At 40.9% G+C, this 142,898-nt stretch overlaps 7 protein-coding genes across 7 annotated transcripts in view; 4 read left to right on the forward strand and 3 right to left on the reverse strand.

Annotated features, from left to right (window-relative positions):
• The window catches only part of LOC125372535, a 48,947-nt gene extending 41,251 nt beyond the window's left edge, over positions 1–7,696 (reverse strand). Inside the window, exons 1-2 of the mRNA XM_048382870.1 lie at positions 7,506–7,696; positions 2,695–2,986 (exon numbers count right to left, since the gene is read on the reverse strand). Of these exons, the coding sequence (XP_048238827.1) occupies positions 2,695–2,986; positions 7,506–7,696 (483 nt within the window). The remainder of the gene's footprint in view (positions 1–2,694; positions 2,987–7,505) is intronic.
• An 18,061-nt stretch (positions 7,697–25,757) lies between these two features.
• On the forward strand, positions 25,758–81,993 carry LOC124120003 (ADP-ribosylation factor 3-like). The gene is made up of 5 exons (XM_048382905.1): positions 25,758–26,018; positions 71,572–71,649; positions 76,267–76,340; positions 77,197–77,434; positions 77,940–81,993. Exons 1-5 carry the CDS (start codon positions 25,961–25,963, stop codon positions 78,185–78,187), a joined length of 696 nt encoding a protein of 231 aa, XP_048238862.1. The 5' UTR covers positions 25,758–25,960; the 3' UTR covers positions 78,188–81,993.
• A 5,357-nt stretch (positions 81,994–87,350) lies between these two features.
• Positions 87,351–100,157, reverse strand: LOC124119998 (zinc finger MYND domain-containing protein 12-like). Its single transcript, XM_048382948.1, has 8 exons — positions 99,955–100,157; positions 98,408–98,549; positions 97,207–97,378; positions 95,650–95,819; positions 92,718–92,840; positions 91,667–91,790; positions 90,428–90,573; positions 87,351–87,932 (listed from the first exon to the last, which is right to left on the reverse strand). Exons 1-8 carry the CDS (start codon positions 100,059–100,061, stop codon positions 87,825–87,827), a joined length of 1,092 nt encoding a protein of 363 aa, XP_048238905.1. The 5' UTR covers positions 100,062–100,157; the 3' UTR covers positions 87,351–87,824.
• Positions 100,158–106,597: 6,440 nt separating this feature from the next.
• On the forward strand, positions 106,598–109,157 carry LOC124119996. The gene is made up of 4 exons (XM_046482718.2): positions 106,598–107,142; positions 107,453–107,618; positions 108,269–108,475; positions 108,730–109,157. The coding sequence occupies exons 1-4, from the start codon at positions 106,957–106,959 to the stop codon at positions 109,011–109,013; spliced, it is 843 nt and encodes a 280-aa protein (XP_046338674.2). The 5' UTR covers positions 106,598–106,956; the 3' UTR covers positions 109,014–109,157.
• Positions 109,158–116,060: 6,903 nt separating this feature from the next.
• Positions 116,061–119,124, forward strand: LOC124119999. The gene is made up of 4 exons (XM_046482722.2): positions 116,061–116,577; positions 116,949–117,114; positions 117,845–118,051; positions 118,684–119,124. Exons 1-4 carry the CDS (start codon positions 116,392–116,394, stop codon positions 118,965–118,967), a joined length of 843 nt encoding a protein of 280 aa, XP_046338678.2. The 5' UTR covers positions 116,061–116,391; the 3' UTR covers positions 118,968–119,124.
• Positions 119,125–123,777: 4,653 nt separating this feature from the next.
• LOC124119997 lies at positions 123,778–127,277 on the reverse strand. The gene is made up of 4 exons (XM_046482720.2): positions 126,803–127,277; positions 125,825–125,990; positions 124,942–125,148; positions 123,778–124,217 (listed from the first exon to the last, which is right to left on the reverse strand). The coding sequence occupies exons 1-4, from the start codon at positions 126,986–126,988 to the stop codon at positions 123,934–123,936; spliced, it is 843 nt and encodes a 280-aa protein (XP_046338676.2). The 5' UTR covers positions 126,989–127,277; the 3' UTR covers positions 123,778–123,933.
• Positions 127,175–140,321, forward strand: LOC125372536 (soluble scavenger receptor cysteine-rich domain-containing protein SSC5D-like). Its single transcript, XM_048382871.1, has 2 exons — positions 127,175–127,208; positions 139,066–140,321. The coding sequence occupies exons 1-2, from the start codon at positions 127,175–127,177 to the stop codon at positions 140,319–140,321; spliced, it is 1,290 nt and encodes a 429-aa protein (XP_048238828.1).
• Positions 140,322–142,898: the final 2,577 nt, after the last annotated feature.

Here is a 142,898-nt window from a genome sequence, read left to right on the forward strand (position 1 = left end):
TGCTGGTCTTCAGTGACTTGAACTCCGGTGGCCTAGTGCTGGTCTTCAGTGACTTGAACTCCGGTGGCCTAGTGCAGTTCTTCAGTGACTTGAATTCCTGTGGCCTAGTGCTGGTCTTCAGTGACTTGAACTCCGCTGGCCTAGTGCTGGTCTTCAGTGACTTTGACTCCGGTGGCCTAGTCCTAGTTTTCAGCGATTTGACCTCCAGTGGCTTAGTGCTGGTCCTCAGTGACTTTAACTCCGGTGGCCTAGTGCAGGTCTTCAGTGTCTTGAACTCCGGTGGCCTAGTGCTGGTCTTCAGTGATTTGACCTCCAGTGGCTTAGTGCTGGTCTTCAGTGACTTGAACTCCGGTGGCCTAGTGCAGGTCTACAGTGACTTGAACTCCGGTGGCCTAGTGCTGGACTTCAGTGATTTGACCTCAAGTGGCCTAGTGCTGGTCTTCAGTGATTTGACATCCAGTGGCCTACTGCTGGTCTTCAGTGACTTGGACTCCGGTGGCCTAGTGCTGGTCTTTAGTGACTTGAACTCTAGTGGCCTAGTGCCGGTCTTCAGTGACTTGGACTCCGGTGGCCTAGTGCTGGTCTCTAGTGACTGGTCTTCAGTGATTTGACCTCCAGTGGCCTAGTGCTGGTCTTCAGTGACTTGAACTCCGCTGGCCTAGTGCTGGTCTTCAGTGACTTGAACTCCGCTGGCCTAGTGCTGGTCTTCAGTGACTTGAACTCCGCTGGCCTAGTGCTGGTCTTCAGTGATTTGACCTCCAGTGGCCTAGTGCTTGTCTTCAGAGAATTGAACTCCGGTGGCCTAGTGCTGGTCTTCAGTGACTTGAACTCCGCCGGCCTAGTGCTGGTCTTCAGTGACTTGAACTCCGGTGGCCTAGTGCTGGTCTTCAGTGACTTGAACTCCGGTGGCCTAGTGCTGGTCTTCAGTGATTTGACCTCCAGTGGCCTAGTGCTTGTCTTCAGTGACTTGAACTCCGGTGGCCTAGTGCTGGTCTTCAGTGACTTGAACTCCGGTGGCCTAGTGCTGGTCTTCAGTGACTTGAACTCCGCTGGCTTAGTGCTGGTCTTCAGTGACTTGAACTCCGGTGGCCTGGTGCAGGTCTTCAGTGACTTGAACTCCGGTGGCCTAGTGCTGGTCTTCAGTGATTTGACCTCCAGTGGCCTAGTGCTGGTCTTCAGTAATGTGACCTCCAGTGGCCTAGTGCTGGTCTTCAGTGACTTGGACTCCGGTAGCCTAGTGCTGGTCTTCAGTGATTTGACCTCCAGTGGCCTAGTGCAGGTCTTCAGTGATTTGACCTCCAGTGGCTTAGTGCTGGTCTTCAGTGACTTGAACTCCGGTGGCCTAGTGCTGGTCTTCAGTGACTTGAACTCCGGTGGCCTAGTGCAGTTCTTCAGTGACTTGAATTCCGGTGGCCTAGTGCTGGTCTTCAGTGACTTGAACTCCGCTGGTCTAGTGCTGGTCTTCATTGACTCTGGTGGCCTACTGCTGGTCTTCAGTGACTTTGACTCCGGTGGCCTAGTGCTGGTCTTCAGTGATTTGACCTCCAGTGGCCTAGTGCAGGTCTTCAGCGCCTTGACCTCCAGTGGCCTAGTGCTGGTCTTCAGTGACTTAAACTCCGGTGGCCTAGTGCTGGTCTTCAGTGACTTGAACTCCAGTGGCCTAGTGCTGGTCTTCAGTGATTTGACCTCCAGTGGCCTAGTGCAGGTCTTCAGCGCCTTGACCTCCAGTGGCCTAGTGCTGGTCTTCAGTGACTTGAACTCCGGTGGCCTAGTGCTGGTCTTCAGTGATTTGACTGCCAGTGGCCTAGTGCAGGTCTTCAGCGCCTTGACCTCCAGTGGCCTAGTGCTGGTCTTCAGTGACTTGAACTCCGGTGGCCTAATGCTGGTCTTCGGTGACTTGAACTCCGGTGGCCTAATGCTGGTCTTCAGTGACTTGAACTCCGGTGGCTTAGTGCTGGTCTTCAGTGACTTGAACTCCGGTGGCCTAGTGCAGGTCTTCAGTGACTTGAACTCCGGTGGCCTAGTGCTGGTCTTCAGTGATTTGACCTCAAGTGGCCTAGTGCTGGTCTTCAGTGATTTGACATCCAGTGGCCTACTGCTGGTCTTCAGTGACTTGGACTCCGGTGGCCTAGTGCTGGTCTTCAGTGACTTGAACTCCGGTGGCCTAGTGCTGGTCTTCAGTGATTTGACCTCTAGTGGCCTAGTGCTGGTCTTCAGTGACTTGGACTCCGGTGACCTAGTGCTGGTCTTCAGTGACTTGAACTCCGGTGGCCTAGTGCTGGTCTTCAGTGATTTGACCTCCAGTGGCCTAGTGCGGGTCTTCAGCGCCTTGACCTCAAGTGGCCTAGTGATGGTCTTCAGTGACTTGAACTCCGCTGGCCTAGTGCTGGTCTTCAGTGACTTGAACTTCGGTGGCCTAGTGCTGGTCTCCAGTGATTTGACCTCCAGTGGCCTAGTGCTTGTCATCAGTGACTTGAACTCCGGTGGCCTAGTGCTGGTCTTCAGTGACTTGAACTCCGCCGGCCTAGTGCTGGTCTTCAGTGACTTGAACTCCGCTGGCCTGTTGCTGGTCTTCAGTGACTTGAACTCCGGTGGCCTAGTGCAGGTCTTCAGTGACTTGAACTCCACTGGCCTGGTGCTGGTCTTCAGTGACTTGAACTCCGGTGGCCTAGTGCTGGTCTTCAGCGACTTGACCTCCGGTGGCCTGGTGCAGGCCTTCAGTGACTCTGGTGGCCTAGTGCTGGTTTTCAGTGACTTGAACTCCGGTGGCCTAGTACAGGTCTTCAGCGCCTTGACGTCCGGTTGCCTAGTGCTGGTCTTCAGCGGCTTGACCTCCGGTGGCCTGGTGCAGGTCTTCAGTGACTTGAACTCCGGTGGCCTAGTGCTGGTCTTCCGTGACTTGAACTCCGGTGGCCTAGTACTGGTCTTAGGTGACTTGAATTCCGGTGGCCTAGTGCTGGTCTTCAGTGACTTGAACTCCGCTGGCCTAGACTAAGTGCTGGTCTTCAGTGACTTGAACTCCGCTGGCCTAGTGCTGGTCTTCAGTGACTTGAACTCCGCTGGCCTAGTGCTGGTCTTCAGTGACTCCGGTGGCCTAGTGCAGGTCTTCAGTGACTTGACCTCCGGTGGCCTGGTGCAGGTCTGCAGTGACTCCGGTGGCCTAGTGCTGGTCTTCAGTGACTTGACCTCCAGTGGCCTGGTGCAGATCTTCAGTGACTTGAATTCCGGTGGACTAGTACAGATCTTCAGTGACTCTGGTGGCCTAGTGCTGGTCTTCAGTGACTCTGGTGGCCTAGTGCTGGTCTTCAGTGATTCTGGTGGCCTAGTGCTGGTCTTCAGTGACTTTGGTGGCCTAGTGCTGGTTTTCAGCGTCTTGAACTCCGCTGTCCTAGTGCAGGACTTTAGTGACTTGAACTCGGTGGCCTGGTGCAGGTCTTCAGTGTCTCTGGTGGCCTAGTGCTGGTCTTCAGTGACTCTGGTGGCCCAGTGCTGGTCTTCAGCGCCTTGACCTCCGGTGGCCTAGTGCTGGTCTTCAGTGACTGGTGGCCTAGTGCTGGTCTTCAGCGCCTTGACCTCCGGTACCCTAGTGCAGGTCTTCAGTGACTTAAACTCCGGTGGCCTAGTGCTAGTCTTCAGTGACTTGAACTTCGGTGGCCTGGTGCTGGTCTTCAGTGGCTTGAACTCCGGTGGCCTTGGGCAGGTCTTCAGCGTCTTGACCTCCGGTGGCCTAGTGCTGGTCTTCAGTGACTTGAATTCCGGTGGCCTAGTGCTGGTCTTCAGCGTCTTGACCTCCAGCGGCCTAGTGCTGGTCTTCAGTGACTTGAATTCCGGTGACCTAGTGCTGGTCTTCAGGGACTTGAACTTCGGTGGCCTGGTGCTGGTCTTCAGTGGCTTGAACTCCGATGGACTAGTACCTGTCTTCAGTGACTTGAACTCCGGTGGCCTAGTGCAGATCTTCAGTGACTTGAATTCCGGTGGATTAGTACAGGTCTTCAGTGACTATGGTGGCCTAGTGCAGGTCTTCAGTGACTCTGGTGGCCTAGTGCTGGTCTTCAGTGACTCTGGTGGCCTAGTGCAGGTCTTCAGTGACTCTGGTGGCCTAGTGCTGGTCTTCAGTGACTCTGGTGGCCTAGTGCTGGTCTTCAGTGACTTGAACTCCGCTGTCCTAGTGCAGGTCTTCAGTGACTTGAACTCCGGTGGCCTGGTGCAGGTCTTCAGTGACTTGAACTCCGGTGGCCTGGTGCAGGACTTTAGTGACTTGAACTCCGGTGGCCTAGTGCAGGTCTTCAGTGACTTGTATTCCGGTGGCCTAATACTGGTCTCCCGGGACTTAAATTCTGATGGACTAGTACCTGTCTTCAGTGACTTGAACTCCGGTGTCCTAGTGTTTGTTTTCAGCGTCTTGAACTCCGGTGGCCTAGTGCTGGTCTTCAGTAACTTGAACTCCTGTGTCCTGGTGCCTGTCTTCAGTGACTTGACCTCCGGTGGCCTGGTGCACGTCTTCAGTGATTCTGGTGGCCTAGTGCTAGTCTTCAGTAACTTGAATTCCTGTGTCCTGGTGCGGGTCTTCAGCGCCTTGACCTCCGGTGGCCTAGTGCTGGTCTTCAGTGACTTGAACTCCGGTGGCCTAGTGCTGGTCTTCAGTGACTTGAACTCCGGTGGCCTAGTGCAGGTCTTCAGTGACTTGAACTCCGGTGGCCTAGTGCAGGTCTTCAGTGACTTGAATTCCGGTGGCCTAGTGCTGGTCTTCAGTGACTTGAACTCCGGAGGTCTAGTGCTGGTCTTCAGTGACTCTGGTGGCCTAGTGCTGGTCTTCAGTGACTTGGACTCCGGTGGCCTACTGCTGGTCTTAAGTAATTTGACCTCCAGTGGCCTAGTGCTGGTTTTCAGTGAGTTGACCTCCAGTGGCTTAATGCTGGTCTTCAGTGACTTGAACTCCGGTGGCCTAGTGCTGGTCTTCAGTGATTTGACCTCCAGTGGCCTAGTGCTAGTCTTCAGTGACTTGTATTCCGGTGGCCTAGTGCTGGTCTCCAGTGACTTGAATTCCGATGGACTAGTACCTGTCTTCAGTGACTTGAACTCCGCTGGCCTAGTGCTGGTCTTCAGTGACTCCGGTGGCCTAGTGCAGGTCTTCAGTGACTTGACCTCCGGTGGCCTGGTGCAGGTCTGCAGTGACTCCGGTGGCCTAGTGCTGGTCTTCAGTGACTTGACCTCCAGTGGCCTGGTGCAGATCTTCAGTGACTTGAATTCCGGTGGACTAGTACAGATCTTCAGTGACTCTGGTGGCCTAGTGCTGGTCTTCAGTGACTCTGGTGGCCTAGTGCTGGTCTTCAGTGATTCTGGTGGCCTAGTGCTGGTCTTCAGTGACTTTGGTGGCCTAGTGCTGGTTTTCAGCGTCTTGAACTCCGCTGTCCTAGTGCAGGACTTTAGTGACTTGAACTCGGTGGCCTGGTGCAGGTCTTCAGTGTCTCTGGTGGCCTAGTGCTGGTCTTCAGTGACTCTGGTGGCCCAGTGCTGGTCTTCAGCGCCTTGACCTCCGGTGGCCTAGTGCTGGTCTTCAGTGACTGGTGGCCTAGTGCTGGTCTTCAGCGCCTTGACCTCCGGTACCCTAGTGCAGGTCTTCAGTGACTTAAACTCCGGTGGCCTAGTGCTAGTCTTCAGTGACTTGAACTTCGGTGGCCTGGTGCTGGTCTTCAGTGGCTTGAACTCCGGTGGCCTTGGGCAGGTCTTCAGCGTCTTGACCTCCGGTGGCCTAGTGCTGGTCTTCAGTGACTTGAATTCCGGTGGCCTAGTGCTGGTCTTCAGCGTCTTGACCTCCAGCGGCCTAGTGCTGGTCTTCAGTGACTTGAATTCCGGTGACCTAGTGCTGGTCTTCAGGGACTTGAACTTCGGTGGCCTGGTGCTGGTCTTCAGTGGCTTGAACTCCGATGGACTAGTACCTGTCTTCAGTGACTTGAACTCCGGTGGCCTAGTGCAGATCTTCAGTGACTTGAATTCCGGTGGATTAGTACAGGTCTTCAGTGACTATGGTGGCCTAGTGCAGGTCTTCAGTGACTCTGGTGGCCTAGTGCTGGTCTTCAGTGACTCTGGTGGCCTAGTGCAGGTCTTCAGTGACTCTGGTGGCCTAGTGCTGGTCTTCAGTGACTCTGGTGGCCTAGTGCTGGTCTTCAGTGACTTGAACTCCGCTGTCCTAGTGCAGGTCTTCAGTGACTTGAACTCCGGTGGCCTGGTGCAGGTCTTCAGTGACTTGAACTCCGGTGGCCTGGTGCAGGACTTTAGTGACTTGAACTCCGGTGGCCTAGTGCAGGTCTTCAGTGACTTGTATTCCGGTGGCCTAATACTGGTCTCCCGGGACTTAAATTCTGATGGACTAGTACCTGTCTTCAGTGACTTGAACTCCGGTGTCCTAGTGTTTGTTTTCAGCGTCTTGAACTCCGGTGGCCTAGTGCTGGTCTTCAGTAACTTGAACTCCTGTGTCCTGGTGCCTGTCTTCAGTGACTTGACCTCCGGTGGCCTGGTGCACGTCTTCAGTGATTCTGGTGGCCTAGTGCTAGTCTTCAGTAACTTGAATTCCTGTGTCCTGGTGCGGGTCTTCAGCGCCTTGACCTCCGGTGGCCTAGTGCTGGTCTTCAGTGACTTGAACTCCGGTGGCCTAGTGCTGGTCTTCAGTGACTTGAACTCCGGTGGCCTAGTGCAGGTCTTCAGTGACTTGAACTCCGGTGGCCTAGTGCAGGTCTTCAGTGACTTGAATTCCGGTGGCCTAGTGCTGGTCTTCAGTGACTTGAACTCCGGAGGTCTAGTGCTGGTCTTCAGTGACTCTGGTGGCCTAGTGCTGGTCTTCAGTGACTTGGACTCCGGTGGCCTACTGCTGGTCTTAAGTAATTTGACCTCCAGTGGCCTAGTGCTGGTTTTCAGTGAGTTGACCTCCAGTGGCTTAATGCTGGTCTTCAGTGACTTGAACTCCGGTGGCCTAGTGCTGGTCTTCAGTGATTTGACCTCCAGTGGCCTAGTGCTAGTCTTCAGTGACTTGTATTCCGGTGGCCTAGTGCTGGTCTCCAGTGACTTGAATTCCGATGGACTAGTACCTGTCTTCAGTGACTTGAACTCCGGTGGCCTGGTGCAGATCTTCAGTGACTTGAACCCCGGTGGCCTGGTGCAGGTCTTCGGTAACTCTGGTGCTGGTCTTCAGCGCCTTGACCTCCGGTGGCCTAGTGCTGGTCTTCAGTGACTTGACCTCCGGTGGCCTAGTGCTGGTCTTCAGCGCCTTGACCTCCGGTGGCCTAGTGCTGGTCTTCAGTGACTTGACCTCCGGTGGCCTAGTGCTGGTCTTCAGTGACTTGACCTCCGGTGGCCTAGTGCTGGTCTTCAGCGCCTTGACCTCCGGTGGCCTGGTGCAGGTCTTCAGTGACTGTGGTGGCCTAGTGCTGGTCTTCAGTGACTTGAACTCCGCTGGCCTAGTGCTGGTCTTCAGTGACTCCGGTGGCCTAGTGCTGGTCTTCAGTGACTCCGGTGGCCTTGTGCTGGTCTTCAGTGACTTGACCTCCGGTGGCCTGGTGCTGGTCTTCAGTGTATCTGGTGGCCTAGTGCTGGTCTTCAGCGCCTTGACCTCTGGTGGCCTAGTGCTGGTCTTCAGCGCCTTGAACTCCGGTAGCCTGGTGCAGGTCTTCAGCGATTTGATTGGCTGTTTGAGCTCCATTTCATAATGCATGGTTTCAGATAAATCGATGTTGGACTGATCCTAAACGCTCTGTGCTGGGCCAATCAATCATATTCTATGTCTGCACAAACCTGGTCCAATTTCTGCAAATTACAGACAGACACATTGAACATATTGGCTAACCTTCGCTGAATTCTACCAGTTAATAGCATGTAGATTTTTAAGACGTAGACGACGCATTCCCAACCTGATCAGAAATACTGCATTCAAGCAAGAGGGGAGAGCTTACTGTCACTGTGGATACTGAAAATCAACAATGTGAATGGTGTCACTCCAGCTTTATAACGGTGTAAGAATCTGCATCGAAATGTCGCAAGCATGCAATAAACCAGTTCTTACCCATAAAGTTGTATGTTACTTCTAGAATGGCTGTCAAGCAGTGAATACAAATGGTTCAGGGCGATTTGACGCCCTTTCACTGAAGTGTCAAACTCAAGCAGTACCCGCTACCCACGTGCACGGATGAACTGCATGGTCCATGTGTTTGGGGGCGTGAAGTTTTGATTTCGAAACTATTCTATCTCTGGCAGTCTTTTTTCAAAGCTGATCTTTCTTCTGACGACCGAACATAACATATATATTTCATGATCCCCTACTTTTGGGGGGAGGATATTAACGCAATTCCCCGTTAAGATCGGTGTTTACGAATTGATCTCCAGCAACCCATGCATGTCATTAATGGCGACTAACGGATTGTCAGGATCGCTGTGTAGACCGATGCTCATGATGGCAATCACTGGATTGTCTGGTTCAGACTCAATTATTTACAGGCCGCCTTTATATAGCTGGAATATTGCTGAGTGCGGCGTTAAAAAACAACAAACAATAGCTGCTGCAATCGTCATGGGTGGAGTAGGCCAGGTGCTGAGATCGTATACCGCTAATGACCAGGTTGTTATTCAGCCTTGGGACCAATGATGTTTACAGGTCCTTGTCAAAACCCCTTTGTACAGTACGTTCATCCTGTGCACTCAAAAGAACCCACTCATCCGATGGCAGATGACCAGACGGTGGAAACACGAATACGTACAGACACCCGCAACACAGAACATGTCAGCACGCGTGGTGTCACCCTGGGCATGTGACTTAGTTCAACTATGCCTCTGTTCACCCAGCTGGGAAAGGATACCCCATATGTGAGGTGGATGTAAAAATCCTCAAGCGTCCATAGGCGGCTTGAGTTGTATACTCCCTGGGGATTTGAAAATGATAAATGGAATACATACGGATCCACTGGACGGGAACAAATATACCGCATTCGAGCAGATGCTAATATCTGGATTTGTGTGGTTTATAAATGTTTATTAATTTATTAAATATAATATAATACCAGGCTTTGTGTAGCTGTACAATTCGACACGAATAAACGTGGTTCAAAATCAAATAGCATATATTTTAAGGGAGAAGATTCCACTGTTCAACCAGGGCCTACAAAGCCCATGCAGACATCGTGAAAATGCTGTGTGTCAAGAAATAACAAGTCAGTGTCCGTCACAACAACACAACAACACAACAACGCACACGCCACACCCGTGAAGATCCGGGTTAGAATAGGTCTTCAGCAACCCATGCTTGCCGTAAAAGGTGACTATGCTTATCCTAACGGATGACTAACGGGATCGGGTGGTCAGGCTCGCTGACTTGGTTGACGCATGTCATCGTATACCAATTACGTGGATCGATGCTCATGATATCAATCACTGGATTGTCTGGTCCCGACTCGATTATTTACAGACCGCCGTCATATACAATATTGCTGAGTGCGGCGTGAAACAACAAACAAACAAACACAACCTCGGACCATTCCAGTATTGAACCACCTCTCCAGGCGATATGTGTGGCACGTCACCTGTTTGTCCGTAAAGTGTAGATCGGTGTTCTCCTGGAATGAAGAGTAACTGGTCGAAATGTTCACCCCAGTAGTGTTCGCCTCTACGAAGTGTGGACCCGTGAAGATCCGGAGTAGACTAGGTCTTCAGCAACCCATGCTTGCCATAAAAGGCGACTATGCTTGCTGTAAGAGGCGACTAACTGGATCGGGTGGTCAGGCTCGCTGACTTGGTTGATGCATGTCGTCGTGTCCTAAGTATGTGGATCGATGCTCATGAAGTCAATCACTGGATTGTCTGGTCCAGACTCGATTATTTACAGACCGCCGCCATATAGCTGGAATATTGCTGAGTGCGGCGTTAATCAACAAACAAACAAACAAATCTTCAATAAACATGTGCGAAGGAGGTTGTGTTGTTACCCTGACTTAATCGCGCGTTTGCGTTAAGGTATACAGAGTTACTGCCCTTTCAGGTTGACGTTGATAATTGTACTTGTATTGGAGGCATGTCGTGTAACAGGGACGAGTTTCGTATAATTTGTTAGTTTCCTCCCATACAGTGAGCGCATTTCGCGACGTGCTAAGCAACACATGTTCACAAGTCCTTCTAATCACCATTAGAGATTCATCATACTATTTATTTCCGGATGCTGTATCCGACGTACCGTATTTCCCCTTGAAGAAGCTTCAAATCCCGGCGGGTAATGGAGGCCGGGCGGTAATTAGTGACCTGGCGCTTAATTCTTTCACTACCATATTGTGTAGAGGAGAGGTAATAAAAAAGTTAGTCACTGATAAATTGACATACAATACCATTTTATATGCTTGATACAGAATTTTTTCAAGGTAGAAGGGGAAGGAAGTATTTGAAATTTAACACATACGGCGGTTATTAGAGACCAGGTGCATAGAGATTTTGCGCTTAATAGAGGAAATACGGTATGCATTGCCTAGCCAATCTGGCTCTCTTGTCTCCCTGGGCAGCGTTCTCGCAGAAACGAGAGGGAACCAGTCTACACACTTGTGAGGATGAATGCATACGCTATGACATAATGTGGAAAACTTGGATGAAAACATTCACCCGGTCTGTGACATCCATTAGGTTGCTGGGTCACTGAGTTCATGTCAGCTCCTCACACTGAAGCTCCGTCTCTGTAGGCCCAGAGATTGTCTGATTTGAATTGTGAGAGTGATGAATTTTCTATAAATAAGTACTAAAATGGCCACAGATACACACTTTTTTACTAGTATCAGTTCAATACTGCGTTTTGTCATTTTGATTTTGCGTTCATTGTCCGTTTCGTTCTGTGTGTATGTAAAATGTGGGGAACTTAGTATTTTTTCATTATATTTTAAACTTTATTAAATATTATACTCACATTTTGCAAACACGGGACATTGGGTGGAGCTTGGAATGCATTTTTCCCGTCAGGTTGTTCCACGAGGTTTGGTCACACAAATACCACAATCTTATAATTTGAATTAATTTAATTTAACATTCCGCAAAATTATTTGATTAACGTTTGGTGACAAAAAAGTAGATCTAAGAGCCGTTTAAGGCATTTTTTTTATAGATACTATGGGTATTTGTAAAATAAGGTATTTCAGTACAGGCAACAATAAGTTTTACTTATCATTATCAGATTAAGGTTTTATTAAAGCTAGCACCACATATCCTGTGAATCTATCGAATTTGATTAATAAACAAAGTAATGCAGGTGAAAACAAAATTATCCGTGAAGCAATCTGTTAGTGTTATGAATTATATAAAGTTTGCAGTGGAAAATATTCAAACTTAATCACTCCATATTATATATTAATATACCAGCTTGAAAACTCCCAGTGTTGGTGTATACATATATATATATCTTGACTATAGAAAAGGTCCACCATGTAGCACAATTACTGCATAGGCTTCTTCAGCCCTCAGGATCCACCTAGTTCATGTGAATACCGTTAAGGGGAGACAACTCTTCGTTCCATGTTGGCTCACAATACAGACGAGAACCGTGAGATCTCGCGTCACTGTGTGTGTCGTAACCTGTCACAGTTCCTGAACCATGTTATTTTCCCTTCTGTCAAGCCCTTTCTGTAATGCAAAAGCTCTAAATGAAGCAAGTCTAGACTTTTTTCATAATCTCGCACTACCTTTTGGTTCCTTTTCAATTTAATGGAGTTAAATACAGTAAACTACGGTTATAACGAACACGCTTATAACGAACTGACGGATATAACGAACTTACTTTTTTGGTCCCGACTATTTGCTGTAGTTATGCTGTATATATGCTTATAACGAACTACGGTTATAACGATGTAAAATTAGTAGTCCCTTTGAGTTCGTTATAACCGTAGTTTACTGTACCTCTTTCTGTCAAACTTATATATTTTCAGAGACTACGCGTTAGTCTATATGTGTCGGTTCGTGTAGTTCATTTCGTAAACATCTGATTGACCTGAAGTGAACCCCGTTCTGTCATCGTATTACAATTTCCGTCAGTCTGACCTTTTTACACGTATGACCATTATCATTAATTAAAAACTTTATATCCATCACAAAATTGACAAAATAATAATATCAACACCAGAGTGTTCGTGATCACCGTGCTAAAATACAGTTCATGCTGACAGTACCTTGGTAGTATTATAATCATCTTAAAACCAAATTGATTAAATGTGACGAAAAGGGGAGAGCGACTGACCTCGCCGACAGTCTGACTCCATTCCCTCGTTTGCTTTAAGGCATTAAGAGTTACTTCCCTTTGTGTTGAAAAACATGAGCTGTACTGTGGCGTGTGGGAAGATACAAGTTCGTGTAATTGATTAGTTTCCATCCAGGCGGTTTCCGTATCAGCTCATCCATTCAGCGTTCATTACTGTTTGTTTGTTTGTTTGTTGTTTACCGCCGCACTCCAACTTCCAGATATATGACGGCAGTCTGTAAATAATCGAGTCTGGACCAGACATTCCACTGATTGACATCATGAACATCGATCCACGCCATTGGGTTCGATTACATGCATCAATTAAGTCAGCGAGCCTGACCACCCGATCCCGTTAGTCGCCTCTTACGACAAGCATAGTGGCCTTTTGTTTCTATAGCCTCATGTCCACTATACGCCACTCCCGACAACAAATATGTCTGACGGCTATACCATCACCGACATAATTATAAGACTTTGATTGTTGTCCAACTTTGTTTATATATTCTGTCCAACTTTGTTAATTTATTCTCAATAATACTGAATCCGAATTGCGCAGTATACATCCCTGTTTATTTCAATACCGTTAATTATACTGTTAAAGGGGGGTAACTCTTCACGCCTTGTTGGGCCACTTTTCCAGATGATCGCCGGCGAGATCTAGCACCACACGTCACATTGACATTGCTATTTACAAAAACATTCTTGTCATCTTATTGCCGTTTCCTCTAGGCCTGAGAAAAAATGTTACTAATTAAAAACAATTATGTCAAACACAAAACAGTCATAACTAATTATATCAAGTATTTATAAGATCACACAGAATGATTGTACACGAAAGTATCTCTGGATTTGTCCCTTCCACAGTGTGTACCTGGATGTAACATGGCAGTACTTGCTTTCAAGGCCTGAATCTTGAGACAGTGTTGACATACTGATTTTAATTTCTTTTATTCCACCCACGGACCTTAAATCTGTGATTCAACTACGTTCATTGACACTACGGCCTAACACCTAGTCCATTAAATGAAGATATTTTACAGAAAAAAACAGTTGTTAAATTATTGTTATAAAATATAATTAAAAGGAGCCAAGTGATTTCTTCATTTCTGACATTGCAGTAATCTATACTTACCAAATATTATAGACTTGCATGGACTGTTTGGATATATATGTTTCAGGGTGTGTATGACAGCCGACTACGGCCTCTAAAATGCCACATAAAGACAGCGTGAGCTTCAGTCAGTCTCTGAATGTACTCTCATTCACTGATGGAGTATTAATGGATAGAAGTTCCTTCGCTTTAGCGGAAAGTGTATTATTGCACTATATGGTTACCAGCCAGCCGTTGCTAACCAGAATAAGTAAGAATCTGAATACGGTAAACTACGTTTATAACGTACACGCTTATAACGAAATGACGGATATAACGAACATATTTTTGGTCCCGACCATTTGCTGTTTATACATGTATATATGCTTATAACGAACTACGTGTATATCGAATTAAAATCAGTGGTCCCTTCGAGTTCGTTATAACCGTAGTGTACTGTATAAACTGTTTACTGAAAAAGAAGTAAAGAACACCCGATATCATATGACTATTGTTAATCTGTCCCTTCGAGTTCGTTATAACCGTAGTTTACTGTATAAACTGTTTACTGAAAAAGAAGTAAAGAACACCCGATATCATATGACTATAGTTAATCTGTCATGGCTGATTGGTTTTGCAACACACAGCCTTTCAACTGTTTACGTCCGAAATCACTACGTAAACAAATAGAAATGTTGATTTTGTGCATTGAAGACATAAGTGCTTCTATTTTAGAAATATATTTCTAAGTGATTCCTTGATGAATACATTCTCTACTCCTTAAGATGATAAATATCACAATGTATTCCCACCTCAGTTTTGTATCTGGAACAAATAGGTAATTTGTAAACAGAGTGATAATAGTTCACGTCAAGTTTGTCTGGTGTTTACAAATTCACCTGAAAGCATGCCAATCTAGACTTCCAAGACACCTTATAGAGTTTCCCTGTCCAACAAATGAGCGTTGGGCGTACAGGCGGTTATCCTTACAACGCATCGTCATTCAGTTTATAAGGCATAGCTTCGTTGGCATGGTAACGAGATGTAAACACAATTATCATGTTTTAGTCTCTATGGAATGAATGCATTTAGCCATACACTGGTCGACTGGCATTGCAACACAGATATTCATACACTTCAACGAACACTTCATGCGATACAAAATATGTGGCTTTTTGATCTGCCAGTGAGAGAGTGAGTAGTGTTTTACGCCGCATCAGACAATGTTTAGCCACCAGCTATTTTGTTGAAGATGTTGATTAGGTCATCAGTTATGTGTACAGTGCCTTCCTCAGCAACAACAGTGTGTTGTGTACACAGTGCGGATTGAGGATGTCGGACACCTTAAACTGTAGTGCATGTAGCGGGACGCGATACAGTTAGGGCGGTGGGAAGCCTCGTGGTTAGAGTGTTAGCCTGTCACGCAGAATACCCGGCTTCGATTCCCTAAATGAGAACAATGTGTGAAGCTAATTTGTGGTGACTCCAGCCACGATACGACCTATGTTAAAGATGCGGTAAATCCACTTTCTCTCGCTGACTTAACGCTACAGCAATATTTCAACTGTGCCACCACCAGCTTGCTGACTTGGTTGACGTGTGATCGATGCTCATGATGTCAGTCACTGGATTGTCTGGTCCAGACTCGATTATTTACAGATCGCGACATCTAGCTGGAATACTGAGTGCTCTTAAACAAGGAACTCGCCCATTGTGTTGGCTATCCGACCCAGTCCGTCAACTTAGTGGACAGTAGGCCATTTTGTCGGGTTTGATGCGAACGTTTCAACCAGTAAGCTACCCCACCGTCCTTCCATATCAAGACGCGATATCGGATCTGCGTCATTAGTGCACCAATCAATGCGTCCGCCGCAGAGTAATGACACTAAGTTATCAACCGACAGTCAATCTCCTCTGGTGGTCAAACATACAAGCACTACCATGTAGTCAAGCACCATCTTGAACATGTGATCCGCGCTAACACGAACACGCGACTCAGAGAACTGCTCTTCCCTGGAAGCAGATGTGGGTGTTTCCTAGAGAACGTGTGTTTGTGTATTGTAGAAATGTAGACATACATATATGTATAAACATGAACGGGCGTTGTGTGAGTTGTGTATATGTAACATACACATAATTGTGTATATATCGGGCGTTTTAAGAATATTTATCATTTTAATGCATTTCCCTTGCTCTTTTAATAGTTGTGGGAGCATTAGTATTGTTGTTTGTACTTGTGGTATTGCTGTGGTAGCAGTCCACGGCGATGCGAACGTCACTGTCACCGACGCAGACGTCATGGTAGTGAGTACGTGAGTATGGTTTTACGCCGCTTTGAGCAATATTCCAGCAATATCACGGCGGGGGCACCAGAAATGGGCTTCACACATTGTACCAATGTGGGAATTGAACCCGGGTCTTTGGCGTGACGAGCGAACGCTTTAACCACTAGGCTACCCGACCGCCCCATAAGTGATAGTTCATGTAGAACTAGTCGTGCTACAGAAGTAGGCGTAAGGGGAAACAGAAGTAGTTGTTGGGGAAATAAAAGTAGTTTTGAGGGGAAATAGAAGTAGTTGTTGGGGGAAATAAAAGTAGTTATGAGGGGAAATAGAAGTAGTTGTTGGGGGAAACAGAAGTAGTTATGAAGGGACATAGAAGTAGTTGTTGGGGGAAATAAAAGTAGTTTTGAGGGGAAACAGAAGTAGTTGTTGGGGAAATAAAAGTAGTTTTGAGGGGAAATAGAAGTAGTTGTTGGGGGAAACAGAAGTAGTTATGAAGGGACATAGAAGTAGTTGTTGGGGGAAATAAAAGTAGTTTTGAGGGGAAATAGAAGTAGTTGTTGGGGGAATAAAAGTAGTTTTGAGGGGAAATAGAAGTAGTTGTTGGGGGAAATAAAAGTAGTTATGAGGGGAAATAGAAGTAGTTGTTGGGGGAAACAGAAGTAGTTATGAAGGGACATAGAAGTAGTTGTTGGGGGAAATAAAAGTAGTATTGAGGGGAAACAGAAGTAGTTGTTGGGGAAATAAAAGTAGTTTTGAGGGGAAATAGAAGTAGTTGTTGGGGGAAATAAAAGTAGTTATGAGGGGAAATAGAAGTAGTTGTTGGGGGAAACAGAAGTAGTTATGAAGGGACATAGAAGTAGTTGTTGGGGGAAATAAAAGTAGTTTTGAGGGGAAATAGAAGTAGGCGTAAGGGGAAACAGAAGTAGTTGTTGGGGAAATAAAAGTAGTTTTGAGGGGAAGTAGAAGTAGTTGTTGGGGGAAATAAAAGTAGTTATGAGGGGAAATAGCAGTAGTTGTTGGGGGAAACAGAAGTAGTTATGAAGGGACATAGAAGTAGTTGTTGGGGGAAATAGAAGTAGTTGTTGGGGGAAATAGAAGTAGTTGTTGGGGGAAATAAAAGTAGTTATGAGGGGAAATAGAAGTAGTTGTTGGGGGAAACAGAAGTAGTTATGAAGGGACATAGAAGTAGTTGTTGGGGGAAATAGAAGTAGTTGTTGGGGGAAATAGAAGTAGTTGTTGGGGGAAATAAAAGTAGTTGTTGGGGGAAACAGAAGTAGGCGTAAGGGGAAACAGAAGTAGTTGTTGGGGAAATAAAAGTAGTTTTGAGGGGAAATAGAAGTAGTTGTTGGGGGGAATAAAAGTAGTTATGAGGGGAAATAGAAGTAGTTGTTGGGGGAAACAGAAGTAGTTATGAAGGGACATAGAAGTAGTTGTTGGGGGAAATAGAAGTAGTTGTTGGGGGAAATAGAAGTAGTTGTTGGGGGAAATAAAAGTAGTTTTGAGGGGAAATAGAAGTAGTTGTTGGGGGAAATAAAAGTAGTTATGAGGGGAAATAGAAGTAGTTGTTGGGGGAAATAAAAGTAGTTTTGAGGGGAAATAGAAGTAGTTGTTGGGGAAAATAAAAGTAGTTTTGAGGGGAAATAGAAGTAGTTGTTGGGGGAAATAAAAGTAGTAATGAGGGGAAATAGAAGTAGTTGTTGGGGGAAACAGAAGTAGTTATGAAGGGAAATAGAAGTAGTTGTTGGGGGAAACAGAAGTAGTTGTTGGGGGAAACAGAAGTAGTTATGAAGGGAAATAGAAGTAGTTGTTGGGGGAAACAGAAGTAGTTATGAAGGGAAACAGAAGTAGTTGTTGGGGGAAATAGAAGTAGTTATGAAGGGAAACAGAAGTAGTTGTTGGGGGAAATAAAAGTAGTTTTGAGGGGAAATAGAAGTAGTTGGGGGAAATAGAAGTAGTTATCAGGGGAAATAGAAGTAGTTGTTGGGGGAAACAGAAGTAGTTATGAAGGGAAATAGAAGTAGTTGTTGGGGGAAACAGAAGTAGTTATGAAGGGAAATAGAAGTAGTTGTTGGGGGAAATAGAAGTAGTTATGAAGGGAAACAGAAGTAGTTGTTGGGGGAAATAAAAGTAGTTTTGAGGGGAAATAGAAGTAGTTGGGGGAAATAGAAGTAGTTATGAGGGGAAATAGAAGTAGTTGTTGGGGGAAACAGAAGTAGTTATGAGAGAAATAGAAGTAGTTATGAAGGGATGAAGGGAAATAGAAGTAGTTATGAAGGGAAATAGAAGTAGTTGTTAGGGGAAATAGAAGTAGTTGTTGGGGGAAATAAAAGTAGTTTTGAGGGGAAATAGAAGTAGTTGGGGGAAATAAAAGTAGTTATGAGGGGAAATAGAAGTAGTTGTTGGGGGAAACAGAAGTAGTTATGAAGGGAAATAGAAGTAGTTATGAAGGGAAATAGAAGTAGTTATGAAGGGAAACAGAAGTAGTTATGAAGGGAAATAGAAGTAGTTATGAAGGGAAACAGAAGTAGTTATGAAGGGAAATAGAAGTAGTTATGAAGGGAAATAGAAGTAGTTATGAAGGGAAACAGAAGTAGTTATGAAGGGAAACAGAAGTAGTTATGAAGGGAAATAGAAGTAGTTGTTGGGGGAAACAGAAGTAGTTTTGAAGGGAAATAGAAGTAGTTGTTGGGGGAAATAAAAGTAGTTATGAGGGGAAATAGAAGTAGTTGTTCGGGGAAACAGAAGTAGTTATGAAGGGAAATAGAAGTAGTTGTTGGGGGAAATAAAAGTAGTTATGAGGGGAAACAGAAGTAGTTATGAAGGGAAATAGAAGTAGTTGTTGGGGGAAATAGAAGTAGTTATGAAGGGAAATAGAAGTAGTTGTTGGGGGAAATAGAAGTAGTTGTTGGGGGAAATAAAAGTAGTTTTGAGGGGAAATAGAAGTAGTTGTTGGGGGAAATGAAAGTAGTTATGAGGGGAAATAGAAGTAGTTGTGAAGGGAAACAGAAGTAGTTATGAGAGAAATAGAAGTAGTTATGAAGGGAAACAGAAGTAGTTATGAAGGGAAATAGAAGTAGTTATGAGAGAAATAGAAGTAGTTATGAAGGGAAACAGAAGTAGTTATGAAGGGAAATAGAAGTAGTTGTTGGCGGAAATAGAAGTAGTTGTTGGGGGAAATAAAAGTAGTTTTGAGGGGAAATAGAAGTAGTTGTTGGGGGAAATAAAAGTAGTTATGAGGGGAAATAGAAGTAGTTGTTGGGGGAAACAGAAGTAGTTATGAAGGGAAATAGAAGTAGTTGTTGGGGGAAACAGAAGTAGTTATGAAGGGAAATAGAAGTAGTTATGAAGGGAAACAGAAGTAGTTATGAAGGGAAATAGAAGTAGTTATGAGAGAAATAGAAGTAGTTATGAAGGGAAACAGAAGTAGTTATGAAGGGAAATAGAAGTAGTTGTTTGGGGAAACAGAAGTAGTTATGAAGGTAAATAGAAGTAGTTATGAGAGAAATAGAAGTAGTTATGAAGGGAAACAGAAGTAGTTATGAAGGGAAATAGAAGTAGTTATGAGAGAAATAGAAGTAGTTATGAAGGGAAACAGAAGTAGTTATGAAGGGAAATAGAAGTAGTTGTTGGGGGAAACAGAAGTAGTTATAAAGGTAAATAGAAGTAGTTGTTGGGGGAAATAGAAGTAGTTGTTGGGGGAAATAAAAGTAGTTTTGAGGGGAAATAGAAGTAGTTGGGGGAAATAAAAGTAGTTATGACGGGAAATAGAAGTAGTTGTTGGGGGAAACAGAAGTAGTTGTTGGGGGAAATAAAAGTAGTTTTGAGGGGAAATAGAAGTAGTTATTAAGGGAAACAGAAGTAGTTGTTGGGGGAAACAGAAGTAGTTATGAAGGGAAACAGAAGTAGTTGTTGGGGGAAATAGAAGTAGTTGTTGGGGGAAATAAAAGTAGTTTTGAGGGGAAATAGAAGTAGTTGGGGGAAATAAAAGTAGTTATGAGGGGAAATAGAAGTAGTTGTTGGGGGAAACAGAAGTAGTTATGAAGGGAAATAGAAGTAGTTATGAAGGGAAATAGAAGTAGTTATGAAGGGAAACAGAAGTAGTTATGAAGGGAAATAAAAGTAGTTTTGAAGGGAAATAGAAGTAGTTGTTGGGGGAAATAAAAGTAGTTATGAGGGGAAATAGAAGTAGTTGTTCGGGGAAACAGAAGTAGTTATGAAGGGAAATAGAAGTAGTTGTTGGGGGAAATAAAAGTAGTTATGCGGGGAAATAGAAGTAGTTGTTCGGGGAAACAGAAGTAGTTATGAAGGGAAATAGAAGTAGTTATGAAGGGAAATAGAAGTAGTTATGAAGGGAAACAGAAGTAGTTGTTGGGGGAAACAGAAGTAGTTATGAAGGGAAATAGAAGTAGTTATGAAGGGAAATAGAAGTAGTTATGAAGGGAAACAGAAGTAGTTGTTCGGGGAAATAGAAGTAGTTATGAAGGGAAATAAAAGTAGTTATGAAGGGAAATAGAAGTAGTTGTTGGGGGAAATAAAAGTAGTTATGAGGGGAAATAGAAGTAGTTGTTGGGGAAACAGAAGTAGTTATGAAGGGAAATAGAAGTAGTTATGAGAGAAATAGAAGTAGTTATGAAGGGAAACAGAAGTAGTTATGAAGGGAAATAGAAGTAGTTGTTGGGGGAAACAGAAGTAGTTATGAAGGGAAACAGAAGTAGTCGTTGGGGGAAACAGAAGTAGTTGTTGGGGGAAATAGAAGTAGTTATGAGGGGAAATAGAAGTAGTTGTTGGGGGAAATAAAAGTAGTTATGAGGGGAAATAGAAGTAGTTGTTGGGGGAAACAGAAGTAGTTATGAAGGGACATAGAAGTAGTTGTTGGGGGAAATAGAAGTAGTTATGAAGGGAAATAGAAGTAGTTGTTGGGGGGAAATAGAAGTAGTTGTTGGGGGAAATAAAAGTAGTTTTGAGGGGAAATAGAAGTAGTTGTTGGGGGAAATGAAAGTAGTTATGAGGGGAAATAGAAGTAGTTGTGAAGGGAAACAGAAGTAGTTATGAGAGAAATAGAAGTAGTTATGAAGGGAAACAGAAGTAGTTATGAAGGGAAATAGAAGTAGTTATGAGAGAAATAGAAGTAGTTATGAAGGGAAACAGAAGTAGTTATGAAGGGAAATAGAAGTAGTTGTTGGCGGAAATAGAAGTAGTTGTTGGGGGAAATAAAAGTAGTTTTGAGGGGAAATAGAAGTAGTTGTTGGGGGAAATAAAAGTAGTTATGAGGGGAAATAGAAGTAGTTGTGAAGGGAAACAGAAGTAGTTATGAAGGGAAATAGAAGTAGTTGTTGGGGAAATAAAAGTAGTTATGCGGGGAAATATAAGTAGTTGTTCGGGGAAACAGAAGTAGTTATGAAGGGAAACAGAAGTAGTTATGAAGGGAAACAGAAGTAGTTGTTGGGGGGAACAGAAGTAGTTATGAAGGGAAATAGAAGTAGTTATGAAGGGAAACAGAAGTAGTTATGAAGGGAAACAGAAGAAGTTGTTCGGGGAAATAGAAGTGGTTATGAAGGGAAATAGAAGTAGTTGTTGGGGGAAATAGAAGTAGTTGTTGGGGGAAATAAAAGTAGTTTTGAGGGGAAATAGAAGTAGTTGTTGGGGGAAATAAAAGTAGTTATGAAGGGAAATAGAAGTAGTTGTTGGGGGAAATAGAAGTAGTTGTTGGGGGAAATAGAAGTAGTTGTTGGGGGAAATAAAAGTAGTTTTGAGGGGAAATAGAAGTAGTTGTTGGGGGAAATAAAAGTAGTTATGAGGGGAAATAGAAGTAGTTGTTGGGGGAAACAGAAGTAGTTATGAAGGGAAATAGAAGTAGTTGTTGGGGGAAACAGAAGTAGTTATGAAGGGAAATAGAAGTAGTTATGAAGGGAAACAGAAGTAGTTATGAAGGGAAATATAAGTAGTTGTTGGGGGAAACAGAAGTAGTTATGAAGGGAAACAGAAGTAGTTGTTGGGGGAAATAGAAGTAGTTGTTGGGGGAAATAAAAGTAGTTTTGAGGGGAAATAGAAGTAGTTGTTGGGGGAAATAAAAGTAGTTATGAGGGGAAATAGAAGTAGTTGTTGGGGGAAATAGAAGTAGTTGTTGGGGGAAATAGAAGTAGTTGTTGGGGGAAATAAAAGTAGTTTTGAGGGGAAATAGAAGTAGTTGTTGGGGGAAATAAAAGTAGTTATGAGGGGAAATAGAAGTAGTTGTTGGGGGAAACAGAAGTAGTTATGAAGGGAAATAGAAGTAGTTGTTGGGGGAAATAGAAGTAGTTGTTGGGGAAAACAGAAGTAGCTGTTAGGGGAAATAAAAGTTAAGAAGGAGAAAGTTGGATTTTGAAATAGCATTGGTAGGTAAAAATGATAATTGTAGTGGGGCAAGTAGAAGCAGTGGTCGCGGCAGCCATCGCATGGGATGTGGTGCGTGTTTGGGTTAGCAGCGTCCTTGATGGGTATGCTTATTTGTTTGTTTATTTGTTGTTTAACGCTGCACTCAGCAACATTCGAGCTATATGAAGGCGGTCTGTAAATAATCGAGTCTGGACCAAACAATCCAGTGATTGACATCATGAGCATCGATCCACGCCACTGGGATACAATGACATGCATCAACCTTGTCAGCGAGCCTGACCACCCGATCCCGTTAGTCGCCTCTTACGACAAGCATAGTCGCCTTTTACGGCAAGCATGGGTTGCTGAAGACCTATTCTACCCCGGATCTTCACGGGGAGACAAGCATGGGTTGCTGAAGACCTATTCTATCCCGGATCTTCATGGTGGGGATGTAACAGCAGCAGTGTTACGTTTGTATAGCTACAGCTGGAGAAACACGTTCCATTAAACATGGTTACATAAAATTATTAACACGTAATCAGCCGCCATCCTTCTGGCAGACCGCCTTCTTCGGGAAACAGAACATACACAGAACGTTGGGTTGTTATGTTGTTGGTGGGTTAACGGCGCACTCAGCAATATTCCAGCTTTGTGACGGCGGTCTGTAAATAATCGAATGCAGACAATCCAGTGATTTATATCATAAGCATCGATCTACACAACTGGGATATGATTGCATATATCAACCAAACACTGAATCTGGTTGTAGCAAGTTCCCACAACAAGGGTCATAACAGTGAGTGAGTGTGTGAGTGAGTGAGTATGGTTTTACGAGGCTTTTAGCAATATTCCAGCACTGTCACGGCGGGGGACGCCAGAAATGGGCTTTATACATTGTACCCATGTGGGGAATCGAACCCCGGTCTTCGGCGTGACGAGCGAACGCTTTAATCAATAGGCCACCCGACCGCCCCACAACAGTGAGTAAGTGAGTATGGTTTTATGCCGCTTTTATCAATATTCCAGCAATGTCACGGCGAGGGACACCAGAAAAGGTCTTCACACATTGTACCGATGTGGGGAATCAAACCCCGGTCTTCGACGTGACGAGCGAACGCTTTAACCACTAGGCTGCCCCACCGCCCAGGATCAGCAGTCCGCGGCAATCTCTGCCGGCAGTAAGGGGCGATTCATAGTCTGTCACACAGACCCTGAAACAAGCATATCCAATACAGCCCATGCAAGCATAATATCTTTGGCAAGTCTAGATTACTGCAGTATCTGAAAATGGGCTACTTTTTATTATATTTTTAGTAAGATGATTTAACAACTGTTATGTTTCTGTAAGATATGTTCATTCAGAGACGTTAACGTCGCTTTTGACAGTATTCCAGTTATATCGCGGCGTGTCAGCTTAATGTGGGAGGAAAGTCCGAAGTGATGCAGGTCTCAGACGTTTACCACTTCGGTGAAACCCACGAGCACGGGTGTGGTGCTGACAAACCTAGAAACATAATTGGGGCAAACCGGGATTCGAACCCACAATCATAGGTTTGTGGCGTGCCCAAGGGACGCAACTCTGCACAGCGAATCGCGGCGCCTTAGAAGACCGGGTCACACATGCCGCTCTATTCGTTAGAACAGCTAACTCCCAGAACGAGTTGTTATTGAAATGCTTGTTATTACGTCAACGTGTTCTGGGAAGAGGATGGGTTATACATGTACATAGTGGAGCCCGTCAAACGGCGCGGCAATGCTACCAGTGACATAGAACAGCTTAACCCATTTGGAGATTAAAGTAGCATTGGTATAAACAGTAGTGATCCTTAAACAGATGGACATAATTATCTGTGATTAGACGGGTGAATAGCTCCCCAACTAACGAGGTTTGCAGTCTGGGCCAGACAATCCAGTGATTTACACTATGAGAATCAATGTACGCAATTGAGATACGATGACATGCATCAACCAAGTCAGCGAGCCTGACCACCCGATCCTGTTAGTCGCCTCTCACGACAAGCATGGTTTGCTGAAGACCTATTCTACCCCGGATCTTCACGGGTAAAATACAACTGAATTATTGATCAGTCTCCATTGTACTGCAGAGACGTATATTATCGGAGTTAAAGATTTGATTTTAATGATATTTAACTACTGATGTAGAGACTCACTCACTGACCCACCACCCCAAACACTTACCAACCCACTCGATGAATAACTAGATAAGCAGAATACTTGAATACACGTACTCAATACTGTTGATATCAGTGTCGATATTCACATGTGAAGCCAGCTATACTCCCATTGTAGTGGCTTGGCTGACACTTTAGTAACAAGTGTTAATGAGACAGGCCGGGAACGCGGAAAATACAGCACGTATTTCCCCGAAAAGGATTAGTTCACAAAATGTTCTGTCAGCAGTGGAGATACAATGTACATTCAAGGAAAATTAATGAGTATGTGTGAGGGTGAGTGAGTGAGTGGTCGAGTATGTTTGTGAGTGAGTGGGAGGGTGAGTGAGTGGTCGAGTGTGTTTGTGAGTGTGTGAGTGAGTGTGTGAGTGAGAGGGTGAGTGAGTGAGTGAGTGTCAGTGGTAGGGTGAGTGAGTGTCAGTGGTAGGGTGAGTGAGTGGGAGGGTGAGTGAGTGTCAGTGGTAGGGTGAGTGAGTGTCAGTGGTAGGGTGAGTGAGTGTCAGTGGTAGGGTGAGTGAGTGTCAGTGGTAGGGTGAGTGAGTGAGTGTGTATGTATGTGCGCGTGTGTGTATGTGAGCCAGTGAGTGGGAGGGTATGTGTTTGTGTGAGTGGTCGAGTGTGTGAGTGAGTGTGTGTGTGAGAGTGGTCGAGTGTGTGTGTTCGGGTGATTGTGTGCGCGTGTATGTGTGTGCGCGCGTGTGTGTGTGTGAGTGAGTGAGTGGGAGGGTGAGTGAGTGAGTCGGTTCATGGGTTTATGCATAAGTGACTAAGTATGTTTAGTTTAACGCAACAGTATATAAACATCGGGGGGGGGGGGGAGAACAAGTGGTCCCTATAAGAGACTGGAGTCCTTACTGTCCACATATTTAGACTTGCCTAGGAGGAGGATAGAATTACTACACATGCAAGGATTACTCTTTGAGTACAGCCTTGGAGCAATGCTATTCGAGATTGAATCCCTACGAATATAACACTGGGGGTGGCTTCGGGGTCTTAGGATACATGTTCCAATTACACATTTTTTATTGATGAAATAAATTCTTTCCACAAAATGTTAAACAAACCGATCACCATTGAAAACATTCATCTATATTCCAGTTGGTCTTGCTTCCGCCGAGGCAAAGACACGTTATCGTGACTGAAAATGTCAATTTGGAATCAAATTACTCGAAACAGATTCTAACACAATTCACAAAATAAATAAATAAAACTGAAATGCCACAACATTTGGAGGTTAGCTTGCCGGATAATAGTCATAATCCCTAAAATCCTTCTACCACTATTATCCCATTCAGTACGTTGTGTACCACTCAAATAGCAAACGTGTCAACAAGGCTATGGCGATCCGGCTTCACTGTATACAATGAGATAAATCTGACCTCAAACATGTCATTATCTTCTCGGAAGCGGAAAATAATCCTTTTTGTCTAAAACTTCCTTTTACTAACAGTGATAGCTTGGACGTCCTGTAGATCTATTTGACGCAACAAGCTAACGTGCGATACAAGATGACAGGCAGGCGATATCCATTGCGTGGGTGTCTAAAAATAGCACAGCACCTCCCGGAGAGCCAATCAGAGGCGCGGAAATCGGGTCATCACTGTTTGGATTGCATGCGCTCTTGAAAGCTCCGTACGATAGAGGGGATGTGTAGAGCTGCAATGCCATCTCGGGAATAAGTCGATCTAGTGGTCAGTTTGGAGTACAAGTGACCATTCGGACGTTCAATACCTTTAAAAAGATGTGATGGAATATTGTGTGTGAAAGCTGAGGAGCTTGGATCAGAATGGGTCATCTCTGGACCCGTCTCTTCAGGCATCGGGATGTACGCATTCTCCTGCTAGGTAGGTTTTTCTTCGAGTGATTCCTGGAAGTTGTATGATTGCCCTTGCACTATGCAGCAGAGTCGGTGCACATATGTGCTTACTGCACTCAAGATCGTTGTGCTTGTATGTTTCTCTTTTACAGGCGTATTTGAGACAGAACTTTTGGGCGTTCAACGGTTGAAGCTGTTCAATGGCAGTAATTGATACCGCGCGATATCAGCTGTTGACAGTGAAATTGACATTGTATGTCTGGGGCGAGCGAGGGGGTCTGGGGCGAGCGAGCGGTCGGGCTGACACCGTCTGTGGGGGTGGCCGGGAGGGTCGTCGTGTTGTTGGTTTCACGGGTGAGGTTGGAATATCAGGACGATTTTCACAACTTCATTTTCAGATTATGTCCGGAACTAAAGACGTATATAGATCTATGGTGGAACTATGCTGATATTGTCATCATTATTGTGAAATCAATCATCGTTAACTACTTAGTCACCGTTATCATCGTCATCATCATCATCATCATCATCGTCATCATCATCATCGTCATCAGCATCATCGTCATCAGCATCATCGTCATCAGCATCATGGATCTCATAATTTGGAATAATTGTAAACTAAATATTATAATGATGAAGTGAATGAAAGTAATAAAAAGGACCTATTTTATATAAAAAAACACACCATACTTTACATATATCTTTTGTGTAGATGAATCGGTTTAAAGCTTTAACAATAATAGTATGAATCTCAATTTCTTTAAAATTTAATTGACAAAATAACACAATTTTCAACAAACATGAATGTATATGTATAAGACAATATGACCATTTTCAGAAAAAATAAAAATAATTAATATAATATTGTATATAATGAGACAAAAGCATTAGAATTTAGAAAATATCACAGAAATAAGAAAACAAATACTGTACCGTATTCGATGTAATAAGCGCCCCGCTCTAATAATCACCCACAGCGATATTTGCTAATATATTGGCTAGTGAACAAACCCAATTAGCACCCCTTCCGATTGATCAATGTACACAAGACTTATTTATTCACATATAAAACGCACTTGTAATAAATTCGGGAAAAATATATCTGTCGTATATAAACATTTCAGGCTGTCAGCATAAATCACGAAATTTATCTTTTAACTCTGTTTTTGTCACCAAAATAATATTCTAATAAGAGCCCCCTATTTCTAATTTTGAGAGCGCCCTGGGCGCTTATTACATCGAATACGGTATATATATTTCAGAAAATATAACTTCTTCTTATTTGATGTCTTTACAGTAAATGAACAAGTTGTTATCCATTAATTGTGTCTATTTTGTCATCCGCCAACTTCTAAGTAATGCCTATCAAACAATACTAATTCGATGATTAATTCTCTTTCAATAACATAGATTTCCTTCATGCTGTACGTCCAAATGAATCATGTAATTGACATGACATCCAGAGTACAGATGTACTTCAGCAGTTCAAACCCCAGCATGCAACTTAGCAGCCTGTCCAGGTTCATTTCACCTTAACCTGAAATCAACATGCTTCACTCTCACCAGGAACAGAGAGGCAGAGGGCTTCCTGCATTTAACATGTTGATAATGTAAACATGCCCACAGCCACCAAGCCAGCCACCTAACTCAGGCATAGAGTAGACTTGCACAAGTCTCTAAGGCAATAATTGTTAGATTAAATAATAATTACTAGATTATGAAAATAATAAGAACAAGTTGTTCCTATAAGAGACTGGAGTCCTTAGACTTGCACAAGTCTCTAAGACAATAATTATTAGTTTAAATAATAATTTCTAGATTATGTAAATGATAAGAACAAGTTGTCCCTAAAGAGACTGGCATCTTTAGACTTGCACAAGTCTCAAAGGCAATAATTATTAGTTTAAATCATAATTTCTAGATTCTGTATATAATAAGAACAAGTTGTCCCTAAGAGACTGGAGTCCTTACCGTCCACTTACCTAGACTTGCCTATTAGGAGGATAGGATTACTACACATCCATGGACTTTTCTTTCAGTACAGCCTTGGAGTAAGGCTAGGCATAGAGGTGTAGACTGTGGGGTAATGGATGTTTACAGATGCCCAGGGTGGTGATGGTCATTAAGTGGTCACTGATCTTGTCTAGGGTACTGAATGGACATTGATAGGGTCTGGTTGGCGGTAAATGGCTACTCGGATCTGGGAAATGGAAGACTGGTCTTGTAGGGCAATTGCTAAATGGTCTTTGATTTGTTGTAATGGTTTTAGCCATTCCTGTATTTTCTTCTTGAGAGAGGATGCAGGGGTAGGAAATGTGGGATGCTGTCTGGAGGGGAGGATTTCCTTCTCAGTTTTGACATGTGTTTATTTTCATTTATGAGTATTTTTTCTGATGGGATTTGGAGTGGTTTTCGAAGTGATACAAGACTTCTCATTTTCAGTACCTTGTGTTTTATAAAGAACTGCTGTTATGCTGTTATGGTATGAGCTATACAAAATGTGTAAATTATTCCTATTTTGTATCAAATTTATGTATTAGTTAGAAATATGATATTTCTTCCTTATTTTAAATAACATTTTGATAAACATGATAAATTTCAATTTATTGCAACACACAGAAATGTTAACATAACTCCCAGAAAACACTTCTAAATGACATATTTACAATCTTGGAAACACATTTTGAACATAGAACAAACAGGGAAGAAATTGAAAGTGATTTATTTATTTGAGCAATATTTCATCAAGTGAAGTTCAACATCACCCAACAAGTCACTGCAGCCTGTTTCAGAAGGAGGCACTTCCTAAACAACATCGTTTTTTATTTATTTGTTTTAGACTAAAACAAGATCATATCAACAGCGAAGGCGTCACAAGAAAACCTATCTTCTATCTCCCTCAGCAGGCTCAACATCACATTTATTTATATATTTTGAAAAACAGATTGTATCATGCAGGGAAAAGTCACAACAAGAAAACCTCCACACACAATCTGAAATTAATTACCATGTGATTGACGAGCAGGACGAGTAGAGAGTTAACGAAAAGCCTCGCGGTACATACGCTACTAGTAGTCTACCTACAGGAATGTAGTATCTTGTTTGATGTTCTTGTTCCCTGCTTGAAGCAGAAAGGGGAACATGACTGATGTTCCTGTGAAGATCTGGGGTAGAATAGGCCTTCAGCAACCCATGCTTGTCTCCCCGTGAAGATCCGGGGTAGAATAGGCCTTCAGCAACCAATGCTTGCCGTAAAAAGCGACTATGCTTGTAAGAGGCGACTAATGGGATCAGGTGGTCAGTCTCGTTGACTTGGTCGCTGCATGTCATCGTATCCCAATTACGTGGATCGATGCTCATGATATCAGTCACTGGATTGTCTCGTCCAGATTCGATCATTTGAAGACCGCCGTCATGTAGCTGAAATATTTCTGAGTGCGGCGTTAAACAACAAATTAACAAACAAACAATCAAACAAACATGACTGATGATGAGTTCGTGTATGTGGGGGATGACGTAGTGGTGTGACTGTTTCGGAGGTAGTTCCGTGTGTCGGATTGTACATCATCTTGTTCGTCACAGAAGATGAAGCAAGGAGCAGAGATACATTTATCATCCAAAACTGGCTCCCACAGGAGATATCGCTTGATGAGATCAAGCGATATCTACATTTGCTGCAATGATATCAAATGACATCACTAATGGCTCTGCTACTGAAGCTGTTAGAAGTTCTTTTTACACTGAAGACACTGCTTATTACTGTCTACAAACTGAAAAAGTTGGAAGAATGATGTTGGATAATAAATAAAATCTCACCTGAAGAGTTTTTCCACTTTTATCAACTCGTGTTGATATATTTGATATCAAAAGATACTCGGGTGAGATTCTCCATGTCTGATGTTCCATATGTTGGGTAGGTTTGGAAGTAACGGTTAATGTCCCAGCCTTACATCATCACTGTGATATTTTATTTCTATTTTACCAACTTGTTTTGTTGGTCTTTCTGTCTTCATTTGTATTTTTACTGTATCTGTTTCTTATTCACTATAGTCTTTTTTTTCTTTTTGAGGGGGCGAGGTGGGGTGGGGTGAGGTGGGGTTGGTTGGGGTGAGGTGGGCTTGGGCTGGGTGGGGTTGGGTGAGTCATGGTGGGGTTGGTTGGGGTGAGGTGGGCTTGGGCTGGGTTGGGTTGGGTGAGTCAAGGTGGGGTGAGGTGAGGTGGGGTGGGTTTGTAGGAGAAAGTGGCACCAATTTCATGACCCTGATATTAAAACTCTTATATTAAAGTGTAAACAAACGGAGACTATTCAATTCCTACCGCCCAAAGCCTTCAGGAGAACTAACAACACAGTCTATAAGGCCGCTTTTCTCTGACCATCAATTTGTCTGTCTCTCTCTGACAGGTTGTTTTATGCCAATTTTTGTCTTTTTCTTAGTCTTTCTCTGTTTAAGGCATATAAAAGTTCTTTCGAAAATGGTTGAATTTTATGTGTCTTTTATACTTTGATTACCCAGCCACAAACCTGAATTCACAACTGTCAAAGTGTGACCTGTCGGTTACATCAAAAAAGGCAACTTCAGAATGTTTTGGTTTGTTTGTTTGTTGTGAACAATATTCCAGCTATATTACAGCAGTCAGTGAATAATTGAGTCTGGACCAGACAATCTAGTGATTGACATCATGAGCATCAACCTTCCCAGTTGGGATACGATACATGCATCAACCAAGCGAGTGACTACAGAATGGAAATTTATTCTTAAAAGGCAAAACAAAAACAAAATATAATATGCAACACCTAAAAATAATTAACATTGGGCCGACTTTCAGTGCACATGGTAATGAGAAAAAGGGAATTATATTTATGTGGCCTTTCAGCGGCCTCCCTGCCACGTCCATTGTCTTCACAAGTGAATATACTGTCTGGGCTTTTCTCAGTCTAAATACATTTATAGTTTGTGAAGTTTTTCTTGCCTCTAAAATATAGTATTTCTGTCACATTAATCATGTTAATGGCAAGTTTCACAAAGAGGCACCCATTTCCTTCCTTCCTTGTTTCAATGACTTTGCCTGGGACAAATGACATTAGGACATCTTTGATGAACATTCATAGGGCATTCTTTGATATCATGTTTCCAATTTTCATACAGTCAGTCCTAGATCTAGAATGAAGCCAATCTCAAACCTGAAGTGAAAGAAGCTTTTTACTTATTCAAAGTATGAGTATTTCAAACACCTAAATGTTAGAATTTAATTCAAGTTTATTCACTTGATGAAGGAGTAAGCATATGCTGTGAAACGTTGTGTTACTCATAATAAAGAAGTTGACATCCATCAATTCTCTTCCTCATAAACAAATAGCCAAACAAAAACTAACAAGCATTTGAAAAATAGTGACCAGTATTTCCTTGAACACGCAATGCCTTTAAGAAAGTGGTCAAATGTGACAAATGTTATACTTGGGCAAACGCTTTCTTAGTAAAGTACAGATTCTCGTACTTTTGGGGTTGAGTCCCATCCAGGATTCGAATATATATCCTTGTTACCATGGAAACCATTTTTTAAACTGACCTCAAATCAAACCTATTAGATCAACTCCCTTTTGGCATCCAGCATTTTAATATATTTTATAAGTTCAGAAAGTCATACAGGACAAGCATGTCTGGCCCAGACATTCAGTCATAATCCACCTGTGACCGTGTTGAGAGAGTTGCTGTGTCAATCGGAATATTCCTGACAATCTTCAGGTTGTCACAGCTTTAGGGGGCGTGTGAACTTTTGACTCCTCCACGCCAAATACCCTCCGTCATAATTACACACTCGTATGGATTTCCTCTCCTCAGGGGGATCTTGCAGAAAATTGTAGGATGATCATCTTTCCAATTATCGGTGAGAGATTTGCCGTGGACGGAGAACCACTCTACACCTGGTCACGCGGAACATAGTGTCATCTAATCACATGACTCACAGAAATACAGCTGATTTGGCATGATGTGGTTTGGTGAGCAAAAATGTTGTTTTTTTATATTTCAGAAACCATTATTAATTGAAAAGCAATGTAGCGTAACGTAGAGGAAATGATGATGCATGATTTAATTTAAAATTTATCTTAAAGTATAAAATATTAAATGTTAATCAAAGACAATAATATGATTAAAGAATTATATAATGATTGATATAAGGCACGGGGATTTTAAGGATTTTGACAAAAAATTAAAGAACAAAATAGGAAACAAGAAAAAATCTAGTCCGATCACAAGGTCACAATAGGATATGTATCACGATACACATATTTATGTCAAATCGTCCAGAAACTTCTTACTATAAAGATTTCAGAGCAGGTTCAAAAGGAAAGGCTAGCTGCAGACACATGTTCGTAACGGATATTATTAGCAGTGAAATGAAACGCTAATTACAACACATATTGCAATTTTTAACTGACGAAAATTCTGAGGAAATTAAACGAGTAGTATGTTCTTTTTAAGCACGTGTATGGTCATGCATCAATACAGAAAAAAACAAGTAATTTATCGTATCATCGCATGAAAACAGATGTATCTTTTCACCTTTAATTAGAATTACTTAGTATAATATATTTACTGATGATAAGTGAATAATATGAGGTTCTTTGTTTAGGCTCAGTGATGAATTTTCAATTTTGATATTTTAATATAATTATTTTATCTATAAAGTAGCAGTGCATCATGTTTCAAGGGGGGCGGGAAGAGGAAGTCTCAACTCCATGTATAATTTTTTTTTTTTTTAACTTGTTGGGTTGAAATCCCAAATTTGAAGATGGATAATCAAAATCATATTGACATGATCAATTTCCCCATTCTGGTCAGTTGATGGACAAGAATTTCAACAAACTGTCAGTCTTTTGAGTTGGTTGGTGGAGAATGTTAGAGTAAGAAGGTTGTAGCAACGTTTGACATATTTGACAAGAACTGCAGAAAAATATTCTTTGAAGATGTGAACAGTTCGTATGATGTGTCTCTTTGATAAATACATTGCCTTTGAAGATAGCTCAGCCCTTTTTTTGCTGGAACATTTTTATTGGACATTTATTTGACACATGGATATGAGTTATTGGGAAACCATCAAGATATTTCTTTAAGCATGGAAATATTTCGGTAAGTCATAAGCCACATTTACAAACCATAAAGCTTCTTTTATGATCAGATTATGAGACAATTATAGTTGTGATGATGTCAGTAAGTATATTTCATCATTGATAGCAATTGCTTTAATATATGTAAGTTATGCTCATTTAGCGCTAAAAGGTTAGAGAGGATACCATTTAGCATGTACAGGATGTGGTTCTAGTGCTCCCTTAGACTAACATTTAGTCTCTGAAATCTTACATTACACAACATCCTTCTTGACTCTAAAAAAAATAAAAAATTCCTATGCTGTGGAATAGAGCTAGCTGGAGCTGGCTAGACTTGCTTTTGTATGAATTTCTAGATTGATTTTTTTTCATAAAATAAATACATTCCACGGTGCAGGACTAGTGCTCCCTGGGAGGGAACAGTTATTTAGTATATCCTCTGCATGTCCAACCCATTTCAAACATAATTTCCGACCATAATGCATTAGGGGATGGTCACAATGACGAAACCCCTAACTGTGTGGTATCTGCGGAGAGAGCAGACGCTGGACAGTCATCTCAATACAGACGGAGAAAGTCCAGGGTGTAAAATGTACAAATAGTCAAAAACAGAGTTTGAATGGCATGGCTTATACAAATCAGTGTAAAATTTGAAAAGGTTTTTCTAACTGCAGGAGATATGTAAAGGGGCAATCACAAGAAACATTTAGCTACTCCGAGTTGCAGGAGCTAGGCCAAAAGATGTCACATCCGAATAAAGTTAAATGTGATAGACTTGTCACCTACTTAGAAAGTTAAACAACAAAAGCCTCTCTCCCGACCATGACAATTTTGCTAAACAGTCAATTCATCAACTTGTACAACAGAGGTGACTTGGGACGTATTCCTCTCACAGGTCTGTCCCTATGTCAGGATTAATGTCAATATCGACTGTCATAAGTCTGTGTAACGGTATGGGAGTTAGCGCTACGACTGTCATAAGTCTGTGTTACGGTATGGGAGTTAGCGCTACGACTGTCGTAAGTCTGTGTAACGGTATGGGAGTTAGCTCTACGACTGTCATAAGTCTGTGTAACGGTATGGGAGTTAGCGCTACGACTGTCATAAGTCTGTGTAACGGTATGGGAGTTAGCGCTACGACTGTCATAAGTCTGTGTAACGGTATGGGAGTTAGCGCTACGACTGTCATAAGTCTGTGTAACGGTATGGGAGTTAGCGCTACGACTGTCGTAAGTCTGTGTAACGGTATGGGAGTTAGCGTTACGACTGTCATAAGTCTGTGTTAAGGTATGGGAGTTAGCGCTACGACTGTCATAAGTCTGTGTAACGGTATGGGAGTTAGCGCTACGACTGTCATAAGTCTGTGTAACGGTATGGGAGTTAGCGCTACGACTGTCATAAGTCTGTGTAACGGTATGGGAGTTAGCGTTACGACTGTCATAAGTCTGTGTTACGGTATGGGAGTTAGCGCTACGACTGTCATAAGTCTGTGTAACGGTATGGGAGTTAGCGCTACGACTGTCATAAGTCTGTGTTACGGTATGGGAGTTATGATTGTCTTAGTGCCAGGATCGCTTTGTACAACGGCACCCAGGACAACCCCAACTGGTGCATTAATGATTGTTCTGCACCCAGGCAGCATGTAATAAACTGGACCATCAGAGAGGAATGCATGTCGTCATGCAAGTCAGAGATTGCAAAGTCAGGAGAGGAACAAATAGAGGTCTGGCGATCAATAGAACAGGAAGTGACTTCTACACAACAGAGAACTATTTGATGAGTGAGTGAGTGTGGTTTGATGAAACTTTTAGCAATATTCCAGCAATATCACGACATTGGAACACCAGAAATAGACTTCACACATTGTTTTCATGTGGGGAATGGAACCCGGGTCTTAACCACCAGGCTCTCCCATCGCCCCAACGTCATGATGAACATTTGATGGCCAGTGAACAGTGAGATGGCGATGTGTTGCATGTGTCAACCTGCCTTTCTGTTTATTTATCATACTGGGAGTTTTTATAGTGCATAATTCAAACCCCTTCAACACATGTAATACAATTGTTCACTGTACCAGTGTCATGATGTGCAGACATTTGCCCTTTTTGATTTTTAAATTTTTTTAAATTTTCATTTCAAATTGACATGATCATGATGATGACAATGTTTGAGGTACTCTTTCCACTCAAAGGTTAACCCTTTGTGTATCATCAATAGTCTGTTCCTGAAAATGTGACCAAACAGGAGATAAGGGACCTTATGGGGGAAAAATCACATTTGTGACTTTTCAATATGTTTAGAAACTACAGCATCTTCGGAACCCAAAAATACAATTCACAAGCTTCAGTTTATATTTATTACAGAGATACATGGAGATCTTCACTGAAGTAAGTTGACATTAAACGTGACTTTATGACGTCATCACAGAATTATATCCCGGCCGGGTATGGTCCCTTTTCTCCTGGTGGGGCACAGTTATTAAATAATTCGATAAAAAAGCCATTTTTCTCTGTAGTAGCTGGACGTCATGTGGGTGAAAAACAGCGTTCGCTTCCTCCTTACAGAGAATACAATTGAAGCGCAAACTGAAAAACTCTTTTGTCAAACAAACGCCCATGTTTCTCCAGAATATTAACTGCTTGGCCCCTTGTATAGACAGAATTGCTCTTACTTTGAGATGGTTAGAAAAAGATGAGAAAGGAAGTATTAATGGCTATCTATTTCTGTACCCAGAACCAAAGCCCTAATTTCCTGTGGAGACCACTCTGGAAGTGTCTTGCATGTACAAAGGCAATAACATTTTTTTAATCAAAGAACCGACTTTCTGATGCTTATGATTCATAATGGAATCTATTGATAAAATATCAGTCCCTCGTTTCCAACACAGAAAGGTGGTGTTTTACCATATTGTCATGGAAATGTGATTTGTCTGGATTCTAACATCTACATACAACACATCTACCATGTGTCTACCAAATGTTATGTGTTCCATCATTGTGTGTTGTTTTAGACTATATGTGCAGGACAAACAGTGATGGGGGGACAGAGGTCTGTGGTAGGAGTGAGATCCATTAAAGGACTGAGATCCATTTAATAGGAGTGAGATCTATTAGGAAGGAGATCCTTTGAAGGACTGAGATCCATTAGGACAGATCCATTGAAGGACAGAGATCCTATTGGTAGGAGTGAGATCCATTAGGAGATCCATTGAAGGACAGAGATCCTATTGGTAGGAGTGAGATCCATTAGGAAGGAGATCCTTTGAAGGACTGAGATCCTATTGGTAGGAGTGAGATCTATTAGGAGATCCTTTGAAGGACTAAGATCCATTTGGTAGGTGTGAGATCTATTAGGAGATCCATTGAAGGACAGAGATCCTATTGGTAGGAATGAGATCTATTAGGAGATCCATTGAAGGACAGAGATCCTATTGGTAGGAGTGGGATCCATTAGGAAGGAGATTCTTTGATGGACTGAGATCCATTAGGACAGATCCATTGAAATCCACGGAATGACTGATCCACTGAGATCCATGGAAGGACTGAGATCCATGGAAGGTCTGAGATCCATGGAAGGTCTGAGATCCATGGAAGGTCTGAGATCCACTGAGATCCATGGAAGGTCTGAGATCCCCTGAGATCCCCGGTAAACATATAAGCCCAGTATAAAGCAACTCACGTGGATGTTTTCAACTTATGAATCATGACTCCCTAACTCAAGCCGCTTCATGGATTCTATGCTTCATCTGACAATTGCGTGTTAGTATGAGGTCACATAGTGCATCCCTCCCTCTCTTCCAAGAAGGTCCATCTACCCCAGCAGCTGGGATAGTTTGAAACATGAGCCCTTTTAAGATTGGTGCTTATTGTTTTAATAAGTAGTCAGAACGTATTTGTTTGACAGTAAATTAGAAGTCTGAAAAGTTTATTTGAACAGGTTGACCTGATTGGCCGTCCTATCGAAATACATGATCTGATTTCAAAATAGTTGAGAGTCTATTCACGACCCTAATTTACTGTATTTAGAACCCGACTCCCAGTGTTCGCTCAACGTGGCCGATGTATGTGAAGGAAACTCTTAATGTAAACAGATGCATGGTGGTCCCTACTTCCGCCACCTGGTGACGGATCACAGACCTCCTCTTCCCATCAACATGGCTGCTCTGATGACGGAGGATACCTTAACTAATATCTGTGAAAGGTGTACCGTATCAAAAACAGACCAGGAGCAATGAGGATGATGATGATGATGTTGCTGCATGCATTATTAAGCAACAAACAAAAAAATACATAAACTTTTGTTACAGGGAGACTAGCCTTGCTCCAAGGCTGTACTGAAGTCCTTGGGTGTATAGAAATTCAAAGGCAAGTCTAGTAAGCCGTCGGTAAGGACGCCAGTCTCTTATAGGTCCAACTTGTTCTTATTATTTACATCATCTAGACATTATGAGATTAACTAATAATTATTGCCTTAGAGACTTGAGCAAGTCTACAGGGAAACTAGATAGACAATCAAATTATCGGTCTCGGATGTCTGATAGGATTGTGGATTAAACATCCGTAGCAAAAGTTTCTCCGCAGATGCTTTTGATTATATGACCAGGATTTTCTCTACATTTCTTCAGAAGAGTTACCCTGAGTTGAATTTAGCGAGTCCACAGTTCATTTCTCCAACAAAATGCTATATAATATGTTTTATTATTTGTAGAAAGATATAATTTCTTTGTTAACTAATTTCAGTAATACATTTATGAATTGCCTGAGTGCTTCCTCGGTTAATTTATAGATATGTTCAAAACTTCATTTACTTTTTGAGAAAAAAACAGTCGGTCCCAATCTGTGCAAAATGCAGCACAACTGCTGATAATTCATATGTTTAGGAAATTAACGATGGTGTAGCTTACGTAATAATCTTAATGTTCCAACTGACAGACACACAAGAAATGTTCTGTTAAAGAGCTGATGTATGTGTTTCATGACGGGATTTCACACAAGATACTTTGCAGTGCATTAAACGTGAACAAGATTTTATTACCGAAGCAGGTAAGAAGAAAAGGAAAGATGATACAGATTCAGCAGGTCTTACTGGTGTATAAGCAGGCCCAGCTGTCGAACACTGACGCCAGACGCCTATGATGCCAGGCGTATAACGAGATGGAAGCAATGGCACTAACATCTTCGTGATATTATCTCGTGTTCGCACACAGCAGTTGGGGAATTAATCCTGCACGCTGAGCAGTTGCCTGCCAGGAAGAGCTATTGACTTTGGTGCAGGTTTCTGGAGGAACGGTCTCAGAATATGATAAGGAATTGGATCATTCTTTTTTATCATGCAGGCAAATAAGTTGGCAACAATGCAGTGCTTTGAAAGTTGATTATGTTTTGTATGCAAGAAAGAATGGAAGACATTTTACCATATTCCTTGACACAGATTTTTGTTCTTATGTTTTGACTCAGCTGTGCGTTATAGTAGTGGTGTTAATGGACCTTACATTACTTGGTGCTTTGGCTATAAGAACGGTTTATACCTGTATGTATACATATAACAATTTTTTTAATTTGTGTTTTTAGGAGACATTTGAAGAATTATCAGAATCTTTGCTTTTTTTTAATCACACTGTTACACAAAAGTTGGGTATATTATTAGATGCAAGACATATGTCAAATCCAAAATTATTACTGAGGGATTCTTTGACCCAAGTACTTGAAGTCAAACGCGCATTCTGATTGGTTTGTTGTATTTTTACACATAACATTCATCGATAGGGGACCGAGTCTTCTTGCAGGTTACGGAAAGGGGCGAGTGGTGACACATGGCCCTGTAATCCAGATTAAAATGTCTATTCTTCCTGTTATCTTCAATCATATCACTTTTTTGAATTAATGGTTTTCAACCATAAATCAAAATTTGCTCTCATAGCGCAAGTGGCATAAGGGCTAGCTATGTCCAAGTGGTCACTAGCCCTGATGTCTAGTTCATAGAATACTCAGGGGGCATGGATGGACGGTTTACTGTTGCTCCGGAATCTGCTTTGCTGAGTTGTCCCCCTTAGTTGTGTAAGGAGTGGCTGACTGTGGGTTTGAATCTCACGTTCACGGTTTCAGAAAGTGGTAAAATGTCTAAGACCTGCAACCTTGTGGGTGTTCTGCTGCTGTCAGCCGACATTCCATGATATAACTGAGATATCATCCAAAGCAGCATAAAACCCAGTTAACTCACTAACTCTTAACCAGCCTCACACTGCAAGATGGAGATGTGTATCTCGTCAGCTCTCACTACAGCCGTGAGTGTTGGCAGTGTCCCAGGTAGTATGGAATCCAAGCCTGCATGTCAAGTCAGCCACAACATAAGTCATACACATAGTATACGTTTACGGAGTCTGTTTGCTTCTCGGTACTGATGGAGGGTTCTGATTCAGTGCGTAGGTGTACAGGTGATGCAGGCCGTGCGTAGCGACGCACCAAGACATCCTGAGTGTTATACGTGGCAGATGGACATGCTGTGGTGGTTGATTGAACCAGTGTGTGAAGATCGTCATAAAACCCCCGGAACATTAGGATGTCGTTACCGGGAGATGTTTTCTGTTACTTTGTTTGATTAGTGTGTTGTTGATTTGTAAACATGTAACAGACGTGTTGGTGGTTCCAGATGATGTTTGGTTGGTTTTGGCAGGTTGGATCATGTCTTTAGGTGTCCATGTCTTCCAGGGTGCTGCAGTTCACAGGGCCCGGTTCTGCAGAAGGTTAAAACAACATAGTTCTTTATTGTAAACGTAAACACTTGTTGAATGTGCTGACCAAGCCTGATGAAATGCTGGAAATAAGGAAACGCTGTGCAAGGAAGCATGTCTCTCTCACACACACACACAAGCACTCAAGCAGCCACACACACACACACACACACACACACACACACACACACACACACACACATAAACACATGTACACACATAGATACACACACATAAACACACACACACACCAACACATAAACACATGTACACATGTACACACATAAACACACACACATTAACACACACATAAACACACAAATGCACACACACACAAACGCAAATATACACAATAACAAACAAGCACAGCAGCCCACACAGGTCACACACGCACGCACACACTCACACACTCTCTCTGACACGCACACACACTCACACTCTGACACACACATGCACGCACACACACACTCACTCTGAGACACACACACTCACACACACACACACACTCACACTCTCTGACACACACACTCTGACACACACACACTCTGACACACACACTCTGACACATGCACGCACACACACACACACACTCTGAGACACACACACACACTCTCTGACACACATGCACGCACACACGCACTCACACACTCTGAGACACACACACTCACACACATACACACACTCACACTCTCTGACACACACACTCTGACACACACACTCTGACACACACACTCTGACACACACACACACTCTGAGACACACACACACACACACACACACACTCACACACTCTGACACTCTATAAGTGATAACATATAACATATAAGTGAACCCATGGCGCTTCTAAATGGAAAGAAAGAACATCGGGTTAAAGTTATGAATAATTTAGGTGATTATGCATGGTGAGTTATCTCTTGTAACATAAAAAAACAAAAAAACACATACACCACAGTCAGCAAAACTCCAACAACGTGTGTTCCAGCAGCTTGTTAATAATTGAATAGTGATCTCACTGACCCAGCTGAAACAACTAGACCATCCACACCTCTGAGGGTTGATCGGTCAAATTACACAACCTGACCAAACAAAATATTGAAACACACATAAAAAGATCATCCGTACTTCTAAGTTGTGAGTGGGTAACTGTTTGTGTAAGTTTCATCATGACAACTTCCTGAACTCCGATGAAGACATGAGCTCGATGACTCTGTTGTTAGAACAATGTCACATGAAGTCCTCATTACACCATCTTCAACAAGTGTGACAAAGTGGTCTGTCCTGTGGGGGTTCTTTGCAAAGAATGAAAACACTATGGAGCAATTGTTATAAGCAATGTCAGACTTCCTGAAAATACTTCCCCCAATATCCATGCCCTTAGGGTTAGTTAATATTGTAGTGTATTTCATGTTACCAAGTAGCCGTAATAAGCGCCCAGGGCACTCTCAAAATTAGAAATAGGGGCCCTTATTAGAATATTGTTTTGGTGAAAAAAATCAGAGGTGAGAGAACGTAAATTTCGTGGTTTATGCTGACAGCTTGAAATGTTTATAAACGACAAATATATTTTTCCAGAATTTAATTACCCATAACTAAGGGTGCATATTAACACACGAGTGCATATTATACACGAATGAATAAGTCTTGTGTACATTGCTCAATTGGAAGGGGTGCTAATTGGGATTGTTCACTAGCCAAATTAGTAAATATCGCGGAGGGCGCTTATTACGTCGAATACGATAGTACTTGTTATTGTGAATAATTCAGAAAATCACCGCCACTGATATGATATTGATAAGTAATTACTGAGGTTGATCGATACCAATGGCAGCATACAACTGTTCAGGGAAATCATGGATTTTCACTTGAAGTATATTGTAGAGGGCATTGTTCAGCAGCTTTCAAAGCCATGTGAGGAGCTGTTCCTTGTTGTGGGTGAATGGTGTAAATCCCATTACCACAGCTGTACACGGGTCACCCTGCATCAGTGGGTCCTGGGTCATTGACGAGATCTACCCTCACAGGAAGTGTATAGCTGTTGCCGTAGAAACTCATTTATGTTTGAGTGGTGCGAAATCTATGTATGAAGAATTAATGGCGTTACTGCATGCTGTGTTTTCAGGTCAAGGAAATATGTGAAAATGATTTCTATTGGATATGGAAAGGGCTTTGTCGCTTTATTAATATTATTATTAATATTATTATTATGATGATGATGACGATGATGATGATGATGATGTCAGTATCCTTAATTTGAGTTATTTACCACTAATTATGTGCCATATAATGCCCACTACAATCATGTATACCGTATATGACCGCGGATAAGCCGACCCAGTAGATAAGCCGAGGTGTTAACTTGACCATTGAAATATGAAAGAAAATGATATACCGTGTTGCTTTTTAAACAACAGGAAGCAATCACAGTGGTCACCGTTTGTGACTTCACAGGAAACAGCTGATTACATGTTTTTGCAAATGGCGAACGGAATAACTCACCGTTACAGTTGTTTATTTGCCTCTTTCAATAAAGGTAGACACTTGTTCACTATCAATTTATGAACTTTGCAAAACGTACGTAATAGCTATTGGCGATTTCTTCTGGGGATTATATATTATAGCTTTCAATTACATATATTGTTACATGTAAAGATTGTGGTTTTTATGAAGAACGATAAACTTTGAACATTCAATTGAAAACTTATTATCGGAAGTAGTAACATGCATAACATTTTTTAAATAATGACAGCATTGGTGTATAATAATAACTTTATTGATAATTTATAACAATAATGGCTCTAGTCATGGCAACTTCCAAACTTTCAGGAAGTTGTAATCTATCATGATCTATCGGACCATCATTCAGGCGATGTTTCTGACAGATCACGATCTGAAAAATACTATCATGAAAGTGTATCCCGTGGATAAGCCGACCCCTTTCTACAGAATCTTTTTTCTGGTCCTCAAAATTCGGCTTATACGTGGTCATATACGGTATATATTTCATGCACTGCCTCCTGTGCCATCATGAATCTTATATGCACAATTAATAAATTAGAGTGTCTCACTATGAATGGCCGACCTGTTTGGTTTATAGGTTGCCACTCTATAGGCTGATTGAGTGATATTTATTTCAGTATAGCTGCCACCGTCCCATTCTACAAATAGTTTTGAATACAGTGGTATAAATAGAGCCCCATTATGTGGCCCTGATGTAAAGTAAAGTACAGTTATAACGAACTCAAAGAGACCACTAAATTTAGTTTATTATAACCGTAGTTTGTTATAAACATATATACAACATATACACAGCAAATAGACGTGTTCATTATAAACGTAGTTTATTGTACATAGATACAAACTCAAGGAGCAGCCTCATACGCTGCAGATAATAATCACCAATAATCAGGCAGGAATGTATCGTACAAGGAACATTTCATGCTTTTCAATAAAAAAAATGAACTTTGCAAGGGCTGTTATATTAAGTGGATTGTCAAGTAAAATAATGACCACAACTTGTGGAAAGAGGGTGAGATATACTTGTGGAAAGAGGGTGAGATATACTTGTGGAAAGAGGGTGAGATATACTTGTGGAAAGAGGGTGAGATATACTTGTGGAAAGAGGGTGAGATATACTTGTGGAAAGAGGGTGAGATATAGAGGTTGTCACTTGTGTGTGTTCCTGGATGGTAAGTGTCCTGACCCATACTTGACGAGTCATCACAGTCGAAGGCATGCAAAAAACCAATATCCCCGAATTCGCCATGATGTACATTGCACTCACCACCACCACCAAAATCCTCGTCGCTAACATGTGCTGCCTGGACAGCAAGATTCAACTCAAGAAGCCCAAGAATCACACAACTGTGACCACTCACACAACACGACCATTTCATTCCCTCGCACTTAAGTACTGGGTGTCGTTGTACAAAACGACCTTAGGGCTACGACTGTCGTAAGTCTATGTATGGGAGTTACGATCACCTTAGCGCTAAGATCGCAACGGCACCCTGGTCACTGCACATGCTCACCTATACATCAGCGCAAAACATAAAATATGGAAAATACAACATAGGCTTTCTTAACCAGCAGAAAGCGAATTACTCTGTGATGCTTAAACACTACAGTGAGTCTCCTGTTTTTGGATATACATTTTAGCAATCCTACCCTACCTTATATTTTTGCATAATTTTTGGTAAATGACCCCCGACAGATACGATTTTTATGTGTTGGCTTTATCCTGCTGCGACACCTCCCTATATGATAACTGATACTATCTGGGCAGTATACACATCCTTCAGGGCTGAGTCATGACGACTGGATGGTTACACGCAGTGTTTTGTAGACACAGTGACTAAAACATGGCTTTAGGTGGTTGACTCCACTCAGAGGGGGTCACGGGTGGCCCAGTCGTCTATGGCACCATGATTCACTGTACAGAGTTGCGTCCCTTGGGCATGCCAGAAACCTATGATTGTGGGTTTGAATCCCGGTTCACCCCGATTATGTTTCTAGGTTTGTCAGCACCATACCCATGCTTGTGGGTTTCACCGAAGTGGTAAACGTCAGAGACCTGCATCACTTCTGGCTTTCCTCCCACATTAAGCTGATATAACTGGAATATTGTTAAAAGCAGCGTTAAACCACCCACCCACTCACTCACTCACTCAGTGACTGAGTCTCTCTGGGTCCCTCTTCATTTTCTGAACAGGCATCCCGTGTCATTAAAGGGAGAGAAGTTGACATCCATACATTCTCTCCCTGTGAGTATCACTTCTAAATGCCATTCACAGACACCACTTGTCCAGCTCAGGATCCTTAAACTCACCTTGGCCTCACTGCACTTCAGAAAAACAACAGTAGAACATTTAACCATCTGGTCCCGAGCATTCTGTCTGGAGCCAGGACCTGTCTGTTTCATGGTATCTGTTTGAGTCTGCTACTCAGCGAGAGGTGGTGTTGTTAGTTCAGTGGATGGGGGAGAGATGGTGACTTGACTTAGGATGCCCCACGTTTATAATAGACAAAATGATGTTTATCTTTCCGTGGAAATAGGACAGAAGTAATTTATTTCATTCTGGTATTGTCATTCTTTTTTCCAATGGGAATTCCAGGACAGAATTGTTCTCCAGCACCCTATGTTTGTCAGAAGAGCTCAATTAAATGAGAATTTGGTGGTTACTATATGACCTGGCTGTCATCGTACCAAGGGTTACAGGGAGCATTTCACATCCGTATCAATCACTGATGAAGGATTGTTTGTAACAGGCCCGTGTAACATGAAGCTGGAATATTCATCAGTGCAGTGCAAACAACATTTGAGCATGTTGAGTTAGTGAGTGAATATTGACTACTCATAACTTCATTTAAGGACAGCAGATTTATCTAGTTTGTTCTGGAGGATGATCCTGAAGTTGATCCTTGAGTTGATCCTTGGGTTGATCCTGAAGTTGATCCTGTGGTTAATCCTTGGGTTGATCCTGAAGTTGATCCTGAAGTTGATCCTGAAGACAATTCCCAGGTTTATCTTGAAGATGATCCTGAGTTTGATTCTGTGGTTGACCATTTGTTTTTGTTCCTTGCACCTGAAGATGATCATGCGGTTTGATGATCTTTTGGTCGGTCCTGTGGTTGGATTGTCCTGTGATGGATCCAGTGGTTGATTTTTTGTTAATCCTTCAGCTGAGCCTGTGGTTGGTTGATCCTGTGGTGGATCCTGTGGTTGGATGGTCCTGTGATGGATCCTGTGGTTGGATGGTCCTGTGATGGATCCTGTGGTTGGATGATCCTATGGTGGATCCTGTGGTTGGATGGTCCTGCGATGGATCCTGCGGTAGATCCTGCCCCTATGGTTTTGCCTCTGTAAACATTACATATACAAACACATTGAAACATTGTTAACTTGAACTTAACTAACTAGATATACTGTTTACAATGATATGAGATTTGTGTCAACGCTGAATCCTAATCAGTATTCTGTTGTAACACTCAGGCACTCCCTTCCTCAGGAACTCAGGACAGCTGTATCTACTGGTCCTCATGGACTCGGAGTTAACTTACTGTATTAGTTGTATGGAATACTGCACAGATTCAAGTGCGACATACACAAAGAGAATGGATGAACTTCAGAGGCCTGCAAGTCTGGTAGCTGAGTCTTTTATATGTTCCTGCAGAAACATAGCAACAGCTTTACAAATAGGCACCAGCTGCAACAAAGACGTAGCATCCTGAATAATCTCAATGGAAGTAAAGTTTGAAGTTCAGTGGTTAAACTATTTCTATTTTGCACTGTACTTTCTGTGGGAACTGTGATTGTAATTAGCAGCTATTGTTGCAAGACAAATTAAGGGAGCCAATCTAAGACAGTTCATGTATTGGTGGTGTCGACCGGCAAGTCTGCCAGACAGAATATGTAGCTGGTATTAGTGAATCTCAGTGCATTTGTGGTGCATTTGCGTAGATCCGTGGTGCACTGACTTCTCTTTACTTCTGTGTTTACTCAAAGTGTGTTTCATCATTTCGCCAACATTGGGAGGATAAACACTGAAATAATTAACACTTTCTGCAAGATTCTGAAAGGTGTATTGATCTGTATGCTATTATCCTAAACACATGCTAAAAGCACTCTATGTTTTAGCAATTATTCTAAATGCATTACAACCAAATGTTTGAAGAATTTTGTATAAGCATGGATGTGTTCATTTAACATTTTCTGGATTCAAGTGAATTAGTTCCCCATTTGGTTAAAATCAATGCAATGTGGAGGAACTTGAAGGCTATAAACAGTTCTCAGGTAATGAGGATTTAGAGAGGCAAAAACCTGCTACAATCTGTTCATTTTGCTGAAACGTTTACGAGCATTTGTAGGTCACCATTCCCAGAATGCATCAGGTAGATGCATCAAATTCTCCTTCCTACTTAGTCACAGGCAATAAAACGTCAGACAATAGTTTACTTGATGGCATGTTCACCTGGGTTTGCTTAATCTACACACCATCATTGTACACAGGACTTTTTTGTGCCATGTTGAAACAGGGCCTTTCCTCTCCATCTTTCTTTCAGGAAATATTTGGTTTTGTTGAATTTATTCATTTAACCAATATTCTAAGACGGGAGAAGCCAGATACATATACTTGTACATGATATCAGATTTAAGTTAAGAGTGTGTGAGTGAGTGAGTGAATTTGGTTTTATGCCGCTTTTAACAATATTTCAGCAATATCATGGAGACACCGGGGGCTTCACACATTGTACCCATGTCAGGAATCAAACCCGGGTCCTCGGTGTGATGAGCGAACGCCTTATCCACTAGGCTACCCAACCGCCCCCCGAAAAAGAAACTTGCAATAAAAACTGTAACCAAAACAAATGTTGAAAACTAACAGCTTTCACAAAGATATCCACACTACATTTTGATTTTTACAAATATGTTAATAGCTTATAAAATACACCCGAGCATTTGTTTATGGTGAACACATTCATTAGCATTCAGAATATTTATTCACATTTCATTATTTTCGTGTCAGCAGATCATCCATTAATTCAGCCATGATGGCAGACAATTGCAGTGCATCAGTAGATGGATCAACTGTTACGACCAGATATCATTTTTCTGTTATCAAATTCCTTTTCTCTCTGACTTGTATATGTTTTTTCAACTAATAGATTTTAACATTTTAAATAATGAAGTGTACCATGCTCTTTTTTTCCGCCTCACATGCGCTGTTAATTTCACTATCAGCCAAATAACAGTCACACACAAACACAAACCAATCTGGTTAATTTATCCTGAGATGTCCCTCATGAACCATCATGCAGGTGTGGACGCAAGTACAGTATTCAATGTGGAAATCAATAGTTGTACCAAGGGCACTGTAGCCTACCTGTAGCCGGTGAACCGTGACGTGACAGCAGGGGTTACCTCCCCCTGATGATGCACTGGATCAATACGATGGTAATAGCACTCGGGGTGAAATCGCAGGGTAATGACTCATTCTGTTATGTTTTTTTAAATATGGTAGAAGGTTTGATTAAGCTAGAGTTGAATTGGATGAAAAAAAAGATGAGGTATTACTAGGCCTGGTATGAAATTTACTACAATGGGCACCCACCCCTCTATTTACCCGACCCTACCCGGGTACCCGCTGTAGGTCTCAAGAGATAGGTACAATATGTCCGATTGGGAATGATTTGACTATAGCCCTGGACAAAATGTATTTAGATACACATATATAATGATCTCACATGCATACACTGAAGTTGACTGAACCTTTATCTTTATTTCAAAAATTTAAAAGTCAGAAAGAATGGGAGCATAGTCAGAAAGAAGTGCGAACATCAGTGACTTGTAGTGTAAGCATGTAGTTCTAGATTATTTATGTCATTAAACAATATATCACGTGACAAACCATGGGTCCGGGTAGTCCTGTGGGTCCCCGGGTCCTTCTCAGTTAGTACCTGAGTACCCGAGTTACCCATCCCAGCCCCAGGTATTGCTATTAGATATAAAATATAATTATTTAGTTTTTACGATCAATGGGTATTCATTTGAAGAAACATTCATGAATGACTTGACATGTACCTTTTCAGTCTTAACTATGTTCTTGTTGGTCGTCCATTATTAACTCAGGGGATATACGAGATTGCAATTGTTTAGAGGCTGTCTTATCATGAACAGTATCCTCGTGTTACGTGTTTTTGAACTCAAAAGATTCGTAGTATTCATGTTAATCAGAAGAACAACCGTAAAACATCTCACACATTTATAAAAAACAACTTTATCCTAAAATCAAGCCTTCATCTAAGTATTGACTATGTCCGTGTGACGCCACAACCCTATAGCGTGAGTACTCGCGATAAGCATGGCTATCCAAAAATATGCGGTCCGATTATACTGGAACCAGTATTGCTGGCAGTGGTCAAAATCAACATGCACACACACATGACTTTACACAGTTTGGTAACCATGAAAATCCCTAGTAGCAGCCATTGTGGAGACATATATGTAAATATTGCTCATCTAAAGTATTAACATGGATAAAACATTGTGTCTTGTTAATGACAATACACTGTGTCTTGTTTATGACAATACACTGTGTCTTGTTTATGACAATACACTGTGTCTTGTTTATGACAATACACTGTGTCTTGTTTATGACAATACACTGTGTCTTGTTTATGACAATACACTGTGTCTTGTTTATGACAATACACTGTGTCGTGTTTATGACAATACATGAGTCTTTCTTATGCCTCAAGTATAGATGCAGCTTAGGGTGGAAGAGATGGGTGCAGGGGTCAGTTTACAATGTGCTGGATCAATGCAGTGTACTCACAAACATTTAGAAATTATAAATACTTGAGAGAATGAGGTGGAGGTAGTCCAACCCTAGCTCCCTCACCCAACCCCCACCCCCACTCCCCCCTCCCCAAAATACACAATATAAAGCCTTATAACTATAATTCGAGAAATAGCTTTAGCAGTAAATAGCTGTAGCAGTAAATAGCTGTAGCAGTAAATAGCTCTAACAGTAAATAGCTCTAGCAGTAAATAGCTCTAACAGCAAATAGCTCTAACAGTAAATAGCTCTAGCAGTAAATAGCTCTAACAGTAAATAGCTCTAACAGTAAATAGCTCTAGCAGTAAATAGCTCTGACAGTAAATAGCTCTCTAGCAGTAAGTAGCTCTAACAGTAAATAGCTCTCTAGCAGTAAGTAGCTCTCTAGCAGTAAATAGCTCTAACAGTAAATAGCTCTCTAGCAGTAAGTAGCTCTCTAGCAGTAAATAGCTCTAACAGTAAATAGCTCTCTAGCAGTAAGTAGCTCTCTAGCAGTAAATAGCTCTAACAGTAAATATCTCTAACAGTAAATAGCTCTCTAGCAGTAAGTAGCTCTCTAGCAGTAAATAGCTCTAACAGTAAATAGCTCTAACAGTAAATAGCTCTCTAGCAGTAAATAGCTCTAACAGTAAATAGCTCTAACAGTAAATAGCTCTAACAGTAAATAGCTCTGACAGTAAATAACTCTCTAGCAGTAAGTAGCTCTCTAGCAGTAAATAGCTCTAACAGTAAATAGCTCTCTAGCAGTAAGTAGCTCTCTAGCAGTAAATAGCTCTAACAGTAAATAGCTCTCTAGCAGTAAATAGCTCTAACAGTAAATAGCTCTCTAGCAGTAAGTAGCTCTCTAGCAGTAAATAGCTCTAACAGTAAATAGCTCTCTAGCAGTAAGTAGCTCTCTAGCAGTAAATAGCTCTAACAGTAAATAGCTCTCTAGCAGTAAGTAGCTCTCTAGCAGTAAATAGCTCTAACAGTAAATATCTCTAACAGTAAATAGCTCTCTAGCAGTAAGTAGCTCTCTAGCAGTAAATAGCTCTAACAGTAAATAGCTCTCTAGCAGTAAGTAGCTCTCTAGCAGTAAATAGCTCTAACAGTAAATAGCTCTAACAGTAAATAGCTCTCTAGCAGTAAATAGCTCTAACAGTAAATAGCTCTAACAGTAAATAGCTCTGACAGTAAATAACTCTCTAGCAGTAAGTAGCTCTCTAGCAGTAAATAGCTCTCTAGCAGTAAGTAGCTCTCTAGCAGTAAATAGCTCTGACAGTAAATAGCTCTCTAGCAGTAAGTAGCTCTCTAGCAGTAAATAGCTCTTACAGTAAATAGCTCTATAGCAGTAAATAGCTCTGACAGTAAATAGCTCTCTAGCAGTAAGTAGCTCTCTAGCAGTAAATAGCTCTAACAGTAAATAGCTCTCTAGCAGTAAGTAGCTCTCTAGCAGTAAATAGCTCTAACAGTAAATAGCTCTAACAGTAAATAGCTCTCTAGCAGTAAATAGCTCTAACAGTAAATAGCTCTAACAGTAAATAGCTCTGACAGTAAATAGCTCTCTAGCAGTAAGTAGCTCTCTAGCAGTAAATAGCTCTAACAGTAAATAGCTCTCTAGCAGTAAGTAGCTCTCTAGCAGTAAATAGCTCTAACAGTAAATAGCTCTAACAGTAAATAGCTCTCTAGCAGTAAATAGCTCTAACAGTAAATAGCTCTCTAGCAGTAAGTAGCTCTCTAGCAGTAAATAGCTCTAGCTCTAACAGTAAATAGCTCTAACAGTTAATAACTCTAACAGTAAATAGCTCTAACTCTAACAGTAAATAGCTCTAACTCTAACAGTAAATAGCTCTAACTCTAACAGTAAATAGCTCTAACAGTAAATAGCTCTAACAGTAAGTAGCTCTCTAGCAGTAAATAGCTCTAACAGTAAATAGCTCTAACAGTAAATATCTCTAGCAGTAAGTAGCTCTCTAGCAGTAAATAGCTCTAGCTCTAACAGTAAATAGCTCTAACAGTTAATAACTCTAACAGTAAATAGCTCTAACTCTAACAGTAAATAGCTCTAACTCTAACAGTAAATAGCTCTAACGCTAACAGTAAATAGCTCTAACAGTAAATAGCGCTAACAGTAATGTAACATTATGACACAGATACCCATGTGCTATCCTATTCAGACTTTGTCATAGTGATGTTGGGCTTCCACCTGACTCACAAACATGAACATATGTATTGGCCGTGCATGATTCACAACACGGAGGTCCCATCAACCAGGGTTGATAGAAGACATCACACAAACACACCCCAACACCATAACAGTTTTATAGTCCTCTTCATCCAAGCCGATCAAGCTCAGGAGGCTGGCTCAGGTGGTTTAGTATGTCCTGCATATAGTTGCAGGAAAGCATTTGTGTTGCCATGGAAACCTGAAGAGTGGGCATGTTTTTTAAATAGATCTGTAAACACTATCCAGTGGGACACTGAGATGAAGCACATACACACTCAGTAATGAAACCAGCCCAAACACTTCATTCTTCTCCGTGATACAACTTTCCAAGTTTTAGTCATGAAGATCTTGCTTATTATCTCGTTACCTTTCCAGAGAATGGGTGGCTGGTTGTCTTAGACACGTATACAGCTAGAAGAACTGGAATTAGTGCAAGGCCATGGACTACTTATGGGGTCTATTTGTACCAAACTCATAAGAAACTTGAATTCAGTGTAAATATATTCCTCATTAAAATGTTGAGAATAGTTCTGTATATGTTGATCATGTTTTAATTATCAGTTGTTTTACTTTAGTATATATGTTGTCAATACTGTTAGTGAGTGTATTTCAGATGCTGTAGTAACTAACAATATTTATTGTATTTCTCATTTCAGGCTGCATAAGATATTTAAGTAGTTGTAAATTAAGTATCATCATTAAAGCGCCTTCTCAACTTCTTGTCGGTCGGGGCGGTCGGGTAGCCTGGTGGTTAAAGCATTCGCTTGTCACGCCGAAGATCCAGGTTCGATTCCCGACTTGGGTACAATGTGTGAAACCCATTTCTGGTGTCCCCCGCAGTGATATTGCTGGAATATTGCTAAAAGTGGTGTAAAACCATACTCACTCACTCACTCTTGGTGGTCAGTCAGAGTCTAAGCCCTGGTGTTTTCTTGATTGGCTAGTTTTATATCTTAGTGTCCTACTTTTAAGACCCTTTGTTTTCACCCCTGCACGTTGCATTTACGCTTCACTGTGCCCTGGACTGGGGGAAGGAATAGTAATATACAGGTTAGTACCGGTAGTTAAAGTTGTTATTGCATTGATGCCAGAGGGGTCCTGGACAGGACTCCACCTAAAACGGTACGAAAATCTGTACTTTACTAAGAAAGTGTTATCCGAAATATAAAACTTGTTACATTGACTTCATTGTTATTTTAATTATTATGATATATCTGCCGAAATATAATGTTTTAAAACAATGGATACCATATTCAATGCAAGTGAAAATGACATCTGGTCTGTGAAAATCAGATGAAGAGTAAAGCTTAACAATGGAGACAACGTCTCCACTATCTGACATCATAGTTACCCGTAATAGGGACCGGCCATTTGATAATCTAGTGGGGGATTTTGTATAGAAATTAGATAAAAAAATTCAGCTACAGTGACAAAACCAGATACTTTTTTCATTTAAAACTTATAATGAGCCTGAATCTTTTTTTTAAGAAAAACACAACAATTTAATTTTTGTGGCAGGCAATTTAATTTTTTCAAGAATCTGAGGTATGATTAATTTTTTCAAGAATCTGAGGTATGATTAATTCTTTCAAGAATTTTCGATGACATTTTTGTGGTGGATAAATTCCCAACTCGCCACCCCATACCACCCTGAACAATATCAAATGGCAAGATTGACAATCGCCTGATGCCAAAAATAGCCGTCCAATCATATAACATGAATGAGAAGACTTCAGTGAGAAGAGGGATGAAGATAGTGACAGAACGAAGCTGCGGTGGGGGATGCGACCAGGGTGTTTAACACAACAGAATGGACATAAAATACCCTAGGTAATCGAGGATGGACCTGACCAAGATTGGGAGTTTACAGACAAAGCGGGACCTGACCAAGATTGGGAGTTTCACAGATTGGGAGTTTCACAGATTGGGAGTTTCACAGATTGGGAGTTTCACAGATTGGGAGTTTCACAGATTGGGAGTTTCACAGATTGGGAGTTTCACAGACAAAGCGGGAAACATCCGTGACTAGTGGGTTTGCCTCCATTAAACTGAAACTCCATGTTATAATGGAAATTCTACCGAAAGCGTCGTTAAATACTCTCACCTAATTCTTTTCTTGACGACATGAAGTTATGGTGTTGTTAAATACTCTCACCTAATTCTTTTCTTGACAACAGGAAGTTATGGTGTCGTTAAATACTCTCACCTAATTCTTTTCTTGACAACATGAAGTTATGGTGTCGTTAAATACTCTCACCTAATTCTTTTCTTGACGACATGAAGTTACGGTGTTGTTAAATACTCTCACCTAATTCTGTTCTTGACGACATGAAGTTATGGTGTTGTTAAATACTCTCACCTAATTCTTTTCTTGACGACATGAAGTTATGGTGTTGTTAAATACTCTCACCTAATTCTGTTCTTGACGACATGAAGTTATGGTGTTGTTAAATACTCTCACCTAATTCTTTTCTTGACGACATGAAGTTATGGTGTTGTTAAATACTCTCACCTAATTCTGTTCTTGACGACATGAAGTTATGGTGTTGTTAAATACTCTCACCTAATTCTTTTCTTGACGACATGAAGTTATGGTGTTGTTAAATACTCTCACCTAATTCTTTTCTTGACGACATGAAGTTATGGTGTTGTTAAATACTCTCACCTAATTCTTTTCTTGACGACATGAAGTTATGGTGTTGTTAAATACTCTCACCTAATTCTTTTCTTGACGACATGAAGTTATGGTGTTGTTAAATACTCTCACCTAATTCTTTTCTTGATGACATGAAGTGACAGTGTTGTTAAATACTCTCACCTAATTCTTTTCTTGACAACATGAAGTTATGGTGTTGTTAAATACTCTCACCTAATTCTTTTCTTTACGACATGAAGTTATGGTGTTGTTAAATACTCTCACCTAATTCTTTTCTTGACGACATGAAGTTATGGTGTTGTTAAATACTCTCACCTAATTCTTTTCTTGACAACAGGAACTTACGTTGTTGTTAAAAACTCTCACCTAATTCTGTTCTTGACAACATGAAGTTATGGTGTTGTTAAGGATGTCAGAAAGCCACGCAATGTTCTGACATTTGTTTGTTAACGTTGTGTGCGATACGACTGCATGAGACATTTGTTTGTTAACGTTGTGTGCGATACGACTGTATGAGACATTTGCTGAGTCGTGAAAATGGAAGATAAGACTTTTGCTTGTTTAGTTTGTGTTTTTGGTTTTGAGAAGATGTTTATCAACTGTTTATCATGTTTATGAATCAAATGTAAGTGCAAATATTAAAATGAATGTTGGAAAGATATGTTTTTTTCGGAAAATATGTGTGTTGTTTTTGATACAATTTTGGTGCATATAAATAAACAATATTTAGGATGTTTAAAGAAATGAGTCATTTTGGTATCGTTTCCATGTCAAAGTTTTGGGTCAGTGAAGCTTGAAACCTTACTGTTTACAGAAGGACAAAAACACCATGATGCACTTTATTGACGTGAGGAAAATACAGAAATACAGGAAAGTAGGCCTAGTGGGGACTTGTGTCAACTAGCCAGGCTACATTGCCAATTTTGCCAAAAAATGTACAGAATTGAACTGAATCAGCTGTTGTCACCAGAAGCATCTTCATTAAGCCCTGATGGTTCTACAATGTATCACTGGTTGGACCTTGTAGGCACTCATGGGAGGAATCGGTGTCCATGCTTGTCTCCCTGTAGGCATTCACCGGAGGAAGTTTATCCCCAATTATGATTTTAATGAGAATTCCTGGGCAGTTATTGATGAATACTCATCACTGTCCCATGCTTGTCTGAGATTCCAACTCCCTGAGTCTGGCTCCCTGAGTCTATTTTAGGGCTGACTATGGCCTTCCCATACGGAACTATGGCAAATGGTGTCACATTTATTACTAAATCACTGATATCTTCAACTGTTTTAAAGATATTAATAATGTGTTTAAGATCTCAATAAATAATTAAAGATATCTTAAATTAATTTCTGAGATCAAAAATACAATTGGCGGTACTGATATCTTAAAATGTTACTGTGATATCAACTAAATACTTCAGTAATTCCGTAATAAATGTGAAAACGGTTTTCCAGACGGGACAGGATGAGTTTCTGAAGCAGATTGCTGTAGACACTTTTAAAGAGATATCGACTTCTTGTATACATTAACAAATGTTCCTTACACATTAACCAAGAAGATGTGGCCACTTGAACCTCCAACAGTGTCTGAGTGGAGGCAGTTTGGAGTAAACTGTTGATGTAATGGTAAGTTAGCTTCTGATTGTGGCATCCCTAAATGGTGGGGCAGCACTGCAGAAACATTATCTGTTAGGGAATGCAGTAGAGCTTTTTGATGTTTGATTTGGATACTGACAGTGTATAATGAAACTCTTAAAGTAATGCCATATCTGTGTTGGAGTACTTTCAGACTCACTTGGAGTAATGTCAAACTGATACTACAGAATATGACCTACTTCTAGTAATGTCAAACTGATACTACAGAATATGACCTACTTCTAGTAATGTCAAACTGATACTACAGAATATGACCTACTTCTAGTAATGTCAAACTCATACTACAGAATATGACCTACTTCTAGTAATGTCAAACTCATACTACAGAATATGACCTACTTCTGGTAATGTCAAACCAATACTACAGAATATGACCTACTTCTAGTAATGTCAAACCGATACTCAACATGACCAACTGTTTCCCTATGCAACTTCTGATCTCTTTTCTTTTGTGTGACCTTGACCTTGTTATCCCTGAACTTTACAGGGCAAAGCCTGGTTCGAGAATATTTATGTGTCAACTACAGATCATTATGAAAAATTATTGAGAAATTATATGTCAACTATAACATGCTTCAAGTCGGTGGAGGCACTCATATGTGTTGTTTCTAGAAGTGTATTCCACAGATTTCTGCATTGCACATCTCACAAGGTCACACAAGGTCACACAAGGACTCACAAGGTCACACAAGGGTGCTGCATCCCATAATTAAGCTCATAAACTTCCCCAATCCACAACTAGTTCTTGATTATCAAACTTCATCACTGATGAGCTGCTGAAGGACATGGCCCTGTGACTACGTCACGCACTCGTGTACTGGAGTTGATTAGTTGTGACAGATGTTGGGTATGATGTTTCGTGGATAAACCACATGCCAGCTGTCAACACGAACAGATTAAAATTTCATATTCTTTAAACATCCTTATTAGTTTCTAAGTGAAAAAATGAAGGAAATTTGGAAAAGTTAAATGTTTCACAATTGAAGTTAGAGAGGATGACAGCTGCTTGGCCATGAATGTAATGGCATTGATATGGTTGCTGCCATAATCTGTTCTACAGAGTTGTGTCCCTTGGGTGCACCAGTATCTGTTGGTCATGGGTCATGGTGATTGTGGGTTTACCAAAATGGTAAATGTCTATGACCTAGCTACTTTGGCTGGTATTTCATTAAAACTCACTCACTCACTCACTCACTCACTCACTCACTCACTCACTCACTCACTCACTCACTCACTCACTCACTCACTCATGAGTTCAGCCATATTTGTAGATAGTGGTTGAATTTTTAACAAAATGATCTAAATATTTTGCTGTTTCATGATAAACGAATAGTTGATTTACATGTTGGAACAATAGACAACAGTTCAACTCTGTGATGTACTGGGTACTTTTGCTGTATGTCTTGGTGTAGTCTGTATATTTCTTCATTTCTTGTGACTGGTGCCATCGTTGGGGCAGCCTACGCTCACCTTTTTGCAAACACCTGGTATCATTACTATTTGATTGTGATTCATAAACACATGTTCATGATATAGTCAGAATCTTACAAATCGACAATCAAGATTTCTTATGAACATCAAAAGGGTTTTGTCACTTTTATTGTAGACTTATCTGAGGCCAGTCATATTTCAGTAAAATATTTTTATAATATGTGATAGTCTAGTACCTTAATCTTAAACGACTGCCATTTTTATGGTCACTTGCCAAATACATGTTTCAAAACTCTCAAAGCACAGTGAAGATCTCCCTTTTTTAATCTTTTAATATGAAATATATCAGCACCATGTCGATAGTAGCCCTAAAGCCCCTTGCCCAGGCGGGGATGTTATTACTGTTATCAACTTTCACTGATTCCTGGTCAAATTTTAGATGTAAAAGAGAAATAGAGAGAGATGTTATTCAACGTCTGATAACAATTCAGATAAGCAGATTTTGCAGAGAAATAAACTTTTTGTGACCATATCGTTATCGATGGAATAAGTTTGTATAAACACAGATGCATATTGATTGTGTTATCATAACATTTAATATGTGACATTAATACTTGAACTTTCTTCAGTTGCATCTCATAGGCGGATGCAGAAGACCAAATGTAATATGTTTTAGGTAGTAAAATTATCTGAGAGAGGATTTTGATATTTTGGAGCCCTCCAGTTAAAAAATGCTTGATCTGCCCTTGCATCTCTTGGGCGAGCCAGGATCTGATGATTGTGCTTTCAAATCTCAGTGTGTTGCTAGATTTATCACACCAAACTCATGCTGACATGTCTGAGGTGTCTGAGACCTGCATCACTTTGGGCTTTCCTCCCATGACCAGCTGACACGCCGTGACGTAACTGGAATACTGTTCTATTCTGTGTTAAATCTAACTCACTCACTCACTCACTCACTCAAGTCTATTCAAGAAACTTTAACATCTTTTGAATTATTCTGAAGCAAGCTATTTGTCAAACGTATAATCCTTTCCTCCAAGTCTATGAAAGCACTTAGAAGTGATACACACAAGGAAGAGAATTTATGGATGTCAACTTCTTTATTATAAGGGACACGTTTCAGAGTATATACTTACTTCATGATGGGAGTAAGCACATACTCCGAAATGTTGCGTTCCTGATTATAAAGAAGTTGACAATTTCCTTGCCAATTGAAGTTCTTCATGTTTGTTGCCCTCCCTCCCTCTGTGCTGTTGGTCAGTGACATGGGGTCTGTATGGCAGAACCAGATTCAGAACACGTCCAGCAGCACGGCAGGAAACACACGCAGTAGCTCTGATGGCAATATTTACTGTATTGTATCTTGAAATTAATTCCTTCATTACAGCCAATATTATCTGTCTGAACTTCATTAAAAAGCATTTTATACATTTTGCAGCACATCCCATGTCCCCATGATAAAATATTGCAGCAATTCATTACAATCTTCACCATTGCCGCCATTCCAAAGAACACTGGCAACCAATCAGAATGTTGACAAACTACATCTCCTTGTGGAGTGAGTGAGTGAGTGAGTATGGTTTTATGCCACTTTTAGCAATATTCCCGCAATATCACAGCAGGGGACACCAGAAATGGGCTTCACACATTGTACCCACTTGGGGAATCAAACCTGAGCCTTCGGCGTGACGAGCAAACGCTTCATCCACAAGGCTACCCCACCGCCCCCACCATGTGGAAATAGGCAAACTTAAAGATTCCTTAGCATCACAATGGTCCAATTTAAGCACTTTGCTTGTCTCAAACTATGAATAACTAATGACGCATATTTTCGACTATCTTTGTGGTTTTAAATTTCACTGTTTTCCAGTTGCAGTTTTCGTCTACTTGCACAAAAACACTTTCACTGAAAACAATTTTGAATTGAAAGACTCATTGAAATTGCAACACATACATCAAATCTCTGAAATAATAATCCGAATCTGTGTAAGCTTATGTAAATAGCACCTCCCTCATTGGCGGGGTAATTGGCCATGCAGATTATGTTCAATAAACTGTAACTGACACAGGAAGAGGCCATTTACACAAATAGTTCACAGTGTCACCTCAAATGTCAGAGGATTTCATTTATGCTTCTGACAAACAATACTGGAATGTCATAATTTGGATTTTGCTAACCCAGCTACATGTCCTAATGACAGCTGGCTAAATATGTCAGAAGTTGCCGAGTCTAGTAAAATGACATTCTGTCAGTAAACGTAGTCAAATTAAACTGTATACTAACTCTACTATTAGACTAACATCTAGTCTCTGAAATGAACATATTGTACAGAAAAATAACAGTTGTTAAGTTTCTTAATAAAAATATAATATAATGGAGCCCGGAGACTTTCTTCATTTCCTGATACTGCAGTAATCTAGCCTTGCCAAATATCATAGACTTGCATGGGCTGTATTTGATATATTTGTATCAGGGTCTGTAAAACAGACTACACGACTATCTTCTTTAAATGATCCCGAGACACCATTCGGGCAAGTGGACTCCAAAGATTTTGAGCCAGAAACTCGGTCTTTATGACTTATTGAAATATCGCTAGTTGATTGGCTGAAGTCACTATCTTGTACAATCTCCTGTATGGTCGTGATGTCTGTTGCTTACACTTCGGGGTTTCCATAATGAGGTTGCTGGATGGCAGAAGATAAACCTCATGTTCCTGTAAACTTTGCTGCACATAGTCCTGTGAACTAGTGATAAGACAAGGTCTGACAAGGACCCTTTTGGGTCCAGGCAGGTCCTGGGTGTCAGGATCTGTATTGGTTAAGATTGTCAGATGTGTTTTTATGAACTGATGAATTAGAACTATATATATACAAACTTTGTAGAGGCTGAGGTCGTACTGCTCTCCTGCACCAGGCATTTTTTATGTAAATTATATGAATGGCGGGTGCTGCTGGTAGGGCAGGACATGATGGCCCTTTTCTTGAACACCTGGTGTCATCACTGATTGTCTTCCATGCTACAATAGTTAATCTGTCAGGGCATGATAGGTTAACTATAATAATATAAACAAATCAGGTAGTCCTTAACTTCTTTTGATTAGTATACATTTGATGATTTATTTGGATAACTAAATTCAAAAAATCTTTGCTAAATGTAAATATTTTGCTATTTCTTTTTTTATAGATTTTTTTTTTTATATAAATGGTAATCTACATGCCTAATGGTTTATTACATTTAGATGGATCAAGATAAGAAATTTGGCATTTTATAAAAAATCAAAAAGATATTTGATAATATTGTTTTTAAAATTTCCTTAAAAAATTTGATCTGCTAGTAAACTGTCACTATAAGATTAAATCAGATTTCTCAAATTTCTGTAATCTTCAAATAACATATCAAATTGATATAAATACATCATATATATCACATGTTATATACACATATCTTATCAGCCAGTAAACAGATTGTCTACATTGCAGAATGTGAAAGCAGAAATGCTATAATGAATTTTCCTGACATCAACATGGAGATGTGAACCCACACTAGTGTGGAAAGGTTATCGGGGAACTGGCAGAGCAGAACACCTAATCTCCCCACAGAGTCCGTGACATGCGTTCTAGAACAGATAAAGGGCAGAACATTTACCCTGACACAAGATGTCACTTTTTGTTGCAGACAGGAAGTGAGGTGCACATTGCATGATGGGAAGTCATGTGTTGACAAATGAGATAGCTTGTTTCTAAATGTGTCTCGTCTGACTTGTCAGGGTTGAACAACGCAGAGGCTGACAGTACCAAGTTCATGTGTAAATTGATCTTTCATGTGATGCAGATAAAATTGACAAATTTTATTATTTTAACATCTGAGTTGCCTTAAAACCCATTATAAGGTGCAAATCTGACACCTCAACTATGTTCTATGTTGTCTTTGCTGGGCATTTAGAAGGTGGAAGAACATGAATACATGACACTTTTTTTGGGCAACTTCTGTTATTCTTTGTCACAGTGTTTCAGATCTACTTCTTCCTCCTTCATCAGGTGAATGTTGAGTATTTGCATAGAGTGTTAAGGGGTGGCCGGGTAGCCAAGTGGTTAAAGTGTTCACTCGTCAGGCCGAACACCCGGGTTCGATTACCAACATGGGTATAATCCGTGCAGCCCATTTCTGGTGTCCCCCACCGTGATATTGCTGGAATATTGCTAAAAGTGGCATAAAACCATACTCACTCACTCACTCATGCATAGAGTGTAACATGTTATATATAATGATGTGTTTACACACCACAAGGTGGGATGAATGTACAAAGATAACAATGCAATAACAAAGCCAATGGTATTAACAGGAGAGGATTCAGTAAAGTACACTGTAGGTGTAGTGGTGACAAGGATGTGGCTAGTGTGACACAAGCAATAAGGTCATCAAGATGTCCATTGTGGCTGATGATGTGATTATAGCACAGTAAAGTACACTGGAGTTGTAGTGGTGACAAGGATGTGGCTGGTGTGACACAAGCAATAAGGTCATCAAGATGTCCATTGTGGCTGATGATGTGATTATATCACAGTAAAGTACACTGGAGTTGTAGTGGTGACAAGGATGTGGCTAGTGTGACACAAGCAATAAGGTCATCAAGATGTCCATTGTGGCTGATGACGTGATTATATCACAGTAAAGTACACTGGAGTTGTAGTGGTGACAAGGATGTGGCTAGTGTGACACAAGCAATAAGGTCATCAAGATGTCCATTGTGGCTGATGATGTGATTATAGCACAGTAAAGTACACTGGAGTTGTAGTGGTGACAAGGATGTGGCTAGTGTGACACAAGCAATAAGGTCATCAAGATGTCCATTGTGGCTGATGACGTGATTATATCACAGTAAAGTACACTGTAGGTGTAGTGGTGACAAGGATGTGGCTAGTGTGACACAAGCAATAAGGTCATCAAGATGTCCATTGTGGCTGATGACGTGATTATATCACAGTAAAGTACACTGTAGGTGTAGTGGTGACAAGGATGTGGCTAGTGTGACACAAGCAATAAGGTCATCAAGATGTCCATTGTGGCTGATGATGTGATTATAGCACAGTAAAGTACACTGGAGTTGTAGTGGTGACAAGGATGTGGCTAGTGTGACACAAGCAATAAGGTCATCAAGATGTCCATTGTGGCTGATGATGTGATTATAGCACAGTAAAGTACACTGGAGTTGTAGTGGTGACAAGGATGTGGCTAGTGTGACACAAGCAATAAGGTCATCAAGATGTCCATTGTGGCTGATGATGTGATTATAGCACAGTGAAGTACACACTGGGTAGGTAGATACCCTGGTCTCTGTTAATGGCTTGCTTCTTTCTTTGGATTTCGATGCTTTCTTGAAGTTTCCTCTTTTTCCAACGATGTTGGTATGGAGAATCTTGGTTTGTGGCCGGGAAATATGGCGGACAGGAGTCTTTATGAGATGGTCTCTATTCAAATACTCAGCATTTATCTGATGAAGGAGCAAGAAGTAGCTCCAAAACATCGTGACAAAGAATAAAAGAAGTTGCTATCCATAAAAAGTGTCCTGTATTTAGGTTTTGTGTGGTTGTGGTAACCCTACCTCTGAGCTGCTATCTAGACACGATGTTGATCTTGTCTTGTGTCTTAAATACAGAGCTACAACCATAGTGTTTTCCTTTACCAGCTTCCCAATGTGGCACGTTATACCACGCTAACAACACTGCCATCATGTACCAGAATCATGATCGCACAAAGATTGCCACACAGTTCTCTTCCTAAACACTGCCTTTAAATGTGTGTACATATATTTACGATCATGCAACTGTCTATGTACTTATCGGAATGGAATCATTGAGAGGGTGTTTTGTTTTTTTTTAAATTGATATTTTCAGGGAAGATCTGAGGTTAATTTAAAAAAACTCTTGATACACATGTTGTATGAAAAAAAGAGACAAAAAGAAGTTTTTAGAAATCATTATTTACAATCACAAAATAAAAACAAAATAAATAAAATCAATTTTTAGAGTTTTTGCTTTTCCCCCAAACTAGGGTAGACTTCAAATAATAACATAATTTGGTGGCCTGTTTTTGTGCGCATAAACAAAAACACCTTGACATCCTGCGTAGGTCTCAGCAGCATGTGTTCTAGATCACACGATCTGTTCATGTTGTATGGAGGAACGCTGTTTTACATATCCGTGCAATGGCAAATGTTCACCTTGCTTCCGGACCAGAATGTCGGCTATGAGTTACAGAACATGTCAAGCATCCTCTAATTGATGTTACCACCAAACAGTTTGGTTTGTTTACCATGTCAGTAATTCCACCATCGCACGGCACACGCTCAATGAGGCTGTGTTTTAAATGACTTGCTGAAAAGATTTGTAAGACTGATGAACATGTAACAAAGAACAATTAAGAAAAGAATAAATATATTTTATAACATGTCTTAGAGTTACCTCCCTTCTAACACTGCCCTCTCAAGCTCCTTCCCAGCGTGTGACACTTTCGTTACACTCTCGGTAACATGCTCCTTCCCAGCGTGTGACACTTTCGTTACACTCTCGGTAACATCGCTGCCATCAAGCTCCTTCCCAACGTGTGACACCTTCGTTACACTCTCGGTAACAAGCTCCTTCCCAACGTGTGACACCTTCGTTACACTCTCGGTAACAAGCTCCTTCCCAGCGCGTGACACTTTCGTTACACTCTCAGTAACAAGCTCCTTCCCAGCTTGTGACACTTGCGTTACTTTCTCGGTAACAAGCTCCTTCCCAGCGTGTGACACTTTCGTTACACTCTCGGAAACAAGCTCTTTCCCAGCGTGTGACACTTTCGTTACACTCTCGGTAACATCGCTGCCACCAAGCTCCTTCCCAGCGCGTGACACCTTCGTTACACTCTCGGTAACAAGCTCCTTCCCAGCGCATGACACTTTCGTTACTCTCTCGGTAACATCGCTGCCACCAAGCTCCTTCCCAGCGCGTGACACCTTCGTTACACTCTCGGTAACAAGCTCCTTCCCAGCGTGTGACACCTTCGTTACACTCTCGGTAACAAGCTCCTTCCCAGCTCGTGACACTTTCGTTACTTTCTCGGTAACATCGCTCCCACCAAGCTCCTTCCCAGCGCATGACACCTTCGTTACACTCTCGGTAACAAGCTCCTTCCCAGCGCGTGACACTTTCGTTACTCTCTCGGTAACATCGCTGCCACCAAGCTCCTTCCCAGCGCGTGACACCTTCGTTACACTCTTGGTAACAAGCTCCTTCCCAGCGCGTGACACTTTCGTTACTTTCTCGTTAACATCGCTGCCACCAGTGTGGGCGCGGCCATTACAAGATTCTTGAAATTTGTCCTCTAGCCCCTAATGTAATAATGTTTATACTTTTGATTATATCTTTGAGAATACAATAATAGTGAATTTTCAAAAGGTTTACGACAAACCATATTTCCCAGATGAATTTAACTATTTGTTTGATTAGATTTGTTCGAGATTGCAGACTAACGGAAAATCAACCAACTTCTCCCTTACATTTTTACTGTACCAATTATATGATAGTTGTAATGAAATTCAAATTGACAAACAAGGAAAATAAGTTAGCAGGGGTAAGAGTCCTCAACGTCATGGCAGTCATCACTTGTTTGTAAACAGCAGTCAGGCGGTTGCGAGTTCAACTCCAAGCATGGTTGTCACCACATATCACAATAGGGAGCTATGACTGGTGGCAGCGATAGTATAGAGAGCTCCGCAAACGGGATATCGCTGTGAGGAGCTTGACTTGAAAGACAAGTTCTATGGATGAACAACTTCTTTATTACAATTAGTGCGACGTTTCGGTGTAGATCCTGACACCTTTATCAAGCAAGTGATGGATAGTGCTGGACAACATAGGTATTTATACTTATTAACATCAATGTTTATACAGTAAATTGATTGATGGACACAGAGAGCTGATTAAGATGATTGGAAGCCAAGGATTGACTAATGGGCAGGGTAAACAACCACGGAAGCTGATTGGGATGATCTTTCTTCATCACACCAACTTCTAAATGCCACTGAAAGAAGTGGTAAAAAGTAGTCTGTTCTCAAATTTAGTTTTATCCTAAAGGTGCAAATGTCTGGTCAGTCGATCAGGAACTAAACCAGTCACATTTTAAATCAATGCCTTATTACATCGCCACTGTGGGTGAAGAATGACTTCCACTGACATGAATTGAAGTCTCGTGATGCAGAAACAGGTGCAGTCTCCTTGTCGATCTTGGTGATGAACGTCAAGTCAGTGAGATGCAGCTCGTGTTTGTCCGCAGGTGCGGCGAGGCTCATTGAGGCTCATCGAGGCTCATCGAGGCAGTTATAACCCAATCCAGAACATGGAACTGCATTTCACAGGAATTACATGAACTCACCTGCCCATAAAAGTATTTAAACAAATTAGTTTCAGCTGGAATTGAGGTTTCAAGCCTTAGTACTTAAGTGGTTTTCTTTCTGCGAGCCTGACAGGCACATAGTTTCCTGTAAATCATGAATAATAAAGCATGTTGTTATTACAACCATATGAACCGAATCAGTCAGGGTTGTCAGTCACATGTCTTTGGTGCAAACAAATTTAGATTTAGCATGCAGTTAGCAGTGGTTAGCACCAGATAACCTCTTGCAATGATGGAAATAGTAGAATGATAAGGTTCTGTTTTGGGATCATAATTGTTTTGATGAAAAATATGATTTGTCTCATTTGTTTTCCTCAGTTTAATAGATTTTTGTAAATGTTCACGATTTCAGTTTTTTCATTGATGTAAAACATGTAAAAACAGTTTTGCAGAACCATTTCCTTTCTTGTTTCACTGACTTACTTGGTCAATATATGCCAAAATGTCAAAGGCAGTAAATACAAAAATGATTAAATGTATGGTCAGGGCTGATCTGAGGCTATTTGCAGAAAAAAGCAACTTGCCTAATAACCTTCAATTATTACATTAAAAATATTTAAAAAGTGTTCCAGATAAGCAGAATTTCAAGATGTTCAATATCATGTTTTTTTATGTGTAAGTTAAGTTCAGGATCATCTGAGAACAGTGATTGATTGATTGAGTTTTTCACACCCCAACCTGAACGTCCGTGAGTGGGCCTTCAAGATACACTCGCCATCAACCCTGGCAGTTGCCTGGAGTGAGTAATGACCAGTATCTGTAGTAGCATGTTGCTACAGGCCTGTAGTATGTAGCAAGCAGAAATCATTAGACCAGTTGGGCTTCTACAACCCTGCCAAATTAAAGCACATCTCGTTAGGTCTGACGGATTAATTAACCATAAAATCCTCTCATGTGACCCGAGGTGCTGCCCTGATGATTCACGTTGTCAGGGGATGTGTCAAAGACATTTCAGGCAAATTAAAGAATGCAAAGGCTGATCCAGCATATTTAAAAGGGAGGGGTCCAAAATATCAAGATCCTCACTCAGATAATCTTACTGCCTACAACATACTACATTTGGCTTTCAAAAGGTGGTCTGGACCCCCCAGATTCCCCCTCAGGATCCGCCTATGGGATGCACATGACTATAAAGAGAAATATTTTTGTTTTGTTTTTGAGATAAGACCGCAGTAGAGTGACTCCTTTGAGAGGCATTTAGAAGTTGGAGTATATGGATGAACAACTTCTTTATTACAATTAGGAGCGACGTTTCAGTGCAGATTTTAACACCTTTATCAAGCAAGTTGATAATTAATTAGATTTTCATTCATATTTTTTTTTTGAATGTCAGGAGGTGAAAGGAATTAAATTTTTCCTATTTATTTCTAGCACACTGTTCAAGTCATCTGTGTACCTGACAAAAATGAAAGTCAAACAATAAATCTGTGGCTGGGTAATTTTGTGTAAAAACATTTTGGTTCAGTAAAGACTGGGGTAAGAAATGAGTTTTCACCCACCTACCATGTTTGAAATGTATTGTTTGTGCTGAAAAAAGCAAATTCATTGATTTTCAAAGATACTGACTGACTGACTGAGTGTGGTTTTACGCTGCTTTTAGCAATATTCCAGCAATATCACGGCAGGGGACACCAGATATTGGGTTTCACACATTGTAACCATGTCGGGAATCGAACCCGGGTCTTCGGCGTGACGAGCGAACGCTTTAACCACTAGGCTACCCGACCGCCCCTTTTCGAAAGATAAGATGTCTAAGATACCAATCAACAGTTATGTATGTGAAGCAAATTGTATTTTATTTTTAAAAATATTAATACAAATTATGTCACAAAAAATACAGCCATATAAACAATTCTTTGAGTGCTGACTTAAAGTGCCACTTATATATAACAGTTCATTTTTAGAATATAATATCGCTAACTTGATAAATTTTCAACTGAAAATCAAACATCTGATAAAATCAACAGATAGGTATTGTTTCCTTTGCTCCTCAGTTTATCTTGTATTGTATGTCATTTCCCTCTTGTCTCCTAAGTACCGTGTGTAGTATGGACAGCTACCCCCTCAAAACCCCACCCCGGACCACTCCCGCCCACGAAGGGGGATATAGGAATGGGTGCTGTCAATCTGTCTGTTCATCTTTCCATTCATCCGGTCAGTCAAGAGATTTGTTGCTCAAACATCGTTCAATATTTCTTAACCAAATTGTGCAGTGTAATCATGAACTGGTGCCTTTTGCTGTTTAGAAATTTTTTAAATTTGTATATATTTCTGTTTCCATGACAACAAATTCCAATCAATGAAGGCTTCACTTCCAGAGCATAAGTCCTGAACCAATTGTATTTCCTCACTTATCAATTATGTAGTCAACTTTCATGTTTTTAAATTTTTTTTGTCTTATGTATTTTTTCAAAACAAATGGAAAACCTGAGTGTATCTGATAGCCACCGTGAACTTCCTCCTGTGATCCTGTGACAGTGGCACCACCCTACTCACAGAGATGGCTAGAGGTCAGAGTCACCTGGCAGTGTGTTAGTCAGGTTTTGGTTTAATGTCAGTGACAGTGGCACCACCCTACTCACAGAGATGGCTAGAGGTCCGAGTCACCTGGCAGTGTGTTAGTCAGGTTTTGGTTTAATGTCACTGACAGTGGCACCACCCTACTCACAGAGATGGCTAGAGGTCCGAGTCACCTGGCAGTGTGTTAGTCAGGTTTTGGTTTAATGTCACTGACAGTGGCACCACCCTACTCACAGAGATGGCTAGAGGTCCCAGTCACCTGGCAGTGTGTTAGTCAGGTTTTGGTTTAATGTCAGTGACCTTGTGGTCAAGGGTTGGTTGGTTGGTTGGTTTGTTGTTTAACGCCGCACTCAGCAATATTCCAGCTATATGACGGCGGTCTGTAAATAATTGAGTCTGGACTAGAGGAACCAGTGATTAATATCATGAGCATCGATCCACGCAATTGGGATCGATGACATGTATCAACCAAGTCAGCGAGTCTGACCACCCAATCCCATTAATACAATTTCCTGTTGAATGTGTGAGAGAGATGGTACAAGTTCCTGTTGAATGTGTGAGAGAGATGGTACAAGTTCTTGTTGAATGTGTGAGAGAGATGGTACAAGTTCCTGTTGACTGTGTGAGAGAGATGGTACAAGTTCCTGTTGAATGTGTGAGAGAGATGGTACAAGTTCCTGTTGAATGTGTGAGAGGGATGGTACAAGTTCCTGCTGAATGTGTGAGAGAGATGGTACAAGTTCCTGTTGAATGTGTAAGAGAGATGGTACAAGTTCCTGTTGAATGTGTAAGAGAGATGGTACAAGTTCCTGTTGAATGTGTGAGAGAGATGGTACAAGTTCCTGCTGAATGTGTGAGAGAGATGGTACAAGTTCCTGTTGAATGTGTGAGAGAGATGGTACAAGTTCCTGTTGAATGTGTAAGAGAGATGGTACAAGTTCCTGTTGAATGTGTGAGAGAGATGGTACAAGTTCCTGCTGAATGTGTTAGAGAGATGGTACAAGTTCCTGCTGAATGTGTGAGAGGGATGATACAAGTTCCTGTTGAATGTGTGAGAGAGATGATACAAGTTCCTGTTGAATGTGTGAGAGGGATGGTACAAGTTCCTGTTGAATGTTTAAGAGAGATAGTACAAGTTCCTGTTGAATGTGTGAGAGAGATGGTACAAGCTCCTGTTGAATGTGTGAGGGGGATGGTACAAGTTCCTGCTGAATGTGTGAGAGAGATGGTGCAAGTTCCTGCTGAATGTGTGAAAGGGATGGTACAAGTTCCTGTTGAATGTGTGAGAGAGATGGTACAAGTTCCTGTTGAATGTGTGAGAGAGATAGTACAAGTTCCTGTTGAATGTGTGAGAGAGATGGTACAAGTTCCTGTTGAATGTGTAAGAGAGATGGTACAAGTTCCTGTTGAATGTGTGAGAGAGATGGTACAAGTTCCTGCTGAATGTGTTAGAGAGATGGTACAAGTTCCTGTTGAATGTGTAAGAGAGATGGTACAAGTTCCTGTTGAATGTGTGAGAGAGATGGTACAAGTTCCTGCTGAATGTGTGAGAGAGATGGTACAAGTTCCTGCTGAATGTGTGAGAGAGATGATACAAGTTCCTGTTGAATGTGTGAGAGAGATGGTACAAGTTCCTGCTGAATGTGTGAGAGGGATGATACAAGTTCCTGTTAAATGTGTGAGAGGGATGGTACAAGTTCCTGTTGGATGTGTAAGAGAGATGGTACAAGTTCCTGTTGAATGTGTGAGAGAGATGGTACAAGCTCCTGTTGAATGTGTGAGAGGGATGGTACAAGTTCCTGCTGAATGTGTGAGAGAGATGGTACAAGTTCCTGCTGAATGTGTGAAAGGGATGGTACAAGTTCCTGTTGAATGTGTGAGAGAGATGGTACAAGTTCCAGTTGAATGTGTGAGAAAGATAGTACAAGTTCCTGTTGAATGTGTGAGAGAGATGGTACAAGTTCCTGTTAAATGTGTGAGAGGGATGGTACAAGTTCCTGTTGAATGTGTGAGAGAGAAGGTACAAGTTCCTGTTGAATGTGTGAGAGAGATGGTACAAGCTCCTGTTGATTGTGTCAGAAGGATGGTACAAGTTCCTGCTGAATGTGTGAGAGAGAAGGTACAAGTTCCTGTTAAATGTGTGAGAGAGATGGTACAAGTTCCTGTTGAATGTGAGAGAGAGAAGGTACAAGTTCCTGTTGATTGTGTCAGAAGGATGGTACAAGTTCCTGTTGAATGTGTGAGAGAGAAGGTACAAGTTCCTGTTAAATGTGTGAGAGAGATGGTACAAGTTCCTGTTGAATGTGAGAGAGAGATGGTACAAGTTCCTGTTGATTGTGTAAGAGAGATGGTACAAGTTCCTGTTGAATGTGTGAGAGAGAAGGTACAAGTTCCTGTTGAATGTGTGAGAGAGATGGTACAAGTTCCAGTTGAATGTGAGAGAGAGAAGGTACAAGTTCCTGCTGATTGTGTCAGAAGGATGGTACAAGTTCCTGCTGAACATGTCAGAAGGATGCTTTCCAGCTGTGACCTCCAGGTGGCTGACAGACAGCAGCTGTCTTGTCAATAGTTTCCTTTAAAAAACTACCCTTGATGTTTGAGTAGAAGAATTTAACCTTTTTCCAAGTGGGTGATATTCCTGCCTCGTCTGTTTCTCCCCTCTCTGCACCCTGTACACGCACATTGTGCACATCGTCAGTACCTTGTCAGGGAAGGACGTTTTTGGTTTCACCATGTGGTTCAACGCATAATGGAGTTTTTCTGTTAGTGTCATATCACTGCTTGAGCTTTCAGACTAAATAATTTTTTCACTTTGTCAGTAAAAATATGACGCAAAACATCTTTTTGTGGCATCTTTAGATTGCCTTTTTGTTTGAAATGTTATTTTAAGATATTATTTTTATGGAAATTACTTTCAAATCATCCCAGCTTGGTGGTACTAAATTGAAAACAAGGAGTTCTTTCAGTGAGTGAGTGAATGAGTGAGTGGGTTGGTGAGGGAGTGAGTGAGTAGGGTGTTGGGTGGGAGTAGTGTGATTGGGACCAATATTATATATCGCGATGTTATTCTTAAGTACAACAGAGAGTCATACGACTCTTGCTCAGAAGTTGTTTGATCAAGGTTACAACATTCAAGACCTCAGTAAAGTTTTCAAAATGTTTTGTGGTAGGCATGTGGAGGACATTTCCAAATATGACGCATCAGTGACAAAAGTATGTCTGATGCAATTCCCTATTTTGCCTTGTACCATATGCTCCCGTGTTTTTTTCAGGTGAATAATTGACCTGCCTTTGCATGTATTTGTGACAAGTGCCACCGGTGGCAGGATACACTCACGTTTTCGCGAACACCTGGTATCATGACTATTTGATAGTGATTCACAAACACACCCTCATGATATAGTCTGATTCCTACTATCGACTCAGCTTTATGCATAGACTTCTATTGGACATGGAAAGGGTTTTGTCGCTTTATTTATTGACAATGTTTTCTGTGTTTCAGGGCTTGACTGTGCAGGTAAAACCACAATCCTGTACAAGCTGAAGCTGGATGAGCTGGTGACGACCATTCCTACAATAGGTAACACAACTTGTACCTTGTGATGTATTTCGGTCAATTCCCACTTTTCTATGTAACCTATGATAACCATTTAGTTGAGTTTGCCTGTCCAACTTTTGTAAGAAACCGAGCAATGACAGCACACCGAAGACCTGGGTTCGATTCCCCACATGGGTACAATGCGTGAAGCCGTGATATTGCGGGAATATTGCTAAAAGCGGCGTAAAACCATACTCACTCACTCAGTCACATGTGTGCACAGGTTATAAAAAAACTTTTGACAATGAAATCATTAACTGATGCATCAACCTGTTCAGTTTTGTGTCAAATACCCTATATGATGCAACATATGTGGTTCATATTTTTTATTATCTATTTTATGCATCACAAACAGCCAAGAGTGAATTTTTATTTTGCCAACCGACATCTTTGCATAAATCCTGGTAAAACTATCCTAACTCTCCCTTATCAAACTGAACACCGATTAAAAAGGAATGGATCAATTTGAAATTGGATCTTGTGTGAAACCTTATTTGTATTGTTGTAACAATTAGACTAGACTCTTCATTAGTAACATCAAATTGAGAAATTATTTAACCTGTTTAAAGAAAGTTAAATAATGCCTGTAAGAAAGTATATAAACTGAAAGGTCGTTACTTTGACACACACAATTAGAAGCCATGCATCAATAGTTTGAATACTTTATTCTTGGTTGTTTTTGACCATGTTTGAGTGTCAGTAAAAAGGTAAGGAATATTTTTGTGATTTCCGATTTAATATAGATTGTCTTTGTTTTAATAGGATTTATGTTCATTAAAATTGTTTAAATAATGTAAAGAATTTGATTTTGTTTTTATTTTGAATTTGCCAGATCTGCAAACCTCAAAATAATAAACGTGTGGTCTTATCAGATCCAAACATATTTTAGCCCACACATTCTCCATAGACACAGTCAGGCTTGTACCTGCAGATGAAGATATCAGCATTCCTCTCTCCCCAGGGATCTGAACATCTGATCACGTTACACTGGGTCACTGGGAGTCATAATTATCCTGAGTTCACATTGTGATAGGGGGGGGATTATGTTTCTAGGTTTGTCAGCACCATACCCATGCTTGTGGGTTTCACCGAAGTGGTAAACGTCTGAGACCCGCATCACTTCGGGCTTTCCTCCCACATTAAGCTGACACGCCATGATATAACTGGAATAATGTTAAAAGTGTCTTTAAACCCAACTCACTCACTCACTCACTCACTCACTCACTCACTCACTCACTCACCCAACACTCACTCACTCACTCACTCACTCACTCACTCACTCACTCACTCACTCACATATTTCTTCCTAGTCCTGAACCATGACTAAAATATATATTTTATGAAAACAAAACCAATCTAGATTTGTGTAGAAGCAAGTCCCGTCGGCTCTGTGAAACAGCATCAGGAGTGGTTGTTTGTTTTAGTGTAGAGGAGAGAAATGTATTGTATAGAAGATTTCACAGACTATATGTTACTCTCCCTTCCTTACTCCTTCCACATTCTGACAAGAGGTAAGGATTGTTGCCACGATAAATCTTAAATGAAAATTCTATTCTCGATATTAAAAGACATCGATATGCAGACCCAGAGGAGGGGCTAGAGGTGCATATGACCAACTCTAACTGGGGGATATCTTTGTAACCACTCAGGGCCAATGGGAATATTTGCTTTTCTGACTCTGGAACTAACTTACTGATTTATGGATATGGGTTATGATGTCATCATCGGAATGTAGCTGCACGTTCATAATTAAGGGAGATATGTCAATGTGCACAGTGTTAACCTTATCCATTTCCTACAAACGCCACCTGACATTTTTAAATTATGATTTTTGCTAACAGATGAACTTTTTTAAGAAAACATACAACTTTATAGACGACAACTTCTGGTTTATTGCATATAGTGACGTTTCGATGTAGATTCTCACACCGGTATCAAGCTGGATGTATGTGTTATCCATATGACAAAGTAGACACAAGTTATGGATAACAACTTCTTTAATTACTGTGAAGGTGACATTTCGGTATAGGTCTTTATATCGTTGTCAAGCAAGGCTGAATATTAAACATGGTACAGAATATATATAGTAGGTGCAGGTAATTAAAGTAACGAAAGAAGTTGTTATCCATAACTTGTGTCTACTTTGTCATCCGTTTACTTCTAGGTAATGCCTCTCAAACAACGTGTTATCCATATGTGTTGAAATATTTGAAAAAGGACAATACTGTTAGTGAGTGATTTCCGCTATGTGAAATGCTAATTTTGCACGGAGTCTGTGAGGTGTGCCCAGCGTAATACAGTGACCCCCGAAACACAGGGGTTATAGCGATCAGCATGTCCGTCTGTCATTGAAAAAGACAGAACATCTTTTTTTTTTCTTCACTTTACTTGACATATCCTATGGCAATGAACCAGTAGTGGGGTATCATTAGGCCTTTTCCGAATTGCACCAGACCTGCTACTCAGTCACATTTCCCCCTACGAAAACAATAACATATAAAATTAATATTTTCCATACATAATAATTGACAGTTTTCCCTAGGTTCAACATATGACATTGCCCGTGGGTCACATGGACCGTGTATTACCAAATACTTTCACTTTCCTTCTTCAGTTTGAATAACAACCCATATCTATTAATAACATGAAATAAATCTACTTAAAAGTATTGTAGTAGCCTTGCTGCAAGGCTGTACTGAATGATAAGTCCATGGATGTGCAGTAATTCTATCCTCCTGATAGGCAAGACTAGATGAGTGGACAGTAAGGATGGCAGCTTTTTATTTGGATAACTTCCTCTTCTTATTTATATAATCTAGAAAGTATTATGTAAACTAATAATTATTGCCTTAGAGACTGGTGCAAGTCTACAATTGTAGTTTCAACCATACTTAAAATTCTTGATATCAGTTCTATTCTAAACTGCGGTCCTATTATCCAACTGTTCCTTGTTTGTTAACCCTTTCACTGTACAGGAACCATTTGTCAGACAGATAACACCTTGTTAACCCTTTCTCTGCACAGAAACCGTTTGTCAGACAGGTAACACCTTGCTAACCCTTTCACTGCACAGAAACCGTTTGTCAGACAGATAACGCCTTGTTAACCCTTTCACTGCACAGGAACCATTTGTCAGACAGATAACACCTTGTTAACCCTTTCTCTGCACAGAAACCGTTTGTCAGACAGGTAACACCTTGCTAACCCTTTCACTGCACAGAAACCGTTTGTCAGACAGATAACGCCTTGTTAACCCTTTCACTGCACAGAAACCGTTTGTCAGACCGATAACGCCTTGTTAACCCTTTCTCTTCACAGAAACCGTTTGTCAGACAGATAACACCTTGTTAACCCTTTCTCTTCACAGAAACCGTTTGTCAGACAGATAACACCTTGTTAACCCTTTCTCTGCACAGGAACCGTTTGTCAGACAGATAACACCTTGTTAACCCTTTCTCTGCACAGGAACCGTTTGTCAGACAGATAACACCTTGTGTACAGGTGTTTCTGGAAGGCCACAAGTAATCCTTTTCTCAGCAGATCTTTTTTCCCAAATTGACTACTTGTAGACACCGAACATTTAATTGTTTCTTTAAGTGTTTGTTGAAGTTTCAGTATTCTTTTCAAAGAAGATTTTCAGTTTGTGATTATCGCCACTACTCTGTCAAGAACAAGTCTAAAGAAGATAAGGCTATAATTCAGTTTATTAGAAACAAGCTATTTGGCACAGACTGGATTTAGATATTTTATATTTGCAAATGAACATGTTATGTACTGAAGGACAAACTTATTCAGATATTTTAACTTTTAGAGTTTTTGTTCTGTTGTTCTTTAGCCAAGACTACCTGTTGCAAGTCATGTTTTGTTAAGTCACTGCTCTCTGCAATATTTGAGGTCTCTGGAATATTGCTAATGAGGCATAAAACAACACTCACTCACTCACTCACTCACTCACTCACTCACTCACTCTTCAGTGTGAACTTGTAAACCACAACTCTTTTGGGGTCAAGATAATAGCTCACTTTTATGATGATGTCAATCAGAGGATTGTCTGGTCCAGACTCAATTATTTACAGACCGCCATCATAGAGCTGGAATATTGCTGAGTGTGGCGTTAAACAACAAACAAACACTTTTATTGCTCATAAATGTTGATTAGCAATCAGCAATATCCCAGCTGTATCCCAGCAACTTGTAAATAACTGAGTCTGGAGCAATCAACAATAACCCCTGGCTTCACAGAGCCTGACCCCCTGAACACAGCTGAATGCCCCCGCCTCAGAAGGCTTGAAGATCAGATTTTAAGACTGCTTCTATTGAATGCATTGCCCTATTTTTTTTAAAGACCTCATATTTGTTGTGAGGAATGACTATAAATGTGGATTCAGTTTTTTACATGGAACAAATACAGTACCATCATCATCATCATCATCATCATCATCATCATCATTGCCTTTTAATTCTAATTACTGCGTTGTTTGTATTCAGGTTTCAATGTGGAGACAATACAGTACCGGGACATCATCATCATCATCATCATCATCATCATCATCATCATCATTGCCTTTTAATTCTAATTACTGCGTTGTTTGTATTCAGGTTTCAATGTGGAGACAATACAGTACCGGGACATCAACTTCACCGCCTGGGATATCGGCAGCAGAGACAAAATCGTAAGTCAGACAAAAATGTCTTCTTCAAGAACATCTTTTGTGGACTGTTGATGTTCTTACAAACAATATAGATGTCATTTGTGGAATAGCATTAAAGTTAAATACTGTTTTTATATATGTGTTCGGACGATTGTGACATAAGAGCCTCTGTTTGGGGGGTTTGTTGTAGTTTTATGCCGCACTCAGCAATATTCCAGGGGAGTATTCCATATCTGCTGGGGAGTAGATCAGATCTAATGGATTCTAATGGTTGGTGTGATGAAATGGTGGCACACTAGGTCATTAAGGAGGTAGGAGGTCAAATTTGAAATTAACATTTTGCAGCTGTTTGCATCGAACCCACATTCTGCTGATGACAGATTGAGAACCATGCCGCGTTTTGGCAACACTATTCTGACGTGTGCCTACGTGCAACACGCCTATGACACGTTAACATGAAGTATGTGGCAATCATTGCATGGTCACTGCTGTTGCTTTTTAATGATTAAATATGTTTAATATAGCGTCTTTGAGCATTTGGTTCCAAGAAAACATTGCTCACAACGGAGTCTGAGGACAATGGTAAATCTTGCATACCACCCCCTGCACTTGCTGTGTCTCGCATATCACCCCCTGCACGTGCTGCCCTAGGTCACATGCGTTGTGACTGTCACAATGTTGTGTTTGGGAGCTTGATTTCATCGGAAATGTTCCAGCTACATAAATCACTTACTTTCATTGCCAGACATTGATGTATTTTCCTGTGGTTTCACCTCAAAAGACAATATCCCCTACTTTGTTTGCACAGTATAGTTAATGAAAAGATTCCAACGTGTGTGATCAAAGTCATCGTAACATGAAGTTTCCATGCTTCCAGCGTCCATTGTTTCGCCACTATTACAAGGGCACCGATGCTGTGGTGTTTGTGATAGACAGCCATGACCGGGAACGTCTGGACGAACTCAACTATGATGTCATCAAGCCAGCCATAGCGGCAGACGAACTTTCCAACGCGGTGTTCTTGTTTCTGGCCAACAAGATGGACTTGGAGAACACCATGTCAGTCGATGAAATATCAGACAAACTTGGACTAAAAAATCTTCGACATCCTTGGAGTAAGTCTTATGCTGAGTGAGTGAGTGAGTGAGTGAGTGAGTGAGTGAGTGAAACATTTATGTTGCAGCAGCATTTTTTCTGCTTTATAGTGATGAGATAATTGGTTATACTATAAAAACTGTCAGCAAAAGTCTGATATCACAAGTGTAACCAGATCAGTATTTAAAAACTATTTTTTTAATAGTAATGAATGGTTGTAAGCAGTGTGGGGTGGTCAAGTAGCCAAGTGGATATAAGCGTTAGCTTGACATGGGTTAGATTCCTCACATGGGTACAATGTGTGAAGCCCAATTTTGGTGTCCCCCGCTGTGATATTGCTGGAATATTGCTAAAAGCGATGTTAAACATCACTCACTCACTCACTCACTTACTCAGAGATATCTTAACCAAACTTGGGATTTTTAAAAAGTTATTTTTTGCGTTTCTGTGGCAACAACTTTGACTGTATGGGGGTATTGGCGGGGGGATATATGAGTATTAATTTTGTATTAATTTCTTTTACAGACATAATGCCAGTGAGTGCAGTGAAAGGTGACGGTTTGTACCCGGCCTTGGATTGGCTGGCATGTAAACTAGGCTCTGCCCAGGCCCGTAAAGCTCTGGCCACGCCCATGCCTCCGCCCGAGGTCGCCACCCCCGAGGGCACGGAAACTCTAGAGCATGGGATGGACTACTGTTCACGGGCGTACAGTGCTATTAAGTGCCTATTTCTAAGGACAAATCGGGCTGAGGGGGGTCGGGAGTCACCGTGACAGAGTCAGAGAACCCTTGTGGGTGAGTCTCTGTAAGACAATGGGGGCTGTGATGCCTTCACTACTTTCAGCCCTGGAGAGTCTGTGTGCAGCAGACCTACTGACATTGTACAGTTTTGTGTGCATCTCATGAACAGTGTGTCTTTTCACAGACTTCGAGGCAAGGAGGATTGTAAAAACCTTTCACAGAATTGGTCATGGATATAACAATTGATCAAAGATTATTGGGATTGTCTGTTGGAGCGTCTAGTTATCCAATTAACTCTACACCCATCTAAACATGCATTTCTCGAAACCAGGTCCTGTTCCACAAAGTGATCGTGATTCTGCGACTGTCATAAGTCAGGTTAAAGTTTTGGAATTACAATCATCTTAGCGCAAAGATCGCTTTCTGGAATGGGCCCAGGGCTCCCTTGCTCAATGTTATGCCTTACCACAGATATAGGATAGTCTTTGCTTGTGCTCATTGCTCTGACCTGGTAGGCAGGTCCAGACAGAGCCTAGTTCTGACCCTTCTCCTGGCCTAAATCATAATGCATTTTAGACAGAGAGCATGCAATGTTTATCTATTTTCTATAATATCCGTATATTGGACAATATTCGCAATACTTTGGACGATGGCTCATCAGTGAGTGAACACACTGACGCCAACAGAATGAAACCGATCTGGGTGTGGATGATTGGGAACAAAGGAATATACTGACCAACAAAAGAAACACAACACTCACTACTACAAGAAAATTCCATATGAACCGGATTGACCAGCACATGACGATGTTTTTAACTGAACATGTTAACATGGTGTGTATTTTCTTCAGCAAACTGGACCGGGTTGGTAGCCTCGTGGTTAAAGTGTTTGCTCATCATGCCAATAGGAAGGGTTCGATTCCCCACATCAGTACAATGTGTGATGTCCATTTCTGGTGTCCTCGCCATGATATTGCTGAAATATTGTTGGAATATTGTTAAATGTGGCATAAAAGAGTGCTCACTTCCTCTCCAACAAAAAGATAATCCTAGCAGCCTGTGGTGTGGTGTTGTACACCTTGGCTGTAGCAGGATCTGCTGATCTTTGCTTAGTGAACTATGTTTGTTGTTTCCCAAAGTTTAAAACATCTTAACGAAAAATCCTCCCTTTCCTCCCACATCAAACCGACATACAGTGCTACAATGGTTTGTAAGGCACTACTCAGTGTGGCACAACCCACAAATGAAGGTAATTTTTTCACACAAAATTGTCTTTCATTAATATGCCTCAAATACCAAACTGATCATTTGAAATTAACAAATTTTATTATAAATAATTTGAATATTTAAAATGTATCACAGCACAGAGAGCATGGCAGACATAACCAGTGCTGCTCTGTCAGAAATGTACGACCGAGGGGTGAAGGTCAAGCAGTTTTTCGGCCACTGGGACGTTTGACCTTTAAGAAAATTGTGCTTTCCTTTTCTGTTCCAGTGTACGATATTCCATGCAGACTCTATATTTGTAAATCTGACTGCATGACAAACAAATTCAGTTTAAACTGAAAAGAGTATATATGTATATACTTCCTTAATTTACTGTTCATACCGATAGCTGAAATATTGTTCAAAGTGACTTGAAACCAACTCTCACAAAGCCTGAACCACAGTGCTGATATTTTATGAATGCTTCATTCAGATATTTTATGAGCGCTTCATTAAGATATTTTATGAGCGCTTCATAAAGATATTTTATGAGCGCTTCAGTCAGAATGTATATTTGCTACAGGTGTGTTACCATCTGAAGATGTCTTTGATATTCTGATGAGGCACATGATTGCAGTCATCAGTGGTGCTACATCTGCAGCGAAGTTACGATGCCTTGTCATATGTGATACAGATTTATTTAACACAATGTATGAACAATAATCTGTGTGACTCTTCTGACGTATATTTCATGCCGTGTCTAATTCAAATGTTACAAATGTTTTATTTGGGATAACACTTTCTTAGGAAAGTAGAAAGATTCTAGCATTTTTGTGACATCAACATTAGAAAAATAAAATAAATCAAACCTACAAATTGATCCCTTTTACATTTTGTTGTATGAAGGTCAAAGTTTAAAGGTCAATGATAAAGAGTCCCTTTACTCAAGGTCATTGTACCGATTGACTTCATTAACAATGATAGATCATCGGAATGTTCACCTTGCATGTGATTATTATTATTATTATTATTATTATTATTATTATTATTATTATTATTTCACTTTCCATGTAAATCAGAATGTAGTCTACATAGTTTTAATAAACATTTTTCATTTATCATGACTACGTGATCACTGTTGCTGTTGGCAAATGCTACTTAAAATGTAAAAACACTTTTAGAGCCAGATCTGGTTTTTTTCTTGCTGTAAGAAATTCGCTTCAAATTATTATCCTTATGTACTTCATCTGTTAACTCACATTAAGTTAACCCTCCCAACAAATTTGTTTTTGAATGTTTGTGTAAAACAAAATGTGAAGAATTGGACTGGCCTTATAAAAACCTTTTGCAGTAGAACATTGTTTAGATGTATATTTTTTCATATCTTCAAGCTTTAAATCACTGTCACCATTGTAAATGCCATTGTAAATTATTTCTTATTTTGTACCTTGTTTATCAAATTTATATTGATAATTATGAGTTTTAGGTTAGTTCAAACCTTAATATGTATAGCCAACCTTTTTTCTGAAGTTTATAATTTTATAGATTTTTATGAGACAGGTTATCAATAGTATTTTACAATTTGATGCCTCTTGGTGCTTATATTTACATATTTGCAAGTTGTGTAACTAGTGGATTGAAATTGTGTTTACCTGTCAAAGTTTGTCAGTTATTGTTTAGCAGGAGTTGGAAAAAATGCGTATGTAATGTTTTAAAAATGTAAACTGTCTTTGGTATTCACAAATGTAACTTGATGCAAATCCAGCTTTTTGTTTATTTTCTACATAAACACAATTCCCAGACTTATGTTGATCTCAGATGTTTGGTTCCGCTAATTCCATGTTTACATATTAATCAATTTTGAAACATTTATGAGAAAACAACATTGACAACACCAGTCAGATGAATATATACAAAATGCCAGTCATCCTCGGTCATTCAGGGTACTGTATCTCCATCCTTTAATGATGAATGCCCTGGACCCATTGCTGCATTTGAAATGACACCTCCCTACAATGATCTCTCTACTCAGTACCTTCCTCATAAGTTTATTTGCATATACACATACCACCTACGACTCGACCTTCGTTAAACCGCTGATCATCTATAACGCTTATCAATTGTTTGGACCCCGAAGGTAGCGTTGTAACGAGGGATCACTGTATTTAATATTCTACATACAGTCAAGTCCCGTTAATACAACATGGTTGTTCGCATATGATTATGTCTGCTTAATGAGTATCAGATAAATGAAATTAACCTTATCAACGTTCGTGATACAAAATCTAACAACTACATGATAGATAATGATACAAACATGTTGTGATAAAAAAATGAAAATGAAATATTCATATTGTTTTGTTACATTGTTACGATTGTTTTTAGATTGAGGTAATCTAAGCATGTGATTTCTTAAAATCCTGTTTTGTTTATTTAAAGTATTAATTGTTTATTGTTAAACAAGTTTATGTCTGCAGCGATTGTTATATGCAGCTACTAGCTGACTCGTCTCGCATCCAAGATTTCGGGGTAGAATAGGTCTTCAGCAACCCATGCTTGCCGTAAAAGGCGACTATGCTCGTCGTAAAAGGCGACTCACGGGATCGGGTGGTCAGGCTCGCTGACTTGGTTGATGCATGTCATCGATCCCAATTACGTGGATCGATACTCATGATGTCAATCACTGGATTGTCTGGTCTAGACTCGATTAATTACAGACTGCGGTCATATAGCTGTAATATTGCTGAGTGAGGCATTAAACAACAAACCAATCAACCAACCAATCTCACAGGCAGATGACCACAAAGTCAGATTAAAAAGACAGATGAATGAGTTATTTCGGTAATTCGTTGCAAATTAGATGTGTCAGAGTCCGAGGGCTAGACTGTCGGATTAACGGGTCTAAATATCACAGATTTAATCAGATTACTGAGTGTCGGATTAACGAGACTTGACTGTATCTGCTTTCAAGATATGATACAAGAGTTATGTCCCCTGTACAGAGTTCCAGTGTTGTGTGATAGGCCTACTGGTTTCAGCATTGTATCATTCAAATAGGCCAAGGAGTGCTGGTGACAGGCGGTTCCCTGGTTTATATCACACCTCATCACAATGGGGCTGTAGTACACTGGGTAGCTGAGGATTCTGTGATTCTGTGTGCTTTTGTATGTACTGATCATATGTTTCCTAGGTAGAATACTGATACTGATGTTTTCCTAGAGAAGCTCTTATTGAATTCATTCTGTTTTTTGTAGTAGATCATGGATATTTTCAGCCAATAATGGGAGGGTATTAAATGATGGCCATCAACATTTACCTCCGTATTTTGTATTTTCAAAAGTGTTCAAAACGTGAGCGCTTCACGGAAGACAAAGGGAGGTAATTTTTGCAAAGTCTGTGTATCAAGGGACACAACTCTAGTTATTTTTCACGGAGCCGGCCACAACTGTTTGATTTGACTGTATATGACCATTGTATGCTTTTGTGACATGTCACTGGAAAAAATAAGTATCTATTCCGATTTTGTATTTTCAGTTTTTGATGTAAATAGGGTTGGAAGATTTGTAATCCTGCAAATTGACTAATTATGGCCTTACACAGTGAATCTCATTGCCTCTACACTCATAGCACCTTCACTAGTGTCACCAGTAGATATATATGTGTTTACACAAGTACTGTCAAGTTTGTACACTTTGTTTACAAGTCTGTGTTGTATAGAATTCCTTAGAATAGAAAGAAAGTCATTCTAATAATTACAGCATTTGTTCACGTCACGATAGTATGTTTGTATGTTTTTTATGTGAACTTGTTTTGGTTTCAAGATTGTAATGAGGAACTGTCATTAAAGACCCATTTTGGTCCACAAGAAATACAGAATTACAAATATGTGGAAACTTGAAGAAGATTGTGTTATACAAGTTATCAAAAGTACTAAAATGACATAACTGTCATTTTCCTTTTCAACACTTGCAACTTTTGGACTTCTAAATAACATCAAGTACTGTTGGGTAGACTTTATGATAATTAAGATGGTTACCCTACTGGTAAGTTTGACAATTCTTCACAGCCTTATCAAACCTCACAAGGCAATATGATGTACTGCCTCTCAATGCTGATGGTATGACGTCATACTGCCTCTCAATGCTGATGGTATGATGTCATACTGCCTCTCAATGCTGATGGTATGACATGATACTGCCTCTCAATGCTGATGGTATGACGTCATACTGCCTCTCAATGCTGATGGTATGCTGAAGCAATGAAATACTGCTTCTCAGTACTTTTGTAGTTTGTTGTCATTCTCTAAATGATAACTTGAACATGCTAAACTTTAACCTATCGATTATTATTACCGGCCTCATCTTCCTGAGGCAAGGGCATTAACTGACTATATATGTCCAGTTTCCACGCTTGCCAAACTGCTAGAATTCTGGAGTTACAGTTTGGCTGCACGAACGAGTCTACGCATAGTCCGATCCAAATCGCGTAATGAACCGCCCTTGCCTCGGGATGTACTGGCCTGTATGGTAAGGTACATTAAATTGGGTATCAGATTGTCATCCTCACTGTAAAAAAAAAATACAAGGCAACGCAACAGACTTTTCAAGGCCTTTGTGTACATTAACTGTTGATGGATGGGATTCAGAAGCAGTGATGATTCTGGACTGTGATGAGTCATGACAGAAGGGATCACACGGAGAGATCGGTGGCGATATGACGTGGGGTGTTTAGTAGTCAGCGGGATGAGATCTAATCACCAATTTATAATGGCCTTATCAGAATTATGTTTTAGAAAAAAATTTAGACTTCAGCAACCCATGCTTGCCGTAAAAAGTGACTATGATTGTCATAAGAGGTGACTAACAGGATCGGGGGGTCAGGCTCGCTGACTTGGTTGATGCATGATGCTCATGATGTCAATCACTGGATTGTCTGGTCCTGACTCGATTATTTACAGACTAACGTCATATAGCTGGTATATTGCTGAGTGTGGCCTTAAACAACAAACAAACAAACAAGAAAATTTAGAGACATGAACAATGTGGCCACCATAGATGATGATTGCTAAAACTTGCCTCACACAATTACGTGTAGTGAGCTCAACTTGCTCAACACATTCATGTGCAGTCTAGTGCAGGATGAGAGTAGACAGGGGTTTAGGTCTTCTTGTGTTGTCTGTTGGGAATGTCCGGAGGAGACAAGAATCCTTCACAGTGGCTCCTGGGATCTCTGGGGCCGAAACACATACTACCCTCCTGTAGAGGGGACTAAATGAGTATCTGTTGGACAAAATGGCTGCTTAGTATGGATACTGACTAGAATGATGACCATGTGAATAAAGATCCTTTCAGTTGTCATTGTGCTTGGCAATGGGTTGTTCATGCTGTCAGCCACTGGTTTGCAGGTCTTGACTTGATTAAATACAAACTGCAAGACGTTGTTGCAATATTGCCTTGTTGCCATGAAGCTGACAGAAAAGCGCAACAGAAAAATGTTTTGGTCAAGAAGCGTCAGTGGCATATTTTGCCTTGGCTTTGCATTGTCTTTTATAAAGATAAGGTTACAGAAGGTGACCCTGTTGGGCCCATCAGATCTATCTTAGACAGGAGACAAACTTTGAGATTGTTATGAAAACGATCTGACGTGTTTATACGAGACTTAGACATTGTTCTTTTCAATGCCTGCATGTAAGGCCACAACAACAACTGTAGAGGTGTGGCCGAGATGGGTGGGTCACAATTGTTGATTTTATAGGTTGTCAGAAACCATGGTACCAACGTTTAAAATCTTTGATCCAGACCAATTTTCTAATGAAATCAAGGGAAAGACAATACAAACCTGGTGAAAACTTCATTGTGTGCTCAATTTTTCAGTCCAGATATCTTTTTGATCCTCCTAACTTTGTTCGAGATGTGCTTCTGTTCACCCAGCAGTGAATGGGTACCCGGTAGGATGAGATGGTGATGAGATGGTTGTTAACCTTCTAGTGCCTAAGGGGCAGCTTGTGTTGTATACTCCCCAGGGAGCTGAGAATGATTATTAAGTGCCCACTGATCCAGGGACCGAGGTAATAATGGCGCTTTAACCATGGCCCCGAGTGGTGTCGAAACATGCGCAACATAAATGGCCTATTATTAGACTTGATCCTCTTAAGTCAATAACATGTAAGTGTTAGAAAGAAAATGCGATAACTGTCTGTCACATGCACACTGTATATGTTTCTAATAAATTCTAATTTATAATAATATAATAAGTTTTTAACTAAACATTTGCTATTCCCAGTGGACCAATCAGGGCCCTTGTCACATCTCCCCTTCTGTGAATGTCCGTGTACAGCTCTGTGATTCACTTCCAGCGTGTAGATGTACTTTGCTCTTGAAGCAGCGTGCTGCTGTTCTACCCTAGGACTGCAAGACTTTAGCTGTGTGTGTGATATGTATAGCCAATATGTACATGATTGTAAAGTATTTTCCTCAACAGAATCAATAAACAGAGAATATATAGTATGAAATAATGGTAGTTTTGTCTTCTTTTTTCAATATCCTTTTGAAATACATTTGCTTGTCTAAGTCCTTATGTAAAAGTGTCCGTGGCCTGTGTGAGGTGTCAAGAGGCAGGGACACTGATGAAGCAGTGTAAAACTCGGAACCCTCGTCAAACTGATGAGATGGTTGGTGATTGGGGAACAACATTTTGATTCCCACATTTTGATTCCCGCACACAGTCCTTCTGGCCGGAGACCACTTATTCCATGTTATTCCTGAATTTTAATCAAAGTTTACTGTTCTACTTTTAAAGTTTGATTTTTATCCAATGAGAAGCCAGTATGGTTTGTCAAGAGGTAATGAAAGCAGTGGAAACAGAACTTTCCTCGCCTATCTGAACCGGACATCTCACCCCAGGAACATGGCCTGTGTCACATGATCACGTGCACCGCTTTAGTAATACAAATAACATTTGAAATAGTCTCTGGTAGCATGCACATCGAAGGCAGGTCCAGCATTTTTAAAATCTCATTAAAATCAGATCTTAGTTCTCGCTACCACTAAACAAAGATCTGAAGACATCCCATTACGGGTCACGTCAGACCGACCTTGCGCGAACTTTGACCGACCAATGGAATGACCAATCAGAAGGCAGCTTTCTGGTGGTCTACGGCACAAGTTTCAAATTGGCGACTACGCTTTGAAACATATTTTAACAAATTCTCGATTACAAATTTGAAACCTGAACAATAAAAACATTCTGGCTAATAGATGGTCTAGATTGTAAGGATTCAGTTTTTAAACCCGTAACTATCGTTCGGAATACCCCATGTTAAAGTTTTCGAGATTGCATGATTAGAAATCACATTCCAACTGTCACTTTCATAATCTGGTTAGCGACGCACTGATTGGTCGAATGAAAAGTCGTTCTGACGTGACCCCTTTTAATGAGATTGGCATTTTTATAGGGAGGGGTCCAAAATTTAAAATCCCCTCAGTCAATTGTACTGCCTACACCATACAACATTTGGTTTTCAAAAGGGGGAGTCTGGAGCCCTGGATCACCCCTCTGGATCCGCCTGTGCACATATCTTATTGAGTACTATGAATGAGATATGTTAATATTAATTGGTCATCTGACAATAGATAAATTCAGGCGATGTTTATTTGAGAAAAAGTGTTAAATTTGGTTGTAAAAGCATTCATTCTCTGCATGTCAAGTTTTACTGGAGCAAGGCACATATCGGGTGTAGTAGTGACCGTACTGACAGGCGAAATAAGCACCTTCCATCCGCTAACATCAAGCCAACATGTAACAAGTTGCCATTACAAAGACGTGTGGAAATAACTGGTCGGTATTTGTTTTACAAGTAAAGGATACTATTTGAGCTTTCAGCATGTTCATGAATCACACATTGTCTGTCCTAGGTGAATTCTGTCCTGATGACAGCCTTTAGATATAGATTCATAACAACCAATTTGTATTGATTAATAGAAGAAGAAAAGAATTTACAATACACTTTATTTACAGAACATGCCACATGGTATACAGAATACTGATGACATGCTTACTTCTTCAGAAAATCAGGAAAAATAGTAAACATTTCCTTTCAAAACTGTTTCATATCAAGCAATCATTCCTTCAAATTTGTATAACAAGAAATCTAATATCCCAGAAACAAAACATTTACAACAGAAAACATACATTCCTATATAACATTAAGCAGAAAAAAAACATGATTACATTTTCCAAACTTTCTCAACACTATGTTTCAAGTTGTGACAAGAAAGACAAAAACTTTTGTTCCTAAAATGGTAACTGCAGCCTCCCTGTTTGAATGTAGCAGGAGACAGCGGAACTCACGGTGTTGCGGGAGAGTGTTCCAAGGAATTCCACATGGGGCATTGGAAAATCAGACATTCCCCACTTTATATAAATAATGACAGCGCCGACACATCCAATCCTTGATGTAGCTCTCCTACTTATAATGTTCACATATCTTCATGAACTCAATGATGGAGCGCGAAATGTTGTCGTCAGGAGAACCATCACTGGCCACGACCGCCTTGCGACCAAACTCCTTCGCCTGGAACAGATATTACATATATTGACATAAAGCAATGAGTTTAAGAATTAGTTCTTATATTAAGTTTCTGATTCAATGATTTCTATTGTAAGTCATGTGAGTGTGGATTCTAGACAGATGTTAATGGTAATGTCAGTCATGTGAGTGTGGATTCTAGACACATGTTAATGGTCATATCAGTCATGTGAGTGTGGATTCTAGACAGATGTTAATGGTCATGTCAGTCATGTGAGTGGATTCTAGACAGATGTTAATGGTCATGTCACTCATGTGAGTGTGGATTCTAGACAGATGTTAATGGTCATGTCAGTCATGTGAGTATGGATTCTAGACAGATGTTAATGGTCATGTCAGTCATGTGAGTTTGGATTCTAGACAGATGTTAATGGTCATGTCAGTCATGTGAGTGTGGATTCTAGACAGATGTTAATGGTCATGTCAGTCACGTGAGTGTGGATTCTAGACAGATGTTAATGGTCATGTCAGTCATGTGAGTGTGGATTCTAGACACAAGTTAATGGTCATGTCAGTCATGTGAGTGTGGATTCTAGACACAAGTTAATGGTCATGTCAGTCATGTGAGTGTGGATTCTAGACAGATGTTAATGGTCATGTCAGTCATGTGAGTGTGGATTCTAGACAGATGTTAATGGTCATGTCAGTCATGTGAGTGTGGATTCTAGACAGATGTTAATGGTCATGTCACTCATGTGAGTGTGGATTCTAGACAGATGTTAATGGTCATGTCAGTCATGTGAGTGTGGATTCTAGACACAAGTTAATGGTCATGTCAGTCATGTGAGTGTGGATTCTAGACAGATGTTAATGGTCATGTCACTCATGTGAGTGTGGATTCTAGACAGATGTTAATGGTCATGTCACTCATGTGAGTGTGGATTCTAGACAGATGTTCATGGTCAGCCTGTACACCTATTGAAGTGGCACATGTGGTATCTCAAGACTGTTACCGACAAACATTACCTGTGTCATCTTCCCAAGGCAAGGGATTTAACTGACTTTAAAAGTCCAGTTTCCACCCTTGCCAAACCAGGCTGGGTTCAATCGTATTGCCACCAGTGGCTATTACTAATTATACATAGACTCGTTAGTCCAGCCAAAAGCTAACTCCATAATACCAGCCTAGTTCGACAAGGGTGGAAACTGGAATTTCATAGTCAGTTAACTCCCTTGCCTCAGGAAGATGAACCTGTGTATGAAATCACAGTGTGGATACTGACGATCTTTATGATGTAACATGAGGTAGGATTCAGTATGAATATTTTGAGCCTCTAGTTTATGAACATAACAATCATGTTTTGTTCACATAAAGACTTTATTAGCGGAGTCTGTTTCTGAAAGAATACAGTGCTGCACGCCACCCTGTTTCTTATAGGGGGGACTGGTTGTCTAACGCATCACGATTCCCTGTACAGAGTTGCGTCCCTTGGCCACGCCAGAAACCTATTATTGTTGGTTTGAATCCCGGTTCGTACAGATTATGTTTCTAGGTCTGTCAGCACCATACCCGTGCTCGTAGGTTTCACCTAAGTGGTAAACGTCTGAGACCTGCATCACTTCGGGCTTTCCTCCCACATTAAGCTGACACGCCGTGATATAACTGGAATACTGTTAAAAGCCGCGTTAAACCAAACTCACTCACTCACTCACTCACTCACTCACTCACTACCATTACATACATGGAGGCCGTGTTAGGTGTCATCATGTGAAATCAATGAAATCAGTGATGCTAGATTGTACAAGCATTTTTCAAGCTATCACAATACAACAGCAACAGAGGTAGCCTACCTAAGTTGCAATAGTATGAAAATAGTATTTTTACTATTGTTATATTATTGTAATAATTGAAATGTATTAGAAACTGGGGTTCAAACCAACACTCAGCAGATCCTGACACAGTACACAACTCTGAACTGTGAACTGCAGTGCTGTGACCACTGGGCCACCTGGGCAACTACTGTGTCTAACCCTGTCTGTGTGTGCACCCACCCTCTTAATGTGACCCTGGGCTGTGACTACTGTGTCTAACCCTGTCTGTGTGTGTCCCCACCCTCTTGATGTGACCCTGGGCTGTGACTACTGTGTCTAACCCTGTCTGTGTGTGCATCCACCAACTTGATGTGACCCTGGGCTGTGACTACTGCGTGTAACCCTGTCTGTGTGTGCATCCACCCTCTTGATGTGACCCTGGGCTGTGACTACTGCGTGTAACCCTGTCTGTGTGTGCATCCACCCTCTTGATGTGACCCTGGGCTGTGACTACTGCGTGTAACCCTGTCTGTGTGTGCACCCACCCTCTTGATGTGACCCTGGGCTGTGACTACTGCGTGTAACCCTGTCTGTGTGTGCATCCACCAACTTGATGTGACCCTGGGCTGTGACTACTGTGTCTAACCCTGTCTGTGTGTGCACCCACCAACTTGATGTGACCCTGGGCTGTGACTACTGTGTCTAACCCTGTCTGTGTGTGCACCCACCCTCTTGATGTCCTGGAAGACGAAGTACAGCATGGCCAGGGCGTGGCACACCGTGGCCAGATCCTCGGCTGCACGGTTTGGCTGGTGTTCTCGCATGTCGTACATGGCGTTGAGGACCTGGATCGCCTCAGCTTCCTGTGCCTCATCTGTGTCACAGCAGAAACATAACAGGATGAAACAGGTTATAGGAGTAAAATAGGGATAAAACAGGGTCACAGGTGTAAAATAGGGATAAAACAGGGTTATAGGGGTAAAACAGGGATAAAACAGGGTTACAGGAGTATAACAGGGATAAAACAGGGTTATAGGAGCATAACAGGGATAAAACAGGGTTATAGGAGTATAACAGGGATAAAACAGGGTTACAGGAGTATAACTGGGATAAAACAGGGTTATAGGAGCGTAACAGGGATAAAACAGGGTTATAGGAGTATAACAGGGATAAAACAGGGTTACAGGAGTTAAACAGGGATAAAACAGGGTTACAGGAGTAAAACAGGGATAAAACAGGGTTATAGGAGTGAAACAGTGATAAAACAGGGTTACAGGAGTTAAAAAGGGATAAAACAGGGTTACAGGAGTATAACAGGGATAAAACAGGGTTTCAGGAGTATAACAGGGACAAAACAGGGTTATAGGAGTATAGCAGGGATAACAGTTTCATAGGAGTATAACAGGGATAAAACAGGGTTTCAGGAGTATAACAGGGATAAAACAGGGTTATAGGAGTATAGCAGGGATGACAGTTTCATAGGAGTATAACAGGGATAAAACAGTTTCATAGGAGTATAACAGGGATAAAACAGTTTCATAGGAGTATAACAGGGATAAAACTGGGTTATAGGAGTATTACAGGTAAAACGGTTTCATAGAATAACAGGGATAAAACAGTTTCATTGGAGTATAACAGGGATAAAACAGGGTTATAGGAGTAGACCAGGGATAAGACAGATAGGGATATAATTAGAGTAAAAAACAGGGATAAAACCGAAAACTACAGAGATACGAGAGGGATATACAATGTACTACCAACAGAGATATAAGACGAACACAATAGGAAGACAACAGGGATATAATAGACACAACAGTGATATGAGAGTGATAAATCGGTAATAGAAAGACAACAGGGTTAAAAGTGGGATATATAATAATTAGAAATTTGAGTCAGTTGAAGAACATTTATATTTGTTCCATATTTATGCAAACAAGCAGGAAACACAATCGCAGTGGTCCACCAACCTAGTGGCTCCTCCTCCTCCTCTAGCCTCTCCACAGCCCCAGGCCCCACCCCCTTCGGGACATCCGGGGTCCTGGTGCGCGACATGACGATGCGGTTCAGGTGATGGTGCCAGATGCTCGTCACCTACAGGGGCAGGACACACGTATACTCTAACAGGATATTACTGGAGTAAGGAGGTGTTACACTCATACTTTACTCGTATATATAAACCAATACTCCATCAATTGGAATCCAAGAGGTGTCATCCTTCGTTAAGTGTAGGCCTAGTTCATCTCCATTCAATAATGATAAATACCCAGAAACATTCATCTTCATACAAATGTTTTAAGTCTGGATAAAGTCGCTAATAGTTGTCCAATCAAATTACTCTTCATTCCTGGTATTACAAGAACTTGACACCAGTTATTTTTGGGGAGTTTTTCATAACAGGAATTATGAGTCAAACCTTTCGCCTTTACTGACTTCACATACTTTCAGCAAGTTTAACATCAACATTGGCACAGTATGATATGATAAGGTGAAAATGAGTTTAACATTGCATCCAAATTTATTGCACATATATACTGATGTGCATGCACATGTGTGTGTGGCTGTTTGTACTAGTCCGGACTGATGCCGATTTATAGTGCTAGCTCACTGAGATACCATGCCTCAGTTTCACATGAATACCCCACTCAGACACAGTATACCAACTCCGAGCCAACCAGTCCTTGTTTTAGCCCCTTAATGGCGAGCGCCAGACAGGGTAATAACAAGTACCATCTTTTAACATGTTTTGGTATGACGCGGCCATGAATCGAACCTGGGACCTTCCTTCTCCGGGCAGACGCTCTACCACTAGACCACGGAGGCGGTCATAGTATGATTTGGGTTTGATCCCTTCCTGACAGCGATACGGAATAGATGCCAGATGACATGAGTCAAACCCTAACCCTCCACAAGCTACAGGACGTGGATCACACCGGGTCCTACCTGTCTGTACAGTGTGTCAGCGACGTCAAAACCCTAACCCTCCACAAGCTACCGGACGTGGATCACACCGGGTCCTACCTGTCTGTACAGCGTGTCAGCGACATCCATCTTCCCCTGGCGGAAAAACACGTTGGCCATGTGGAAATAGCCTCCTGATGTCCGAATGTCCTCGGTGCCAAATTCTTCAGAAGCGTGATAAATCTGACAGAGGAAAATACATCTCATTCCAATCAACTCTCAAAGTATTAGATTAATAATTATATTGACAAGGTTAAGGGTTTGTTCTGATAACTGTGTGCCTTGTCAGTGAATCTGAGAGGTGACCCTTGACCAGTGGGCTCTGACAACTTAAGGATGCAAATCTGCTCAGATGATTACTTCACAACAAGGTAAGACCAAAGCCAGATATATCTTCCAAATAAAGGAGGTATGTGCAATGTTTTATCGGATGATAATATACAGTCAACACTTATCTGTTTATCTGTCAAGGATGTTTCCATCTTTTCTTATCACTTTCTTTAGGTTACAAAAAGACTTATCAATGATTGTTTTCCAGGAAGTGAGTGAGTGAGTGAGTGAGTATGGTTTTACGCCGCTTTTAGCAATATTCCAGCAATATCACGGCGGGGGACACCAGACATGGGCTTCACACATTGTACCCATGTCGGGAATCGAACCCGGGTCTTCTGCATGACGAGCGAACGCTTTAACCACTACTCTACCCGACCGCCCCTTTCCAGGAAGTAATGCTGCGCACAGATGCAAGCAAGTCTCAGTGGGGTAGTGTATAACCAGGGTACTTTGTGGGAGCTACATCATCCCCAGAACCAGGGAGTGGTAAGAATATGTGGCTGAGGTAGAAGGGCATCATACCCGACACCAACTGTAACAATTATCTCTTGAATGTTCTGTGATGCTGATCAGCTGCTATCGGCTGACATCCACTACCGAAGTGAGCACCAGGTGTTTACAAACTCCTGGGGTCATCACTGTGTTTCAGGGGTCCATTCCTATCATTAACACAGCTGGTTTGCCCTTTACACCATGGAATCTGTTTCAGCAGATAATCTAGACTGGTTATTCTCTTGCTCATGTAAAGTGGTGTATCATGTAAACAGGTGTATCATGTAATGTGGTGTATCATCTAACCAGGTGTATCATGTAAAGTGGTGTATCATGTAATGTGGTGTATCATGTAATGTGGTGTATCATGTAAACAGGTGCATCATGTAATGTGGTGTATCATGTAATGTGGTGTATCATGTAAACAGGTGCATCATGTAAAGTGGTGTATCATGTAAACTGGTGTATCACGTAAAGTGGTGTATCATGTAACCTGATCTATCATATAAAGGGGTGTATCATGTAAACTGGTGTATCATGTAAACTGGTGTATCATGTAAAGTGGTGTATCATGTAAACTGGTGTATCATGTAAACTAATGTATCATGTAACCTGGCGTATCACGTAAACAGGTGTATCATGTAACCTGGTGTATCATGTAATGTGGTGTATCATGTAATGTGGTGTATCATGTAAACAGGTGTATCATGTAAACAGGTGTATCATGTAAACAGGTGTATCATGTAACCTGGTGTATCATGTAACCTGGTGTATCATGTAAAGAGGTGTATCACGTAACCTGGTGTATCATGTAAACTGATGTATCGTGTAACCTGGTGTATCATGTAAACTGATGTATCATGTAACCTGGTGTATCATGTAACCTGGTGTATCATGTAACCTGGTGTATCACGTAAACTGGTGTATCATGTAACCTGGTGTATCACAGAACCTGGTGTATCATGTAACCTGGTGTATCATGTAAACTGGTGTATCATGTAATGTGGTGTATTATGTAAAGTGGTGTATCACGTAAACTGGTGTATCACGTAACCTGGTGTATCATGTAACCTGGTGTATCATGTAAACTGATGTATCATGTAACCTGGTGTATCATGTAAACTGATGTATCATGTAAAGTGGTGTATCATGTAACCTGGTGTATCATGTAACCTGGTGTATCACGTAAACTGGTGTATCATGTAACCTGGTGTATCATGTAACCTGGTGTATCATGTAAACTGGTGTATCATGTAATGTGGTGTATTATGTAAAGTGGTGTATCATGAAAACTGATGTATCATGTAACCTGGTGTATCATGTAACCTGGTGTATCACGTAAACTGGTGTATCATGTAAACTGATGTATCGTGTAACCTGGTGTATCATGTAAACTGATGTATCATGTAAAGTGGTGTATCATGTAACCTGGTGTATCATGTAACCTGGTGTATCATGTAACCTGGTGTATCACAGAACCTGGTGTATCATGTAACCTGGTGTATCATGTAAACTGGTGTATCATGTAATGTGGTGTATTATGTAAAGTGGTGTATCACGTAAACTGGTGTATCACGTAACCTGGTGTATCACGTAACCTGGTGTATCATGTAAACTGATGTATCATGTAACCTGGTGTATCATGTAAACTGATGTATCATGTAAAGTGGTGTATCATGTAACCTGGTGTATCACGTAAACTGGTGTATCATGTAACCTGGTGTATCATGTAACCTGGTGTATCATGTAAACTGGTGTATCATGTAATGTGGTGTATTATGTAAAGTGGTGTATCATGAAAACTGATGTATCATGTAACCTGGTGTATCACGTAAACTGGTGTATCATGTAAACTGGTGTATCACGTAAAGTGGTGTATCATGTAAACTGGTGTATCATGTAACCTGGTGTATCACGTAAACTGATGTATCATGTTAACTGATGTATCATGTAAAGTGGTGTATCATGTAAACTGGTGTATCATGTAACCTGGTGGATCATGTAACCTGGTGTATCACGTAACCTGGTGTATCATGTAACCTGGTGTATCACGTAACCTGGTGTATCATGTAACCTGGTGTATCACGTAACCTGGTGTATCACGTAACCTGGTGTATCATGTAAACTGGTGGACTACACTATATCAGTCATCGCTTGAGGTACTCACATCATCTGCTAACTGCCTCAACGCGGCGGAGTACTCTCCCTTGGCAGCGTACAGCAGTCCCAGGTTCCTGTAGAGCTTGGACTTGATGGCGTTAGAACACTCCGGTGTCTTCAACACGGTCCACTGGGCCTGGGCTAGATACTCCTCCGCCTGGGCCAGTCGACCTAAACCTGGGGAGCACAAGACACCTGGTAATGACAAGGCACCTGATGATGACAAGACACCTGGCTATCACAAGACACCTGGTAATGACAAGACACCTGGTAATGACAAGACACCTGGTAAAGACAAGACACCTGGCTATCACAAGACACCTGGTAATGACAAGACACCTGATGATGACAAGACATCTGGCTATCACAAGACACCTGGTAATGACAAGACACCTGGTAATGACAAGACACCTGATGATGACAAGACACCTGGCTTTCACGAGACACCTGACTATCACAAGACACCTGATGATGACAAGACACCTGATGATGACAAGACACCTGGCTTTCACAAGACACCTGATGATGACAAGACACCTGATGATGACAAGACACCTGATGATGACAAGACACCTGGCTATCACAAGACACCTGGCTATCACAAGACACCTGATGATGACAAGACACCTGGCTATCACAAGACACCTGGCTATCACAAGACACCTGGCTATCACAATACACCTGATGATGACAAGACACCTGGCTATCACAAGACACCTGGCTATCACAAGACACCTGGCTATCACAAGACCCCTGATGATGACAAGACACCTGGCTATCACAAGACACCTGATGATGACAAGACACCTGGCTATCACAAGACACCTGGCTTTCATGAGACACCTGGCTATCACAAGACACCTCGCTATCACAAGACACCTGGTTATCACAAGACACCTGGTTATCACAAGACACCTGATGATGACAAGAGACAAGGCTATCACAAGACACCTGGTAAAGACAAGACACCTGATGATGACAAGACACCTGGTTATCACAAGACACCTGGCTATCACAAGACACCTGGTTATCACAAGACACCTGACTATCACAAGACACCTGACTATCACAAGACACCTGACTATCACAAGACACCTGGTATTGACAAGACACCTGGCTTTCACAAGACACCTGACATAACATCAACATAGAGAGGACTACTGAAAATCTCACCCAGCCCTGTAGCAATCAGTTGGGATTTCTCAGACAATACTCTGACATCATTTTAGTCAACATATTTCATCTTCCTGAGGCAAGAGAGTTAAGTGACTATAAAAGTCCAGTTTCCACTCATGTCAACTTATTTAAATGAGGACTGGAACCACTGCCCATACAATCATCACTGGTGTGGCTGGCGGAGACACAGATATCTACAGACCACTCTGATATGACAGGACCATGGCTTAAAAACATTCACCAACCCACTCACTACACCTTCAGTCCTGGGGAGCTAAATATTCCATATACCCAGTAAATATACAGACAATTGACTGTGTCAGCTCTTAAACAATTCAACGCAAGCAATCTCCTACTGTTCCTGTTTGTATACATTGTTGTGATGTACCTATGCTGGCTTCTCCCAGGATGAGGTATGACGGCACCAGCTCTATGCTGGACAAGCCATGAACATCGATGGAGAATCTCAGTGACTGCATCGCTGCGGGAACCGCCTGTTCATGCTTCCCCTCAAACAACAACTTCTGACCTGTTGTACGCGTCAAGTCGATCATGTGCCGCTGTAAACAACGAGGACAGATGCTGGTTATTATTATATTTTTAATCTAGTAAACAGACGCAAGGCCACTATATATTAATGTTTTAGATTTTCATCTGAAATAAACAAAGAGGTGAGAAGTGGTGAGGTTGAAGGCTTTTAAATATTTAAAGAAACAATTCCAGTTTGAACACATTGAAGGATATTGTACTCCAGCCACTCATTCAGCATGTACGTTTAATCATACTTTCCACTGAAGTACAGAATAATTGTGTCTGTCCAACATATTGATTCTGTATATATATGCTGAACTTTCTATTTGATTCTGCAACCAAAACCTGATTTTTTGTGTTCTTTTCAGATGATATTACAGAATAATCTTTAAATCATCAGTGTTTGAAACAATGTCTATGAATCCTTGTCATTAAATCGCAAAGTTTAAAACAAACAAAGGGGTCGTCAGATTAAACTGCCACACCCAAAAACTACAAGAACCCTTTAAGTCTTACACTGAATATGGACTAATTTCTGCTGAGTTTCCCAGATTAAAGGAATGTTCTGACTTTAGGCAAGCAAAATGAGTATAAGCCTCAGAGTGTTCACTACATTCAGCCTGCAATAACACTGTTTTAAATACACTGATAAGTCTGATGCTTATATGGATAAGTCTGATGTTACAAACAAAATCCCACAAGAAACAGTAAAAAATCTTATTGTGGATAGCCAAACGGTAATAAATCTTATTGGTGGATAGCCAAACGGTAATAAATCTTATTGATGGATAGCCAAACGGTAATAAATCTTATTGTGGATAGCCAAACGGTAATAAATCTTATTGTGGATAGCCAAACGGTAATAAATCTTATTGTGGATAGCCAAACGGTAATAAATCTTATTGGTGGATAGCTAACTATTTTCCGTGTCACATGGAAGACGTTACAAAATCTGTTTAATATCCATGAGTTGACTGTGCAGATGCAAGATCATTGTGAGAAATCCTCTTGTGACATTTTCTTAATGGATGTACATTATATTTATTTATGATGCTTACCTTTTTTAATGATAATTCCTTCTCCCTCTTTTGCCTTTCTTCGTCTGATGGGAGGAAGGGAGCACTGATACGAAGTGGGATTAGACTGTCGCAGATCTTCTCATGGATGCCGAGCCAGTCGGCTTTCTGATGCTCTACCCCACTAGAATTCACCAAATTAGATATATAAGTCATTGATGGACCATCTCACATCCATCATGTTCATAAGATTGATGTTTCATTTTTCATATGTTTTACTTTTACACATGATCTGGTGATATATCTATCATACATAAGTTATGATCAATCTATTGTGAAAAAAGCTGTGACAAAGTTGGTGCTGACACATAGTAAAATATGTTTATAACGAACACGCCTATTACGAACTGGCGGATATAACAAACTTAATTGATCGGTGGCCAGGCTTGATAACTTGTCATAGCGATACGGATCAGTGCTCATAATTACAATCATTGGCTTGCCTGGTGCGGACTCAATTATTTACAGTTCACCATCATATTGCTAAAACCTTGTGCAGCTTTACACATTATCACTAGAATCTTGTAAACAGCATCTGGAATGCATGTAATGAATGTAGCTTATATAGGGACACTAAGTCTGTCATACAGACCCTGAGACAAATATCAAATACAGCCAGTGCAAGTCTATAATATTTGGCAAGTCTAGATTACTACAGTGTCAAGAAATGAAGAGAGTCTGTGGGTTCCTTTTATGACATTTCATAACTATTATTTAACAACTGTTTTTATCTGTAAAATATGTTCATTTCAGAGACTAGATGTTAGTTTATGGTACACTCTGTACAGTAAGAAGCTATGTAGATGTGATCAGGAGCACCTTTAGAATACAATACAGAACTAAGTACAAACTACTGTCACACCAGTTAACCCAGAGTTCACTGCTTTCGTCATCAGATTATATGTTTTTGGATATCATATGTTTTCATGTTTATCACGATTACTCGCACTGTAACATGAAGTGTGGCGTCACACAGACATTATAAATACTTGGATGATGGCTTGTTTTTAAAATAAAGTTGTCTTTCATAAGTGAGTGAGATGTTTTACAATTGTTCGTCTGTTTAGAGAGAAAATTAAGAATGTTTGTTAAGCATCCCAAAACCCATAACACGAGGACGACAAAACAGTGGAGTGATTTTGTCGCCAGAATGATCATATTTGAAGCCAGCTAATTAATCCTTTTATCAGACAAACATGCTTTTCCAAAACCGTTCAATAATGCACAAGGACTTGAACTATTTGGTAACTAGAGACAATTTTATATAGTTTTTTAGATTCTGGAATAGAAGGTCTACTGCTGACACCTGCAGAGCTCCTGTCCACGAAATCATAACTTATATAAAAATCCTAAATCGTTATTTACAATTAACATCATTCGAATCTACTATTATCGGATCACTTGTTATTTGACACCATGCTATCATTAAGTTCTAGTAAGCGTCATATACTGTAAACAAGTCGGCAAGTGATGGCAACAAATAAACGTGCAAAAAGAAATATTAAAATAAACGTAAACTTTTATCTCACCAATAATAGGTCACTCTGCAACGCATGCATTGTATAAAGGCTGGCTTTTGACACAATTCACAGAGTAACTTCAGTCCCTTAGGGTTTGATAAAGGATTGAGTGTCATGTTTCCTAAAATGACAGGAAGAAACACTATGTTTTGACTCTACTTCACTTGTTCATGCTGTCATTCCGCCATTGTTGTTTATCTCGTTGCTATTGCTAATGCGCATGTGCGGATATCGCCTATCGGAATCCTTCGGGCAACTCCGTAAAGTGACAAACGAAGTGAATGGTATTCTCGGGTTTCTTTGCTCGGTGCAGCCTGAATAACTCGGAGAATGGACCCTTCTGTGGCTTCATTCTCCAAATCCCCAAACGTTTTTCACATTGTTTTACAATGACACACAAGGAGCTGTTTATCTTATATAGATCGTAAAACGCCTCAGCCTTATTGGGAACTATCGTTGCGCTTCGGCCACTGTTCCAGATCGCCGGGTGTCATATTTGTGCTTGCCGAGCTTCAAACGTAAGAAACACAGTACAATCAAAATATAGTTGTATTTTCCCCCATCATCAAAAGTTAAAAGCTAAACTAATCTATCGAATCGGTGGAAATGAAGGAAGCCATAATTTAAATAAAATCTAATATAAATATCCTTCAATCATCTCCAAGAATGTGGCTCGTATGAAGTGATTGATTATCGTTTAACGCCATTGTAAGCGATATTTGCAGCTATATCACGGCGGTATGTAAACAATCGACTCTCGACCAGACAAATCATTGATCGATAGCATAAGCAATATTAGTGCCCATAATTGCTACACTAAAAACACTATCACCGACTGCAACCACTCTATCGTCATTTCAGCAAGGCTCTTACGACAAAGTTTGTTTGTTGTTTAACGCCACACTCAGCAATATTCCAGCTATATGACGGCGGTGTGTCAGTAATCGAGTCTGGACCAGACAATGCAGTGATTGACATTGTGAGCATCGATCTGTGCTTGTTATACGATGACATGCATCAACCAAATCAACGAGCCTGACCACCCGATCCCGTTAGTCGCCTCTTATGACAAGCATATAATAGTCTCCTTTCACGGCAAGCATGGGTTGCTGAAGACCTATTCTAGCCCGGATCTTCACGGTTATCTTACGACAATATTAAGTAGTGCATCGGACCGCGGAGATACTACATGCTGCACCAGAGTGATCTGTGACATTAGCGTGACTTAGTCACGTGGCTTTTTTTCAAGCTGGGATTTTGCATCGAGATTAGATATTTTTTCAGCTACATAGCTACAAAAACAGTTGTTTTGTTTGTTCGTTTTTTTAGATTATGAGCTTGAATTTTCTTTAAAGAAAAACACCCTGCAAAGATGCAATTTTTGCAGCAGGCAATTTCTGTTTTTGTTCCACAGTCAAAGCAAAATTATTATTTTCAAGTATTTTCGGGGACACTATATCAAATGGTCGGTACCTAAGACCTGCACTACTTTGGGCTTTCCTCCCACATCAAGCTGACGCGACACGATATAAATGTAATACTTTTCAAAGCGGCGTCGAACCCAACTCACTCACTCACTGTCATAGTTTTGTTTGTTTGTTGTTAAATAGTCGAGTCTGGAAGATATAATCCAGTGACTGATGTCATGAGCATCGATCCACGCAATTGGGATTCGATGACATGCATCAACCAAGTCAGTGAGTCTGACCACCCGATCCCGTTAGTCGCCTCTTATGATATAATATGATCATTTACGGCACTATCCCCGTGACGTGTAAGATGAATCCAACTTCCTTACAACTTGCAGATTATCTTCATGCAATGTAACAATCTTTGTAAACCCATCCTCGGTTAGCCAGGGTACCATATACATATCCGTGTATCTCCTTTCTGTTACCCCGTGACCTGTTCACTACCACAGCCTCGTTTTGATTCAAACAGCACGATGCTAAAATTAGCAATCCAATCAAATTACTCCCACGAGTATTTTTTTGTGTGGAATTTATCGAATCCATCCGATGTACCGGAGGCAAATGTGGATATGGACCAGACTAATGAAATATACTGAAACACATGGATAACGCATATTCGAACTGCTGTAATATTAGGCAAAATGGCCACAATAATAAAATCAAGGTGTTCTGGGTATTTTATATAGGCATGAGATATTCAAACACAGTAATGTCGTTGTACGAGTTCGAATCTTCGAGTGAATTGCAAAAGTGACGTTACTTCATGAAAATGTTTCATGAAAGTTTCCCATTGAAATATCACTGCATTGTTTTAGGTTTTTGACGTTAGTCATTCATGAAAGACGTTTCTTTTGCTGTTCAGTATATAGAGTTGGGTACAGGGATTAGATGCAGAAATATCTGAGACTGAAGTTAATCCATAAACCTTCGGAAACTAAATAAACCGGCAGGTATAATTGAATAGTTATTGAGGTTTTCACATATGTTAAGCATGGCAGCCAAAGTTGGTAATTTTTAATGTGGTACTGAAGACAGGGTTTTTTTCCAAATGAGCTGTGATGTACCAATTCATAGGTGGTTGCTTGCTCGTTTGTTGTTTTTTAACGCCACTCTCACAATATCCCAGCTATATGACGGCGGTCCGTAAAATAATTGAATCCGGACCAGACAATCCAGTGATTTAGCATCGATCCACGCAAATGCATGGGATACGATGGCATGCGTTAACCAAGTCAGCGAGCCTGACCACCCGATCCCGTTAGTTGCCTCTTACGACAAGCACAGCCGCCTGTTACAGCAAGCATGAGTTGCTGAAGACCTGTTCTACCCTGGATCTTCTCGGGTTGTACCAGTTCAAATGAAGTGGATACATATCTGAACATTATAAGGAATTAGCTTGCTGTCGTGCATTAGCACGATTTTACAAGTGGGTGTGATAAATATTCCGTTGCATCTCGTGTTACGGAGACTTATCTACATCTCACTCAGTAAGAGGTGTATCTGTTTCATTGGAAAGTGTGTTGTACGCTTCTTGGTCTTTCTGTATTACTTTCAGACGAAGTATAAACTCAACAGAGAAGGAATTGTTAGCCCACACTAGATACCTATATTTAAATACTTTTGATATACTTTCTGTACAATGGTTTTACGTGTGATCAGAATACATTCGTGTCTCAGAGATCATTCATCAGGAAGGGCAGTGTATGGTTCTGACCTTCTGCTTGTTATTTCCTGTCACGTGGTCTACGGTTATTTCCTGTCACGTGGTTTGCGGTGTCTTCCCCAACTGTACCCAGGTCCGCAAGGGTGAGGTGTACTTGTTATTAAGACTTGCTTACACAGCTTCAGTGGTGGGCAGAGATGGAGGATCGGGGGCGGGTGTTCTCACAAGTTGAGGTTAAGTTAAATGCGGTTTAACGTCGCGCTCAAGATTATTGAACTTACATAAGCGACGTGCATATGTACGTGCGTGCGTGGCTGCTTGTACTAGTCCGGACTAATGCGGCATTGCCGATTTTATAGTTCTCGCTCACAGAGATACTATACCCAGTATATTGTAGCGCCACAAGCTACTACGTCGGATAGCCGTGAGCCCAGTATATTGTAGCGCCATAAGCTACAACGTCGGGGAGCCATGAGCCCAGTATATTGTAGCACCACAAGCTACTACGTCGGGTAGCCATGAGCCCAGTATATTGTAGCGCCACAAGCTACAACGTCGGGGAGCCATGAGCCTTGTATATTGTAGCACCACAAGCTACTACGTCGTGTAGCCATGAGCCCAGTATATTGTAGCACCACAAGCTACTACGTCGGGTAGCCATGAGCCCAGTATATTGTAGCACCACAAGCTACTACGTCGGATAGCCATGAGCCCAGTATATTGTAGCACCACAAGCTACTACATCGGGTAGCCATGAGCCCAGTATATTGTAGCACCATGTGCAAGCTACTACGTCGGGTAGCCATGAGCCCAGTATATTGTAGCATCACAAGCTACAACGTAGGATAGCCGTGAGCCCAGTATATTGTAGCACCACAAGCTACTACGTCGGATAGCCATGAGCCCAGTATATTGTAGCACCACAAGCTACAACGTCGGATAGCCATGAGCCCAGTATATTGTAGCACCACAAGCTACTACGTCGTGTAGCCATGAGCCCAGTATATTGTAGCACCACGTCGGGTAGCCATGAGCCCAGTATATTGTAGCACCACAAGCTACAACGTCGGGTAGCCATGAGCCTAGTATATTGTAGCGCCACAAGCTACTACGTCGGGTAGCCATGAGCCCAGTATATTGTAGCACCACAAGCTACAACGTCGGGTAGCCATGAGCCCAGTATATTGTAGCACCACAAGCTACTACATCGGATAGCCATGAGCCCAGTATATTGTAGCGCCACAAGCTACTACGTCGGGTAGCCATGAGCCCAGTATATTGTAGCACCACAAGCTACTACGTCGGATAGCCATGAGCCCAGTATATTGTAGCACCACAAGCTACTACGTCGGGTAGCCATGAGCCCAGTATATTGTAGCACCACAAGCTACTACGTCGGATAGCCATGAGCCCAGTATATTGTAGCACCACAAGCTACTACGTCGGGTAGCCATGAGCCCAGTATATTGTAGCACCACAAGCTACTACATCGGATAGCCATGAGCCCTGTATATTGTAGCACCACAAGCTACTACATCGGATAGCCATGAGCCCAGTATATGTGAAAACCAACCACATGTGAGACAATTCAACTTGACTTCGCGTCCGACAGATGTTGAGACGGTCCCCGAAATATATTTACTTCCAGGCAAAAGAGGTAAAGAAGGAACGCTTGACCACGCCCTTCTTCGTCAAGGACACAGGAAGCGTACTGTGACGTCACATTTATGAATGAAAGAAATATATCCCACAATACATATGTTATTGCCGGCTGACGTCAGTGAAGATGTTAATATATAATGGGACAGAGACACTGATGCATTAATCTACATGTTTACGTTATGGTTGATTGATTAATTCGTTTGAAATAGTAGGAACACGACATTGACTTCACTAACACGAACTATTGAAAGTTAAGGTTATCAAGAACGGCAAAATAAACACGAGCATACGGGAGGATTTCTTTCATTTATATCAACATAGTGACCTTGTTTCTTATGCTGAGCTTCAACAATGATTCACTTGAAACATAGTCTGAGAATGACTCAATATATAATATGTTTCACAGTTAAAATATAAAAGCGTTTTCATATACATTTGGACACCTCTTATTGTTTTAACAGACCGATGCAAACGCACGCCTGTATACGTTAGTCCGTGAATATGGTACTTTGGGTGTTGGAAAAGCTGATTTAAAAAGAAATCGAAATACGATTTCAGAACTCCACATAAGTTGCGTATCTGCGTAAAATAATCAAAATAAACCACCATGGCCCAAACATTCTTGAGCAGATATAGTAGTAGTAGTAGTAGTAGTAGTAGTAGTAGTAGTAGTAGTAGTTGTAATAGTAGCAGAAGAAGTAGTAGAAGCAGTGGTAGTAGCAGTAGCAGTAGTGGTAGTGGTAGTAGCAGTAGTAGTAGTAGTTGTAATAGTAGCAGAAGTAGTAGTAGTAGCAGTGGTAGTAGTAGTATTAGCAGCAGTAGTAGTAGGGTAGTTGTAATAGTAGCAGTAGTAGTAGTTGTAGTAGTGGCTGTAGTAGCAGCAACAGTATTAGTAGCAGTGGTAGTAGGATCAGTAGTAGAAGTCGTAGCAGTAGTAGCGTTAGCAGTTGTAACACCCGTGGTAGTAGTACAATATATACTGATACACATAATACATAAAAAGTGTACGACGTGCGTCCAGCCAGGCAGTGGCTGATGAGACACTTTATACAGTAAACACATAGTAGAAACATATAATGTGAGAGGTGGGAAATTAAGATAAGAATTCAGAAGACTCCCCGATTCTCCTCTTCGCATATATGAAGCTGCACAAAATAAATTATACTGTAAATCTTCATAAAATTGTTGTAATAAAAAGTGACATTCATCTTCCACAATATCACAATATATACACATGGGAATATATATATATATATATATGTATATACCCCGCAGACTGGGCCCGAAGTAGTATGATATATCGAATACCCAAAGAAAACTATCAATACTCAATGTAAATGACATGTGAGTGAATATTCAAACTCTCAATGGATTATCCAGGGCCCTGACAAACTACAGAGGTATATGTTTATTTTGGCAAGCCCCTGATAAAACAATAACAGATAAAGTCAATGACGTCAAGCGAAACACAAAGCAATGATAAGTTTTGTGTTTATACACAAATTAATTTTTTCAGCATAATAAATGACTGACATGAGTATTATCACTATCAGAATATTGTGGGAGGTGTGGTGTTGCCCAGTACGACAGACCGGAGCACCGACATGGGGATACCCTTGTTGTGTTGTTGGTGAGTTTACACATGGGAGTTTGACGTGTGCGGGTATTTGCTTATCTGGGGTGAATGGGGGACGGGGATGAGACGCACACTGGTGGGTACATTGACCGAGATGGACAATGGGGATTTCTGTGGAGGGAATGGGTTGCTGAGGACATGCAGGTCGGACAGAGGTCAAGCTTGTTTTTGTGACCTCACGCGTGTCTCGGTGTTCAGGAAAAACAGGCACCAAGGAAGGTTTCTGTCTTGGCAACAAATGGGGCACGTGGCTGAGGCAGGGGTATATAGCACCCCAGATCGGTTGACAGTCAGACAGGAACCGAGCTACAAGAACTGCTTCACGAAAGCCATTTGTCTCTGAAAGACGCAACCGTTTACATCTTAACATTCGCCCTGGGAGATTCACCATAATCACCAGACGTCAGACAAATTGCCCTTTAAATCAAGCAGACGACAAATCAAAGTCGACCGTTCCACACATCAGCCTTGCTTATCAGACGAAGAAGCACAGACGACCGGACAATAACGATCCTGCACAGTCAACGTGATCAGCAGACGACATTTGGAAACCGACAAAAGGGCACTGAACTCTAAACATGGTTTGGTTGAAAATTCGTGCTGCAGCTCAGCTCGTGCTGTGGGCGTCCCTCCTGCTCCTCCCCTCCATGGTCGGGGGACACGGGCGTCTGCTGGAACCCCCCTCTCGAGCAAGTATGTGGAGGCTTGGTTTCAATACCCCACCAAACTACAACGACAACCAGCTCTTCTGTGGTGGTTACCAAGTGAGTATAAAGATGTTTCAAACCAAAATGCAGTAGCATATAATATTATTTCTTGCACGAAACGAACTTTCTGTCTAGCAAATGGACGGTACACCAAAACAGTTCGTTATAAGCGTGTTCATTATAAACGTAGTTTATGGTACATGTGAAAAATATGAACTACCCTATCTCTTTGAAGGACACCACGTCGCTATATAAGCGCAGTAATCATGAACGCGTTGTTAAAGCCCATTTCACCTCACCCATCCAACATTTAAAGGACACAAACCTGTAAAATATGACACCATGTTCACCATGACTTCCATTACAGAGACAGTGGGAACAGAACAAGGGGAAGTGCGGTGTGTGCGGAGATCCCTGGGACGGGGTGCGCGAAAACGAGGCTGGGGGGAAGTACGCAAAAGGCATCATCGTCCGGAAGTACAACCAAGGGGAGACAATCAAGATTGACATTGATCTGACGGCCAACCATAGAGGTAAGTTGCATTTTCTTACAGTTTTAAGAATATTACCATCAAATCACTCGACAATTTCTTTAAGTGTTATCTTAAAATTCTGGTCTTTTCATTTTGTTATAATGCTAATGAGCAGCAAGTTGGTATCGGGGAATGTTTGACCTCTTAAGTCACAAAAAACAATATCTTAATTCCAAGGCTATACATACAATGTCTAGTACTGGATTTGCTTGACTAATAAAGACCCGTGAAGATCCGGGTTAGAATAGGTCTTCAGCAACCCATGCATGCCATAAAAGGCGACTATGCTTGTCGTCAAATGCGACTAACGGGATCGGGTGGTCAAGCTCGCTGACTTGGTTGATGCATGTCATCGTATCACATTTGCGTGGATCGCTGCTCATGATATCAATCACTGGATTGTTTAGTCCATACTCGATTATTTACATAACTGGAATATTGCTGAGTGCGGCGTGAAAAACAAACTACCAGACTAAAACCTGACTGAGTAAAGGCAGTAGTACTGTGCCCCCACCTGCTTCACTAAAGACATACAGGAATCCTAAAAACGTATTTGAAATGTATTGATGTGACATAAATAAAGCAGGATACATGTAAAACCATTTCATTGTGGAATCAATATCTGTTCAAATTCCTTTTCGTTATTTCAGGTTATTTTGAGTTCCGTCTTTGTCCCCACAACAACCCCTCCACCCCCGTCACCCAGCAGTGTCTCGACACACATGTTCTGAAACACCCTGACGGTAGCACGCGCTTCTACGTCACCACGTCACGTGAGGGCAAATACAATATGGAGGTCATACTTCCGGCGGAAGTGTCGTGTTCTCAGTGTGTCCTGCAGTGGAAATACAACGCTGGTAGGTTAACTGATTTACCTTAATTTAAGATTAAATATATTTTTTGTTTTCATAAGATTTGTTTCTCTTCTGTTTAAGCAAATGATATCAAACGGTTTTTCTCAATGGTGAAATAAACATGATCTATTTTAAAACAAGGATGTTTATTAAAGATGTGTTGCTCTTACATATTGTTTTTCTTAAGTTGTGCGAAAATAACACGATCATAAAACTAGTCTGACATGCAACTGTAGATGCACCTTCTGTTTGACCAGGCAACTCTTGGGGATGTGAAGCAAGTGGTCACTGCTGTGTTGGGTGTGGACCTCAGGAACAGTTCTACGGCTGCGCAGACGTCGCGATACTCTCGTCTAACAGTCAGGTGCAAACTGTCTATGTAGCGCCATCTGGCGGTGCTACATCCGGGTGCTCAGCTATCGGACTCTGGGCAGGAGATAGCCGGATAGTCAGGTGGTGCAAGACGAACTGTGCCCAGGGTAACTGTCCCACACAGATGTGTTCTGAGGGTTGTCGTTCCCTTGGCAACCAGCATAAATAACTTTAATGCTCCGAAATTAGGGTATTGGACGATGATGTAACGTGGTCTTGTGAAAGAAGTGCTCAATGTATATACCAAGTGTTTTTATTTTGATATGATATTTATTTGTATGATGTTTATTTTGTAATAAAAAGTTGATAAACATTAATGTTGTATTCTAATGTTAAGAACACCTTGACACAGTCAATGTGACCTCTTCGCTCGTCAGGCAGTCCGCCCGTCCGTCAATCAATCAGTGGAATAGTAGGTCAGCACTATACGTTTCACATATCATATCCTACGTGTTTCAAGTTAAAACAAAATAAACTTTGGATCAAAATTGAAAGCGCACAGCTCATTAAAGGGAAAAAAACATTTTTGCCAACCCCATCTTCTAAAAAATTATTCAACATATTGTTTTCAATTATTTGGCGTATTTTCATAAGACGTTCATGTACAATTCCAAATGTTGTCATGGCATGGCATTGTTTGAAATAGGGTGTTTTTCAACCGATTGAATATCTAATGTTGTTTACTACTTGGTGACTTTGCTTGTCAGAGCTAACATACCACTAGTAGCCGAATATACCTTAAAGTGATTATTCTGTCACCTGATTTGTTGTAATTTAACCATAAATTGAGATTTTATGTTCACTGGAACATCTGTCCGAGACACAGCCACAGTTAAGTAGAAAGCTTTGTGTCTTGTTTGTGAAAGTTTTAAGTCACCATAGTTCAGAAAGGTGAACAGAATTGAGCAACTTAACACCAAATTTAATGCTGGAATCAGTTTAAATAATCATCAATTAAATATATCAGGAAGCATCATCAAATTCATTCAGTTCACTTAAGATGTTAATTTGCATACCTTTTGGATCTACTAAATATGCATGAATAGCTAAAATGGTAAATAACTATTTTATCATAGTTAAGGTAAATAGTGAGTGAGTGAGTGGGGTTTTACGCCGCTTTTAGCAATATTCCAGCAATATCACGGCGGGGCTAAGGTAAATAGAAAACGTCAGCGCAGGAGAAAAATAGTGACCACTTGCTTCACATCCCCAAGAGTTGCCTGATCAAATGGAAGGTGCTGCTACAAAGGGAATCTCACCCGAGTGTCTTTTGATATCAAATATATCAACACGAGTTGATAAAAGTGGGAAAATTCAGAGGCTTGCCGAGGATTTTTGCCACTTTTATCAACGAGTGTTGATATATTTGATATCAAAAGACACGAGGGTGAGATTTTATTTATCATCCAACATCATTCTTCCAACTTTTTTTGATTAGTAGACAGTAATTAGCAGTGTCTTCAGTGTAAAAAGTACTGCTAACAGCTTCAGTAGCAGAGCCATAAGTGATGTCATTTGATTGTGACGTCATGGTAACCAGTGACGTCACAATGGTCTGCAAAGCATTGTGATGTAATTTCATTGCAGCGATATCTACAGTGTAGATATCGCTTGATCTAATCCAAGCGATATCTCCTGTGGGAGCCAGTTTGGGATGATAAAGTTGCATGTCAGACTAGGCTCTAAACCACAATGGCCAGATCCAGTCAAGACAAGAGTTTGTCTTATTATCTGCCGAAACAGATTCCTTTGGACGTAAAACGCAAAACAGTGTTGAAACCTTTAACATGAATAAATGCCTGTATATTCACACATCCAAATACCTGGTTGTGTTCGACATTATTCTATGTTACCAATCTGTTTTTGTAACCAATGGCGACAATCCAGGATGTATGACACTCAGGAGTGGTTGTTTCTTACGGGTTTTCTGCAGAGTTATCTATTCTTGTGTATCGCAGGCTACACCTCCTCTCAACCCTAATTGAGTCTCTTCACACCTCTTCTCCACTCCTTCCTTAACTGTTTGTTTGTTTGTTTAACGCCGCACCCAGCAATATTCCAGCTATATGACGGCAGTCTGTAAATATTCAGGTTTGGGCCAGACAGTCCACATATTTGACAATACTTTAATACAATGTACATTGTTCTTCACAACAATGGGCGGTGGGGTAGCCTAATGATTTAAGCGTTCGCTCGTCTCGCCGAAGGCCTGGGTTCGATTCCCCGAAAGGGTACAATGTGTTAAAGCCCATTTCTGGTGTCCCCCGCCGTGATGTTGGTGGTTTATTGCCTAAAGTGGCGTAAAATTATACTCACGCACGCACTCACTCACTCACTTAAATGCTATACCACTGAAGAAAGGTGAATCGACTTTTGTATCAACAGGAGAATAGTCTGGTAAAACATGTCTATTTTTATCAGCATGAATAAGCTGAGAAGGAAAACGATTGTTGGGCATGAAATGTGAACAATATTTTGTTTTATAGAGGGTTTGGGTCAGTTTGGATAGAGCAAGGTCATGAACACATTTCACAGTTTATTGCTAGTTTTAAACAACGATGTATTGACATGGAACAATTTCTTTCAATGTACATTGTTCTTGACAACAAGGAGTGGTGGGGTAGCCTAATGGTTTAACCCCCTGGATGCCACAGGGACATATATGTCCCTCCTCTACAACCCTCACATTGAAGTCGAATAAAATTCAAAATACATCACCCACACAAATACACTTCACAGTTTTGAATAAGATGGGAAATTTCCTGTTCTGTGATATCATCCACTGGCATTTTAGGCAAAGCAAAAAAACTGAAAATGACCTCTGAAAATTAGGTACATCGTAAATGTCGCCATTTTTTACACATTACTAAATCCCCACTCACAGCGTTATTTACAGCATGTTTTGAAATCTAAATTTCGGATATTTACTCGGAGAAATGAATTTCAAAAATAGCATATTAGTGATCACGGGTATCTGTCTTTTATCAAATCACCAATGATCATTCCAAAACGTCTCCAATAACCCTAGAATCGTTTAGAATGTTTTGGAAAATACGCAAAAACGAGCGCCGAAGCGAACTTTCCGCTATATTGGAAAGTATTTACAAAATTACGTTTCAGGTACACCAGCTATGAAACGCCTGTAACATCAGGTATATTTCAAACTTAGCTGCCATACATACATCCTTGAATTCCTCATACATTTTAGAATCAAATGACCAATGGTCTTTGTCACCAATACAAAGTGGCTGGATGCAATCAAGCAAAATAAGTTAGGTGTGAAAACGAACGCTGTGCTCGAAAAACTGCACTTGTTTGAAATGTAAACAAAGCAAAATTACAGATACGGAGGTCTGTGTTACAAATAGCAACGTCATAGAACATGCTAAAGGATGACGTCACAAACAAGCACTGTGACGCCAATGACGTCACATAGCAATAGAATAGACAGCAGCCAGTCGTTAGGGGAAAGCGGACTGTAATCAAGTAACAGTGGCCCGCAGATTTTTGTAAACATGCGAGCATTTTTATGATAATTCTATCCATTTTAGCTATAATACTTTAAACGTTCAGATTTAGTGCATTATATATTCCATTGTTAACGTTTATGGTTATATTAAAGCGTTGTATCGGAAACATATGTACTGGTACTAACGTTTATACCGTTGTAAGTGTCAAGTTTTCTTTTTGAAAAGATACAAAGACAAAGATACCAAATGGTGTAAACTTTTCGGCATAATAAATTCATTATTCTGTCTTCAGTTGCCGTATACGGTGTCATATCAGGTTAGCAGAAAAATATTGGGCGAGTCGTCTGCTAACCTAATATGACACCGTATACGGCAACTAAAGACACCATAACTAATGGTCTGCCTCCATATTTACGCAAGTGGCCCCATTCGCCCGTGTTTATTCAATATGAAAGTAATTTGTTCTTAATACCAAAATACCCAATATCAGATGTCTGGTTAAGGGGTAAATAAAAACGTACAACTTTATGCATAACGGCTTCTGGTTTATTGCATATAGCGACGTTTCTATGTAGATTCTCACATCACCTGTTAGCGCCAATTATCTGAGAGAGAGAGAGAGAGAGAGAGAGAGAGAGAGAGAGAGAGAGAGAGTCTCACCCGAGCGTCTTTTGATATCAAGTATATCAACACGAGTTGATAAAAGTGGAAAAATTCCGAGGCTTGCCGAGGGTGAGATTTTATTTATCATCCAACATCATTCTTCCAACTTTTTCAATTTGTGGACAGTAATTAGCAGTGTCTTCAGTGTAAAAACAGCTTCAGTAGCAGAGCCATTAGTGATGTCATTGGATTGTGACGTCATGTAACCAGTGACGTCACAATGGTCTGCAAAGCATTGTGATGTAATTTCATTGCAGCGATATCTACAGTGTAGATGTTCTCTGCCTCATTTCACCTAATGAAGGAGTAGGTATATACTCCGAAACGTTGTGTTCCTCATAATAAAGAAGTTGACATCGATACGTTTTATTCCTTTTGTGTATCACCTACAAATACCTTTCAAAGACTTGATTCTTACGTCGTAGCTGGAATAGAAAACTGGAAATTTATAATTGTGTAAGAATCTTTATCTAAACGTCAATCAAACACATGCTTTATGTGTAGTGTTTGACACTCGGACTCTGTAATGGTTTTACCACACACTAGTCCGCCCATCAGGTAAGCCGATACGACATCACCTGTACAGCTCCATCCCGTTCATCTCTCCCCATTCAAACATCTCTACACTGAGGTATTCTCAATCACTACCCGTCTGCGTCCAGAAAATGTTTACACTGTAAACAAAGGGGTCTTCTCAAAATCTTAATGTCCGTCAAATTCTTGATTCTTTAATTGTGTCGACTCCTCTGTTGATATAGTTTGGAACAAACAGACAAATGCCAGTGTCATTCCGGGCCTCCGAGAAGCTTCTTTCGGCCTCTGATGAACTGACTGTATCTCAAAAAGTTGGAAGAATGATGTTGGATGATAAATAAAATATCACCCTCGTGTCTTTTGCTATCGAATATATCAACACAAGTTGATAAAAGTGGAAACACTCTGAGGCTTGCCGAGTGTTGATATATTTGATATCAAAATACACGAGGGTGAGATTTTATTTATCATCCAACATCATTCTTCCAACTTTTTCGGTTTGTAGATAGTAATAAGCGGTGTCTTAAGTGTAAAAAAAGTACTGCTTACAGCTTTAGTAGCAGAGCCATTAGTGATGTCATTTGATTGCGACATGGTAAATAATGACGTCACAATGGTCTGCAAAGCATTGTGATGAAATTTCATTGCAGCGATATCGACAGTGTAGATATCACTTGATCTCATCCAAGCGATATCTCTTCTCGGGGCCAGTTTTGGATGATAAATTGAGAACCTCACCCGAGTGTCTTTTGATATCAAATATCAACACGAGTTGATAAAAGTGGAAAAATTCCGAGGCTTGCCGAGGATTTTCGCCACTTTTAGCACTTTTAGCATATCTACAGTGTAGATATCGCTTGATCTCATCCAAGCGATATCTCCTGTGGGAGCCAGTTTTGGATGATAAATATCCTTGTTACTATTCAATTAATTAACCCAGGCAGCTGGGGTAACTGCACATCTCCCAACATTCAAACATATCTACATTAAAGTATACAGAATCACTGACCATCCTTATCCACACGAAATGACACATCCTTGGTTCAGTCACAAAATGTAATGTCTGTATTTATTAACTGGCTCTAAGTAACTGTATATCTGTCTCGTTCTTGAGTTCCACTGAAGTTAGTGCCACTTGTCCTCAAATGCGTTTAGTGGGCTCTTGATTTATATGAAATTTATACAGGTTGTGATGTGATGTTGTGTCTATGAGAATCTTGTTATAAGATCTTTGAGATGGCCCCTTTATTTACCTGAGAATTCAAATTGCCCCGGATGTAGACAAACACCCTATTTCTTCAAGGTCACTGCAAGCGTCATGCGACGTCACAAGTAAGAATAAAACGACCATACTATTTCGAAATATATTCAAAACAATGTGTAAATAAGTGTTGGTTTGTGTCAGGGTAGGTTAGTTTATATTACTACATGACGCTGTTGTCCAGATAGTGACAAACACATCTTCGTTTAGGTTAAGTGGGTGGATTTGATATTCGAATAACTGGAAATCAAGGCCATGAACTCAAGTCCTCGTGCACAAATTTTATATCACGAGTATCTTTGGTTATAAGAAAAGAAACAAAATATTGTTGGCGAACTACTATTGATAATGAAGTTGTAGTTTCCGAATTCTCAATAAAGTCAATTTTTTGAGTCCATGAAATATGTCTGAATATAAACTCACGAAAACCCATATATTCACCATAACAAACAACGGAAAGAAACTTGATCAACAACAAAAATACCAATCAAGAATGAAAATATCCCCTTATTTACATGTTTAATAATGAGGTTAGATTGATCATAGAACAGTTATGACTTTTTACTGCAAACTGTGAGTAGCGGGCGCTACCGGTAGGGCAGGACACTCTAAACCTTTTCGCAAACACCTGGTCTCATCACTGATTTTCAGTGATCCATTCATATACATTTCATTGCTATTTTGCCTTCAACGCCCAGGGGAATCTGTGTCGGCGCATAATCGAGACTAGTTAATCTCTGGCGTTGACTTTGTAACAAGAACAAACCAGCACAAAGAATACAACACAGAACACGTTGTTTCAAAACAATCAACATTCACACTGTGTTTTTCGTATAGAGTCGTTATTTTATGTTTAATTAACTTGACTTACATAAGCAGGTAACATAACCGGCCTCATACGTCCTTAACTCATCCATACATTAAACTACGGTCATAACGAACTCAAAGAGACCACTTACATGACCAGATTAAGTACAAATTATATCTGACGTCAATGTCGAAACATGTATAAGCATTTGTTTGCAAATTTTGAAATGAGCAACATAGAAATCAGACAATAGTGTTAATGCCCCCAACCCAACTTGATCCGGGAGGTGGCGCTGCTATGTCCAGAGTAGGGACAGGTACACAGGGGCATGTTGTGATGCTGGTGGACGAGAGACGGGAGAGGAGGGTATTGTAGGGTATTTGCTTATCAGGGTCAGGGGTAATAGGAGGAGGGGTGACGGGTGAAATTACTGCATTGACCACAGAGACATTTATTAGGGGGTTGCTACAGACATGTGTTCGACAGGAGGTCACGCTTGTTTTTATGACATCACGAATGACTCAGTATTCAGGAAAAAAACACGCACACTATCAGTTTTGATAACAATGAGCTACGTGGGTGAGGATGGGATATATAGCACCCCCAGTTCCCCTGGCAGATACAGGAACAGAATCACACCAGAATCCGAGGTAGCCTCTTGTCAGTTATTTGCTTGGAGACTCAACATAATCATCAGACGTCATATAAAGTTTTAATCAAGTAGACGACAAATCAAGTCAACAGTTTGCCACAGTCAACGTGATCAGCAGACGACATTTTGAAACAGACAACAGGGCACTGAACTCTAAACATGGCTTGGTTGGAAATTCGTGCTGCAGCTCAGCTCATGCTGTGGGCGTCCCTCCTGCTCCTCCCCTCCATGGTGGGGGGACACGGGCGTCTGCTGGAACCCCCCTCTCGAGCAAGTATGTGGAGACTTGGTTTCAATACCCCACCAAACTACAACGACAACCAGCTCTATTGCGGCGGTTACCAGGTGAGCTTAATGAAACCGAAGCCTAATAAAAATGCAGTAACATACACTGTCATGTTTTTTAAAGATTTTTCTGTACATTTTGGATTTTCTGTCTTTATTTAAGTCGAAATTCTTATGGAATATATTCAGTAATGATATCAATGTACAAACTTCTTTTAATGTATTCTGAATCTAATATTTTACTTGAAGGGAAATCGTTTAAAAACACTACACCCAGACAGGTCTAATTGTCTTGTCCTGTTATATTAGCTATGTGGGTGTATTTAAGCCACGCATATGTGGAATGTTTCTAGATTATGGAAATGGTCATCTCGTTAAAGGACACACCGTATGTTTGTGAAACATTGTGTTCACCATGACCTCCATTACAGAGACAGTGGGAACAGAACAAGGGGAAGTGCGGTGTGTGCGGAGATCCCTGGGACGGGGTGCGCGAGAACGAGGCTGGGGGGAAGTACGCAAAAGGCATCATCGTCCGGAAGTACAACCAAGGGGAGATAATCAAGATTGACATTGACCTGACCGCCAACCATAGAGGTAAGTTGCATTTTCATTACAATACATTAAGGATATTACTATCGAACCGCTGGACATTTTCTTTATAATACATGAAGGATATTACTATCGAACCGCTGGACATTTTCTTTACAAAACATGAAGGATATTACTATCGAACCGCTGGACATTTTCTTTACAATACATTAAGGAAATTACTATGGAACCACTGAACATTTTCTTTACAATACATTAAGGATATTACTATGGAACCACTGGGCATTTTCTTTACAATACATTTAGGATATTACTATCGAACCACTGAACATTTTCTTTACACTACATTAAGGATATTACTATCGAACCACTGGACATTTTCTTTACAATACGTGAAGGATATTACTATCAACCACTGGACATTTTTGCCAAATGTTGTTTGTCTTCAAAATAAAGATATAGTTTTATCTCCTTCAAGATAAAATCTGATAAGGTAAATAATGTGCAGTGCTGGCAACTTTAAATCAGGACATTTCAAACATTCTCGATTTTATTTTTAAAACATTTGAATGATACTTATTATGAAGCCACCGAAGTCCCATAGAGATCTATCTTAATTCCACACAATGGCAATACAACGTGTGACATAAAAAAAGAATAACACAAATAAAATCCCTGTTTTCCTTACTAGCAATTATATCACAGAAGAATCAAGGTTTATACCATTACTTCATTGTGGAATCAATATCTATACATGTCCTTCTCGTTACTTCAGGTTATTTCGAGTTCCGTCTTTGCCCCCACAACAACCCCTCCACCCCCGTCACCCAGCAGTGTCTCGACACACATGTTCTGAAACATCCTGACGGTAGCACGCGCTTCTACGTCACCACGTCACGTGAGGGCAAATACAACATGGAGGTTATACTTCCGGCGGAAGTGACGTGTTCTCAGTGTGTCCTGCAGTGGAAATACAACGCTGGTAAGTTAACGGATGTAACATGAAATTAATCTATTTTAATTGCCTCGTATCTGTTACTCTTCTTCTTAAGCAATAACCGATCTATAGATCTATATTTACATAGACTAATCTTCTTTATGGTGAAATTAACATGATCAAACTGAACGCAAAAACGATTCCACAAATTCTGATCGACTCCTAACTCAAAACATTCGACTCAACCCATGCCGTTTCATTCAATGTATTTGCTAACACCAAAGAGTTCGCGTTTTATTTAGTCATGGTAGAATGGAGATAAACATTCAGCTACCTTACCTATGGACTGAACCGCGCTATATTTAACATTTGAAACTTCGCGCTGCGCGTTCGGTTCCAAAGTCGATTTAGCAGGTTACCTAGATCTACATTGAAAACACAATATGTTTATCTCCTAATTCTACCATGAATTTGGAAAGTACTCGATCTTGATTGGTCAATCAGAGGTATCAAATCAAAAGACCAATAAAAAAATATAAAAAAATACCAATACTCCAATAATTTGCTTTAGAGGAACAAAACAAATCAGGTCTTTAGTACATCAATATCATTGTTGTTGTTGAGTCAGCTTGACGACACATAACATGCAACTGTAGATGCACCTTCCGTTTGACCAGGCAACTCTTGGGGATGTGAAGCAAGTGGTCACTGCTGTGTTGGGTGTGGACCTCAGGAACAGTTCTACGGCTGCGCAGACGTCGCGATACTCTCGTCTAACAGTCAGGTGCAAACTGTCTATGTGGCGCCATCTGGCGGGGCTACATCCGGGTGCTCAGCTATCGGACTCTGGGCAGGAAATAGCCGGATGGTCACGTGGTGCAAGACGAACTGTGCCCAGGGTAACTGTCCCACCCAGATGTGTTCCGAGGGTTGTCGTTCCCTTGGCAACCAGCATAAATAACTTTAATGCTCCGAAATTTGGGTATTGTATGACATGTTGGACAATGATGTAACGTGGTCTTGTGAAAGAAGTGCTCAATGTATATACCAAGTATTTTTATTTTGATATGATATTTATTTTGATGATGTTTATTTTGTAATAAAAAGTTGAAAATATTCCCAGCATCATTATTCTCTTATTTCACCTTCCTTCAAATGACACACATTTCTCACACAACATTCACACTGTATCAAATGCATCTGATGACGGGCACCATCACGCCCCACTGATCTGTAACATCTACTGAGGAGCGGTGGGGTAGCCCAGTGGTTGAAGGGTTCGATCACGCCTAAAACCTCCGTTCGATTCTCCACATGGTACAATGTGTAAAGCCCATTTCTGGTGTCCCCCGTTGTGGTTTGGGGGAATATTGCAAGAAGCGTCGTAAACCAATACTCATTCACTGTAACATCCGATGAACTTCCGTGAGTATTAGGGACTCTGGGAGTAAATAAGTGACACCACAGTCAACAATACTCCAACTGTGTCAGTGATCGAGCCTAAGCCAGGAAAAACAAAGTCACACAGTCTGACCACCTCAGTAGCCTGGAATCACAGAAGGTACCTTGCTATTTCTTCAGTCATCACCAACACATGTAACCTTATTTAACTGGATGTCCTAACAGGACACCTCTATAACTGTATTGATATATAAAATTAAAATGTTTTTGCACGCAAGTTGGGGCCCCTTACACATCTTTGAAAAATGGCCACATAGATTTCTTATTCTTGGGTGCTATAAGATATGTCTTCTAAAATGTAATTGACTGCGGTAGATGAACAGAATGTCATTATAATGAATACCTGAATCAGTGACGGCGAAATGGAGTCAAAGCCAATGGGTACCAAACCCTCTGGTCGATTATAGTCATGTCCTTAGCAACCTGCCAAATACATGTCTCTGTGGTCACTGCAGTCAGTTCACCCCTCCTCCACTATCTCCCCACCGCATCAGCAAACACCCTGACAATACCCTCCACCCCCGTCTCTCATTCACCAGCATCACAACAACACAGTTCATATGTGCCTGCCTCGGTCACTATACTGGACATAGCAACGCCACCTCCCGCATCCAATTAGGTGGAGAGCTTTGCGAACACACGTCAGAGATGGCATGGCTTAATCCCGGATCATGTACTGGATATGTGCAAGGTGTTATGAGTTCGGTTGCTTGGTGATCTTAGTTAAGTTTATTAAGGCTTTATACAATACACAGAGTTTGAATGGTTATTATCATGAGTCGTTATTAAGAAATCCAATTCGAATTGTATTTCTTATTTAGTTTGTTCCTACTGTTTTCGAAAATCACAACTGCCCAAAGATCAATATGACCTCATTATTTGGCAGGAAAATAGAAAAATCCTTCTATATCGTGATTTTTTGCTGTTGTTGAAATGTCTCACCTCCAGCATCCAATAATGTTGTTTGTTTGTCATATCGCTGATGTCATAATATTTGCAAACAAATACGCATGCATGTTTCAGAGTATCCTTCACTTAATCTGATATCATATGTTGGGGTTATTGTAAAGACTTATCAATGTACGTGTCACTGATAAAACTTGGAAATGCGTCTCTTTTTAAAAAAATAAGACGACATATCAAAGTCCAAATGTTACTCGTTTATTGGTTTGTTCATTCTCATTATAGTGACGTTTCTTTCCTTTTTCTTTGTTGTAATTTGGGTTTCCCAATTTTATATTCAGAAGTATTTCACCAAACACTATTTGGTGCATTGCAACTGAATAATCGACACTATCTTTTTAAATCAGAATTCAGACTAATCTAATTGTACGATTCCGACCACATCACCAGCATGTATCTATGAATCACTATCAAGTGGTGATGGTACCAGGTTTTCACGAAAACATCAGCCTATCCTGCCCCACCGGTCGCACCTGTCACATACACATGCAAAGGCAAGTCAATTGATCACCTCAAATAACACGAGATCATATGTTATTGTCAAAATAGGGAAATGCATTGGAGATCATTTTTGTCACTGATTTGGAAAAGTCATCCATATACTTTAGTGCAGATCTGTTTGCATTGTGAGAGATGTAAAACACCAGGCTGAAATCTCCAGTTGCCTCAGCCCATCTGTTTGGCTGGCATATTGCGTGGAGTAAAACCATTAAACAGTCATCAGTGTGTTCATCGTAACCGTGAGGTTGGACGCCACACTTCTAATACTTTAAAGAACGCATTACTGGTTCATATGCTTATGAAACCCTGACTGTTGTCATGCATGCTTCATGGGTCACGGAAGCCCACCTTAAGTTACCTGTTTTATCACCCAAATATGTGAACACGGTCAATAACAAAGGATATACCACAGCTGTTGCTTAATAATCATTGTATTATCGCACTATAGCGTATCTTTCAAACAGGTATGGGGACACCCACTCCTTATATATTTCAATAAAAGTAAAATTTACTTACAGTAAGGCAGTTGTTTAACGTCGCACTTAGCAATATCCCAGCTATATGACAGCGGTCTGTAAATAATCGAGTCTGGACCAGACAGTCCAGTGATTATTATCATGAGCATCGATCCACGCAATGGGATATGATGACATGCATCAACCAAGTCAGCGAGCCTGACCACACGATCACGTAAGTCGCCTCTTACGACAAGCACAGTTGCCTTCTACGCCAAGAATGGGTTGCTGAAGACCCTTTTTTAACTCGGATCTTCAGGGCTCTGTAATGCAGTGATATGATGTCTAGTGGTGGAAGTGGAACATTGCAGATGTAAAATAAGTACACAAGCAGTTGGAACCCTGTAGGAACCCACATTGGTTGCGTTTGGGCGACAGTGAAATGACAGAAAACGTGTGGAAGTGTTCTCGAATGCAACGATGTTGTCTGCCACCCAACCGAAACCGTCACAGGACACAGTCGTATATACAAAATCTCCAAATAGCAAGCTGTCTGTTGTCCTCAATACTTGAAAAACATTTGTAGAATTCTGTCGTGTCTTATGCACGAAATGTTTCGCCACACATCCTTTGATTATTGCAGTAACCGCAATTTTGCACTTTGTAACCTACATTTGTACATATAATTACTTACATATGCCTACCGACAATGACTGTTTCAATCAAAGGGGATTTATTGTGATTTGATAACCCCTGATTGACCAATCAATCAGAATCGACAGACTTAACCAGGTATCTTGATAACAAGACATGTTATTATATCTGATAGCCCACACGAATTAGAATTAGAAATCGATAAAGAACATTTTTACACATCAGGAGGGGCACGCCAAGAATTCCCTTATATCGCATGTGTCAACAGAATTAAAGAAGGTGCCTTGTCTGGGCTATGTAGTGGATAAGGTGTCGGTGTTGGTGATAATATGACTGCCGACATAGCTAGGTATCTTCTGTTATTCCACATCAGTACATCCTAGTCGGGTTGTATGCCCGCTTGTTGGCGTTCTTCATGTTGTCAGTGACTTGTTCAGCCTTGGCGAGTCACAGGCCGCCATGACAAAGGAATACTGTTGACTGGTATTACTGTAAATCTTGAAATTCATACGACTGCTGACCCCTAGCCAAAAACTGCGACTTAAACTCAATGCGACTCCTCCGACACCATCCCCAGTGGAATGATACATATCCTTACCTTAATCCTATCAAACAGCAAATAGCACTGCTTATTAGCACTGAGTAAAGGACTTCTGTAATAACAATAAACAGTGTTTTCACAGTTTATGTTTTTATATGACATTAAGGAAGTTCAAAGGGAATATGATAATTAAACCAACAACAGTTCACTGGTTGAAGTTGTCAGTGATGCCTCGTTTGACACGTGTGGGCATCACTGGATGCCTATTGTATTCTTAAATGACATACTTGTACCAACAGCTGCTCAATAAACCGTGTTTGTGTATAGATTCAAGTTTGCATTTCCGCTATCCAAAGTGTGCAATGAGGCCGTCTTGTTGTTGATAGTCAATTTGGAGACATAAATGCGAAGTTTCATAAATGCTAACAAAGACCACTCGCATTTTTCGCATTTACTTTACAGAATTTACAGAATATGACGTCTCAGAAAGCCACTTGGGATAAGTGGTATCAAACAATGTGTGATCTAATTCCAATACAGTCGCAGAGGTGACCTGTTTGGGCTGCCCATTTAAAAAACGTATAGGTGTTGGTATAGGAATAGGTATGACGGAAGAAAAAACAGGGTATCTTCCGGTATTCAAGATCAGAGATGGCCCTCAGTGCCTCGTGCTTCTCGTGAGACGAGCTGTCAGGCTTTGTGGCTGATGGCGTGACATCTTCCCCACAGGCGCGGATCGTTCCTCATGTTTTCATAATAATAATAATAATTCCACACTACACAGGGGCATGCTCAAAGCGCTCCTATTGCCCCGGTCACTTGATCAGTGTGCACTCACCAATCACACCATCTCCCTGGGGAGTATACACCCCAAGCTGCCTGTTAGGCGCTAAAAGGTTAACAACCACATTGCCATCTCATACTACCGGGTACCCATTTACTGCTTGGTGAACAGAGGCACATTTCGAACAAAGTTACTTGTCAAAGGAGACACCACCACATGTGCTTCAGTGTGGGGCGGAAACTTGCTTGCCTGGGTCAACCTCGATTGCTGACAAAGTTGGAATATTGTTGACTGATACTGACGGAGGTGCACTGCGTGTTACAATTCAGTGCGTTGTGATGACGGTTGTGACAGAATATTGTGTAAGAAATGTATGTTATTTGTGGACACATAAAATGAGAATACTGCCAGGAACAGTTTTCAATTTTTTATTGAGAAATAAACATCATCAAAACATATAGTATATCAAAATAAAAACACTTGGTATATATTGAGCACTTTTTTCACAAGACCACGTTACATCATTGTCCAACGTGACATACAATACCCAAATTTCTGAGCAATAAAGTTAGTAATGCTGGTTGCCAAGGGAACGACAACCCTCGGAACACATCTGGGTGGGACAGTTACCCTGGGCACAGTTCGTCTTGCACCACGTGACCATCCGGCTATTTCCTGCCCAGAGTCCGGTAGCTGAGCACCCGGATGTAGCCCCGCCAGATGGCGCCACAAAGACAGTTTGCGCCTGACTGTTAGACGAGAGTATCGCGACGTCTGCGCAGCCGTAGAACTGTTCCTGAGGTCCACACCCAACACAGCAGTGACCACTTGCTTCACATCCCCAAGAGTTGCCTGGTCAAATTGAAGGTGCATCTACAGTTGCATGTTATGTGTCGTCAAGCCGACTCAACAACAACAATGATATTGATGTACTTAAGACCGACCTGATTTGTTTTGTTCCTCTGAAGCGAATTATTGGAATAGAAGTAAAAAAAACTCACCTCAGATGTGTTCAATATTATCGACAAACCCTTTCTATATTCATACAACCGACTTGATTTGTTTTGTTCATATAAAGCAAATTACAGTAAACTACGGTTATAACGAACTAAAAGGGACCACTCATTTTAAGCATATATATAGCCTATATCCAGCAAATGATGGGGCCAAAAAACTGTTCGTAATATCTGTCAGTTCGGTATAAGCGTGTTCGTTATAAACGTAGTTTACTGTATTGGATTAGAAGTAAAAGCCTCAGATCTACCACTGCTCCAGTGCATCATGTTTTTTCTTGTGCATTAAGGTACTTATTTACTGCTAGATTGATTTGACATCTGTGTTAACAGACAATCAAAGTTTTATATGACTTGAATCAATCATGCAGGGATCTCAATTCAAGAATACAAATAATTCTTTCATGAAATTCTTGATATATTTTTGTTCATGTTAATTTTACCATTGTGAGACTGTTGTTTGTACATGTCCATAGACATGTCATTAATTCAACAGAAGAGAAGCAGATACCTATACGGAAAAACATAAATACATACAGTTCATGTTAAATCAGTTAACTTACCAGCGTTGTATTTCCACTGCAGGACACACTGAGAACACGTCACATCCGCCGGAAGTATGACCTCCATGTTGTATTTGCCCTCACGTGACGTGGTGACGTAGAAGCGCGTGCTACCGTCAGGGTGTTTCAGAACATGTGTGTCGAGACACTGCTGGGTGACGGGGGTGGAGGGGTTGTTGTGGGGGCAAAGACGGAACTCAAAATAACCTGAAGTAACGAGAAGGACATGTATAAACCTTGACTCTACTGTGAAAAACTGTTAGTAACAAATACAGTTTTAGCTGTGTTACTGTATTGTATGTAACGTCAATGCATTATATAATGCTGATAATGAACACGGCCTTCATGTATGTAATGGTAGTGAGTAAATGAGTGAGTTGGGTTTAACGCCGCTTTTAACAATATTCCAGTTATATCACGGCGTATCAGCTTAATGTGGGAGATAAACCCGAAGTGATGCAGGTCTTAGACGTTTACCACTTCGGTGAAACCCACGAGCACGGGTATGGTGCTGACAAACCTAGAACCATAATCGGGGCGAACCGGGATTCGAACCCATAATCATAGGTTCCTGGCATGCTCAAGGGGCGCAACTCTGCACAGCGAATTGCGGCGCCTTAGACGACTGGGCCACTCGTGCCCCTGTTAAGGTAGTGGGTAACATGGTACTGGCTACTGGTCATAGTACTTTGTTATGTTAATAGCTAGAACTCGAGAATAGTTGTAATGCTCTGATTCAGACCTGCTAGGGCTGCACATCATTAGCCTTATCCTAGTTCCTATTGAAGAGGATGAAAACAAACCTATTCACAAAAATCATTTTGCGAAAATGTCCAGAGCTTCGATTGTGATATCCTTATGAAAATAAGGAAAGGAAACTTACCTCTATGGTTGGCGGTCAGATCAATGTCAATTTGGATTGTCTCCCCTTGGTTGTACTTCCGGACGATGATGCCTTTTGCGTACTTCCCTCCAGCCTCGTTCTCGCGCACCCCGTCCCAGGGATCTCCGCACACACCGCACTTCCCCTTGTTCTGTTCCCACTGTCTCTGTAATGGAAGTCATGGTGAACATGGTGTCATATTTTACAGGTTTGTGTCCTTTAGCGAGATGACCAATTTCATAATCTAGAAACATTCTACACATACGTGGCTAAAATACATCTTCGACTGGGCATTCAGTCACACACGTAAAGATAGAACATTATAATTTGTCCCGGTACTTTCTAAAACATAACCTGACGTTTACCTGCCAGTAAAATCATTGATAGAATCCACTGAATTCACATGTATATGCATATTGTTACTGAACTGTGTCTACATCAATAATAAAGTGACATCACCCTTCCCACAATCAGGAGAAAGTTCAGTGTTTCCCACTTTATAATAAACATGTTTTTATTATTTACCAAATAGTGAATGCGGATGATACAAGGTGCTTGCAAAAAGGTGAGTGAATCCTGTCCTACCTGTGTCACCCGTCACTAATACATGCGACCCGTGAAGATCCGGGGTAGAATAGGTCTTCAGAAACCCATGCTTGCCATAAAAGGCGACTATGCTTGTCGTAAGAGGCGACTAACAGGATCGGGTGGTCACGCTCGCTGACTTGGTTGATGCATGTCATATTTTCCCAATTGCGTGGATCGATACTCATGACATCAATCACTCGATTGTCTGGTGCACACCCGATTACTTACAGACCGCCGTCATATAGCTGGAATATTGCTGAGTGTGGCGTTAAACAGCAAACAAACAAATAAAACTTACACATGCAAAAACAAAAATATCTCGAACAGGTCGGAAGTTCTTCAAGTAACACGTATGCTGCTGCATTTCTGCCCGAATATCATTTAGCTCACCTGGTAACCGCCGCAAAAGAGCTGGTTGTCGTTGTAGTTTGGTGGGGTATTGAAACCAAGCCTCCACATACTTGCTCGAGAGGGGGGTTCCAGCAGACGCCCGTGTCCCCCCACCATGGAGGGGAGGAGCAGGAGGGACGCCCACAGCACGAGCTGAGCTGCAGCACGAATTTCAAACCAAACCATGTTTGGGGTTCAATGTAGGATCGTTACTGCCCTGCCGCCTGTGCTTCTTCGCCTGATAGGCAGGTCTGATGTGTGGAATGATCGACTTTGACTTGTCGTCTGCTTGTTTGGAGTTTAATGCCCTGTCGCCTGTTTTTTTCCAAATGTCGTCTGCTGATCACGTTGACTGTCGTCTGCTTGATCAAAATGTCGCTGACGTCTGATGATTCTGAGTCTCCAAGTAAATAACTGACTTTCAGTCTTACAGGTTCTGGTGTGATTCTGTTCCTGTCTGACTTCCAAGTGATCTGGGGTAGCTATATACCCCAGCCTCACCCACGTGTCTCATTGTTATCAAAACTGAAAGCTTCAAGAAGAAACGTGTTTTTCCTGAATAGTGAGTCATTCGTGATGTCATAAAAACAAGCTTGACCTCACAGCAACCTACCAGATAAACTCTGCGGCCAATACGGTCAGTTCATCCACCCCTCCTCCTATACCCCCTAACCCCCATAAGCAAATACCCTACAACACCCTCCTCCCCCGTCTCTCATCCACCAGCATCACAACATGCCTCCGTGTGCCTGCCTCGGTCACTACACTGGACATAGCAACGCCACCTCCCGGATCCAATTAAGTGGACAGCGTTGCGACCAGTATCTGTTATCTATTTTGTTGATGTCACAATGTCCAACTCTGAGCAAACCTCAGCCATGCAGGGATGTCCTCAAAGCAAGGACTTTACACATCACTGTTCTGTTACTTGCTGACATTAGCTAGTCTTATTATATTTATAGATTTATTTCGTTTTTTGAAGAATGTACGTATGAAGCAATGTACTCATTCTCTCACCAACGACACGCATTGCATTTTAGTTCATCAAAATATGTGGATAACAAGAAAGAAACCGGATCTATCCATATGAATTGAGAAACATGTTCGCCTGAACCATAATTTATCTCGTGACCACAGCAATGGAATTAATGGTTTCTCATGAACAATGTACAGTCAAAGAAAATATTATCAGATATGTGTTCAGCTGCACTAGTTTAAACTAACAAAGTATGACATACAAAGTGATAACGTAATGGGATCATTTATAGGGACATTTACAGTGATTCCCGGGTTTACATTAAGTTGTCTTGTGTACGATTTGTGTCAACACATTCAGAGCAACTTGAAATCAGAACTGCTTAAAAACAGAGGCTTGAAATGTACTTATCTACCCGGAAAATGTGTTTGTTATATATGTATATACTACTTGTTATATATGTATATATTACTTGTGATATATGTATATACTACTTGTTATATATGTATATACTACTTGTTATGTCTGTATATACTACGTGTTATATATGTATATACTACTTGTTATGTCTGTATATACTACTTGTTATATATGTATATACTACTTGTTATGTATGTATATACTACTTGTTATATATGTATGTACTACTTGTTATGTCTGTATATACTACTTGTTATATATGTATATACTACTAGTTATATATGTATATACTACTTGTTATATATGTATATACTACTTGTTATATATGTATATACTACTTGTGATATATGTATATACTACTTGTTATATATGTATATACTACTTGTTATGTCTGTATATACTACGTGTTATATATGTATATACTACTTGTTATGTCTGTATATACTACTTGTTATATATGTATATACTACTTGTTATGTCTGTATATACTACGTGATATATATGTATATACTACTTGTTATGTCTGTATATACTACTTGTTATATATGTATATACTACTTGTTATGTATGTATATACTACTTGTTATATATGTTTATACTACTTGTTATGTCTGTATATACTACTTGTTATATATGTATATACTACTTGTTATATATGTATATACTACTTGTTATGTATGTATATACTAATTGTTATATATGTATATACTACTTGTTTTGTATGTATATACTACTTGTTATATATGTATATACTACTTGTTATGTATGTATATACTACTTGTTATAGATGTATATACTACTTGTTATAGATGTATATACTACTTGTTATGTATGTATATACTACTTGTTATATATGTATATACTACTTGTTATAGATGTGTGTACAAACCATGACAGAAACACCGAGAATCATATGTAGGGCTTTAAAGGAGAATCTGTGGCATAAATACTTGTTTTATAGAATTATTAAGATCTATAATGTTTAATAACATATTAAGACCTATAATGTTTAATAAAATGGAAAGATCTATTATGTTTAATAAAATTTTAGGGTCTCATTCATTAACAATCATCTTCCCGAGGCAAGGTGTTAAGTGATTTTTAAGTCCAGTTTCCACCCTTGCCGAACTAGGCTTGAATTTCCAGGCTCGATCGTAGCACCATGCGTTATGGCCCTTTCATTGCCTTCATTTGGCCAGTCAGATTCCATCTCTCATAGTACTTGCATTTGCTTCAAACAAAATGGCGACGCCCAGTCAAGACGTTTTGTTCGATAGTCAAGGCCTACATTGTAACAACACGGGTCTTACCCCACAAAGTGCATCAAATCACGTAAGCACCTCCGTTAAAAGCGTGAAAGAATTTGCAAAATATCTGTCGAGCCCCAGTTGGCGGTACACATGCTTTGCAAATCCTGCAGTCGACCAAAATCTGCACATTGAAATCCATGTTATTTACGAACCGGATTCTAGTTCGTTACGCGATTTTGATTGGACTATGTATAGACTCGTTGATCCAGCCAAAATGTAACTCCATAATTGCAGCCTATTTCGGCAAGGGTGGAAACTGGACTTTTACAGTCAGTTAAATCCCTTGCCTCGGGAAGATGATGAACAATGTGCGTCAACGTAACCTTGGCATTGTCTGGTAGTTTTCTTTTCTATTTGTTTGTTTGTTCTTTAACGCCGCACTCAGCAACATTCCAGCTATATGACGGCGGTCTGTAGATAATCGAGTCTGGACCAGACAATCCAGTGATTGGCATCATGAGCATCGATCCTCGCAATTGGGATACGATGACACGCCTCAACCAAGCCAGCGGGCCTGACCACCCGATCCCGTTAGTCGCCTTTTACGACAAGCATAGTTGCCTTTTATGGCAAGCATGGGTTGCTGAAGACCTGTTCTACCCCGGACCTCCACGGACCTCCACTTTTGTAAGCTCACCTGCGGAAAGAACAATTTTGAAGCTCCCCTGATAGTAGAACATGATTCATGGCATTGCCTTACAGGTGATAACTCATCCAAGCCCGGATCCTCATGGGGTCTTGAAGGCAATGGAGCATGTGCGTTTCATAGTGTTTCAGTGATTGATATTAATGATGACCCACGACGTCAGCATACGATAAAGCGAATCAGGGATCATTTCCGATCCATTTAGATGCCTGAAGTCATTAAGTTGCCGGGGCTCGTTGTCCGTGAGTCATCAATGGGCATGTTATGGGGGGGGGAATACATCTGTGAGGAAATAAGTGCATGTTGTTTTACGCCCAGTCCGCAATACACCCAGACAGTCGGTGTTTATCTGTGTTTATACTCTCACCCCTTGTCTGGCCGAGTCATTTATTTACTGATATAACTGAATTAAAGCTCACTTTGACCTAGAAACAACGTAATCACAACTTATTATATATTTCAGTGTGAAAGACGGAGTTTTCTGAATTTGAGAAAAAGTGATATTTTCATTGCAGTCAACCTAACACTTTAACGGAACTATTGTCATACACGAGTTACCTCGCAAAATGTCTCCCTTTATCGTAAGTGTCTGGCCCTGACACAAACAGTTTATTTCTTCATTCCACATTGACAAGGCAAGATAATGACAGATGGTCGTTTGTTATTGAGTTAATATAGCTTCATACCGTTTGTTATATTCTTGAAAATGTTTCGTTATAAACTGTAAATTTCTCGACAATCGAGAAACACGACATTTCACTCCATACATGAAATATCCTCCATATCATGTTGACTTGACGTCACTTATTTGTCTCGTCTCAATTGGACATTTATAACCCAAAATATTAGGTTGTAAGGTGTGATCACTCAATGATTCATAAATTTAATACATGTGTCAAAAGTGGGTGTACATCATTTTACAAACTGATTTTCAATGATGCATTCATAAAATCGTCACCACTGTTTTGCCTTTTTACGGCCAATGAAATTTGTTGCGGCAGTTATTCGGGGCTTATATTTCGCTGGCGTTGACGGTGACGTTGACGCTGACGTTAGCGTTGACGCTGACGTTGACAGTGACGTTGGCACTGGCGGTAACGCTGGCGTTGACGTTGACGCTGACGTTGAGGATGACGTTTGAGATGCGAGACACGAGACACGTGAGAAGTGATGCAGGTCTAAGACGTTTACCTTTTTGGTGAAACCCCCGAGCATGGATGTTGTGGTGACAAGAGGAGAAACATGGTCATCAATATATTGAGATTTTTTTCTTCTTAAAATTGCTAGTGTTACATTTTGGCTGAACACGGAAACGAAATTCTCAAAGTTCTTTCTTTAGATTAACATGTGTCCAAAAGTGCATTTTAAAACAATTATTATTATTAAGTACAAACTTATAGTCATATCAGTAACTTCCAGTTTTGTTAAGACATATACTTTTGCCTTTGTACTTATAATCAGGTGATCTACAGAACCAGGGACAATACCTGGACATCGTGAAAATAGACATAGATACTTATGGGAGCCTAGCAACGTAAACAAGCTGAGAACATAAAATATATTTTCGAAGTGTGATTTTCTATATGTGCTTTCTGTCGCTACTCTCCATACCAGCAGTGCAGGATGACACATCAGTCGACCAGGTCAGCGACCAGGACCAGCATGCTTCATACACCTGGGGCCTTTCTTCTTAGGTGTTTGCTGGTAAACAAATAAACCAGCAAATAAGCATGACGATCAAATCACGTGTTTTACTGCACGTGCTTCCTGCCATGTGACTTCCTGTTTACCACAAATAAACATTAAAACAGCAACAGGCTTCCTTGGCGAGTGTTTACGTGCACAGTCCGACGGTCGGTCAATCTTCAAACCATATAAAGTCATAACCATAAATATTTGATGTTTTACCTTTGAAATTTATAGGCAGCTTACATAAATTATCATCTGGCATGTGTCATTTTGTTCAATTTGAATTAACAGGTCAATACCTCCTCGCTTTACTTTTCACGTAGACGTTCCTTGACGGCCATGCCACCGTAGCCTATTTGTAATATATGCAAAGAAAAAGGTTAAGAACACCCCAATATATTTCATTATTGTTTGGTCCCAAAATTTGTAACAATCATGAAATATATAATTACAGGAAGAATTATGTTTTCTCGAGATGATGTAATCTGTCATGCGTGACGAAAGCTCACGTGCCATGCATGGTATGCCCGTGCAGCATAAGTAGTAGTATAGACAATGACAGTTCTGGCTCACTTCCACAAGAGCCAGATTTATATAGCAATACTGCTACTACAGAGGGAATTTTAATGGAAAAATGATGATGTGATTCAACGATCGTCATGATTCATTTTGAAAGAGTCATCAATATTAATTAATAATGGATAAAATTTACTATAGCACACAAGGATATTGGAAAGGTATAGGAGCAATACAAAAATTAGCCACTACAGCTAAGGTATCTAAAGATGTGGCCAAGGATTGGTCAAAGAAACAAGCGAAGTGGCAAATATACTTACCAGCACTGCGTTATATCACGAGGAAGAAGTTTGATATTTTTACAACGAATGAAGTTCATCAGGCTGACCTGTTGTTTCTTCCCCATGATAAGGTAAGACGCAGAACGTATAAATACGCTTTAACCGTAGTGGATGTGGCAAGTCGATACAAGGAGGCTGAACTATTAACCTCGAAAGATTCAACAGAAGTAGCTAATGCACTGAGTCGCATATATAAAGGCGGACCACTAAAATGGCCCAAGTTATTTCAAGTAAATCCTGGTCGTGAGTTTATGGGATAAGTAACTAAACTATTAACAAAGCACGATGTCGAAATCAGGCCTGGTGCAAAAGAGGCCCACCGTAGTTAAGCTATCGTTGAAAGATTTAACCGGACATTAGCAGAACGTTTATTTGGCTAGCAGTATGGGATCGAAATGAAATCTGAACGATTAAGATCAACCGAATGGGTGACACGATTATCAGCAGTTGTATCAGCACTTAATAATGAAGTTATGAGATTAATCGGGAAGAAACCATCCGATGCAATTAAAATGAAATCTGTGACTTCCGAATCTTCAGCACCGAGGGGGGGGTAAAGAACAAAAACTTCCCGATAGAGTAAGTGTAAGATATTTATACCAGCCTGGTTAACTCGAAGGAGGCCAACATCGCGCAACCGATCCGATTTGGTCCCTTAAGATATATACCATTAGTTGATTGGTTATGAAAGAAGGAGAGCCTATTCTTTATTATCTTAAAGATGGACCGGGCAGGGCATTTGTACGAGAAGGGTTGCTCATAGTTCCCAACGATACAGTATTACCACCATAACCATAAGCATAGGTAGTTACACCATCCTTATCAATCCATTTCTTTGTATCTAATGGGGATAAGGATGTCTTGTTCGTTCATAATCCATATATCCTGTGACTGACACTTGGAGTATAATTTGTGGACCTCCACTACTACTACGAGCCTTGACATGATTCACAAGAGGATCATCAAACAAATACTTGTGTCCAAAAGTGCATTTTAAAACAATTATTATTATTAAGTACAAACTTATAGTCATATCAGTAACTTCCAGTTTTGTTAAGACATATACTTTTGCCTTTGTACTTATAATCAGGTGATCTACAGAACCAGGGACAATACCTGGACATCGTGAAAATAGACATAGATACTTATGGGAGCCTAGCAACGTAAGAAAAGCTGAGAACATAAAATATATTTTCGAAGTGTGATTTTCTATATGTGCTTCCTGTCGCTACTCTCCATACCAGCAGTGCAGGATGACACATCAACCAGGTCAGCGATCAGGACCAGCAGGCTTCATACACCTGAGGCCTTTCTTCTTAGGTGTTTGCTGGTAAACAAATAAACCAGCAAATAAGCATGACGATCGAATCACTTGTTTTACTGCACGTGCTGCCTGCCATGTGACTTCCTGTTTACTACAAATAAACATTAAAACAGCAACGGGCTTCCTTGGCGAGTGTGTACGTGCACAGTCCGACGGTCGGTCAATCTTCAAACCATATAAAGTCATAACCATAAGTATTTGATTTTTGACCTTTGAAATTTATAGGCATGTGTCATTTTGTTCAATTTGAATTAAGTTGAAATACTTTAATGATCTTAAGCAAATATAAAACCGTGCAACGTCAATGCATGATTATTCGCCAAAACAGACTCGATTTGGCGTCAGGGGCATATTGCTGTAGAGCTAATATGAATGGATCACTGAACTTCAGTTGTGACACCAGGTGTTCGCGGAAAGGATAACCATGTCCGGCCCTACCTGAACCACCGCCACACAATTTGAATATTAAGAAAGTAGGTATTTATTGCCCGACACGGCACAGCAGTACGACGACGGCCTGTAAACAAACCAGACAATCCAGTGATCAATGGACCAGCAAATTCACTGGCACGAGAATGCATTTACCTATTTCTTGCATCCTAATATTTTCTGTTTTGTGGTTTAACTTTGCTTATCTTTTCCGTTAGTAGCATTTGTACATGCTTAGTCTGTTTCAAACTTGTAAAACTATAACAAACGTAAGCCCTCCTCGTCGAACTGGTAAGTTGGTAAGCAGGAAAGATAAAGACAGGTCAATACCTCCTCGCTTTACTTTTCACTTAGACGTTCCTTGACGGCCATGCCACCGTGGCCTATTTGTAATTTACACAAAGAAAAAGGTTAAGCACACCCTAATATATTTCATTATTGTTTGGTCCCAATATTTGTAACAATCATGAAATATATAATTACGGGAAGAATTATGTTTTCTCGAGATGATGTGATCAGTCATGCGTGACGAAAGCTCACGTGCCATGCATGGTATGCCTGTGCAGCATGCTACCCTCGAGTATCTCTAAAAGCAGTATTCCAAACGTTAAAGGGGCGGTCGGGTAGCCTAGTGGTTAAAGCGTTCGCTCGTCACGCCGAAGACCCGGGTTAGATTCCCGACATGGGTACAATGTGTGAAGCCCATTTCTGGTGTCCTCCGCCGTGATATTGCTGGAATATTGCTAAAAGGATAACTCTTATTCTACCCGCGTCTTACAGTAAAATGTGGGCATTTCAGCATCCCTCTCTTGTTCCTGATGTCAAAGTATTGAACCGCTCTGATATATATAAAGATTCTATCTCTATATAATTATATAAACATATATACATATATATATATATATATATATATATATATATATATAAACAAGTGATCTCATCAGGTGTATAAGTAAAGGAGATGAGAGAAATAAAACGTAGTCCTAGGCGACAGTCAACGTTATGCTTTTGACGTCATAAAGCATATGACATCACAGCTAGTGATAATAGTGGGAGGCATGAATACATTATTGTGTGGGTGCACAAATACACATTGAGCTACATGGGGAAGGTTTGAAAATGATACTTTTGAATTAAGTTTAGGTTTCCAAAGCCTAATGAACATCTGTTCTTTTTCCATTCATAAATGTTTGTCATTGTTAAATAATTTATAAAACGGAAAGACAGTAAAATTACCATTCATCAATGTGTTTGCTAACATTTATACAACGTTGTTTTTAACAGTAAATAGTTTATCTTGGCAGAATTAAAATTGGCAGTCTTCAATTATTATTGGAGACGGTTCCACATCGAGGTGTGTTATACTTTGTTTCACTGACGGTCTTTGTGTTTTGTGAGTATTTGAATGGACAAAGAATTTGTTGAAGATTTCTAGGCTGTCTAGGGCTGCGTATAAGTTTACACTTAGATAAACATGTTGTCATAGTTTTACTTTGCTGTAAAATTGGAAGATTGGCTTTTATAAGGGGTATAATTTTACAGTTTCTAAGATTGTAGGTGCACACAGATGGAAGAATGTGTCTGTATCTGTTTCTTTTGTTTTCATTCATGTCTCTCGCGTATTGTATACATTCATCCATAATGTATTCATGCCTCCCACTATCATCACTAGCTATGACGTCATATGCTTTATGCAGTATCACTCCTTCTGTCTGAGCTGTCATTAATGAATCTGTCCTTTCATGGACAACGTTAACATTAGTATACGCATTTTATATGTGTTCATTACAATAACTTTGTGAAGGAATGGCATATCCTCCATGTCTAGAGATGTACGTATAAAAGTATTTCTAAATATAACAAACAACGTATCAAGACCAGTACGTCATATATTCAAAGCATGGTGGTTGAGCGAGTGCGTGAGTGAGTGAGTTGATTTTAACGCCGCTTTCAAAAGTATTCCAGTTATATCGCGGCGTGTCAGCTTAATGTGGGAGGAAAGCCCGAAGTGATGTAGGTCTCAGACGTTTACCACTTCGGTGAAACCCACGAGCACGGGTGTGGTGCTGACAAACCTAGAAACATAATCGGGGCGAACCGGGATACAAACCAACAATCAACTCTGCACAGCAAAGCGGCGCCTTAGACGACTGGGCTACCCGTGACCCCACACCCAAAGTTATGTATCCTAATGCACTCAAATCTGAACAGATATTGAAATATAACCTGTCACTGAAATATATCGTATCACATCAAGGTTGTTGAGGCTTGAGTGGGTGAGTGGGTGAGTGAGTGAGTGGGTGAGTGGGTGAGTGGGTGAGTGAGTGGCAAAACAAAAGCATGAACATCGCACCCAGATCCTTCATTTTGTCTGCTCTTACGACAAGCAGGATGTGCTGCTGACACTCATTTCTGTACCTCCACCAGAAAAGAACCATCAACTAAATCAACACTGTCAGTCCCGTGAAGATCCGTGGTAGAATGGGTCTTCAGCAACCAATGCTTGCTGTAAAAAGCGACTATGCTTGTCGTAAGAGGCGACGAATGGGATCAGGTGGTCAGGCTCGCTGACATGGTTGATGCATGTCATCGTATCGCAATTACGTGGATCGATGCTCATGATGTCAATCACTAGATTATCTGGTCCAGACTCGATTATTTACAGACCGCCGTCATATAGATGGAGTATTGCTGAATGCGGCGTTAAACAACAAACAAACAAAACAAATTTACATCCTTGCCTCATTTAACAAAACTGTGGAATGCCTTGTTTTTATCACAGGACTTGACATGCTTCACAAGGGAATCATCAGACAAATAAATTTCTGTATAGCCCCATAGTCAGTACCACCATCAGGATAAACAACTTTCGGTTTTGTAAAGACATATACTTTTGTTTTTGAAATATATAATCAGGTGATCACCCGAACCAGGACCCAGGCATCGTTGAAATAAACATCGCTGTTAATGGGAGTCTAGCAACGTTAAAGAACTGAGAATAATATATCTATATTAGATCGAAGTGTGATCAACTACGTGTGCTTCGTGACAACACCCACGCCATCCAGGCATCAACCACGTCACCGATCAGGACCAGCGAGCTTCATACACCGGGGTCCTTTTAAATGAAGTTTAATGGTAAACTCTACTCAAACCTAACGTGGAAAGCATTCCATCGAAAACACTGCTTGGTAGATGTAATGTTCCTAAACTATCTAGTGGCTTGTCTCAGGCAACTGAGTGAGTTGGGTTTAACACCGCTTTTAACAGTATTCCAGTTATATCGCGGTGTGTCAGCTTAATGTGGGAGGAAAGCCTGAAGTGATGCAGGTCTCAGACGTTTACCACTTCGGTGAAACCCACGAGTACCCGCTGACAAACCTAGAAACATAATCGGTGCGAACCGGGATTTGAACCCACAATCATATGTTTCTGGCAGCACTGGCAGTGTGTCACCCAGTATCCCTGTCTGACCAAATAGCAAAGTTTTGCAAGCAGCATCGCGGAAGGACATAAACCTACTCTGTTGTCTACTGAAATGTGAGGTAGACTCACTCTAGATTAGATACCACTTGTTATAATTTTGGACCGAGCGCTTCAGCGGTCTATAGTTATTGCTACTTCTGCCACGCACTTATACTAAGTATAGTTAAGGAAGTAATGGAGTATCATGGCCGCTGTATTAGCAGCCACATTCGCTGCTAACATTTCACTTATGGCGTTTCTAACACAAGCTCACAAACAAATCCAACCGATACTAAATCAAATTAAAACTGGGCTTCCACATTGATCTTCAAAATTGGCACTAAAAATCTATTGGCTTATATTAAAAAAATACATTCATGCCAAATTCAACACCCAAACTACAACTTAGTAATGAAGAAACCACATCCCAAAAACAAGCAAAATTACTGGAGTAACTTTTGACATACATTTAACATGGACACCCCACATTTGGTCCATGTTTGGTCAATTCCTGTTAAGATGATATTAAACTCACGACAGCCATCAGCGGCACTGACAGGGGTGCTGACAAACAAATATTGCTTAACATTATAAAACTCTTTTACATGCCAAACTGTACTACGCCGCTCATGTTACCAACACAGTCACAAACTCCACTACATTTAACTCAATCCAATATAAAGCTCTAAAAATAGCCATGGGCACAAGATCTGGCACCTCTCTTAACAATCGCCTTCACTTTCAGGCAAAACCTCAACACAAACGTATATACACACACAAACTTATATACACACACAAACTTATATACACACATAAACTAGAAAACATTCCACATGCACTACTCCCCAATAAATACTCAAATGACAACCCCCACCACACAGACACATCACGACACACCCCCACCACACAGACACATCACGACACACCCCCACCACACAGACACATCACGACACACCCCCACCACACAGACACATCACGACACACCCCCACCACACAGACACATCACGACACACCCCCACCACACAGACACATCACGACACACCCCACGACACCTTAGGCTCGGTACAACATATTCAAAACAAGTATTCAAAACACTTGACCTGACCTCATGAATAATATTATAATTTAAACTCTATACTAAAATCAGTAAATAAAGCTAAAAAAACTCTACGGATACCTGGCCACACCAACATACCTTGCCACACCAACATACCTGACCACACCAACATACCTGACCACACCAACATACCTGGCCACACCAACATACCTGGCCACACCAACATACCTTGCCACACCAACATACCTGGCCACACCAACATACCTGACCACACCAACATACCTGACCACACCAACATACCTGGCCACACCAACATACCTGACCACACCAACATACCTGGCCACACCAACATACCTGGCCACACCAACATACCTGGCCACACCAACATACCTGACCACACCAACATACCTGACCACACCAACATACCTGACCACACCAACATACTTGACCACACCAACATACCTGGCCACACCAACGTACCTGGCCACACCAACATACCTTGCCACACCAACATACCTGGCCACACCAACATACCTGACCACACCAACACACCTGACCACACCAACATACCTGGCCACCACAACGCGGACCTGGCCACACCAACATACCTGACCACACCAACACACCTGACCACACCAACATACCTGGCCACACCAACATACCTGGCCACACCAACACACCTGACCACGCCAACATACCTTGCCACACCAACACAACTGACCACACCAACATACCTGACCACGCCAACATACCTGGCCACACCAACATACCTGGCCACACCAACATACCCGGCCACACCAACATACCTGGCCACACCAACATACCTGGCCACACCAACATACCTTGCCACACCAACACACCTGACCACACCAACACACCTGACCACGCCAACATACCTGGCCACACCAACATACCTGGCCACACCAACATACCCGGCCACACCAACATACCTGGCCACACCAACATACCTTGCCACACCAACACACCTGACCACACCAACACACCTGACCACGCCAACATACCTGGCCACACCAACATACCTGGCCACACCAACATACCCGGCCACACCAACATACCTGGCCACACCAACATACCTGGCCACACCAACATACCTGGCCACACCAACATACCTGACCACACCAACATACCTGACCACACCAACATACCTGGCCACACCAACACACCTGACCACGCCAACATACCCGGCCACACCAACATACCTGGCCACACCAACATACCTGGCCACACCAACATACCTGGCCACACCAACATACCTGACCACACCAACATACCTGACCACACCAACATACCTGGCCACCACAACGCGGACCTGGCCGCCAAACTAGCCACAACAACCCTCCCATCTCATCACAAAGTGCCATATTTTTTCCAAATCGGTTCACTTTCATTACCAGGATACACAGTGGTATAACACAACTTAATACTGTACTACACAAACAAAACCGCCACCCCAATGGGAACTGTACTCTTTGCAACACCCCCGAGGACCTTGCCCACATTTTTAGTCACTGTCCTTTTACCATACTTATCAAACTGTACGTACCTTCTCACTTTAGGCACAATCTATCCCTCCATTTTAGCCCTCTTAATTCGCAGTCAGTCTCCCCGGGCATTTCAACTTTCATTAAAAGCAGTAATCCAGAAAACTAGATTTTAGACCCATTCCAAAAAAGACATTCTGCACCACCTGCAATAAACGCAAATCACTGCATTTCAGATCGGGATCCAAATTCTAAGGCCAGATTGTCCTCTACGACGTCCGCGCGCCAAATTACAGTTTAACCAGCCACACCGAATGTAACACTTTTATAAGGCTTTTATATAACTATCAGCGTAACTGGTACATATTAAAAATGCTCCCATTGTGCTTTACTACCTAGTTTCTATTTATTTAGTTATTTTTCCCTTTTTTCTTTTTCACCCTTTTATTTGCTGACCTTGCCAGCCAATGGTCTTTCACATTCATGTATCGAGTCTCTTTCATCAACAATACTATATACAGTATACCTTATATTTTTTTAGCTTACATTTACACGCATTATCTACATATCTTTGGGTCAGGTTATTTTACCCTATAGCCACTTATCAAATTTCCAAATTTAATAAGTGACCTGACCCCGACTGCGAAATAGAAGTTGTCTGAAGCGTGTGTAAAACATCAAGAACCCTCTTCTGTACATCACGTGCAAGGGGCGACGGGAAGCCCAGTGGTTAAAGCGTTCGCTCGTCACGCAAAAGACCTGGGTTCGATTCCCCACATGGCTACAAAGAGTGAAGCCTATTTCTGTGTCCCCCGCCGTGATATTGCTTGAATAAAACCATACTCTCACTCACATCACTTACCTGATGACGGTGATAGTAATAATTACACCGAAACGTCGCATTTATTTATCTCCATTGTTCATCATGCCAATTTGTATTGCCACTTAAAGGAGAGCAACGGTAATGCTGTTTCGTAGCCACAGTGAACGAGACCCGTGAAGACCCAATTGCGTGGATAGATGCTCATGATATTAATCACTGGATTGTCTGGTCATGATACAACGGAATCTTGCAATCGACTCTGCCTTTAGCCGAGATATCTTGTGACTATGGAAAGAGACCCGTGAAGATCCGGGGATAGAATAGGTCTTCAACAAGCCATGCTTGTCGTAAAAGCCGACTATACGTGTCGTAAGAGGCGACTAACGGGGTCGGGTGGTCAGGCTCGCTGACTTGGTTGATGCATGTCATCGTATACCAATTGCGTGGATCGATGCACACGATGACAACTCAATTATTTACAGACCGCCGTCATATAGCTGGAATATTGCTGAGTGCAAATAAATAAACAAACAAACACAGTGAATAATATTACAGTTTTTTCACGTAAACAATCGACCGGACCAGACAAGGGGGTGAGAGTATTAACAAAAGATAAACACCGACTGTTTGGATATATTGCGGACTGTGACGTAAAACAACATGCACTTATTTTCTCAAATATGTATTTTCCCCCATTGCCCTCGCCCATCGATGACTCACGGACAATGAGCCCCGCCCACTTAATGGATTTCAGGCGTCTAAATGGATCGGATAGTCTTGCTCTGTTCCCGTCTGTCGTATTCCGACGTCGTGGGTCATTGCTCATAAATTACAGGAATATACAAACAAATTCAAAAACAAATTCTAAATTATCTTCAACACCCCATGCGGACCCGCGTGGGTGAGTTACCACCTGTGGGGCAATGCCATGAATCATGTTCTGTTCTCAGATAAACTTAGAAAACAATAAATTACTTTCAAAACATGTTTTTCTCTTCTATGACTTCAGAAGGTGTGGCAAATGTGTGACAAACCATCGATCCGAAATAGTCTACAGGGTCAATAAAAGGATGGCGGCAGAGGTGGTGTTTCATTGCCAGACAGACCAAGAGAGCTCCACAGGTGAGTGAAGTACAGATTGCTTAAATCCATCACACTGTTTCCAATCATAGTTCGTCGAGACCCGTGAAGCTCCGGGGTAGAATACGTCTTCAGAACCCATGCTTGCTGTAAAAGGCGACTATGCTTGTTGTAAGAGGCGACTAACGGGATCGGGTGGTCAGACTCACTGACTCACTGACTTGGTTGATGCATGTCATCGTATCCTAATTACGTGGATCGATGTTCATGATGTCAATCGCTGGATTGTCTGATCCAGACTCGATTATTTACAGACCGCCGTCATATAGCTGGAATATTGCGGTGTTAAACAGCAAACAAAAAAACAAACAAACAAACATTGTTCGTCGAGAAGTGTTGGTGTTGCACGTTAATGGTAGGGTTGCCATACTATGCATTCTGGGCGATGGGTCATGTTTTGTTCCCCACCGGGGACACTCTGTGGTACCCATGTCTGGGGTACTTCGTCCTGATAGTGC

Source organism: Haliotis rufescens, unplaced genomic scaffold (assembly GCF_023055435.1).
Source record: "Haliotis rufescens isolate VD_foot unplaced genomic scaffold, xgHalRufe1.0.p SCAF_42, whole genome shotgun sequence".
NCBI lineage: Eukaryota > Metazoa > Mollusca > Gastropoda > Lepetellida > Haliotidae > Haliotis > Haliotis rufescens.

What these genes read in the sequence shown, in the direction of transcription:
- LOC124119997 (XM_046482720.2), bottom strand. Translation starts at nt 126,988, where the DNA reads ATGGTTTGGTTTGAAATTCGTGCTGCAGCTCAGCTCGTGCTGTGGGCG. An exon ending in TCTGACCGCCAACCATAGAG is followed by an intron (nt 125,149 to 125,824) that starts GTAAGTTTCCTT and finishes TCGTTACTTCAG; the next exon opens with GTTATTTTGAGTTCCGTCTT. An exon ending in GCAGTGGAAATACAACGCTG is followed by an intron (nt 124,218 to 124,941) that starts GTAAGTTAACTG and finishes CAATTTGACCAG; the next exon opens with GCAACTCTTGGGGATGTGAA.
- LOC124119999 (XM_046482722.2), top strand. Translation starts at nt 116,392, where the DNA reads ATGGCTTGGTTGGAAATTCGTGCTGCAGCTCAGCTCATGCTGTGGGCG. An exon ending in CCTGACCGCCAACCATAGAG is followed by an intron (nt 117,115 to 117,844) that starts GTAAGTTGCATT and finishes TCGTTACTTCAG; the next exon opens with GTTATTTCGAGTTCCGTCTT. An exon ending in GCAGTGGAAATACAACGCTG is followed by an intron (nt 118,052 to 118,683) that starts GTAAGTTAACGG and finishes CCGTTTGACCAG; the next exon opens with GCAACTCTTGGGGATGTGAA.
- LOC124120003 (XM_048382905.1), top strand. Translation starts at nt 25,961, where the DNA reads ATGGGTCATCTCTGGACCCGTCTCTTCAGGCATCGGGATGTACGCATT. An exon ending in TGTACGCATTCTCCTGCTAG is followed by an intron (nt 26,019 to 71,571) that starts GTAGGTTTTTCT and finishes TCTGTGTTTCAG; the next exon opens with GGCTTGACTGTGCAGGTAAA. An exon ending in TCGGCAGCAGAGACAAAATC is followed by an intron (nt 76,341 to 77,196) that starts GTAAGTCAGACA and finishes CCATGCTTCCAG; the next exon opens with CGTCCATTGTTTCGCCACTA.
- LOC124119996 (XM_046482718.2), top strand. Translation starts at nt 106,957, where the DNA reads ATGGTTTGGTTGAAAATTCGTGCTGCAGCTCAGCTCGTGCTGTGGGCG. An exon ending in TCTGACGGCCAACCATAGAG is followed by an intron (nt 107,619 to 108,268) that starts GTAAGTTGCATT and finishes TCGTTATTTCAG; the next exon opens with GTTATTTTGAGTTCCGTCTT. An exon ending in GCAGTGGAAATACAACGCTG is followed by an intron (nt 108,476 to 108,729) that starts GTAGGTTAACTG and finishes CTGTTTGACCAG; the next exon opens with GCAACTCTTGGGGATGTGAA.
- LOC125372536 (XM_048382871.1), top strand. Translation starts at nt 127,175, where the DNA reads ATGTCGCTGACGTCTGATGATTCTGAGTCTCCAA. An exon ending in TGATGATTCTGAGTCTCCAA is followed by an intron (nt 127,209 to 139,065) that starts GTAAATAACTGA and finishes TACTAAAATCAG; the next exon opens with TAAATAAAGCTAAAAAAACT.
- LOC124119998 (XM_048382948.1), bottom strand. Translation starts at nt 100,061, where the DNA reads ATGACACTCAATCCTTTATCAAACCCTAAGGGACTGAAGTTACTCTGT. An exon ending in TGCAGAGTGACCTATTATTG is followed by an intron (nt 98,550 to 99,954) that starts GTGAGATAAAAG and finishes GGTGAATTCTAG; the next exon opens with TGGGGTAGAGCATCAGAAAG. An exon ending in GGAGGAGGAGGAGCCACTAG is followed by an intron (nt 90,574 to 91,666) that starts GTTGGTGGACCA and finishes GCTGTGACACAG; the next exon opens with ATGAGGCACAGGAAGCTGAG.